Here is a 144179-nt window from a genome sequence, read left to right as displayed (position 1 = left end):
AACATTTGTACTTGTGTATCTATGGTGTGGATTATTTTCCCTGTCCACATGTATTCATTTCCAGTTGCTAATCTCTCAAGTTTTTGGCTATAGTGTGTGTCGATGATCAGGCTACAATTCCACTGTATTCCCTCTCTGCTGCAGCACCGGCGGGGCTTCACATGTCTGACTCGCATGACCCAAATGTGAGGCAGGCACGTGTACATTTTCCCAGGACGTGTATATGAGTGTGCAGTGTGGGCTCGTGCACATTTTGAGGTTTGGTGCCCAGACATATGGACAGGGGCAGTTGGGGTGGGGGTGGGGGTGGGCTACTAAAATTGGGGATGGGCGAGGTTAAAAATCCCTCCTGGAAATTTCATACACACCAGGGGAGAGCGAGAGTGTGTGTGACTGTGTGAACAATATGTTCTGTTATAGTGATCTGCTCAAGTGATTAAAAGCAGGAGCTAAAAACAAGGCGGTAGACCTTTTGAGGTCTGGTCAGCAGGCTTGTGTGTGTCAGTGTCTGCCTTTCTGATCATGTACAGCATGAGGACACGACAGCTGGCCAATAAATTTCCCAGGCTAACTAACTGAAGTTGTAGAGGTGAAACAAGTGCAGCCTTTGATTAGCACACACGCAGACACAGCAACAAAACAGAGAGAGAGATAACCTCCACTGTCATGTCTCACTGTTGTCACAGCGGTTATAAAATTTACTGCGCCTGTGCTATATATCTTCCTTGAGAGCTTAACTCAACACTGGACAAGTCTTTTTTATTTTTATAATTCAAGTTTTTATTTCTTTTCTCTTTGGTGTTCGACAGTACAACATTTTACATTGTGAGATATCTTGTTATACTGTACATATTACATGGATCATCAGTGGCATAAAAAAAGAAAAGAAAAATACAGTATATATAAATACAACCACTCGTATAAAAGGCATGTTGATAGTTACATGACTAGGTAGAATATCCACACAGCAGATTATAATGGTGGATCCACTCAGAGGAAGTTAATCACACTACAGGCTCATCAGGTCCCAGATTGGTGCCTTATTCTTGTTTCTATTGTTCATCCTGTTGAGCATAAGTTCGTATGATGCTGTTTTTATCATAATGTTTACCCACTCTTTCAGTTCAGGGGATTTTGGGTGTTTAATCAAGCACTGCCCCCCCCCCCCCCCCCCCCCCCTCAACACAGACACGCACATACGCACACAATCAATCTTTATCTTTTTCTCTTCCTACCTCTATTTTTCTTGTGTGTCTGTGTGTGTGTGGAGGTTTTCAGGTGAAAGCAGACCCCTCCTGGTAGCCCCACACCCAGGGGAGAACCCGCTGAATGGTTAAAGGCTGGAGAGGAAGGGCAGGAAGGGAAACCCTGAGCCTGGGCCTTTCAGATGGTGCTCTGAAGAGGATGAAAACATTCATCACGTTATGTTTTCTACTGGGTATTTAACTTTTTCCAGTTTTCTTATGTCCCTTTTCTGTTTTCTGTCATATTTTTTCTTTTTCTCATATCTCTTTCCCCCTCTGCAGCCTGCACTCACACCTTCCATTCTTTGAATAATTCAGGGATTTCTGATGCATTATTCAGACTTTTCTCTCTCTTTCTCTCTCTCTCTTTCACACACACACACACACACACACACACACACACACACACACACACACACACACACACACACACACACACACACACACACACACACACACACACACACACACACACACACACACACACACAGCTTTGTCTGCTTTGATTTTAAAAACATAGAAAACTCTCCTTTGTCTATATATGCCCACAGGGAAGTTTCCCCCCTACCTGCCTTCCCCCTGCCTCCAAAACATCAGATATGGGATATGATGTCAGCAGGTATAAATATTTCCACTGTGGAAAGAAAGATTCATGGATTTAACACACAGTGGTATTTTCCTACAAGTAAATAGCTTTTTAATAGCTTTTTCCCCAAAAGTGAATGTAAGAAGTGTGGGGCATGCTAATGTGCACATGGGTTTTTACACTATACTTTAAATTACCTAGTGCTGCTGCAGCTAAGGTAGTAAGGCAAGACACTGAACCCCAAATTGCCCCTGATGTGTATGGATATGGGAAAAAAATGTGTTGTTTTGGACAAAAACATCTGCAAAATGAAGTAATACTCGGTGAGTTTGAATCCCATGTTTGTGTTAGATGCTGAGCTCACTATCCTGCGAAGCAGTGGCTCTGAATTTTTTTGGCTTGTGATCCCTTAAAACAAAATATTATATTACATTAGTCTGTCCAAAGAGACTCATAATATCTGCATTCAGGCTCAAAAGGAAGGGACAAGAGGTAGATATCAAAATTGGACGCACAACCATCCAAAATAAACCAAGTCATCCAATTCAAGCTACCAAATAAGTCTTTTGTCCATAGACATCAGAGAAATTAAGCGCTTTTGGACTTTTTTAAATGATTTTTTAAGTAATGGGTTGGGAGTGCGTGCTGGTATGAAGGTGTTGAGTAGTAGTGTGAAACAGTGGGTTTTCAGCTTGTGGCAAAAGATGGGCAGTGATTCAAAATTTCCTGAATGTTACACACTCAACATAGGTTGCAAGTGTCTAACAGCTGTGACCATTTCAACCAAAGGCAGATTTTATTTCCAAATAGAAGTCTCTGCATTTCTGAATTCTTCTTCTGTTAATCATCTTGTGACACCTCAAATTTGCCTTCTGACCCACTGTGGCTGTCTCAAGCCACTGATGTAAAGGTTCATAGATGCTTTGCTTTGGCTTGTGCTGGATATTGTAATTGTTTTGTTTGTTTGTTTTTTGTGGCAAAACAGAGAAGAAAAATGTTATATTAAATGAACTTCCTTTATGTACAGGCAATGCTTGCTTTTAGACATTACTATAAAATGAAACGTGGCATTAATGAGATTATTTCAGTTTTCTTCAAATATCAATGAAACTATCCTGATCAAATTTCATGAGTCAAATTGAGTGTGAAAGTTAAATCTTAGTTAAAGTTAAACAACCTTTTTCTTTAGCTTTCAACCATATCTCACTATCTTCAGCAGTGCGCTGAGTTTGTTTAGTGCTGTGGAGAGACTGTTGGTATTTTGATAATGAGCTCTTCATCTGTATTCAATTACCTTCAGATGCTTTTGCTCAAAGTAAAAAAACAATTCCACTCGCTAATGAAGACAAAAAGAAATATGTGGATTTGTTGCGTGGAACTGATTCAGTTCTTCTTTGTCACTTTGTTTCTTCACTTTTTCCTGTTTTTGTGCCGTAGCTTCTTTACAACCTCCCTCCCTCTGCTCTCTCTCTCTCAGAGGGCAGTGCAGGTGTGCATAGTCCTCCCTCATTAATCATGGTAGCTCATTCTGAAAGGCCCGGGATTTGTTTTGTGACACAGGGAGCTTTTAAAAAGGAGCAGAAAAATCCCTACCTCCCGTCTTATTCCCGCATCTCTTTAATACGACAGTAAATCTCCCTCTTCCTGTCTCCTTTGTGTACTTTTTTCCCCCCATCCCACTCTTTCCTACCGTATTCCACTTCCTCCATCCCTCTGCTTCTCTCTGTCCAGGCTCAAGTTGAGTTATGGGACCATCGTCCAGAATAGCAGAGCAGGGAGAGTCAGGTCTGATCTGTTATCAGTATTTTCTATGTTGTTGTCTTTCTCTGCTATTCTGTGCTCCCACTCTGAAATCTCAGCTCCCCCAAATTCACTGTTAATCATTAGCAGACCCCAAAGGAAACATCAATTCTCATCAGGGTATGTTTATTAGAGATATTAAGTAAATAAGTCTTAATTACCATTTTCTTTAAAGTCTTTCCCTCCTTCTCTCTGGTTGGAGCTCTCCCTCAGTGTTGCTGGCCAGAATCCCAGACTCATCTCAGCTGATCGTCCCTAATCTGAGCCCTAGCTGTCTCCTGTCCTATGTTGCTGCTGTCATCACTGCATTTAAATCTGTCTAATTGGACAGACTTCTGTCAGTGTGTGTGAGTGCATGTGTGTCTGTGTCCATGTTGTGGCCCGGCTTACTGGAGCCAGGTGGCCACGTGTTTGGCTCACAGGAGGACATTTTTCTATCTATGTAAAACCACAGGCAATAAACAGAGCCATGTGATACACACAGTGCAAGATTTGATGCCAAAGACTTGGCTACAGATGCATGAGAAGACATTGGTTATAACCAGGAATGGGACATTTGGCCGGCTAGTTTGAAATTTGTATGCAGATATGACCTTAGTGGTTTGAGTTTATTCCAAGATGTTAATGGAACTGTGAAGAAAAGAAAATGGCTTAGGATCTAAGACATGTGCACTAATGACTAAACACAGCTACGCTGTTGCTGAGAATTCATCGTATTTCTGGTGTGTAGGTTGGGTCTTGTACATGACATGGGCGAGGTTTGAAGAGTTTGGCATCATAGAGCAAAGCTGACACAACTAAAGTATCAAATCATCTTGATTTAAGAAAAATGCTCTGACTTCAACAACATTCCAGCAACATGTTAGGTGTGGTGTGATTGTGGTATGTCAGCTTAACGATAATTAAATGTGTAAGTCACTCAACGCAAATGAATAACAAGTTGCAGAAGCTGCTCATCTGCCATGATCTCACTAGAAGCAGCAACAGGGCATTGTTCAACCATAAACACTCCAGCTAACAACTCTTTCTGTTCTATCTCTCTCTCTGCAGCAAACCCAAAAGGAGTATCACTCATGTGTTTCCACAAGCATAAATACCTTTCTCTCTCTCTTTCTTTGTGCTACCCTCCTCCCATTTCCCCCCTGTCATTATGTTATGTGGCTTTGTCTGTTGCTGCTGGTGCTGTTTACCTCTCTGACCCACGGTGTCTGTCCAGTAAACAAATATTGGCCTTGATCCTGGTCTGGACCAGGTCCATGTTTCTGCTCTGGGACTCCATATCCACATTACCACTGAACCTCAGCTGGCTAATAAACATCAGGCCCTGACTGCCCACAGAACGCGTGCACACAAACTACTGAAGTGTCCTGAGAGAAGTCATAGACTACTGATGTGGACATGCCAGAGATTTTGGAGATCACAATATAAACATTAAAGACTGGAGGGAATACAGGAACATCCGGATATGACTTTGCCCAGAATATCAAAATATTTTCCTGTGCAGTAACAATCAGTTTGCTAACATACTGTTTTCATACAGAGAAAACAGTATTACATTAGTATTCAATGATGTCTCCATCCACAGCTGCAACCTCAGTTCTACTCTGTCATCAGCTGATGCAAAGAAGCCCACTGTATATATTACCTTTGTAAATGTGTGTGTGCATGTGTGATTTTGAATCTATGTGCAAATGTACATGTGCCCTGGACATACACACACTAAAACTTCTGTTTTGCCAGGTGGAGTGTCAGAACCTGACAGGGGTATCCACCTCTGTGCTCAGATTCGGGGTGTCTTGTTCATGTAGTTTCTTAAGGGAAGACGTCCTGTCCAAAGTAAACATTTGATCTGAGAGCTCACTCAGTCACATGCAGCTGGCTCTGAAGAAAGGTCCTGGCCATATGCTGAGTGTATATACAGAGATGCAGAGTGAAGATCTGCTTTATAGCTAGTGATATTCTACTCTCACAGCTTCCAGTCTACAGCCCTTCCTGCACCCCCAACACCAGGGCTGCCAGGATTCATGGGTAGGCAAATAAAGACCTGCACTGAGACGGAAACGTGCAGTGATATGGTTGCATTTAATGGCCAGAGAGGGGAAATTATTACTTTTTTTATTACTTTTTTAACACATATATATATATATATATATATATATATATATGTGTATATGTATATATATATGTGTATGTATGTATGTATGTGTATATGTATAGCATTTACTATTCTGTATTTGTCACTGTGTAGCTAAAGTTACATTGGTTTACATTGGATTACACAAATAATAAGTGGGGACTTGTTAATAGAGGTGTATCCACATGTATTCCGCCTGATTTACTGAGGTGATGCTAAAAGGAGATGTGAACATAGCCTATATGGGATTTACATTAACCAAAATTAAGGTTGTACTTGAATTAAAAATAAAATAAATCTTAATTTAATAAGGTAAACCACACTGATATTGATCTCATTTTCAACAGAGATTACGAGAGTGCATCTATTAAATATAAACACAATGTACATATCAATCATAAAAATGACCAGCAATACCATAATAGTAACAACAATATGAATTAATTAAGACAGTCACAACTAAAATCAGTCACAGTCTTAAATAGATTATCTGAATTGACCCATTGGGACTAAGTATCAACCTTCAAATTGCACTGCAATTCACTCCAAATGTATGGTGCAGGAAATCTAATAGCAGTCTTTCCCAGATCAGTATTAATTCTGGGAACCTGCAGCACTAGCCAGTCCTGTGAGCGACTCTTATATATTACAACTCTCCAACCAATAAATGATGTCAAATATTAGGATAATTTTAGGCTTTATACTGAAAGCCAACAATTAGTAAGAAAAAATGAACAATTAGGCTTTTATTTGTGAACCCAGCATCTGATTACTTTAACGCTAATGAGTAGTGGTTATTGAGTTTTGGTTTGTCTCCATTAAACTTGAAAATGATGTTGACCATTAATGAACTGCTTGCACGGCGTACACCTCCACTTGCTCCACTCTGAGCTGCTGGATCTCCTGCTCCATCATTCTTCATTTCTCTCTTTCTCTCTCTTTCTCTCTCTCTCTCTCTCTCTCTCTCTCTCTCCCTCTCTCTCTCTCTCTCTCTCTCTCTCTCTCTCTCTCTCTCTCTCTCTCTCTCTCTCTCTCTCTCTCTCTCTCTCTCTCTCTCTATGTCTCCCTTTCTTCTGTTATGGTGTTTTTTGTATATTTTTTTGTTCTTATTTGTCTTATCTCTTCTTTTGTATCTTTTGTTTCCATTGAGCATTATTTTTTTCAGGGTTAAGTGTCTTTATTGGGTTTATAGCTGAACTAAAGACAGTAAGTAGAGAGCACTCAAAGAGCACAAATCCCATGAATGTGCATGATGTTTCCTATTGGATGAATAATTCAGTGTAGACTCAAGATGATAATATCAATTTTATGAGTAATAGTTTTTCCCAGGTGGAGTTGAACTGCAGCCAAAGTAAATGCTTTGAAATCAAGATCACTATGTTATCATTCCTTGTCTGAGTTTGATGATTTCATTGAAATACAAATGATGACTGCACCTATGAGCTCTCTTATGCTTGCAGAATGTGTCTAGAGGGTCCAAGTACAGTCAAAAGATGACTGCGGAAAGAGTTGCAGCCTTAATAAATCAGACACTGAATGCACACACATTGTGGCTGCCAATTCAATGAGAGCCAAAGGGGACATAATCCTTCTTCAGAGGGAGGTGTATTAGATACGCTCCCTTGATACCCTCATTCCTATTGGGTTGTATTTATTTGCTTGTTTCTTATGAGGTGAGTGCAATTTGTGTTTATTTTTATTTGGGTTTTTCTATCTTTTGTTTTTGTTAATCTTTTATTTACTTTTTTATAAAAGAATGTATGTTTTAGTAACCTACATGTGATTATGGCTCTGACTGCTGAGGCAGGCCTTTTGTGTCAGTTGTGGACATCTATAATCAATCTCAAATTCTGTTTGTTAGGTTTTATCCAGAACAAGTACAAAAAAACATACATATGGCTGTGCACAGCCCACACAAGATATAAAGGTGACAGTATATAATACAATGTTAAAAGTAGTACCCCAGTGAAATATAGAGTTGAAAACCAAAACACAAATAAAAATGAAAAATGGAAAACAGGAGCAAGTAGGTAATATACACTACCTGGCCAAAAAAAAAAAAATGCCACCAATTTTTCACCAAGATCTTGTATTGATGATGGGAGAGTCGGACCACTGTGCAAAGCCTTCTCCAGCACATCCCAAAGATTCTCAATTGGGTTAAGGTCAGGACTCTGTGGTGGCCAATCCATGGGTGAAAATGTTTCACCAAACGTAAAGGTTTGGGGACCACAGTCTCAAAGAAAACCATTAGTAACACACTACGCCATTATGGATTAAAATCCTGCAGCACACGCAAGGTCCCCCTGCTCAAGCCAGTGCATGTCCAGGCCCCGTCTGAAGTTTGCCAATGACCATCTGGATGATCCAGAGGAGGAATGGGAGAAGGTCATGTGGTCTGATGAGACAAAAATAGAGCTTTTTGGTCTAAACTCCACTCGCCGTGTTTGGAGGAAGAAGAAGGATGAGTACAACCGCAAGAACACCATCCCAACTGTGAAGCATGGAGGTGGAAACATTCTTTGGGGAAGCTTTTCTGCAAAGAGAACAGGACGACTGCACTGTATTGAGGGGAGGATGGATGGGGCTATGTATCGCGAGATCTTGGCCAACAACCTCCTTCCCTCAGTAAGAGCACTGAAGATGGGTCGTGGCTGGATCTTCCAGCATGACAACGACCCGAAACACACAGGCAGGGCAACTAAGGAGTGGCTCTGTAAGAAGCATCTCAAGGTCCTGGAGTGGCCTAGCCAGTCTCCAGACCTGAACCCAATAGAAAATCTTTGGATTGAGCTGAAAGTCCGTATTGCCCAGCGTCACGCTGGAATGTCACAGAGTCGCCTCCTCACGTCACCGAAGGCTGCCTGTCGTTTCGCCTCGCTGGAAGTGAAGTCGGGGAAGATGTGGATTGGCCGCTACAACGGAGAGTGTCTTCACCTGGTGTACCTGGTGGAGGATGAGCTCATCAATGTGGAAATAGTGGACTCTGATGATAAAGGGTCTCGGTGGTTGATTGGGCCTCGGTTTTGCATGACCTGTGGGTTCTGTCAAGTAAGGGCTTCTCTTATAGGTGAAGTAAGTCTTGCAGGAGACTGGAAATAAACTCAGTAGGTGCCGTATCTTCAAGCTCCTCTGGGATGCCGATGAGCCTGATGTTATTTCTCCGGGATCTGTTTTTGAGATCGTCACATTTGGCTTGGAGATCTCTGACTGCTGTCTCCAGAGCAGATACAGAGTGACCTGTTGCTGTCGCGGATATTTCACCTTGTTCGTCCACAGACCTTTGCAGGGTAGCTTCAGACGAAGTTAGGTCTTCTCTGACGACAGCAGTATCAGCCTGTATTTCACTAACGGCCACCTCTATTTTAGAGCAGATGTCACTCCTCAGGGCATCCAGGGCTTTGGTGAACGTGCTGACCATCAGCATGTCTTCACCCGGCTTCATCTCAGCGTCCGAGGCCCTAGCAGCAGCGCTAGCATTAGCACTACGAGTTGATTGTTTGAGGATTTATTGACTGGAGGCTTCATCATTAGTTCTCAAAATCGGCCAGGCAACACTCTGGTGGTTTATGATCACACAGATAGTGTTTTACGAAAGTTTGAGCTCGGAGGGGTCTGTTTTAATTGAAGTTGAAAAGTCACCTCATGGAGCTTGTACAAAACACGTCTACATCGCTTCAGTGCAACAGCGCCCCTCTTTTTTGTTTTGTTTTTCATTTTAACTACTTTAAGGATACAGCATCCAGTTTCCATGGTATAAGCCTCTTATTTTCAATGATAGCTGTTATTTTCTTTGTAAATCTGGCCCCATGAGTCTCCAGAGTCTCCAGCAATGTTGGCAACTCTTTGAGGCTGCACACCCACAACAGTGCTTTAAATGTAGCGCTCTCTGGATTAACTGTTCAGTAGGTGGGACAGAGCAGCAGCATGTTCAACGGACCAATCATCAGTCAAACAGAGATGTGAATGTGTGTCCCTAATGACCAATCACTGATCCTCATTGTTATATTCTGAATGATTCAACTTTAATATCTAAGTTTGGTTTTGTTTCATTAAAACAGACAGAGTTAACAAATAGAGATGTCAGCACTCACAAATCACTGTATATTATAACTTTAATGGTGCACAGCAGCACAAGCAAACGGATGCATTTCAGCCCTTGGGTGAATGGATGCTAAGGAGCACCTAGGGCTGAAATGCATCCATTTGCTTGTGCTGCTTGAGCACACCAATTCTTTTGTAAAATAGAGCTAACAATAATGAATTTATTCCAGTGCATTGTACTTCAGTTAGAGTTAATACAACAGCTTGCATTAATACCATTATTAGAGGTAGATTTAGATGCATATTGAGGAGTTGCTTGAAATGTCTTGAAATTTCCAAAATCTTGTAAAGTATGTATATTACATCATAGCTATGCAAATTAGCATGTGACATCATGTAGCAAAATCTAGCAAGTTTTCCTGCAGGCTTTAGCTACTTCTAACTGAAAATTGTTAACAACACTCTGGAGTGCTAATACTAGCACAGTAAAATGCTTACATTGACAAGGCAAGATGACAAGATGCTGGTATTTGGCAGATGTACGTTACAATATTCATCACATTTAGCATGTTAGTATGCTAACCATTGCTAAATAGAAATAAATACAGTTGAGAATGATGGGAATGCTATTCGTTTTGCATTTATTTGGTCAAAAAGCAAACTTTTGACCAGACAGTAGCACAATATGAAAGTTGTGGAATCATTAAAGTGATTAGGCTACAATTACTCCTGAGGCAGACATGAATATCAGTACAAACTTTCACTCAAACCCATAATGTAGGCCCAATTGTTATGGTGCCACTAGAGGAAAGGTCTGGGGAGACCAGATTCATCTGGGGACCATCGATGGTCTATGGTTTTCAGCTTAGTTTTTTTATAAGTGACAGGATATCCTCTTGTGTTCAGAGATAGACAGGGAAATTAATAATTTGTTTAAATGTTTGCCTTTCACACCCACTGACAGTAACAGGTAAGATCTACAGGTTCTTATCTAGAGATGTTGGATAACACCTGACACAAACTGCAAGCTTTGGAGATTCATCAGCTGGTGGTTCTATTGCATCTGTAAAACATGTTGTTTCTCTCTCTTTTCACAGAATGACAGACATTTCACACAGCTGTTGGCATAGTAACACTTGGAGAATGAATGGAGAATAATGTGCATGGTTATAAAGAATGGTCAGTTCATTGATTTATAGAGACTGAGTGAGAGTGAAACACTTTCTGTTTTCTTTTGATAAAAGTTTTATTTTTATAGGCTTTCTGCTTAGTTTTATCTTCACATTCATCTACTTGTTTCTTCTTTTGTCACATTTAATTTGAAAGGCAGTTTCACTCTCTTTTCTTTTGGCAGCCTTGTCAGTCTCATAAAAGCAATGGAATGATTGGCAAATCGGTGGCCGTCACACCCAACCAATTTGGAATCCAGCTTTTCACACGCAATTATTTCACACGGCTCGAGAGACCTCAGTCCCCAGCAAGGACATGGGAGCATGTTGTAAATGTGATTGTTTGTGTTTTAATGTTAAGAAGAACAGTTCTCATCTTTTTATGAGTCAAGGGAGTTGGTGGCTGGGACATGAGTACTGTGAAGCCATATATCAAACATACCATACAAAGCAATGAAGCCCCATTTCCCCTTGGGATATATTGCTGACGCCTACATGCTTTAGGGGGATTCAAGACTAATCCAAGAGAATTCCTGACTGGTCCGATAGGGAATTCCTTCAGTCTTCGCCTTGTTGCAGTTTCAGCAGTAGTGCTGTGGTGCTAAGTGTACAAGGTCTGCATAGGTCAGATATCTAGGGTCGCCAGTGCACACATTCTAACCTTAACCAATAGCCTGAGAAAATGCAAGGTAGTCTGTAGATTGACATCTCAGGGTTTCTTAATCCAAACCACACAAATCTACTTACATGTGCATGCATGCACTCACTCTCTCTTTCCCACATAAACACATACACGTGTTTGACGAGCACATGTTTTGCTGTGGCAGATATCCTTCATATCCTGTCCAGTAAAGAGCGGAGATTTGTTAGTTTTTGAGATTCCTGGATGAGGGACTAAATCCATGCTGTCACTGTTCTCAGAGGCTGATTTTTTTTTTCATTAAACAAAATCATCTCCAGGGGCAAGCTGAGTAAACCCTCTCAAAGCCACAGGGAACATGATCAACCCTACAAGTAATGCAGTCTTTCTTTGTCAGATCATCAAAAACATACAGGTATGTGTGAGATGTAGAGAAAGAATAGAATTAGTAGCAGGGGCAGATCATTTGATTTGTATGAATTGTTAATTTGAAGAGTATGAATTACTTATTAATGCACACAAATGATCATTATCACAAAATGTTACCCTACCTGCCAGGCAGGGGCGATTCTAGGATCAGAACTTTAGGAGGCTCAGCTCCCAATGAGTATTTCATTGTTTCCCACACAATTTTGAGAGACTATGGTGGGTGGACCTCAATCCGACCCTCTAGGAGGACTTTAAAATTTAAAGTCAAATGCATCGTTCTGGTGCACTCTGAGAGCAAAATTAAGAGGTTATATCTATTAAAAAATGTTGTCCTTTAAGCACTTATTGGACTTAAACCAAACATCTTTTTCTACATTGTGTTTCTTCAAATTACTAAACTAACTGTCTTTTCTTATCAATGAAAGACTTGACTTCCAGATGACTTAGAAGTGGATCAGGATCATAGTTGATTTATTGAACAGATGGAAATAAAGAACATCTCTTATTAAGCCTTTATTTTTTAAACAAAGTTTTTTAAACTGAACTAACCAAACCAGCATAATGTCCCCGCAGTGTGCTGTTGAACGTAACTGCTGTGAAACAATCAGAAAATAACATGTTATTGATCTGATTCACCGGCTTTCTTACTGTCAGCGCTCCCTCTCTTCATTCACTCTCTAGCTTGTTAGACCGCAGCAACAGTCAATCCAGTGTTTTGGTTTAACTGGTGACTGTGTAGTGACTGTCTCACATTACAAGATATGTTACAAGAGGTGAATGAGTCTTTTGAACACAATTTAACTTTTGCGTAACTTAGATAGTGAACACAGATGAGTATGTATTTAAAAAGAATTAAACTACTAAAGGCTTTTAATAGAACACCTACATGAAAGTCACCATTTAACACGGTCATCAATGAAACTGAAACACCGGCTCTGTGAATACCTCTGTAGTCGCTTACTGGCGGAGCAACTCTCCCCCCCCTCTGTTCAGTGTCCGGACCTTTAGCACAGAACAGCGAGAACGAATGAAGTAGTAACCGAGGAGCAGCCCTAGGGTCTAAAATCGCCCCTGCTGCCAGGCTCTATACATAAAATCTAGGATTGCTGAGAGGAGGAGTAAACTGACATGAAGTTCATTGGTATTGCATGCCTCTAGTAAAAAGATCCCATGTAATAGGCATGAAGGTATTTTGTATGATTAATGGACTTGGTGTATTGTGGGGCCTTGGGTCATGGGACCTGGGTTGGGGTCAAGGACTAGGTCATGGGGATCATAGAGGTACCCCATTCACACTGAGAGAAAGTTTGTTGATGGGTTTCTTGGTTTTGATGAATTGCTGGTGATGAGAGAATCCATGCTGTACTCTTATACCAATAGTATCTATGAATTATAATGCATTTGAAATGAGCTAGTTTGGTTATATTATATATATTAGAATATTTGATGGATTCCTGTGTCTGTGGTGTTTGAAGTGATGGCAGAACTTCCAGATGAGCTACAGCAATGAGTCAATATTACAGTTATCTCTATAGGTCTTTTAGTTAGGAAGCAAGCCATTTCCTGCCTGAAACCCCCATATGTGCATCCCCATCAAACCAAGTATTTAATAAGCTAACTGGATACCTGAAGGACCTGATGTAAAAACCTTCCAACATGACAGATCATTAGCAAAGATTTCATAGAAATTCAGCCTTTCGACAAAAACAAGAAGTCTGTTTGCAACAACTTCTGTTGGATCAAAATCTTTAAGGCTTTTTAAGGCTTTTTTTAAAGTTTTGGTGATTTTCTTTTGCAGTTGTAATGTCACATGTCTATATTGTACATGGTCATGTCTCTTTGAAAGTCAAAAGCCTGATCCGAATGCTTTGTTTGCAATGTTACCTCTACTTCTTGGTACATCACATTATTCGTGCATGCCCCAAAATGGGCTGTTCTGATTCTTATATTTTAGATTGGATTTGGGCTCAAACATTTACAGATTTGAGAAGTTTACTGGACCATATTTCTTCTAGTTTTGCATAATCTTGCCTGACTGTCTGTCCCTTTTAAAAAACAGTTGTTGTTTCACAACGGACTTTTGTCTGAAATCAATAATTTAACACTTGCGAAATATGCAAATGTTCATTAATGTAACATATCAATGGGATAACGTGGAGAAAAATGACATGTTGACTATCCACATGCTGCCTCAGGTTCTCTTGTCATTACTTCTATGTGATGTGAATTAACCTTGTAGTATGAATGCATGAAGTTAAGACCTATGTCAGACCTACACATTAGTCTACTTTTGCAATATGTTATCCCTCCAGCATCACACCCAATCCAGGCTCGGTCCTCTTGCCGTCTGGAGAAGAATTCCTGTCTTTATTAAAATGTGATATTTGTTTGGCCAGTACTGTGTCATATGAAGGATTACGCGGCCAGACAAAAGAGTCTGTTCAAACCTCCCTGGGCCTATACTGTAGTTCTCCTTTAAACCAATTTGTTCCAGATCCCATGCATAGGCTGAACAGTTTATTATTGATTTATTGACACTGATCTACCTTTTAAACATGATTACATTCCAATATTACGGCAAACGTCATTTTGCACTTTGTCAAAGCCAAGTGTGAGACTTGGAGGCTCCTCTGAAAGTCGTGTCTGTGCACACATGCATGCTTTGCATTTTTCAAGGGTATGATGATGTGCACAAACATTAGGATATGTAGTGTAAGGGCATTGGCAGCAGCTGTTGTATGTTTGGTATGCACTTTATGCATTACAGTATGATGATGAAGGTTACCTGATTTTAAGAACGTGGTAACCACATTACAAGTGTTTATTCTATCCATGGACTTTCGCTTAACCTTAACAAACCTACCTAAACCCTAATCTTAGCGATGTAATGTTGGCATGTGGGTTGTACCAGAGTGCAGGTACGATCGACCTATGTGGTCATTTAATTATGAGGATGTGTTGGTCAGAGGCTGTGAAATGAGATTATTATGTGTGAAATGAGGAGCCTTCTCCCTTCTTTTTATGATCCTGGCAGGACAAATCAGGTTTAAAGAAAGATGATAGACGGTGATGAGAGATAGCTGCAGGCTAATGCTGCAGCACAGGGGGTTATAATACTGGACCTTCTTTGCATCCTGTAGCCTAAAGGACAAAAGCTTATTCAGCCAGAGATAATGATCAAGGCATAACCATCTCCTCCAGCTATAGGACCTCTTTCATAAACGATCCCAGGTTGAACAAACATTCATCTGGGCGTGAAGTGCGGTCCTCACCTCCTAACCTGTGATTTCTTTAGCTTGCAGCCTTCTGCAGCATCTGTCTGACTCTGCTACGATGGCATTCCCTGCATACCTGTGCTCTCAACTGACAGGGGCACATGCACAGGTCATAGGGCCACAACAGGGAGCGGATGTATGCGTATTAACTCAAATCTCCAATGACAACCCCATTTTCCCGTTATTGTGGATTAATCTCTCCCAGGCTGTGAAGGTATAGGGAATATGGGTCAAGCTGCGGAGTGAAAGGAGGGTGAGGGATGAGGGTTGTAGGTGGGTATTTGAGCGAGAAGTTTCAACCCTGGTCTATTGTGACCTCTGACTTCCTGATGTGAACCTCAGGCGTGCTCAGTGGAGGCCGACCTCCTCTGACGGAGTAATTAGCGTGAACAATAACGTACAATTGGTTACAGTTGGATTAGCTTGAACTAATCTAATAAGGCATGCAGTGCACCAAGTGGCTCAGTGAAGCACTCGGGTTGGGGAATGATACACACTCTTTGATGTTTTAATGAAAGGCATCTCTTTCTTCTCATTTTGCTGGCTGTTTATATGGCTATACGCACTACAGATAATGATGGAGTGATGAAGTATCTGGAACAAAAGAAGAGCAATACATAACCAAATTAACACGAAAACACTTTTCACAAAATATTTTGCATTACTCCACTCCTATATTTCAGTAATTTTTGTACTTTATCCCTTGTGGTCCTCAAAATGTCTCCTCTGAATTCTTTTCAGCACACATTGTGTTTACATGATCATCTCCATCTGCAAGTCATTTATTTGTCATTTCTTTGAGGTTGCTCCTCCATTTAGATGATTCAACATAATCAATGGTGTCCATTGTATGCCTACATGTATACAATGGTATTAATGCAATTGTGTAAATGTCAATATACTTTATGTCAGTAAAAGACTTGGATGATACTTTAATTCTAGCAGTTATTGCTCTTAGCAGCAAGATGCACATGATGCCAAAAAAATCTAAACCCAATGTGGACACAGATTTCTATTAAAATGTGATTGATGTGGAGTTTAACAATTAAAAGTCAAGGATAACCTGATAAAATTCAGCAATAACCACATTTTAAGGGTTACTCATGACTTTTTCTTTTTCTATTTCTTTTATTTTTGGGGTTATGTCTGACTTTCCATGTTTAAATGAACAATGTCTAGATGTAAAGTTAGGACAAAAGACCAAATCTTTCTATTTTGCGAATGTTGACAGAATCTTCATATCCAAATGTACCTGACAGTCAATTCACAGCATGCTTTTTTACAACACAAATATTAGACTTAGAGAAAACATCAAGTCATTCTCAGTCAAAATGCTAAAGTCTAAGAGAAGTCATTAGTATTAAAGGAAATCGTGAGCTAAAAGCCTTTTTTAGTTTTGTCAAGTCAGATCTAAATGATATGATGCTGGTTCAAATGTAGTTGACCAATCTGGCATTTGCCATTTAGCAAATACAAGACAGACAGTCATTGCCAAAATCTAGTTTGAGTCACACTGTCAAAAGCAAAGGTTATAATTACATAATCTGTAGAGAAACAAAGTAACAGAATAACAACATACTTTTTTATCACCTTATAATTGAATGTCGACATGGTGCAATCGTTTTGTTTCAGTTTAAAATTTCCAAAATATGTCTACAGAGTTTTACAAATGTGTTTTTCCTCATCATTGCTAAAATCCTCTGTTAGGGAGGGCATGCTTCCTCCAATGCACATGCTCACACCATTAATTTCTTTTCACCTGCTAGAAAAAAAATTCTCAGAAGGAGGGAATAGCATGCAAGGATGGTCAAATTATCCCCTCCTTAATTTATATCCCCCAGACTGTAATCCACACGTGCCCTGCTAGTGCATATAAACAGTTGTGTTTGATTAGGCCGAAAACAAAAGCTGTATACCCTCATTTGAACCCGGGTCTCTGCAGAAGTGGATGGTGCATTTTATCTTGCTCCATCAGGGCTCTCCTCATATCTCTTCTATCTAACAAAGAAAACCTCATTGCCAGACCACAATTGGATGACATAATATTCCCTTCACTTTCAAGAGTATACATCAAATTCCTTCAAAGACCTCCGGATGGAAATGCTTTAAAACAAATTGTACCATATTTTATTTTGCCACTGTCAGACAGTGCTGTATAATTTAATTCTTTGTGCTGTACAGCAACATGCAATTCTATGGCACAGTATTTTATTGTAGTCTAGACACAAATGACGAGATGATCACGCTGACCTGTACATTTAAACTTACTTCCACAAAGGCTCCAATGGCAATTTTGTCTGTTTACTGCCTGAAGTGCTGATTGATTGCAGCTCTTACAGTATTTACTGCTGTGGAGCTGATTCCAGCAGCATTAACAGAACCAAGTGGACTCCAGGCCTCTGCAAACCAGCCTCTGATGAGCACTCAGTTTGTTGCTGTCTTCAGTTCCTGACCATTATCCAAAAAACTGAAACTTTCTCCCCTTCTCTCTCTGCAGTCCCCCTCCTCAGGCAAAAAGGATGCCAGAAAGAAATGCACTTGATTTAACTGATGTGTTTTGTATTTCCATCTTAGTGTTTCCAGCTTTTCTTCATTGTATCATATTAGCATCTAAATCAGTAAATACTGTATGCCTCTTGACTTCTATCAGATATCCTGAATAGTTTTCATCTAATTAACAACGGCGGCCAAAATATGCACAGCAAAGGAGGGAAGATTTTCAAAGGGAAAGAAAGCATCCCTGTTATTAAATGTGTAGATATTTAATTCTTAGCAGTGGGAGAATGTTTAGGGGTTTCCTGGGGAAATGACTCTGACCAGCTCTCCTGACTTTCTGTCAGTGTGTATTAGGAGCATATCACCAGTAACATATGCTGTCCTCATGCTAGCCCAGGTTCACAGTTTTTTTCCTGTATATTAACATACTGGTTAAAAATGAACAAAAGGGAAAGAGAACCTTAATTTGTTAGTCAAAGCCGTACCCATTGCAAAATGAGACAGGGATCTTACTGATATGCAGAAAGCAGCTACTTATCTTGATTACTTTGCCCTAGTGGAATAATTTAATGTACAATTGTAGCCTGCTCGGTAAAATTACAGGGTCAAGTCATGTGGTACAATGCAGTGAGACAAGTCAAAGTTGAGAAGTCTGTGCTCAGAGCAGAATTAATCATCCAAGCTTTTATAATGTACACCACTAGGACTATTTAATTAGAAAAGGGGTGTTAGAGAAGGACTAGCCTCTATTACCTCTGATTGGTGAGGCTGAAATTATTTCCATTCCTCCATCAATTAAGTCCAGTGGTAGAGGACCCATCTGTTTGTGGTTATAGTGCCTGGGTCTGAAATATATTCTACCCTCTGATATTTTTTAGTTTTAATGCTGAATGTGCTTTGTTATGATCAGAGAACTTTGCAATCCATGGTTTGGGTTATAACATATCATTCAGTACAGTTAGCAGATTTGTGTGTGCGTGCTCATAACTGTAAGTACACTCATCCATTTGGCAGTTTAAAGGGAAAGTTATCCAACAGCACTGCATGGGATTTCATCAGTGATTATGTTGTTTACTATGCTTGACTTTCACACAGCGCATTCAATAGTTTGAGGAATGTTATATGTGCATTCAAACTATCTTGTAAATCAAGTTTATGCAAGCAATTGGAGGTCATAGTTTTACTATGGGAAGGAAAGTTACACTATTGCTGTTTTAATTTGAGCATGTCTTTGAGTGATGAAACAGACACAAAGCTACATGTCCAGTAAATCTTAAAGTGGAACTGAAACAGTAATAGTGAAAACACACTGGAAGCAGACTGCCACTTGATCCTCGCTGTGGGTGTGTCAGTGCTCGTAAGCTCGTAAACTAGTGGATTGCTCATTAGCAAACAATGTGTAGCTAAGTAACCAATTTATGTGGTTTTGGGCAAAAAAATCAGTTTGTTATTGTGTATCTCCAATCTTTGAGTCAAAGGACTTACAAAAACAAGGATCCCAGAAACTACAATATCCACAGACAGGTGGTTTGTCCCGTCTGTTCTTTGTTAGGACCTGCTGGTAAGTTTGCAGAAAATAGAAGCTACTTAACCTAGCTTGCTAACATTAGCACTGATTCCTCCACTATCATTACTTCTCATTACTTCTGCATTTTATTTTTAGCACATTCAGTATTATGTCTGTCCTGCATTATAGAAATATAGAGGTATTTACTGTCTTTCTTGCATGGATCCAGCTATTTCATATTTCAAATCAATATCAACTTGGGTAAAACTACCTGGGAAAAAAATAAAACAAAAGATAAAATGTGTATTTCTTTTGTGTCCCTGATATCTTTAACACAGTTTATTTCACAGAAACATCTCAGTTTGAAGACAAAGAGGGTTGAATGAGTGCATGATTCTCCTTGACTCAGAGGATCGAACATGTTTGGAATTCTTGGCCGTTCTCCAGGAGGGATGGCTTTCATTTTTATGATCACAGTCATATAATTTATTGTCATGTGTCATCACCTTGGCCCACGGGGAACGCTGACATTGAATTTGGGAGTAGTTTGTTGTTTTCGTCACAGAACACCCAACTATTGAGAGAGAATGATAACAATTGTACTTTTAGTCTCATTATAGTTTGTGTCATGATGTGTTAATCATTCATTTGGAAAGGAGAGTAAGAAATAAATGAAAATACAGTCATTTTAAGCCCATTTTAGGAAGTTCTAAACACTTCCAATACTTAGCATGTGTCAGTTTTGTACTCAAACATGCATTTATTAGATGTCACACATATTAATATGTTAACAGTTTGCACAAGCACACACTTCCCTCAGCTGCTGATTTTCAATTCGCCCATATGGCAGTCATATTGAGCGAGAAGAAGAGAGGGACATGGCAGAGCTGTTATAATGTGCTTGGCCAGTAGCCTGTGTTAGGAGGAGTTGTGAGGTTCTGTAAAAGTGACCAGAGAGATTTTCAGTGATTTTCGTTTCCAAATTGACTTTTTCATGTGGCTCCAGAGCTTATGTAACGGCCTGGCCATTGGCTGCTGTTACATCAGCAACAACACGACAGCAATGTCCTTGGAGTTGCAAGTGCAGCTGAAGTCACTCAGAACAGCACATGCTGAGGCATTACAGAGGCTAAATGGCGCTTGACTGTTTTCTAGGACCATTTGGACTCATCATTGATAGATGGGATTTATTCAGATAGACCCGGAGGTTCAAAACCCTAAAATGATGGGTTGGCTGTGGTGCCTGGCTGGTGATAAACTAGATGCAGCACACTGGTGGAAAGTAAAATTTCTGGAAATCCTTGGCATGGACCTTGAGAAAGGTTCATAAATAATACAGGAAATAATATGGGAAGCCAGGATAGCATCTGGCTTTTGTTTGACCAGCAGACCACAGAGCCAGCCTGTATCACGAGTGCCATTGTTTATCTGCTCGGTTTACCTCTCTGTTGCCCTTTACAGCCAGCTGTGTTAATAGATGACAGTTTTTGTATTTGGCCATCACTAACAACATGAAATTATGAATTGTGTGAGCTTGAAACTAACTTGCTACAACAGTACAATGGTGCAATTGTATCAGTGAAGTTTGGGCAGACATCTGGGTAAAACACATTCAAGGACTGATAATCTCTTAATACCCTCTGTGTATATTCTAATTCTAATTCATCCTGACCTGATGCAGAAGTGGTTTAGAAAGAGGTACTGTAGCTGCACTACTTTTTAAAAACAATATTAGAGGTGATCCTGAAAAACAGACAACTAATTGAAATAATGTAAATGCATAATTAAAAATTCACAATTAATGTCAGTGCAGTACTGGACATAGTCCTGCGTGAGAAAAATGGTTTCTTTTTTTTTCCACACAACAAAAAAGAAGTGTATAAAAACACATTGATGGATTTGAACCCACAATCTCTGCATTCTCACTTAATTTTTATATTTTTCTAACATAATTATACTTTCACATAAAGAACAATTCAATTTGTGGTTCAGATGACCTCATAATGTTTATCAGCATCATGAAAATAGTAGGAAGCCAGATTCTCTTGATTACATGAATGATGAAATTAAATAATATAATTTGTACTACTGCACTTTCCATTCATAGTAACACTCAAAAAGCTAAGCTGTAAGTTTTAAGATGAAAAAGCTTTTTTAAATATAAAGGTTTTTAGGCCTTTTTAGAAACAGTCTAGGCGGGTCTCTGCTGCCCTCAGATGGTTAGGATGCCTGTTCCACAAGTGGGATGCAGTAGAGCAGAAAACTTGATCCCCCATGGTGTGAAGCTTAGTACTGGGGCCTGGAGGATCAAGATGATGGCACATCTGGGGGTGCTGGTGAAGGTTTGTGGAATGATTCGTTCCTGTAGGGTAGGGAGGGGCACATGTGTTGATGGATTTGAATGTGAGTGGCAGTACTATGTAGTCAGTCCTGGAGGAGACAATGAGCCCTTTCAATGACAACAGAATTGTTGTTGTGTTTTGCACCCTCATCAGGATCCTGCTCCTGCCAGGGATCCCTGTGAAGAGCACACTGCAGTAGTCCAGTCTTGAGGAGATAAAGACACAAATAACTTTCTCTGCATCTGACAGGGTTAGAGAGGGGCCTAGTTTAGAGATACGTTTAAGATGGTAGAAATAAGTTTTGTATATAGATGTCTTATATGGTCATCAAAAGTCAGCTAAGGGTCAAACCTAACAGCTTAACTGCTTAACTAGTCTTCCTCAGTTAGCACTTCTTTATTAGATATGATCAATCTTTCTTTAGTAACAGGATATGTACCACAGTCCTTTAAAGTAGCTTTAATTAAACCACTTTCTAAAAAGCCTACTATTGATTCAGGTGTTTATTATCGGGGCAATTATAGACCTATATCTAACCCCCTCACATTGACCATCTCATTGTATAGCAGAGACTGGAATATTCAATTGGCATTAAAGGAACTGCATTAAGGTGGTTTAAGTCATATAATAAGAGCTTTTTGCAGTTTTGATGTACAGCTGGGTATCATCAGCATATCAATGAAAAGACAAAAAACAAGGATGAGAACCGGTCCTTGTGGAACACCACGACATTGAGAAATCTAGACTTACATCCTGCCAGTGAGACATACTCACTCCTACTGCAAAGGAAGAACTGAAAGCACTTAAGTGCAGTGTTTGAAAGTCCAATGCCAAGAGGATAGTGTGATCCAAAATGTAAGACATTAATGATACTACTTCCTGAAGCTCATGACCCATAATCAAACGCTGTTGCCATGGCAACACATTATGCACCATTAAATTACGTTGCTGTTTTTGACAGGTAAAAGATGCTTCTACAATCATGAAACTTGACACACAAATCCGGAGGGCAGCCTGCAGCCTATGAAGACTCCCTATGCAAAAATGTTATAAAGAAAAAAACTCAAGGTACACTGTAAACTTCTTTGTGTCCCATACTACTTGAATCCACCAAAGGATAAAACAGCAATGTCACTTTAGCGCAAGTCACCAGCTGATAAAATAGGACAATGCTGTAATGCCATACAGTTCCATATCCATCTCAATTTTAAAATTCAAAATAAGAGCATTCATTGTCCATTTTCATATTCATTATTAGTACTCAGTCAAAATCAAGTAAGTTTTTGTCTTCAGATCCACGGGAGGTTTGTGTCCTTCCCGAATTCTCCATTCAGTCTTGCTTGTATAAGCATTTGACAGTACCACCCCAGTAACCCACTTGCCCATGGAGCCCCTGGTACTCTCACCTCTGCCTACCTTTGTCATTTTAACACTCTGCCTCTGACTATTTTTTATATCTCATCTGTACTGTGGTCTATCTTTGTGCCAGTCTCGGAAGTTTTCTTACACAAAACCCCATTGTGAAATATAGGCTGCCAGAATGAGGTTTTTACATGAGTTAGATGTATGTTAGTGTTGCTCTCACACCCTAAGAACACATTTCTATAACTGATCTTTTCATTACACTGAGGTCAGCCATTACTGTCTTAGTTACCAATAATGAACTGGGTCTCAACCAGAAAAAAGTTCCCAGTAACTGTTATTTGTGGCTCTTATATCCGAATTCACGTCACTGTTGCCCTGAAACAGAGCACAACAATGAAACACACCCCTCACCTTAATACAGGGGCTAACCAGATGTATGGTATTTTTCACATAATCTTGCCAATGTGTTCTCTCCCTCCTTTGTGACACACGATTTACAGCATGTGTGCACTCTGTAAGACCTCTATTATACTACTCAAGTGACTATGACTCTGCAGCCTCTCCATTAACTCACATATACACATACAATGTCCCTCCATGTGCTGAAGTTGTTCTTAATTGCACTGAGATCTTGGGAATACCTGCTTGGATAATTAGAAATTCCTTTTGGTGAGAGGCCATGTAGAGGCAGGAATAGTGGATCATTATTTTGTCATTTCAGTGACCCTGCCTTGACGGATCAGCTTGACCTTAGACACAAAAAAGACATGGCAGAGAGCCGTGCTGACCCAGGTGGTCATTGTTACACCATAGCAACTGTAACAGATGTGGGGAACACAACAGAGGAGTGGCACTCAATTGTCTGTCAACAAGGCTGTTATATTATATGGCCAGTTTGAAAATAATATGGAGAAAAGAGATTTGGAAAAAAGAGAGATATTGAAGGTGTGAAAAATGAAGGTCAAAGGAAGATGGAAAGGAAAGATATAATATAAAGCTGCAGAAGGAAACAAAAGAAGATTATTACAGGGAGGAACTCCATGAGTCAGAGTGAGACGGACATAATGCTGACAGATGTATAAACCCCAGGGAAAAGAAAGAGAGAGCAGTGCCTAAACTAATAGTCAATAATTAGGTCCAAGGTCAAAGTGGCAACAGGACCTTGTGGTCCAAAACACAGACTGAGAGGCTCTGTTGTCTTAAGAGGTCAAGTATGTTTGTGGGTGAATACAACTTGTCAATTTCCATTAGTGAATAATTCGAAATTGTTTTGTGTTGTATTGTTACATTGATGAAGAATGAGTGTCTAGCAGGTGAAAAAAAATAGCTGAATGGGTCACGAGTTGTTTGTGAGCCAGTGAGCTGTGTGACAGTGAGTCTAACAGCCCCTCTGCAGGACAGGTCTCCACCTGTGACTTTGATATTAGAGCAGTGCTCACATGGATGATTTCGAAAAGATTCTTCTGACCTATATGACAGAGAGAGGGATAAGTAGAAAAACATTAAAGTGGAGAAGATTTTTGCTGGGAGGAAAGGAAACCAATTTGAAATTCTGGAATTCCATGATTCCCAGGCCTCCCACAGCAGCTTGGATGGTACAGGAATCTGATTGTCTTAAAGGGGACAGGATGGTAAAAATGCAGCTTTCTGAGAAGATGTGCATCTGTGCAAAGGAGGGGATCTTTGTCTAGAGAGTCCGGTATCCAAGTAGGTCTATCTGAAGACTTGAAGTATCTAAATCACATACCTAATTTACTACATGACAGATCCACTGGGTTAGGTTTAAGTATGAGGAAGGGGATGATTAGGGTTAGGGTTAAGGGTTTGGGGTGTGTGTCATCTAGCATGCATTAGGGTGACAACATCATTGGAGATGTTGTGTAAGTCTGCAAGACTGCAGATAGACTCCTCTCAATAGAGGCTTCTCTGTTTGCAGCCACCTAGCTAGCCTGCATGTAAGGCGTTTTGGAACATCTGTGAATTTTAGCGACTGCGGATAGCCTTCATGTGAGGTGCTTAGAGGACATCTGTAAATTGTACCTAAAGAAAATAATCTGGGTTACACTCTCCCCTTTAAACTGCATGAGTCTCTGCATATACATTGGTCAAGTACATTCTCAACCGTGTGAGAACACTGCTTGGTTGTATACTACTTCGTAGAAGTAATTTGGTGATCTGTTACCTCATTATAGTCTTTATGGAAGCTAGATTTTTTAGTGCCCACTCACACAAATATCACGCAATCAACTGGAGAACACTAATGTTTTTTTCTATTAAAAAATTACCATATTTCTTTTGTGCAATTTAAGTTGCGACTAAATAAGTACACAAGTCAAAACAATTGCTAAGATTTAACTGATTTCTTAAAGAGCTGGTATTGTGGGTGATGATGGGGGCCCTTTGTACTGTAAAATGGTTAAATTTTATCATCTTATAAAGTTATTTGAAATTTTGAAGATTGCAGTTCAAAAGCTAGCAGTGTTGAGGCAGAACTCGTTACTGTCACCCAAGGTCAAATCAAATATGCAGGAATTGCCGCCACCACCCAGTGTTACACTGAGCTCATATGTAACTTCTTGAGTTTGCATTTCAGCCAGATGACAAGCAAAGCAGGGCACTGCAAGTGTTCTAAAGCTAAACTAACAACCTCCGGCTGCGGTTGAAGAAATATTACCAATCGTACTGTTCTGAAACATTCTGTTGAAATCTCAACTGTGCAACAGCAGGTGCAACAGCAGTGTAAGGCAACTTGCATAATTCATTAAGCAGTATTCCAATTGGCGGGGGATTAAGGTGTGGGGCACACCTCTAGCCAATCAGAGTAGATGTTCATTAATAATGCAGATAATAAGAATAAGAATAATGCTCCTGAATCACCCTGCGAAAGGACAAAAGGGAATCTGACCTGTAAGAAAAGATGGATTTAGAGAAATCGAAACAACAGCATTTGTTCTTGTCCCTTCTTATGTTCAAACTGAGTATTTGATTTTTGTCACTCAGTTCCTCAGTGGCACTGGCATTGTGTTGGGTGGTCTTGTTATGACACTTACATATACAAAACAAAAACCTTTAGCAAGAATATAAACATACAAAGCAATGGCATTCCCTCAGCTTAGTCATTGTCTCAAGTGATTAATACATGCTTCTAGTGTGCTGTTTACACTCTGAAAACAATGAGTCAGTGTATTGGACAGCATCATCCTTGAATGATTTTTTATTATCCGGAAAGCATACTAAAACAAAAACAGCAATTTGAGGATGATATATTAATGTACTGTGACCAGTGAAAAACTAACTGGAAGATGGGTCAAAGCATAAAGCAGTCTGGGAACCACAGGGAGACAGAGTAACATGTGGTCACTGGAAAAATTGTATGTTACAGATTTGCTCTTGTAATGTTGCAATATATACGGTATGCCCTGTATGTTGTAGCCCACACTGATGGCAGTATCTGTATACTCTGCAGCTTGATTTTAGCCTATGTTACCAATAGCTTAGGGTACTTATCGAGCATATGGAAGCAGTATGTGAGTAAAAAGCATTTGGTTTGTTGGCTAGACATGAGAGAAAATACAATGGGAGGGATGAAACCTGAAACACAAATCGAGCGGTATATTCAGAGTGCAGAACGGTGGTTGTGAAAGGTCATGTAGTTGAGCTTGGACACCTTTGTGTGGAATTAGTGTGTCATATTTCACACATTATTCTGTCTTCTACAGACGAGATTTGTGAAAACATATTTTCAAGGCATTTTTATATTTCATACAAAAGCAAAAAAAGATGCAACAAATGCCATGAAGCTGGTTTCACTCATACTGTATGTATGAGTGCCTGTGCGGGGGGGGGGGGGGGGGTTGGGTAAATGTGTGTGTGCATACTTGAGAATCATTGTGTTTTGCTCCACTTTCCCTGGGTGGATCCTGATTTCTGGCAGGGATGATGAATATTGTTCTCTTAAAAAAACTGAAAACCAACACCACAATCTCTGACTGCCCACAAATCCAACCCCTCAAGATGAGTATTATCCACATGAACTCCTCTCTCTTATTATTGTCCTCTACATCTCACAGTGGGACACACTGGCTTGGAATTTCTTTTGAGGTGCCAGAGCAAAATGATATGCTTTGCATGTCCAAACACTAATCAAATTATGACCACAGTCAACATCATTTAAAATTACTTTAATGTTCTATGACATGTCTTTACAGTGACCCCATCCACTTTGACATTAGGTGTCAGTCTGACATCTCAGCCAAAGCAGGTGCCAGGTGCCATGAGGCAGGTGTGTTTGGAGTTTCACAGTAAAAGGCTGCTGGAGGGCAGAGATTTAAAGATGCTTGTCAGATGATTTTCTGACACATTTTTTTAACTAATTTCACTTCTCATCTAAAAAGGCCAAGCATAAAGGGATTATAGGGTACAGACATGTCCAAATATCCTCATCATCACGGTAGGTTCCAGGTGTCAGGCCACATTAACATCAATGCCCCCAACCAAACACATCTGTCCCCCCGCATTAATCTCCAAATCTAACCCCGGGCTCCCCAGGACCAGAACAGGCCACACCTAGTTTAACCTGTCCATAGATGCTGACTATTTGGGTCGAAGGAAGAGGGCAGAGCTCCCAATGTTTGATTCCATAATCTAGTATTCAAAGAAATGAAAGTGATCAGTGGTTGCTCTTTGGACTGTAGTTTATATAAACAAATGACAATTACTTTAGTTAGGAGAAATCGTCTAAATATAATATGCTCAACAGATGTTTCAGCAGTTGTTTCTGATATTTTTGTTTAATTTCTCTATATATGCTGTCTTTACACCTATCTTAATGGTATTGTATTGTATTGTCTATGAATATCTGTACCAAATGTTGTACCACCACATCCCGGAGATGTGGAGATATTTCACTGGCTAACTGAAAAAAATTGACTGGCTGGTGGTGTTGGATAAAAGTTTAATAGATCACCAAAGTCAGTAGGCTTCTTCCTTTGGGGACCATGAATAAGTGAAAATGTCATAGCTATCTATTCAATAGTTATTAAAATATTTCCACCTTGACCAATGTGGTGGACAGACCTACATTGCCATCTGAGCTAAAAATCTACCTTTAAGGTGATTATGTTTTCCTTTGTATTTTAAGGTTTTCAGACCAATACTAAATTACATATTTTTTTGTTGAACAGTAATGAGTTTACCAGTCATGCAGGAGCACAGCTTATTCCTCAGGACATCATAAATCCATTTCTTTTATTGTTTTGTTTTGTTATAAAATTCAAGCAACATACAAAACAGAGCAAACTCTTACCCCACCCCAAGATGAACATTAACCAAACAGGAGGAAAGGGAGGGATAAGAGGATCAATTCACAGTCTGTAAAAATGCATACAGTGGTTCCCAAGTCCTTTTAAATAAAAACTTAATAAAAGACAGTGTAACTGAAGCTAAAATGTGAACCCCCCTCCCCCAACAAACAGAGAAATACACCCCTCGTCTTTGGCCTCTGTCAACAACTTCTGTCTTAGAATGGTGCAATCTGTGGAAACCTGAAAAACACAAATGAGCAGTAGATCAGTTTTTCACAGTATCATCCCTACCTGGACATCATTCCTGAATGGGAAAGCGGATGAGTTTAGAGCTCAAGACAGGCCAGGTCCCATACACACAAAATAGATCTGTTGATCTCCTGGGCTCTGATAGGTTCCAGCTGCCCCTCTCTCTCTCTCCTCTCTCACAGGTCCAATGCATCCCAGATGTCTCACACTGACTGGCTTTACAGACTCACAGCTGGCTAAGAGCACGGGACGAAAGACACAGTAAGAAAAAAAATCCCCTGCAAGAATTGAGGGTACCTGCCAAAGCTGGATAGCTCTGTCACACTGTACACTTGATAGATGGTTTATCTGTTTCTGTTCTGAACAAATGAAACACAAAACACAATACTGTAGACAAGCAGCAATCATTGTTGTATATTTCTCAATGCCAAACATCTTTCATCAACCAAGAATATAGTGTGTGCATAGTGTGTATTAAACTACGCACTTTTTAGGATTACAATCTGTCATGTATATTACCACACAGACAGGCGCACGTGCGGACACACTAAAATCACAAAATCAAAAACACAAACCAACCTCTGTCTCTTCTCCTGCTCATCATTGAAGTTTTTTTTGTCTTTAATTAAACATATATTGCTTTTGTGTTTTTGCCTAAACAGAAAGTAAAGGTAATACTGTTGTAGAGCTTGCGATCATTGTTCTTGGGAAAGCATTTAATTAACTGTTGCTGCCACAGTGTCTCGAGCAAGCAGAACGGAGATGGACCCAAGAGGCCAAGCCCGCTTGCTTCCAGAATCCCGTCACACCGGCACTCCCTCCTTAACCCAGATCTGCCTCTCCTCTGTGTCGCATAAAAATCCTGCATACGCTGCACAACCTGCACACACACACACACACACACGCAGGCAGGCAGGCAGGCATGCATGCAGGCTTTCAGTCAGCCTCTGTCCCAAGTGCTTTTGTCTGGAACAATCTATTAAACTGTGGAACACACCTTTAAATTGGTCTTTTGGGGATGATACCTAATGCACATTTCGTTAAATGTTTTGACATGCTGTTGTTTTATTTATTGCAGCAGTCATAAGAAAGTGTTTGTCTGACAGCATTTTCCATTAGAGATGACAGATGTGTGCATGTGTGTGCATTCATGCATGTCTGTGTAGGGGAACGGGGTATACGTGATGTCAAAACTAATGAATTTGGCCCTAAAGTATCTGTGTTTGCCCATTTTCAGGTCCAGTAAATAGCTGCTCACACTGGGGAGGAAGAATGGCTTTGTGCTCAAATGTTCCAAAAAGTTACCCATCAGCTCCAACAAGAAGCCATGAAAACAAAGAATACAAGATGTTCCCCCTTTGCTGACTTTTTTTCCTGTTTTTAATCTAAAAGCTGAAGTATTTAATGGAACTGACAATGGCTGAATAGTGAGCAAAGGGGATTGTTAAAACTTTGATCTAGTGTTGGTCTTCTAAAAAGAAGAACACTCACTCACAGCTATTCACACTACAGATTTGAGGGTTCCTCTGAGGGTTTCTGATCACTGCTGTTTTACAACAATGCATACTTCACTCATTGAATCATGTGTTTAGGCTTTGACTAGATGGCGGTATTCACGTGAGTTAGACCATGTCACTCCTCCCCGGGCTCTCTTGTGGTCGTTCAACAGAAGACATTTAATGTCTGAGGCCCTGTCTAACCAGATGGCCCATCCATTACTTTCTCCAAATCAGCTTCAGGACCAAAGATGGCAACACATGTGAGCTGCTAATGACATGTTGGCATTAAAGTCACAAGGGGGAATCTATTTCTACTGCCTCTCTTTTATATCTTAAACAGATTTGTTTGTGGCCGCATTCTCAAACATTTTAGGAACTCTTTGGTGACTTTGAGACTTAAAGGTTGAATATCTAGAATATTTATTAAAAGCTATATTTTTTTAAAAATAATACAGCCACGGGGCGTTTTGAGGGGTACAGAATGAAAGTATTGCTTTTCCATAAAAAAAAATATTTAGTCTGAATTAATATTTTTAAAACTTTTTGACGGTTCGACAATGACGTTCTGACACGTTCTGTGTACATTGTACCAGCCAATTAACGGCCGGAATTGCGGGTTGCCAGGGTTGTCTGTTGTTCTGGTGCAGCTACTGTAGGCTGGCACTGGGTGAAATGGAGTTGTCAACAAGCAGAGTCGTGTTGGACTTACTAAAACCAGCGTTTTTTTGCTCTCAAGTACAACTTTTCATCACAAAACTTCGAAGGTAAGACAGAATATCTGTTAGTCACTGTAAATAAGTGGTTGTTTACCTTTGTATGCTGCTGGTTCACTGAGTTTTTAGCGCAATAATAGTGGTACTGTTGAACTCGCCAGGGTCTTAGCTTTCATATGAGATGCTATTTGTTTGTGTACCATGAAGTATCAAAACGGTAGCAATGGAAATGTGGAGAGTGGGTTGACTTTCTGACGCTATTCGGATTTTGATATTTGATCATTAACCTCTTAACGCACGCTGTTCCGTTCACGGGACGGGACGGATGTTAGGAGGTAGCCACACGGTCTTCTGAATGTTTTAAACACCAACCCTTAAACATATATACTCATGCCGTACATCGTTGGAAAGCTTAGATTGTTCTGATTCATTCAAGACCACTCACGACTTATATGGTTGCTCACAGCCGTAACAGTATTAGCGATTAGCTCGACTAGCCCCTGAGCTAAGTGAGAAAAGCTATAATTTCTACATACCTTCAAAGTCTTCCCTTTATCCACAACGATCATCTTATGACTCAGGACTTTCTGTACAGCTCGCCAAGTATCCATTCTTGTGAAATATGAAATCCGTTTCCATAAAACCGGAATATTTTCCTCAATATGTCCATGTATTTAGTCCAACACGTAATGTAATAATACAAATAACAAACCATATACGGTCCGTTTACGTCATTTCCTGACCTGCACGTCCATCTCAGACTACACGTGACTAGATGTTTACGACCGTGAGCCTCTTCTGCTTCTGACGACACCACACACAAGCCAATCGGTGTTTAGGATTAGGCAGTACATGCAGAGACATTGCTGCTACCCCACTGGCGTTACAATGTAATGTACCTCGGTGGTTTCAAGTCAGTTACAGCAGAGACATTATAATAAGAGGAGACATATCACTCCCATTGAAATGCATAGGGAAACTACGTAACGCCAAGATGGCCGGTGTTTGCACATGTCCCGCCTCTTCTGGTGCCGTTGCTCCAATCATTTTGCTGGTCCAACGCGGTCACGTTTTTGCGACACTTGGAAGTCATTTTCAACAGCGACATTTTAAAACACATGATCAGCAGTTTATACTACTTTGTGTACATATATTTTGTAATGCTTTATCCAAAATTGTGGCATGATCTGGGAAAGTTGACTGTGAGCAAACTGTCTCTGCTGTGAGCGTAAGATGACGTCTTGCTGTCAGTGCCTGCCGTAAATGAAGACTGTCGTGAAGTATTGCGCATGCGCAGTCCAAGATACCTGTAAGGAAAAAGGCTTTTAAAACGTTAATTTGATACCAAACCATCAAACCCTTTCAGCGATTATAGTTTGATTTTCATCGTGATTTCAAAACATATGTTTTTTATGTCCCTTAGACCTCGGAAAATGGAGATACAGCTCTCTCCCTATTCATTTAGATAGCCGGTTGGTCTTCCTATGGCCAAATAGCTGCCCGGAGGCGTGGCCAATTTTGCCGCCGAGTGAGATGACTTGCCTTAGAAGGACTTTGGTTACAGCGAGGGTATGTTCGCTTCCTGTTTTCAAAATAAAAGCACCAACTCTATCGTTATGGTTTTCTTAATAATAAAATGCAACGGGTGTTTTATTTTGTGAAAATGACCGGAAGTGCGTTACTCGCTACGGCTAACTTGAGTGGCTCCGAATTCGCAGGAGCAAAACTTTAAGCAGATGTTATTTGGACAAATTAGCGTCACATTGTGGATCTAAAGGGATACTTTCTCGCCTAAAAAGGTTAGACATGTGGATAAAGTGGTATATTTACAGAGTTAGAGCTAAAATAAAATCCGGCACCGGACCTGGCAACCCGACTGCTGGAATTACTTTTTGGTTGTTGCGACTACGATCTCGAGACATTAGATGGCGTTGTTCTGCTCATTCTACATATTCTACTTTTAAGTTTAAGGAATTCTTCACAGCAAAATCACAAATGTTCAATTTAACACTAGAAAAGTGTCTACAAGTGTCCAAGTGTTAAAGTTTTGAATTTTTAACACTCACCCTGTAACATTGATTATTGTTAATCATTATATAGTGATACAATTTTCACTGACGGGGGCAGGGGACATCCAATGCCACTTCCAGCCATTGTACCCACCACAACCACCTAGTCCACATACTTACCAATTACAAAAAATAGAAGACAACAACTTGCACAAAAACATTGTGTATTAAGAGACTGGTACACTACAAACATAATTCATGATCTGAAAACCATTCAGCATGGAGTCACACTCAATTACAGTATGGGACAATGTACATTTGGTCATCAGTGAGGTCTCTAGTAAACCAGGTCATCTACATAGATCAGTGTGAAGACATCTGCTTTCTCCTCAATACTAAATGCATTTAAGAAATCATCAAAATACATTGTTGAGACTTTACAAGTAACAATTAGTTATCCTGATAATCTTGTTGAACAAAAGCATAGAATTTTCAACACCAGAACATACATACATCCAGACCTTGTTGTTGTGGAAACATCACAAGATGCATCAAAAGTTTCATTCAGCGCCTCACTGCTTGATAAAATGCTGACCAAAACGTCAGTAATGGGGCCGAACTGTAATTGTTTAAAAATAAAAATTCTCAAAATGAAAAGCCGACTGATTCCGACGTTTCTTTACCAGCGCTTTTCGTGATGTTTTTAAAGTGCTTTACAGACTTATTGAAGAAGTTGTGGTTTCCTTCAAACTTCAGGCACCACATGTGTATGAGTGGCCCAGTTTTCCTAATACAGCTTGGGTAATGGATCCCATGGAATGGAGTGGTGCTTAGGAATCAAATTTCAGTCTGGACAGAGAGCTTTAAAAAGCTTGTGATGATCAAAAATCAGATGTTTCAAATGGCAAGCCATGGGTTACAATTGGTGAAAACACAATGTTTATTTGAATTAAGAGAAGTAGCAAGTTCAAACAGCTGTCATTCCCACAAACTATCTCCAAACATCAATGGGGTATTGTGTATGACTGAACAGCATTGAGGCCAACATTTTTGCTATTGTCTTCCAGCTTTAGCCCACTTGGCCTGTTTTTTCTCTGTTTTTTCCCCATAATTAAAGCCCATAATTCTCTTTGGCAATGAACTCAAGGATATGGAGTTCTTAATCAAGTACTGAAACACAAGCTTTAACTCATACAGGAATCCTTCTGTTAGATTGTGCATTATATCTACTGCATAGTTGTCTGAAGTATGGAACAGCTGGAGAGAATTGAGTAGACAAGCTCTTTGACACCAAATGTTAAGGCTAAAGCACGATTTTGTTGAATGACACCATGGTGTTCTGAATGAAGTTCTTTCGAATGTAGGCTTAAACCTAGGATGATCTTCATTAAAAACTGATCTCTCTTATCAGTTAAACAAAATCTACAACAGTAATTTGCACCAAATGATTCAACAAAACCAAACAAAACCGTGTAAATGTAAGTTATCACTAGTGACTTGAAAAGCTAAACCCTTCACCCTTCGCGTGGTTGAGTATAGCCCTGTTTCCACTAAGGAAGTTCCTGGTAAAATTTTGGAGGTGGTACTTTTACAAGAACATCCTTTCATTTGGTCCTCTAGGCCGTTGTGTCTCCAGTAGAGTAAGAGTAAGACGTGTCAAAAGAATAACAAATAAAATGACAACAAGGAGGTAAACATGGAAGGAGTGTGTGTTAGTGTACATGGATGCTATGAACTTTTTTCCGGCAGCGTAGACGTTTTCTACTACTGTTCGTAGCTTCTGCTGGGTTTTAAAAATGTCGCTTATTTTAGAGCTTTCTGTTGACGCCACATCCTGCTTTGAGTATACCCAATCAGCACAGAGTCAACCTCAAGCCCCATCCAGGAGTTTTTTGTGGCCGAACAGAATACCTACAAGGAAGGGACTCGTTTAGCCCCTGTAAAAGTTCCGGGAGATTGTCCTTCGGAGGAGGTTACTGCTATGAAGACACGCACCAACATGTAAAATTATCCCAAAGTTCCTGCAATGGAAATGGGGCTAATGGCACCTGCATTCTTTCAGTGTTTAGAATAGGATCAAACCCATATTCCTCTGAGTGAAAGACGGCTACAATATTAATGTTCATCAACACAGAAATAAGCATTGGCATTTCTCAAAATAAAATACATACAGCCAAGTTTATGCAGTCTCTTCTTTTGAGCCTAATGGATTAGCAGTTTCAAGATCATCATAGTAGAGCTGGATGGATCCGAAGAGCATGTTCTTGTTGTGAAAACAAACCATCATTCCGGAAGTAGCCATCATTTATAACTCACAGTGTGCTTTTGCTTTTTGGAAACTGTTACAGATTCAACGGTTCCTAAGCTGAAAGAGACCCCATGATGTGTACATCAGGTTCAACTATTTTCCATTTTCCCTCAAAATGCCTCATCCTTTTAAATTCTGTGTTATGACACGAGAGAGCTTATCAAAACAGCCCTCATCAAAGGAAACAAAGGTTTCTCTAGATGCATCTGATGACAAACATTCAACAACAGCTTGTTTTGCATGAGCATGGGTACCATTAACCAGTTCCTCCATTGAACCAACATTGCAAAGTAGTTTCAGGAGCCCCTGAGGCTTGCACTTGAGAACTGATGAAGCTGCACATGTCTAGTATTTCTCTTTTTTCAATTGAAATGTGTATAGTGTCAGTGATGGGAGGACACATATTTTCTGGCTGTGAAACAGAAGGTCCAGACTCAAACTCAAAATAGCTGATGAGATCTAAGTGCTTGAGATAAGTGCCACTTGTGCAAAAAAAACAAAACAATGAGCATCCAGGCTCTCCACAGTTCAAACACAAAGACGTTCTTGAGTACAGACCATGCTGAAACTTCAACTGTCTAAATAACACTGAACAACTTGTGTGGTGTACCTTGAAAAGGTAAAGTGAACACATTTCCTGTCAAAGATGTATTCCTCTTCAAACTGCACCGTGAAGAATTCTTTCTCTCCTTCACGCTGCCAACATCAACGCCATACATGGTGGTCTGGATGAATATGTAGAAGTTGCACAATACCCATTCAGGACACAGCAAAAGCAAAATGTGCCTTGAAGAGCTCATCAAAGGCTGTGACGCTGGTCTGCATCGTACAGGGAATAACCTTTTGGTCCAGGAAAATGTAGAGATTCTGAATGCTGTTGTTTCTTTCTCTGACATGGAGGAGAAAGGGCTGAGCAAAGAGTGCACAATTATTTTTGTTTTCATTTGCACAATTAATTCTAATGAAGGGAAAGCTGCTCCTGTGTTGAAACACCAAGCCTGTTTGAAGATAATTAATTTATGAAAATCTGCATTATGGCCCTTTAATGTCAGAAAATCAGTATAGGCCCTTGAAAATAATTTTAATACAATTTTAATATATATCTTCATGAACTTCATCAGGAAATCAGCAGCATCTAATGTACTAATCTTTGATGATATCTTGCCCTTGAATGCTGGAAGGTGAAGAAACAATAAGAATGACAGCCATCTCCCAAGTCCCATGCCAAAGAATGAGAATCAACACCACAGCAATTACCAGTGTTTTTTAAAAATATTTAAGTCAATTTATTGCAAATCACATAAACATAACTGTCGGCAACTTTTCAAATCACATTATGAATTTTGGATCATTTTTCCTACCTTCAAGGCAGCAATTGGTTATCATTAATTTAAAATCAACTTCTGAAGACTTGACACTTGCTTGAGGTAGGCAACCCATCACTGGGAATATTTAGTTGTAACATTAACAGTTTTAGTAACTACCACTTTGAGATAGATTTTTGCAATCTGTGATGAACCTTGGATGGAAAAATGTTAGGAATTTACCAGGCAATTCATCACCGAAGAGCATTATGAAGTCTTGGTCAATCTATAACAAAAACATGACATTGGGAAAAACCACAGAGCAAACAAATAAAGTCAACACCAGTCAACAATTCATTTCATTCATGAAGGAATCGTTCTAATCTATCCAGGAGTCTTGGAAAAAGGTCTAGGACAGTGGAGGCTGTGGCTGAGTCTTGAATCACCTTTAGTCTGTGCTGAAATGTTGCCATCATTTTTTCTTGACAAGGGTCATGTCTGTTGAGTGCTTCATCACCGACATGGTTTCCTTGCATTCATCACCTGACAACTGCTTCACAATTGAACACATGCTGCAATGAGATTTAGGGCCATCTTGAAAAGTTGTTCTTGATCTCTTGAGCAGAGTTGTTGTACAGTTTTCAATCTCCATGCCAGGTTACCGGAACCACTCTGTTGATCAAATATTCCCGTTGATTAAAATAAGAAATGGTGAATCTATTACCTGTTTTAGAACAAGCACAGATCCTGTACAGACCCATGGTGTGTGTGTTCAATTAAATGCCATGAAGCGCATGGCTATGGATTAAATAACATTACTTAACTAGCACAAGGTTAATAATGTTACATACCATTTAAGGTTGTAGGGCAGCAGAAGAGTTATCAGCTTACTGTTTACTGTACAAAGCCTGTTACTAACACAGGCCAGTTTGCAGCAAATTGTGGAATGTTAAGTATGACTTTGGTTTTCACAGCAGGAGACTGATGGATTGCGTTCAGTGCTGCTTTCTGTGCATATCCAAATGACAGGCATGACTTGATGTGATGAGTGTATGAGAGATTTATTCAGATCAATTTTATACATTGTCTAACTTTTTATTTTGTGCCTGCCTGGGAAATATTGCATCTCACAGTCCTAGACACCCTCTAGAGGCCATCTGACAAAGAGACAGATAAATGCCTAAATGATTTGAAGTAGCCTCATAATATGATGCCCTCAACTGCACCAAAAGACAGCAACATACACAATGCTTTCAGAAAGTAATGACATCAGTAGTTTGGGAACAAGGTCGTGATGCCAAGTCCATGATCCTCCTGATAAGAGTAAGATGCATCATTGAAGTGTGACAACAAGGTAATGTTTTAGTGTAGGGTTAGGGTTATGGGGAATATCAGCATTTTAGGAATATCCGATATTGGTGTGCCGAAGTCCTTCCCCACTGGCTGTTTGCCCCTTTTGTGGAGAATATGCAACTTGATCACATCACGATGAGATAAATCTTGTTTCAAATTTAAAGATATTGATTATTGGTACAAAATATTACTGACAAGCTATTGACAGGTTGGATTAAAACATTAAAAACCCTGATTTAACATAACTTACAGTACATCTCTTGCAATGTTGACCGTCAGTGGGTCCTTAATCAGATTTGTGTTCAAAAAGATGAATAACTACATTAGCTATTTTTTATTATTACATTAAACAATTAATTTGACAAAAATACAAGGCTGTAATTTCTTACCATTGCACTCTTCAGTGTAGACAACTCAAATGACGTCAAATGTGCAGCAAATAAGTTTGAAACCACTTCCGCTCCTGCAGAATCCTTTAGGAAGTAAAATTTGGCAAGCTGAATTTTACCAGCACTAATACAGAATAGATTACATCACTAAGGGTCATAACATTACATGATTTCAAGTTAAATACACGCAAACAGTGAAACCCTTGAAGGCATTAATAAACCTAGGGCAGATAAGACATCCTCTGTGTTTGGTAACCTAACCCATTTGCTCACTACCTTATACTCTACAGGGACCAGCACATCAACTTCAAAGTCTAAAAAGTCAAAGTCAATCTATTCACAAAATATCTTGCACATGTTTAGAATTAGCTGAAATACACTTGGTTAAAAAAGACTTGACAGATATTGAATATTCATGAGACTTGCCTCGTTGCATCGCCATGTTTCTACAGTGGCCCAAAACAGAACGACCTAACACTGGCTTGAAAGAGGGCCTTCACATTTTTCACAAGTTTCATTGCCACACACCTGGAAAAGAGTGGGAGGGGGAGGGTTATTCAGTTAGCTGCAATCTGCAACCTCACCACTAGCCACTAAATCCTACAATCCTACACACTGGTCCTTTAAAACTTGCATCAGAACACATGGCTTAATCAACACACAACCAATAATACAGAATATACTATATTTGTGCATCTGTGTTGATATACAGTATACAGTACAGTGCAAAAGTCTTAGGCCACTACCATCATACAAACAGAAAATACAGGAACTATGTACACAAAATGCAATATTAATTATTAATTATTATTATTAATTAAGGTTCCATTCCATTTAGGTTTAAGAGAGGGAGGGAGGGAGGTCACACTAAATACTTGCCAAAAGGAACTGTTTTCTTTTAAAGAGACTGAGAAACAATGATACCTGTTAAAACTTTATACACATTTGCCTCCTCTCTCCCCCACTGTGCCTAATCTGTTTCACTCCACTGTGCTCTCTGACTGTAGACTACCAAATTCATGCCCCAGTGGGTATATATATGCTTCAGTAGTTGCAAGTTAAAAGAAAAAAAAAACATGTTTATTAAAAACTGTGGCAGGTATTAAACAGCAACATTCATCATTCAGTAATAAGGGTGATTGCAAATTGAACTCATCTTGCTTTGAACCCAAGTAATTAAGTTGAATTAATTAACTATTTATACCATTCAGCTGATGCTTTTTCTGTCCGAAAAATGATCCTAAAAAGGAACTTCGTAGATTCGAAGGAGCTTCACTAAACCCTACCCTCAAACTAGGATTGTCCAATCATAGCTGTATTAGGTATGACAGAAAGTCAAGTTTTGGATTTCTCCACGTGCATTTACACATTAAAGAGTTTAGAGGGTGGTGTCTATTTTTTTTTTAGCTTTTTTCAAGCTAAAAATTCAACAGCAACAGGTCAAGGAACTGATTTAACACTATTGTCTTTCGCCTAAATCATTATTCAGTCATTAGCTAATTACTTTTAAGCTGCATAAGGGTTTAAGGTTAAGTTGTGTGCTTTGTTTTGGTTCTTTGGATTTGTGGAATTTTACTCTCTGGCAACCCCAACACTGTGTTGCATCAGTTAGTCCTGATGAGCCTTTTTCTTTTAATAGTGAAACTTACTGTCTAACTTCCTTGTTTTTCCTATAACAATCTAAGCAATCAAACTGGGTCATTACAGAATAAAACAATGGAATTTTCCTAATCATAACGTACTGTAATCCTAGGCTAAGTCTGAATTGGCATGAGACTTGCTTTCCTAATCAAACAAGAGGAAGCAACAAAGTCACACCCTAATGAAAAATATGGCTATTTAGGTTTTACAGAAAAACGTTTTTCTTTTCATTTCCCACAAATGTTTGTAGTATTCTTTCTTTACTTTGAGTTCATATAATACCTGTAACCATCACACAACAGCAGGAATGAAACATGCGTGGCACATCTTCATTTCATTATTTATGTAAATCTCATCATCTAAACATGATGACATGATCGAATGGAAATGGATGTTATGTATTTTTCTACTCATCAAATGGATAAGCTTATACAGCGAAATGATTTGGAAAAAAGGAGCCATCCACAGGAGTCCAGAGCTCCATCACAGCTGTGGAGACATTTTTATTATGAGTAAAAATCCAAACTCAGTTTCCTCTAGACAATCAAAACATTTTTTTCTCTGTTATTACAGGGAGATTTCAGTTTTCAGGAAGTGTATCTGTATTCTGAATACACCAACTAAAGTTGTCTAAGAAAACAACCAAAACATTTTGCACCAGGAAATGTAAGCTGGTTGTTTTCACATTGAACAGTTGGACCATGTTACTTAGGCTAAATCATAAATTGAACTAATCAAAAAATAAAATATATAGTAATATATAATATTCATATTTGGGCTTCACTGAACTTTTTTGTTCCTCCAAGTCCAATTAAAAGATTAGTTCAAATAAATAGCTTTTACCTCTAGTGGGGTCTGACTCTGCACATACAGATCATTTTGGTTATATTTGTCCAGGTTTTGATGTACCTGAGCTGAGATTTCTTCCTTCACCCCAATACAATTTAAGTGGATGGGTTTCAGTTTTGAGAAATAATTTTAAGAATTCACTGCTACACAACTTGTAATACTATAGTACTCACCTGACATACCCTTCTAAACCATCACAGGTTACAGATTTCTAGCAGAAAGCCTACATTACAAATCTGAGACATCGCATTTGAAATTCATGGTCTTTTACCAGGAAAAGGTGCTATCACATTTCACCAGAAGGATCTACTATTTTTGAAGCATGACCCACAGGGATTAAAGTCAGCTAAAGACATCTCAGCCTGTACTGCATTGGTTTTCATGTTTTTGCATGCCTCTAAACTATGTGATTACAGAAAACAAAAACAACAACAAAACAAAAAAAACAAGCTAATGTTATACTATGGTAATGTTTAAGGCTGTAGTTGGTGTGGTTTTACTAGATTGCTTTTCTCTATGAGTTGTTTCTCTTATTTAGTTTTAACATGATTCAGTGCCAATTTTTCAAGTCATGTTATTTCTGTAAATGGAATGGGTGATGAATTTGCAGGAAAATGAAAAAAAAACCTCTGAGCTTGAAATCTTCAAAGTACAGGGAAAGAAAAACATGATGCCTGACACTGATATATCATATCAAATCAGAAACACTGCTGTTATCAGTTCAGGCAAGAGAAGGAAACATAAACAGCAAGGAAGGGAGAGAGAGGGGAGGTGGAATGCAAAAGAATGTTTTGTGATGTACAGATTCCTGAGATCACATGTAGCTGTAAGCAGCGGCTGCATGTGTGAAAGAGCTCTTTGTCTGCAGCCCAGGTTCTTGAGTTCAGCTAATCAAATGGATTAGAGACGGCTTTGAAAGTCCGCCCATCGGAATTGGCCATCCGCACAAAAACAAACACACTGTAGTGGCTGCAGCAGTCCACTTTCACTAAGGTGCCTGTTTGTGTTTGTGCATGTGTGTGTCTGCATACCAGTGCAATGGGCTGTTTTTGACTCTTTGTTTTCTGGTCTGTGTGTGTGAGCTATAAATGGGGGTCTGTTTGCGTCCAATCTCATGAGAGCAAATAAAGCAAATGTGTCCTTCAAATGCTGATTAGCAGCTGTATAATTCCTTTTCATGAAGAAGACTGACTGACTGACAATTACATTGTGCTGCTCCTTTTCTGACCCGACAAATAAGTACATCAATCTGATGTGTTGTATCAGTTTGTGGCATTTTAATAAGACCCAGATCTCATAATTGTGTGTCGCCTCTGATGCTTTCAAGCACAACATCTGTAAGTATTGTAATGTCAAACCTAATCAGTGTGTATTATGCACAACTAAATGATGTTAATTGAAATGTTTCTGGATGTTTTCGGCTTCACCTTGATTAATTTGTATTTGGTACAAAACACCTGAGGCTTTTGTTACAGTTTCAAAATCCAAGAGGATTACTAAGGTCAGAGTGTGATTATGTAAACTGAAGAAGTATCAGGCTTATCAGTGAGGATGCAGACCTGTAACACTGCTCCTGATCCTCAAGCTTGATTACTCAGCTCTCCCGAACTGGGAAACACTAGGACTTTCCACTTGATCTATTCTATGTGCATGCGCGTGTGTGTTTGTGTTTTCTTTCCACTGTTGAAGAGTTTCCACTGAGTGTTTGCTTAAGAGAAGAAAAGGTCAAATTATATTGGCTTTTTGCAGGACTCAACTTACCCTTGTGATTCAGTCATGAAATCGCAGATGTCTTTTTTGCGTTCATCTTCAACTTTTACATGCTGGACACGCCATTCAACACCCTGAGCTCCCTGGTGTCTGGCTAACGGCCTGGAAGTTATAAAGTTGGGTGGCCCCTTGAGACAATTAGAAGAAGAAAAACAAGCTATTTCATCCAAGAGATGTACTGATACACCATTATCACGGCCCACACATAAACACATAAATCCCTCCAGAGGGAGGTGACAAATAGGCCTCTGTTTACTAACAATAGCGCTCACATGGCTACAAATTGGATAAAATGAAGACGAATGCATGAAACTGAATAGCATGCACGTATGTGATTTAAAGATTAAAGCTGTAAGTGAAATATGTCTTTTGTTATCACCAAAAACCACTGCAAAATCCTGTCTTTACACTGTGCTTCATTTGAAGAAGTTACTGACTACTGTGTCTGTGTCTAATCAACCACATTGTTGATGCTCTGAGCCTTGCGCAATGGGATGATGTACGGTTGATTGCAGCTCAGTGTTTTTTTGCCATGTTTATTTCCAGTATATGATGCAATTTTGCAATAATGAAGCCCTGCAGGCACCACCAGATACAGTTTTCACATGTTCTCACTTTCACTTTCTGTCTCTCTCCCTGTTATTAAATTAGGAAATGTAAACGTGTCACCCTGATTTTCCCTGATCTTTCCCTGATATTCCTTGTGTGTTTACTTCTGGTCTGCAGATGTGAATATTTGTTGTTGTGGATTTAACTACACATCTATCTGACAACCTGCACTGGCCAGATAACTGGATTCAAAACTTTTGTCTTGGCTTCATGTCATAGTTTGATCGTATAACCATAGTATGGTTATTTAAAGTTTTGTTACAAGGAGAATAGACAGGACATTTAATGTAATAAAATAAAGAGGCAATACATGAAATCTGGAGAATGCGTCTCACTCCTTCCAGATGTTTGTAATGACAAACAAACTAAATTCTGAATTGAAGATATAACATCACATCTCTCCTGCTCCAGCTCTGTCTTTCTTAAGGCAGTATGACGGCTGATGTCTTAAGCTCCTCTTCTTGGTTTAAATGGACCCTTAAGCATCTACTGAGATAATACTCAAATTATGCTCCATCTAGCTATAGTGGAGGTATATGTGAGCATGTTACAAGGAACAATCACACATGTCTAGAACAGCTAAGCAGCAGAGAGATGTTAAACAATGCTCATTAGATATGTAAAACCTGACAAACACGATTCATATAAGCACATATGCACAAATACACACAAGCATGCACTCATTGACAGACAGTCAGTAAATGGGCTTTAGGGGCCTTTGGAAGCGCCAGATGGGACAATCTTCTGTAATTGGGGTAATCTGTAGAGGCATCCGGAGATACTGACGCAGTGCTGTGGGCTGGAATCCAAAGTTAAAGCAATGAAGTATTATGAAGGCTGTCAGTTTGGAGCCAATTTTGCATCTATCCTCAGTGGATTTCATCGATATCCTGTTGTCATTCATCTCACACTGCATTGTCCCCTTTTGTTTTCATTCCTCACATAAATCAGTGCCAGAATCTTCAGTTACCGCTGGTTTTGTCTTCAGTCGCTGCTATCAAAGATGTCTCACAATAATCTCGTGGATGTTTTGAACTATGCCTCCTCTGCAACTGATTCTACCAATTCTACCAGTAAATCTGTTCCCCCGTATCTCTGGCTTGTGTCCCTCTGGTCCCCGTGGCTCCCAGGGCCTTGCTGCATCCAGCTGGCATGGCTGAAGGAACTGGGACAGCTGGGATCCTTGACCACCCGGATTATTGCAATCGACTCACCATCATCAACAGCCCATCAAAACAAGGAGTTTTCCACTTCAAATCCTTCGGAAATCTTTCCAAGTTCCCAGCCACCACTTCAATTGTTGTTTTATACTTGGACATAAAACAGAGCTTTTCTCAAATCCTTGACTTTATGTAACTACTTCCTCCAGTAAGTGAGTGGTTTGGATATATCACTGATTTGACTGTTAAACCTCATACCTGGCTCTGAAGAGTTGAAAGAAGTGTCTCTCTCATTATCCAGTATGAGAATGTTTAGACTGAGAGCAGGTTTTGGCATCCTGACTATGTATCCTCTGTGGATATGGTTCCCTCAACGTGCAGTATGATCACAGCATGGCTGTGGATCTAAAAGTCAAAAACAGGAAAAGGCTTTCAGCAGTAACACACCATTCCAAAACTGAGAAGCATGCTGCATGAAAAAAAATGTCATTTACCGACACTGATGGCTCCCAAAAGTTTAAGCTGGGACGTAGCACTCCCCGGTCAACCATCTGTGTATGAGTTGTGTTTGTATAAAGGAAGTGTTGAATTGCAGTGAGGAATTAGAAATGTGTGTAGTCCTTTTCAAACATTGCTGCTTTCATCTATCTGTTAAAATAATGGTTTTTGGCCTTTCAAACATAGATCTCAGTGTCATAAATGGCTCTATTAAAAGTGACAGGGCCATTACAGAAAGAGCTGCAATGCTCATGCCATATCTGTCATATGGTGCACAAGAAGCGCATGGAGATGAATGGAGGGTTCCACACAGTCATCTCATACACACTTATGAGGTTTGCATGTTTGTTCCGGTTTGTCTTCGTTGGCCACACATGGGCAGAGGGCACAGATGAGGTGGCCTCGGGCCCCTGTTTGGCATGGCTAGAGGCCTCTCTGTGCAGACAAGCAGACTCCTGCCTTTGTTGTTTGCTGCCCTGTGAGAAAGCCTAACGGACAGGGTCTGAATGTTGACCCTACGCGCTAATGGTAAACACAAGCCAAATGCCAAACAAACAAAAGCAAAACAGGCAAAGTGCTCCTGTACTATCTCTGTAATGAGCATCTTTCTCTTCTATCTCTCTGTCTCCTTAGCTCCATCTCTTCATGTCCCCTGGAAAGCCTCAGCGGCTATTGTGCTAATTTAACAGTGGAACATGAAGTGACAAGCCAGCACCAGCAGCAAGTAGGAGTTCATTCAGATGTCTGATGGAAATCATGCTCAGCTTTGTTTACATATTCATTCAGGATCATTTGGCTCCAAACCACTTGATTTTCTTGTCCATGCAGGGTTTCGTTCTCCCTTTCCCCTCAATTTACTGTGTTTCAGAGAGCTTTGGGAGCAATTTGGACTTCAACCTACATCTCTCATTTTTGCCCATTTATACCCTCTCAGGATTTGCACACACAAACACAGTCACACACTTTAACACAAGCACACGATGATGAATGTGTGGTTCCACAAGCACCAGAACAGCTGGTTAATGGTGCAATGCTTTGCCTTCCATCCTTGCTCTGTCTTTCACTTTCTCTCTTTTTCACACACACACACACACACACAACCCAACCAGTGCCAGTGTAACCAAGCCAAATCTTGGTGATGAGGTAGTCTGTGGCAGAACTCCATTAGTTTTGGCCCAAATGGGACCATTGCGTTCCAGCTCTGACCAGCAATACTGGTTCACTAACCTCTAGGTCTGTGACCAGACTAATGCTCTGTGGATTTGCACTGATCAACAAGAGTAACCACACTAGCTCTACATTTCAGTGTTTGCCTGTAAGCGAGACTAATCCTGTAAGCCCTAATAGATATTATCACTTTACTCTGAAAACCACACGCCATTTAATTAAACCTGGCTGCTCTGATCCTGCTGCCAAGTAGTGGTCCGCACCAGTTAGTTTACATGTTTTACTTTTCATGGTCAAATCTACAGGTGTTAACTGAGTAATACTTCATTATCAAAGATAACTAAACAACATTGTATGATGCTCTTGGGATGTTCTCTCTCTCTGGGTTTCAGTCTCTGCTTGTTTTTGTCCATTCAGAACATTTACCTGGCTCTTGTCTTTATTCCTTCCAGTGTTTTCCTTCACATGACTACTGAGTGCTGTTTTAGAGTTCTGCTTTTCATTGGCTTTATGAGACCAATTGTAAATTCCTGAGTGTGTCTCACAGTGGACTCCATCCAGTTTTTTCTTCACCCCACCGGATTCTGCCTCCCCCAGCTTAACAGCCTGGCAAGCACTTGCCCTGGCACACCTTTTACGCTTTTTGTTTGGCTCATGAAACCAGGACCACTAAATATGAGGTGATAATTATACAGCTGATGAAGGGCCGGCTGGTTGTCGTGACGGAAGAAGGGCTCCTTTTGACATCCATTTCCCTCGAAAGCCATGCAGCTTACTTTTAAAGGACTCAAGAGACTTCTTATAAATATTTCTCTGCATTTTGTTACAAAATAGAAATTAAGTATTGATACTCCCAAAAAAGAGTGCTTTGATGTAGTGAAATAATAAACAGTGATACAGATTCATATACTCTGAAGGAGTCACACACAAAGCCACAAAGAACATGAGAAAAGTATGTGTTTCTGGTGATAATGGTTTTGTTGGAAAGGGATAATCAGTCTCACACAGGACCCTGAGCCCAGAGGTGAGTGTTTGTGAGGTCGCACAGTTTTTCCCTGCACATTCTGTGTTTTCCTTTATGAGTGTTTGCATGTGTTTGTGGCCTGAGTGTATCAGCACGTGAGCAACAGAGATGGAATTGAGGAAATGCAGAAAAGCAGAGCCAGGCATGGTGACTGAGAAAATGTAATAATAGTGAGGTAGAGTGTTTGTGATACGCTGGCCGATGGAGGCTCTTAAGACATCTGTTAATGATTTTGCAGATGTGTGTTGGGGACAGAGAGGGGAGAGTTTCACTGTAACAACAGAAGCTGCATTGTGCTTTGTCTAATTTCAGTGCATTATGTTCTGTTTTGTGACCCAGGAGCTCCAAGTGTTGGCTCACAGCACTCACTGAATTGTTACCATCACTTAGAGTAAAATGTCAGTAACCTAATATTGGCATGCAATATAATGTCCATGTGTGCATAAATGTGCTCTTGTGCACATGTACATAAACACAAAGTAATCTCTCATATAGTGGTAATGCCAGTAATCCCTGGGTAATGTCCTGCAACCCTTTGAACTTGCTGTCACAGCCTTTGTCTAATAGAAAGGAGTCAAAGGTCAGTGCTGAAGTCTCTTAACATGAGGATATGACATTTGAACTTTGAGGTTTGGTCATAAGTAACCAGTCGGAAATCTCCAACAGGCATGGGAGTTATTTAACATGTGAAAAGGTTCAACCTCTGCCAACTACTAGGATCTATCCAAAGTGCTTTGATCTGAGTCAAAGCTACACGTCTTAGGCTGGTTTTTAGTCTCAAAAAGATACCAAACTCAATCCTTAAAGCACAGGAAGAGACTGTGAATGGCATTCCACCATCAATGAACTGAAATCTGCCCCTCTCTTTGCAGCATAATCTAGAGAGGAGGAGAAAGCGAGAGCGTGAATGAAAGAGGTATAGAAAGAGAGGCAAAGTGTGGGGTGGAAGGTGAAAGAATGTCATAGACAGGGATGGTGGAGGGAGGGGACGAGAGGCTTTGGACAGTGATGAGACTGAGCAGTTGAAGGGTTGACAGGGTTTGGGTCTGATAACTCGATATGCATCACTGATTCCAGTCCGCTGTCAGTCCACACAAACTCGTCTCCCTATTCTAACTCTGGCATTCAGAAGTGCTTTCCCACTGCGAAGGTCAAAGCCCTATTAAGAGAGCATTTTGTTGCTATTTTGTGTTTGTTGTTGGGATAGTGAGTGGAGAGGGCAGCCTGGTAACAGAAAGAATGGGGATTTGCTTCTGAAGCCCCTCTCTCTTCCAATTCAAGCTCTGATAGCTACCACTTGGGTTGTCACTGTTCCACATACTCAGGCTTTGATACTCGTCTAGACAGAAGCAATTTGTGTGTCCGTAGGGAAAGTTAGTTGTTCTATTTTCTGCAAACTTTTCTGCAAAAGTCTTAGAAATAAGTTAAATATTGGGCATATTCTAGGTGTTAAAAACACACAGAACAATTAGAGTATGGATTTTGTGCCACATATGTTAATATTAGGAGTATTAACTCAATGTAAAACAACCCTCCTGCTGTTCTGGCCCACTATTTCAACTTAAGTGTGTTTGAGTGTGCATACATATGTGCTGATGTTATGCTTTTATGTTTATTGGCACAGGTGCATGCTGCAGCACAGTCCATGACTTTGAAGATGCCAGATCAGGAAGTCAGGAGAAATAGGAGGGGCTCTGATGAAAGAGAAGCTGTGGAGAAAAGGTGGAAGTGAATACTTTATTTACACCAGATGGAATCTACAATGAGTTTTATTATCCATAGTTATGCCTCATATCAGACTTATACTGACAGTAAAAGTTCAAATGTGTATGACTCAAGACATTTCTATTAGCAATTGTGGAATAATTTCAACAGTATATCTGAGTTTTGCCCTGTTCTGTCTAGAGTAATTAACGTGTCTAATGGTGTTTCTGTTGAGACGGTAGCTCTGCTGTTTGACCCACACAATGTGAAACCTCCTAATTGTGGTTAAATTGTGAAGGGAAACAGATGCAGCAATTACTCCTATTGGGTTTAGGTATAGAAGAAGAACTGGAGAGTATTTGGAGTCAGAATGGGAATTTCTGTCCTGACTGTATAGCCAGTTAGTGGGGCTGTAATCAAAATCACATAACTGTCTTGGAGTTTCAATTTTCCTGCCAGTATGTGACTATTTTTAGTCTGCAGGCTTTGTTCTTCATGAACTTTGAAATGTAGCCTGAAACCTCTGAGCTTGGGAAGGTCTCCTGCAGCATGGTGACTGGCACCAGGAAGTGATTGGGCGTTATACAGGAAGCAATTTTTTAGTTTTTGGTTTGTGCAGAATGGTGCTGCTTGAATAAGAAGGAAATGTTGCACAATGACACCATGAATTAGTCATTTTTTTTATCACTGAGTGTCAAGTATTGCATGTACCCTTTGTGTGCACATGGGTTTGTACTTGTGTTTGCCTTCCTGTAATAACACTTTATCTCTGAGTTTGTTTGAAAATGCAGATCTAAAGTTAACATGCCTAGATTATGAGAACTAAGGACTCTGATTGCAATCTGTACTCTGAAAAGCTTGTTAGCCTGTGGTGGACATAAACAAAGATGCTGTAACCTAAACCACATCATTTAATAGAAAACAATGATGTCATTTCCCAGACCCAATACTTTAGTTTTAAGTCTTTTTTCTCTCTTCACTTTCAAGACTCAAGACTAAAGACTCAAGACAACTTTATTAATCCCTTGAAAGGCAGTTTATTTGACAGCTCGCACCACAACATACACGTACACATAACAAGATAAAACACAGAAGAAAGAAGAAGAGTTGGCAGCTGTGTGCAAAAAGTGCAAAATCAGTGTGCAAAGTTTGCAGGCCCTAGTCCAATAAATAGTTTATTAAGAGGTAGCCTATACAAGCTCTAAATGATAAAATAAATGCACTACAGTATCCAACTACACAGTGCAATAATATACAGATACAACTGGACCTCATATAGATTTTGTTCACCGCACTACAGTCTCTGAATCATGGTCTTTTGTGGGGAGGTTTAACATAGCAATAGCTGCTGGCACCAGCTAGTGCAGCCTCTGCTGGGTTTCCTGGTTTTCTTAATACCTAATTGCTCACCACATATGCGACATATGATGCCAGATGCCACAATGGAGAGAAATCCAGCTCTCCAAGATTTATGAGCTCCAGAGAAACAGTTGGCCTTATTTATAGAAGCTTTTTTTTACTAGATCTGGCCCCTGAGAGTGGAGAGTGACTGGACCAAGTACCAGTGCAGAGTGTGGCACGTGTGATACATTAAGTATACTGTGATAATTCAGCCAGGTGTGTGGAGCATAGGTTGTCTTATGTGCTTGTGCATTTGTAAGTGTAAATAGAGAGGAGAGGACATACATTTCAACATTAGGGCATGCTACCTTGTAACTCAGTTGCAATGAGTTATGCATGAGTGAGATGAACCTGTTGATATGTAGTCATGGAACTGAACTCACAACACAACTTAATACTACAAGACCTTTTTCCATAACATACATTTTGACTTGTCATAGCAGGAAAAGCACATGTGTAACTAATACCATGAATAAAGGCTGCATTCCATTTAGGTGTGCCTCCTCTATGGACTGGGTGTAGTGCACGATGGTTTACTGCATGACTTACATGGGACACTTACAGTAAATGCCAAGAAGCCATCATTAAAGGGTTGTCCAAATTATAAAAAAACAAAACAAAACAACACTTGTTGCATCTATCCATGTAGCTGCATTACATTTTTGAGAAATTGATTCCCTGAATTCCTACCTTTTATGGGCTGATTTCGACTCTGGTTACACCTGTGCTTTCCCCCCTATTATTAGTAAAATTTCAGATGTAGAAGAGTCCAACAAGTCCTCCAAATTAAACAGCCAAATATGTAATTTGACCATGCACTTCAGAACGACACATAGGAGTGTTTTCTAATCTGGTGCCCCTATCAGCAGTAATGAGAAAGACAACATAATGTGTGTTACAAATCACAGTAAAGAAATAATTGTTTTATGATGTGACATTGCTATGGTTAACGTCTGGTTAGGTTAAGACAAAAAATCAGCTTGGATAGGTTTAAGGAAAGATCATGGTTTATGTTAAAATGCTCACTGTTAGGGTTAGAGAAACATGTTGTGTGGGTTAAAGTTAGTATTTCCTTAAAATTGGCCTTAATAATAACCATGAGGTTAAGGTTAGGGAATGATAGTAGTTACAGTTTTTAAAAAGCTGTCCTGACTTGCGACTAGACTTTTGACACTAGAGTTTGGAAACATGAAGAGAACAGTAGTCTCCTGTGGCAAAACCCACTGTGGCGGTAATGCCTGTGTCCACCCCGCCTCCTGCGAATATGGTATACGTATAGAGGTAATCTCAACTGCGTCATTGACTATTCTGAATTTGGCTTTATTCTGAATATAGCATTTTCTGATTAAGACATGTGGGATATGCTGATATTATTTGGGTTTTAGGAGCATTCTTTGGACATGTATACAGCGCATATGGAATATGCGTCTCATTTTGGGGTTTTTTTACCACTGTTTCCAACACATGGCTTCTTACCTTTTTACGGCCAGTTCAGTAAGTTGTAAACAAACCAACTAGCCAACAGTTTGCAATGTTGGAGTGGAGATGCACAATGGACAATAGTTGTGTAACAAACCCCTGTGCAAGCACAATGACATATGCTGGGTCAGGAAGGCAGACAGAGATGAGGAATGAGCATTGAGTGTAGTCTGTTCAAGGTGGGCTGGAAAAACAGTGTGCCTTCTCAACCACTGAGATGGAAGGGATTAGTTATTATCCTGACTGACCATGACGACTTGGTGTGATGCACCAAAAACACAGAAGTGTAGTAAACATCATGGCAAAACCCAGATACTGGATGTGCCTGTAACTATAAATTTATAATGTCAGTCATATCAGTATCACTTATAAATATCAGGCAGCAGCTCACTCATGGTTTTCAACTTGCTGGTTTTTATTTAATTAATCATACGATTCCCGTTCCCACTGGAGCACAGGGAAACGCTGAAATCCCTCTGTATGTTAATGAGAACATTAGTGCAATATTTATTTTCATTAGCCATGTAAACTGTTTATTAGGAATATTGTCTTTTTTAGAATAAGGGCTGGAATATTTTGTTCATGTAAATTTGGTCCAGCTCATAATTACTATGGCTGCCAGGCGACATAAATCAAACGTAACTATATGTAATTTTTGGGTAACTGACATTACAAGTATTGTTCATCATTTAACACAGACACACAAATATTCACACATGCAAACATGCATGCCTAGAACCACTTCATAGAAGTATCTGTGTCTTGTATAATATATCCCTGAGTAAGCAGTAGTAGTAGTTGTTGTTTGACTTAGCCAACATGTGGACAGCTTTAGTGCTCCATGTGTCTATTATCCTTCCATTTGTGCTCCTTATTTCTTAGTTTACTGTAAGTGTTACCTGAAATTAAACATCTCAATGATCGTAAAAGGAGAGGAACTCTTGTTCTCAGTTCACATACACAACAAAAGATCAGATCAATGTTGAGGAGCTTCAACTGAATGCAGCTTTTGAACTGAATGCAGCTTTTGAAGTGAAGCGCGCTGTCTTTGATTCTGCTCCCTTGCCTCCTCTATCCTCTCTCCGCTCCCTCAGGTATGCAGGCCAGGGGTTCTTGGCATCCGCAGCTTGAGACTGCAGTCCAGATGAGCTCTACTTTACTTGATGTCTGCCGTGTTCCCCTCACAGGAAATTAGGGAGGAAAAAAGCAGGGCTTAAACTTAGACACACAATTTGACCACTTAAATTTGAAGTTTACTGTATATGAACTCAGTTGGGAATGTGCTTTCCAGTTGAAGACAAATAACTGATAGGCGATGAAATGTTGTAGTCATTCCATTCATTTTCTGCTCACTTGATGAGGAGTGTACTTGAAGTGATGACTTGTGGTACAGAAAATAAACCCACTCAGCATCCAGTTTTTCCTCTTAATGCTCAGAAAGTCATTTTTGAAACTCATAAATGTCACTGACAGCAGACCGCTGTAGTTTCTGTTAAACAATGCATGTAAGTGTGTGTGTGTGTGTGTGTGTGTGTGTGTGTGTGTGTGTGTGTGTGTTTGTGTGTGTGTGTTTTTTTTCTGGGAGTCCTGTGTGTGTGTATGTGTGTATGTGTGTTTTCTGGGAGTCCTGTGTGTGTGTATGTGTGTATGTGTGTTTTCTGGGAGTCCTGTGTGGGTGGTGAGGGGAAAGAGATTGCAAGCAGTGATGCCATTTCCACCACGGTAATAAAAAACGCGGTAAATCGTCCCTCTTGGTTTGCAGCTCCTGCCAAATCTCCTCTTATTTTTTCATCTTCTCTGTCAGTGGTGTTTATAAATCATAAAGTCAACACACAGGCAGAGAAGGACTGCTGAAGCTCTATGGACATGTTCCCACAATGCTCCCTGTGCGCTTGAATGTAAAAGTAACAAATTCACTTTCTTGAATGTTCCCAAAAGGAGCACAATGTCTTAACGTAAAGCTTTATATACTCAGAGGATGAATAGTGAAAATGGTGTGTTTATTTCTACAACATTAACCTGTTTTTAGCTCCTGGCTAAGACCATTGTGAGTGTTTCTATAGAGGTATTTCTTAATTAACAACGGTTATAGTCTTTCCTAATCTTTAATGAGAGTATTGAGTGGCTAAAACCTAAACCAGCATTAAACTGCCTGAGCCCATTGTTTCAGACAGCACACAAACAGATCTATGGAGGACATTTTCCCTGTTAATGTTGCTGGGTTTGGCAAAAGCAGTAAAGCAAGGGATTCCACGACTGGATGACTTACCACTCAATCTCTACAGTATGATAAGAAGTAGCAGTAGCACCACGCTTGACAGTCCTTAAAGAGAGATCTATTCTACAGTAACTAAAAGTACAAAATCTTAATGACACTGGGTGGGCAGGGGTATGTTCACAAGATTTGATTATTAGCATAAAACTACATGTTCCGCTCCATTTGTAGGCAAGTTTCATGCACTAAAATGTTCCCAAAGAGTGAAAACAACAATTTTACATAATATGAGAAAATCATATTAGGGGACCCAAGACAATTAGATGGGTTATTAGAGCTGCACTGTAGTGTGACAGAAATTAATAAAGAACGGATCGGCATGGATTTAGATACTAAAAAATATCATTCCGAAGCAAAAGGGTAAAAGATGTGAGACGATCAATGGATGTGAAAATCAGAGATAATATTATAGTCCACATGATGATGATGATGTTACATTGTCAGTGCAAGAGAGACCAAGATACCAAGACAGTTGTCAAAGTCACAGAATTGTTCTACATAAGTATAATAAAATCATAAAATCTAAAAAAAACAAAATACAAAATCATGATACCATGGTGAACAATTACTTTTGCAGTTCTATATCTTATGTAGTTCTATATCTTATTTGTTCATACCTAAAAAATTTGTGGTAAACTCATACATGCCTCTTAAGAAGGAATCTGTTTGTAGCATGGTTCTTGCAAGAGGCCTGTTATGTTTTTGTTTTCTTTATCTGTTCATCAACTACTTTGGTTGTGTTCTCAATTTGGTGATTTGTCACTATCTTTCTTTCTGAGGCGTTTTACCATTAATCCTCTCAGCTCTTTCTGTTTCAGACACAGAAAGTAGGTGGCTGGTTGTTTGGAGTTTTGTTGTTTTTGACTGACATTCCAAAGGGCTTTTCAGTTGAAGAGGCCAGGAAAAACCTGTTGGCACCAGTCATTGATGCTGTGGAAAAGTGAAAGCTTATTGTGACTCCTGGTGCATGGTCTCATTGTAAACGACGGGTTTGGACTGCGTCCGAGTGTTTCAGAGGGTGGTGACACCAGCACCGATCGCAGTTAACACAGTACAGAATCAGCTTAGAGAGGGAGCCAAGCTGTGGCTGGAGAGCTACAGCGTTCGGCCCTAAGAATGAAATTCCTCCATTATGATGGAGTGATGAAAGAGGAAGGGGTGGGGGAGTCGGCAGGCATCTGAGAATAGAGAGAAAGATTACAGTCAGTGTTGAATCATGTGGTGTTTGGGTTGCAGGAGAGGAAGGGATTGGAATGAGGAATGAGACCCGACAAGTTTTCAGACAGATGAGTGATATTCAAGGATATGTGCAAGGAAAGGCAATGATGGCTTTTGTATTGTGAGTTTATGACCCTTTTAAGTGTTGACCTCACATGAACCATTAACAACCCTCCAGTGTGTGTGGGAAAAACACACACTCCAACTTGCACAAACGAGGAAACACACAAACATGTATCTCTTCACACACACACCACACAAAGTTGTAAGAGTGATTGGCCCATTCCTGTTGTGTTCCCCACAAGCAAGAGGAAGGTGAACAAACACAAAAACACAAGGCTGCTATTGTGTGCTCAAGCCTCTATCTCAGATAAGTAAGTTGTAACATGAGCAGTTATCAGTAAAAAAATAACTCAAGGCTCTTTGTTTTATTGATTTATTTCCTTCTTAGTGTGATAACACAATCTCAAGTGATATGAAATACTTGAACTAGCAGTAGTAGCATTTTTTCTACTTCTCTTATTGCATAGTGGAAATGAAGGGAGAAAAAATGTTATGGCCGAGACGTCTTCCACCCACTTAAGCCACAGGAAAAGTCCTAAACCCGTTGACCTCGAGTGGGCCAAATACTGTGGAACCTTGTTTCAAGTCCCTCCAAATAACAATAATCCTTCTTCATCATGTGTGTCTATTTTGCTGTTGGAGAGGTTTCAGAGGGAACGGGAAAAAGAAAAAAAGGTAAAGACCACGTCTTACACACATGGAGAAAGTTATGCCCGTTCACACACCCTGCAGACTCATCAGCCTGGTGTGGTACTCTCTCTGTGAAAACACACAACCTGTGCAGTACATACCAGTCTGAGCCTTGGATACTGGCTGACTGAGAACCAATAATATTTAGGCTCACAATATATTAATTCCAAAAGATTTGCTTTCATTGTAACAGTGAGCACCGTTTAAGCTTCTTTTGTGTAAGCATGGTGATTAAAACTTACCAAAATGATTATTTTGCTGATAATATTTCCCAGGAAAAAACTGAATGAAAAAAACGATTGAGTTGTCATAGCAAAGTGAATTCAGCCATAAGAAGTAGGGCTGCAACTGAGAGTTATTTTCATTGTTGATTAATCTGTCAATTATTTCCCCGATTAATCAATATATCGTGTAGTGTATGTCAGCAGATGGTTATCTTGACCTACCGTTCACAAACAAAAGACATTCAGTTTATCATCGAGCACTAAAGAAGAACCAGAACATATTCAAATTTAGAGGTTTGAATCAGATATTTTAGTCAAACATTTTATCAAAATGTTTAATCGTTCATCATTTGGGTACATATTTCTGTCTTTTTAGAGTAAAGAAAGGGAATCACATGAATGATTTTATCCCACAGAGCAGTCTAAAATGAAAAGAAAATGAGCAAAGGGAAAGTTGGGGAGAATTTCAACATAGCCCCTTATTTTTCCTTTTATTCTTTATCTTTGGACCAAGTAAAACAGGTGAAAGTTGACATCACTTTTATGAACTACTTCGCCCTTTTATTTATATTTTTTTGCTGTATAAATAAATGGTTAACACTGGGGTCTGTGTTCAGTAAATCTATGTTAAGTCAACACATTAATGACTGTGACTTCACTATAAAGGTTCTGTCACTCATCTAGATTTATCGTCATTGTAAGGTTGGTAAAGTAAGAGTCTCATACAGGGTTTGCCTTGTGCTGAAGTAACGTAGACTGTTTTCCCTCTGCCAGCTCTGGCTAAGCTTAAGTGATGTGTGTATGTTTGTGCTTGAGCGCATACACACATACACACAACTCCTCGTGTGGCTGTGTTTGCAATTGCCGGTGTGTGTGCATGCCCATCACTCAGCTGGGCAAACCTGGAGGATTGCGTCACAGGCAGAGAAAAGAGCAGTCCTGGCCAGTAAACTAGCCTTTAATTGCTTTGCAACTGGGAACACATTGCCGAGGAAACAAGGGGCTCATTGTGAGTGCGTGTTCATCTCAACACACCTCATATTTTCTGCAGACCACTGACCCGCTCCATTTACAATAAAACACAAAGCCAGCAATTAAAGTACTAAGTGTTTGCATGCATGCTCACATGCAGACGCTCTTAACATGTGTGTCTGCGAACCTAGGTGCTGATGTTTTCCAACTGCAGGTCAAGTTGCTCTACAGTGTTTAAGCACTGGGGATTAAGCTTAAGTCAGTTTTCTTGCTGGAGGATAAAGTACAACATTGTGCTTCTGTGTATGATGAGGTATTAAAAATGACTTAGATTGAAATGTGTGTGTCTGTGGATGCAGTGTGTGTGTCTGTGTCTGCGTGTGTCTGCGTCTGTGTGTGTATGCATGTCTCCTGATAGATCTGGATTGGGTGGTGGTGGTCTAGCTGGGATGTAAACCAGATGTGGACTGGATGCAGACTATCGTGCCCACTTGAGGGAGAGCAATGCCTTTTTGTGTGTGTTTGTGTGTGTTTGTGTGTGTGTGTGTGTGTGTGTGTGTGTGTGTGTGTGTGTCCATGCAGAGTGCCAGCATTGATTACAAATCCAATGTAATTTTGTATTTCACCAACCACATTTGGCAGAGCATGGATACTTTGCTATACTGGAATGAGCTCATGCTTCATATGACTGACCCATAAATCATATAGACTGCATATAGCCACTGATGTCACAGAGCTCAGAGGTTGAAGAACGCTGATACTACTGTGGTCGTTTAAATGCCCATTAGATAAACTATCTCAGTACATGCAGTGATTATATTTCACCTTTAACCTCTGGGCCTACATGTAATACATTTCAGCTGATGTAAAGATTAAGGTGGAGAAATAAGGATGAGATTTATTTTAAAACCACTTTTCTCAAAATGTCTAAAATACTAAATGCAATTTCATAACATGACCGGATGTTTAAGAATGAGCTGAAATTCTAAAATGGCTAAATCTAATCAACTTATCTCCTCTGGACAGAGTACATTGGGTTCATCTGTTAAACCATTTTGGAGGCACATATTTGCTTTGTGTGTGCACCCATCCAATTGCCAATCTATTGAAATTGATATATCCTGTTGTAGTTATATTTTGCAGAAAACAGTGTTGGCAAAGAAAGAATAGACCCATTCAAGTGGTCAGATGTTTTTAACTCATGAAAAAAAGATGGCATGAATGAACTGGGATAGTTGTGAAAGAAAGAGTGCTTAGTGAGCCAACCCACGTGGAATGAATTTATCATTATTTGAAAACAGAGTCTGTACTGCTTTACCGTACATACAGCTTTATTTGTGTCTAGATGTTCTGATCTTGTCACTTGTGCCAAGAACTAACCAAGCCCATCTTATCTGTGCGGGTTGAGTGCCATTCGCCTGCTGGGTACCTTCAAACATAGAGGAAAACATTTTGTGCAGAGAATCACAATGGATAAAGCCATCAAAACTAGCATTTTTTTAATTAACGTATGCAGATTAGAACATTGATTATCAGTGCATGAATATGGGCTTAAAGTTAGCAATGAGTGCAGCTATATAGTAGCAGCAACATTACCTGTATAGTAGGAACTTTGGCAACATATGACATGTTTGAAGAAAATGGATATAGGAAAATGATTCTTTGAATGGGCTGCGTGAAAGACAGCAGACATGTTTATATCAGTAAAGCCAATGTTACCCTTTACTAGAGTCATGGGTTGCAGAGAGCCAATAACCCCACCCCCTCCCCCCCCAAAAAACACTATGGGTAAACATATCCATGAAAAATTCAGTCCATACATATAAATATTAGTACTTATATTTCACCACTTCACAAATCAGCAGTATGAAAGTATCACAATGCATCATGAGGTACTTGTCAAGCAACATCCAAAAGAAAAAACGACTTCAGCTACTACCCAGGACAGACTAGGAATGAAAAATGGTCTGGATGTCTGGCTCAGGACAGCAGCTCACTCAAATGTATTTTCCCCTACGAAATGTTCTGGTTTTTCAAAGTGACAGTACTACAACTTAATTTGCCAATAACTACACATAGGTAGATGCAACAACTTGAAAAGAGCAGGAATGCACAGCCTGCAGGCCATTGCTTCAGTCACAAGCAAATCTGCAGGAGAACAATAAATCCCTTGGAGAACAAACAAAACAAAAAAACGGCCATTGTCAATTATGCAAACACCTGCTGGAATGAGAAAACATTCATTGAGGAAATGCATGTCAGCAGAGGCAGCAAATTGTTTGTGAAGCATTGATCTCCAGCTTTTGTGTGAAGATTTTTCCCTAGGGGTCTAAAGTTGAAGCAGCATGGACTGGAAAAAATGCTTTGCCTCGGAGAGTGGAATGACCACCCAGCTGATACTGTATGATGTACGACCAATCAATAAAGTCAAAGCAGCAGAAAGTACACCACTGATTTCATGCTACTTTATACATTAACTCCACTTGAAGTTGAGATGGAAACATTAATAAAATATGATGTGTCATTATAGATAAAACTTCCCAAAGGTTTATCCAGTAGTTAAAATGAGTTCCACCTCAATCAGCTGCAACAGTAAAATGTCGCTTACACATTAGTGCATCAGTAATAATAATCCAATTTTTCTGCATTATGAGTACTTCTACTTTCACTTTAAGTACATTGAGAATAGTAGTACTTTCACAGAAGTGCCATTTTCAATACAGTTGTCCACCAGTGACATCACTGTTGGGTGTGGTTACTGCTGCAACAAAACACACCCAACCACATCCATTAGTGATGCAGGGCGTGGTCAGAGGTGAAACAGGCTTCACAGATAGACAGTTCTGCTGTTCAGCTTGGTGTCAAGTTCATTTTAACCATACTATATTTGCCATGTGCAGCTATTGTAGAAAGTGAGAATTAGAAAAATCTTGGCATAGGACATAATCCAGTGTGCAGAATCACACTAAAAAATAAGTGTTCTTCTCTTGCAATTGGATAGGTGTGAAAATTGTAAATTAACAAGAAACACAGTGATCTCATCCACGGGGTCAGCCATTCATTGTAGTCAGTGCCTCTATACTCATTTGCCACACATTGTCAAAAACTAAAATCTGGTGTTCAAACAAAGAGGCACAAAGATCGGGTGCCAAACATCCAGCTTTCTCATCTTTCCCTGATTAAACCTCCAGGAAATTTCAGAGTCATTTCCAGCTTACACTGGGATTCTGTCTGAGCAGCAACAGTTGTCACATTCTCACAGCCAAGATGCTGCAGTAGCCATGGTCTCAATGAAGTGTCTGTCTGAAACAAATATGGCCATCTTGCTCTCTCACTCTCTCTCTGTGGCCCATTCACACCCTTATGCTCTTCTTTGAAGATATGGACAGTAAACATTGGCGCATACCTAACATAGAGTGACAACGACATAGAGATGTCCTCTAGTTGTGAGGAGAAGAGGAAAATGTGCATTCGTGTGTACACTCTGAAATGCCATACCATTCCCACACCTACATCTTTACGAGTTCATATCCTCCTGGTCCTATTGTGGAAAAAGAAGCTGTTTCCAACACAGGAAAGCCCCTTTGACCCCTGTGAAAATCCTGTGTTTGTGCCCCTTATTTGAGGGTCTGAAGGGGCTAAATCTATAGTGACTGCTCTTTGGTGTATTGTTTAAAGGACCTCAGTAACAACACAAAATGTGTTTTCCTCAACATGAGATTTTATGTAACATATAAACCTCCTTCCATGGATATCAGGGTTAAAAATTAGTTTTTCATTTTACCTCACTCCCTCATCTTTTCCTGTGATAGTGGGCATCCAGGACAGGGCCCTTTTTCTGTACACCTCATGTGAAATCTTACCATCCCGAAGCCAATACAGAATTTTTCCTCTCTCCTTTCTCAGAAACCAATGGTGGGTCTTTAAATGCCCACAGAGAGGAGAGAGTTAGAAATTTATCACCGTCCATCTTGAACTGTTGTAGATGGAGGCCATATTTTACTGCTAGTGTTGCATGTTAACAAGCACATTTTATGGTGGAGGGTCACACCACATAGGAATTAACACAGCAAGTGGCATAATTGCAAGTAAATTTATTTTAGTAGAGGTTTGTTCCATTGTTGTGGTTTTACATAGACATGCACTTGTTTGTTATTGTTACAAAATGTTTTCACTTTTCCACATTCTACAGATGAATTGCCTTGCTCTTTGGAAGAAACTCTAGCATATCTTTCATACCTAGAGGTGATTTTGTGTAAACATTGTGTACCAACTCTTCCTGTCTCACCTTGGAAATAATAAAAATAAATGTCATTCACCTTGTCTTCATATCTTTATTTAGAGGGGGTCACTTCCCAGGTCACTACTGTAAGAAAGGATCAAGTGTCCTTCTCATTGCTAAGTAGCTGATGTCACTATACTGGAATCCATCTATTTTCTCTACGTCTCCCTCATGATGTCTGTGCCCCTGCGACTAAATCTAATAAAAGTGTGTCCTGTAAAAATCTGGGAGAAGACTGATAGAAAATGATGGGGATGGGTCATGGAGGGGTTAGGGCAATGAAACTAATTGAGTGGTGTCCTGTTTCGCTAAAGTGGATTCATTAACTTTGTCTCTCATCACTGCAGGACTGTGTGCAGAGACTCCACATACTGATGGCTCCTAGCAGGCACTGGGGGCTAAAAGGAGAAAATGGACACAGGCTGTATGTCACTTGGAACAGGATATGATACCCTAAGTCCAAACCATATAAAGATGAGGAAATTGCACATTGTGCAGTATAATATTTTTGGTCACTGTCACTGACTTGTAGTCAGTATAAAAGCCAAAGTAATATATTAGCCAATACTCAAGAGGCTACAGAGTTTTAAAAAGTTGAAATGAATGTCATCTCATATTTCCATTCAATGTGTGGAATCAGTCAAGAGGAGCAGATAAGGACACTTATCTAAAACTACTCACAGATGTACCACAAAAGACCAAAGTCCAACATTGGCAGAGTTAACATCTATTCTACATAAAACACATGAAAAAAAAGAAGAGAACATGTGGAACGAATCCAGACTCGTGAGACAGCCAAAAGAAACTGTTTTGGTTAAGTAATTAATCATTAAAACTACACTACAGTACGTAGTATATAGTCCATCATTACTTATTGTTCATTATTTCAGTGTCCCTTTTGTATTTGACATATTATGGTCAGACTACTTGTTTATTAATAAGGCCAATATGGTCCTATTTCTATTTGATGTTTTAAATGATCATAAACTCATAAACTAAAATAGAAATTCACAGATATCTCTCATTTCTCCTTAACATCTGGAGAGTGTGCTGGGATAGACATCTGTTTAAAATTGTGCCAGTCATTCCTGTGAAAAATATTTCAGTGCAGAGCTGTCTGCCAGAGTAGACAAAGATTTAGAAATAGTTTCCTTTTCACTGTCTCGTTTCTTTTGTGAGGTGACAGGATGAATCTTCAGCAGGAAGCTAAACCCTTCAGCAGCTTCACACAGCTGTAGTTCTTTGAACCTAAAACTGACGAAATAAACTGCAACAGAATGAATGTGATCCCATACTTTAGAATAAGATAAAAGGATATACAGTAGCATAATTCATAAATGCTTAGCAGGGTCTTTTTCAAGGTTTTTCTTCATCCTTTTATCAACTAGAAAACACCCCATATAGATCTACCATCTCCATGTGTGTTTTGGATAAGCTCTTGAGTCTCTTGAGTCTTAAATGTATTTGGTAACTCTTCCACTTATGTGAGGTGTCTCTTTGCATACCATGAAGCTGTGTGTTTTTCTTTCACATTGACCTGTAAATGAAGAGTCAATAGAGCAGAATAGACAGTGCATAGTCCACACACAGATGAGAAAGACACCGCAAACCATCCGTTCAAACAAAGAGGCCATTTCAGACACCTGCCTCTTCCTCTACGCCTTTCTTCTCTGGTTGGTTTTCAAAATCAGTCACACACACTGATAGGTTATGCTGGGACTACACCTGCTGTCATTGTCCTTTTACTGATAACATGAAAACAAAGAAAAGATAAAATAGTGATCAATCCAGTGGTTATTTTTTTTTAGCTTGGTCATATACCACAATTTACAACAACTATGGAAAGACTTCACAACAGTGCTTTAGCATAGATTTCAACTTTGGGAAAGTTTGATGCGCAATTTGACATAATTGGCCAATTGAAACAGTTTTGACAGTTAACTTTTGAGGTATGGACTAAATGGAGGCAGCTGTCTATTAGCACAAACAAAACTAGCTATGACTTTTGTTATGTACTGCATGATACAAAGGTAGTGGCTAGGTTGTCAATCTTCCTCCACCTGTTTCAGATCTATTGAAGGAGTGCAAATGTGCTGTGCCACTCAAGTACAGAAATGCCAATAGATTTTTGGAATATGATACAAGGCAAAAACTATGTTCCTTGAGGTAGTTAAATATTATTGTTACCAGTGTTGGGGAACATTACTTTTAAAAGTAACATGTTACATTACAGCATTATCATCTGAGAGGAGTAACTTGTTACAGTACTTTTGCATTACCGAAAATGAAAACCCCTTTGTGATTGTTCGCGCATGTTGTTTTATTCAAGACCTCCTTTAATTAGAATTACTCTACCATCATCACACAGCCGAGTCTGGCTCATAATCTGTCAATCTTTACTCTAATAGCAGGAATAACAGACACAATGTCCCAATTTTAGCTCTTTATTGTACAGCCTTACATACAAATTGTAAAAGTGGCAAGGTTTCTCAAACATGTGTCCACATACAAGTTATAAAACAACATATAGGCTTTTCAAACACATACCTACATCATTTGCCACAGGGCAAAAGGCTCTTGTTACCCGGGCACAACTTGCATGTTCTTGCCCTTATTTCCTCCCACAAATTCAAAATAATGTGAATATTTCCATGAAGTGAATGCCCCATCTTGCCATCTTGCTCACCAAGCTGCCATACACGTGCCTGCCAAAACAAAGTAGTAACAGTGCGAATTTGTGGTGGATTTTCTTTTCTTGTGAGGAATAGTTGGTTAAAAAATAATAACGGATTACCTTTTTGAAAACATAACTAAACACCTGAGTACTTAAGACCTAACATATTAGGTTACTTGTTACATCAAAAATGTAATTCAAGTACTCTTATATGTTAGTTAGTAACACATTACCCCCAACACTGATTGTAACCATAATTTGATTTTGGCTTCTTCTAAAAGTGTCTGGTCTGGAACAAGCCATCAATTGCCAACAATCTAGTCTCCCTTTCAGTAGAGATATATGAAATCTTTAAGAGCTCAACAACCATTTATTCAGAAGCTGATCAAACACTGTCGCTGTCTTATTATAGAAACTGAAATGATTTTGGTAGTTCTCAGAGCAAACTTTCTGAAAGACACAGGAGGTAGTTATGCATGAATTCAAGAACTACATGGAAGTGCTGTAGGATATGAGCAGGGGGTCGGAGCGTGGATCGCAACTGAAGCTGTGGCTTGGATTTTTAATGACTGACCGCGGTGAGGCAAGGAGGAGGTCCATTGTGTCCAGATCTGCAGCGTCTTAGCTGGCTGCAGCCATAGCCGCACACATGGCACTGCACACTAGGACTGTGCTTTGATGTACAGCTACTTGCAGAGCAGATGGAGGAAGAAAATGAGAGGGTAAAAGAATAAAAATCTTTCAAGGATAAAAAGACAAAAACTTAGATTGTTGGAAATTGGGGAGGAAGACCTGGAGACAAGATGATGAACATATCTGATTTCAGTCACAGTGTTTTTCTTTTGAATCTGATTTGAAGATGTGTGTTCATTTGTGTATTGTATTTATATGTGCCAGAAAGAGAAAGGAGGAAAGAGTGGTCAGATCATATTAGCAGCCCCCCCTCCACTTTCTGCAGAGCAGCCAAGCTGAAGTTGGGGTGGGATATGCAAATACAGGCTGTCTGTCTGCCTGCCCCTTCAGAGGCAGCAGAGCAGCACGCTACTTCTTGCTCACACACCCTCACTCATGCAGAGTGCAGAGGACTTGGACGCTTGAGCCCAGTCAGCAGGTCCCACACACGCATTTATGTGTGTGTATATGGAGCTGGAACTTTCCTAGATACACACTCTCTCTTTCTTCTCTCCTTTGCCCTTTTTCCCCTCCTCCAGCACACCTTTGTGTTGTTGCCCCTCTTCCTCTCCCCTCCCTCTTCAGCCTCACTAGTTTTCCCTCTCCTCTGTCCTATCTGCTCAGAGTGTGCAAGCTGAAGGCGTACAGGGCGAGATGCTGTTGATGCTACAGCTGTTTGGGCTCCATGTCTCCTTCAGGGCCCACTGAAGAAGACAAGACTGCACGTGCACTGGGGAACTTCAGCACAGCAACCTGAGGACCTTACAACTATCACTTTTTAACCCAATTTCCTCACCATTCTTGCATTTTTAAAGAGCCTTTAAGTCTTTAAGACTTAACAAAACAAAGAGAAAACAATGAGGACCAAGTGGTGTCAACTGGTTGCACAGTTCTTTCTCCTAGAAGTGTTGCTCTCTGTGGTGGACAGTAAAGGAACTTTCTATGGGGGCCATGTCAATCCTTTTTATGGAAACAGATACAACCTGTACAAGGCTGGAATCAACCCTCACCACACACCAAACAAGCCCATGACTCGCCACAAGTAAGTTCTCTGTTTTGGACATGTCACAGGCTCTAATGCATGTTTTATTTTCCTTCCTGCTGCAAAGTGTTGAATTTAAAAAGAATTCCAAGTAGCTCATGTGCTTGATGTTGCCAGCAGGGCCCGCTTCTTACTGTATTTCCCCTGAGAAACACGTCACCAGCGAGTTGCAGGAATATGGTTTTAGTTAGGGCATTGGCTTGGTAACAGATCCTTGAATTGACTCTCTGTTTACTCACCAACAGTGCCTTTTTTGTGGTTCACACCTAAAATCATCTGTGGCTGGGGATGAACAGTATAGAAAAACAATGACATGCTGCGTAATGAAAACAAAGCAGTCATTATATGATGATACTTTACGGTGCTGTGAGGGGAGTGCTGAGTTGATGACAAGAGTATTGATCCCTCAGAGCCACCATGTGTGTGTGTGTGTGTGTGTGGTAGGAGGGGACTTACAGTACAGCTGGGCACCCACTGCCAGAAGGGAGTGGTACAACTAATCTCCAATCAATACTAAAGCAATAACATGGGGATCTAAACTCAGTTTGCATTGAGATTACAATTGGAAGCTTTGTATTTTTCTACTTCCAGGATCAACAAGATGTGGTGAAAGATCTTCTGTTACTAACCAGTGATCTGTGATGCATGTAAATACTGATATTGTCAGGACAGTCAAACCACATGAGCAGCATGGAATAACAATCCCTTCATATGCATGCTATTTGAAAGTCATGAAGCCATGAGCTGAAACAGAGCCTTGTGGATATATTTTGCCTGGATAGGGATGGCTGATGTTTGGCCTGCAGGGCTCTTTTGGTTTTTCCTCCTTTTCCCCATTTCTTTTGCTTGGCTTCCCCTGAGAGCTGTTATGTCTTTGGACAGCTCCCCAGCTACCTGCTGCTTCACTCAAACTGCCACAGAATACGGCTGATCGCCCAGCCCCGCTTAAGTCTGCCATGTACTCTCACCTCCAGGGAAAAGACTCCTCAGCATCCCTCACCCATGAATGCACCACACAATTTAGACTTGATAGTATAACTTTCATCCATCTAACTCAGTGTTTTTCTTCATTTCAACTTCATTTCCAGCCTGTTTACTTTTCCAGCATTTCACTCCAGCAAAAATCAACACCTGTTTTTCTGCCACATTTCCAATCAATATCTTTCCTACTCCTCTCAATACTTTACTGTGATCTGCATTATATCTTCCCTCATATGTGATACTTGAACTCTGTTGTGCACCCAAATTCTGTCTATTGCATACTGGTGGCATCTGAGAGTGGCATCTGACATGTCCGTCAAAGTGGTTTATTTATTTTTATATTTATCTTTATATTTATTTTTATATATTTTTTCCAAGCCTGAATCCTAAAATTGATGGATTAACCAGACTTCATAGATTATTTTATTTGAAACTAACCAATTAGACAGTCAGTAATTGCTTATTGCTGGTAGCTGGTATATACCCCCACTTGTGTCTGTGAATCCAACTATAGTGTTTATACAAGACCTGTTGACCCACCTTGGACACAGTGGGCCCCAGGGACATGTCAGTGTCAGACCACCACCGCAGATATATGAGCTCAGAATGGTCAGTGGAAATAGAGACTTAAAAATAACACATGTGCTATGATGTGTGAAAGTGCATGCCTGAGTGTGTACATATTTATATGTGTGTTTTTGTGAAGGATTTCACTCATGTGACTTTACATCTTGTAAATAACTGTTCCTCTTACTGACCACACAGTCACATGGACTTTTTTCAGTGAGATATTTAAAAATTTGCAGCTGTTGGCGAACCACAGGCTTTTTAAACTTCACGTTGAATTATTATCTGTGTTTTGGCAGCAAAGTAAGTCATTTGATTTCACAGTCATTCCTTGCATTCAATGCAACCACTTGCTGCTGTGAGAATATATAGCCCTCTAGTCACTGACTGTGACATCTTAGACAGTTACTATACTATACCTGTCAGTAGAGGCACAGAAGCTTCTATTGTTCCATGGATACAACTGTGCATTGGGTCATTTAGAGACTTCAGATTTCCTGAGATGTGTTTTGGTCCAGGGCTTTGAGAAATGGCAAATAACTTAAATTAACTTGTCATTTCAGCACTTGGTCATTTTGAGGTTTTTGACATCATAGCTTCAAAGAGTAAATTCAAGTGCAAATGAGTAAAAAAATGTGATTATTAGTTGATATGCTTGTCAAAGAATAGGAGACTGTTGCATATTGTCTCTCTGGTTTATTCTGTGTAACACTTTTCAAACATAATTGTATAAGTCACAAAGGAAATGGGGAAAGTATCTGTCACCATGCTGCACTGTAACATGCCACTATACCGCAAAATGCACACCAGGTGAAACATAATCCAAGCGCTATATACCCATCACTGGGTAATGGGTGTTGTATAAATCAATTAGAATCCCAGCAGATGCCACATGTCATCACCGATCAGATTAGAGACATATCCGAGGGCTTTTCAATGATGTATGAGACAGAGCTCAAAGGTCACTGAGTTGGTAGAGGTTAGAGGTTATGGGTTGCTGTTGTAAGTTTGTGTTAAGTTCCAGTGGAGGACAAGAATGGAGCTAGTCTCCTGCTAAGGGTCACAGAGGCTGGGCAGTAAACTCCCAAGCTCCTTTCCAACACATATGTATCTAACTTTTGCCTTCACTGATCTTTCTGCTAAAATGTTAGGGATTGATAAGATCCTATTGTAATGAAATTATCGTAGCGTGACATGCTTTTTATACAAATGTTGTCCAAATTCTCAAGCAAAATATTTTTGAAAAGGGTCAAAATGCGATTTTTGAAGGTAGATCAATATTTTGGGGAAATGTGGTTACCTTTTGACAGAACAAGGCAAGGCAAGCTGTTTCCTCCCTGCTCTCAGTCTTTATGCTTAAGCTACACAACTGCTAGCTGGTAGGCTACTTAACTCTCAGCTAGAAAGCAAATCAGCAACTCATACTATTCCTATTCCAAGTTTGATGAGTTTTGCCCGATCTATATAACATTTGATTGTGTATTTATTTTCCATATCATGCTACCCATAACCATAATTCATACTTATATGCTAATCAGAAAAACATGTTTTTGTATTTTTTGTCTTAACCTTATTGCCCAGTCCTGGTCCTACTTTCGAGAGTGTTGCGCAGTACAGTACAGTGAGCCTAATCAACAATTCCATTTAAAAAACATTTTATTTCATAAACACAGAGCTATTCTTACTCAAAGAAGATTATGCGCTTTAAGAAATGCCTGAGGATAATTTATTGCCATGTTTTTTCACTACCGGTGGTTGAGCCTCTTACTGTAGAGAAAAGAAAATACAATATAAAGAATGTGATTGTGTCCAATAAAGCAACTTATGAGAGCTTATGTAGTTATGAATTTTAACAACTAAAATAATCTATAGCGAATTGGAGCAACCAAAAACAAATAATAAAGTCTCTATGTCTACAAGATTTCACTGCTGTAACAAGGATTAGAGGACAATAGCCAAAATCTAAGCACATGTAAAAATAATGGTCTGCCTTTAAACTATAATAAGCAGAGCTAGCTTGGAGCTGACCTTGTCTATGAATGACGGAGTGATCCCCTTGGTCATAGAGCTGGGAGTATCATGTCTTCCTTTTAATCCTAATCAGTAGCCACAAGAGCAACGTCAATCAACCCTGCACCATGGGGCCTTCAAGACCGGCCAGTTGGCTAGAAATAGGTTTCATTAAAAGCATATATGGAAAGAGATGGGCCCGGGAGGAGAGCTGCTAGCCCATAGAAACGGCTGTTAAAGGTCCTATTAAAGATTGCATGGTTTCCACTCCAGTCATAAATCTGTCACAGGCAACAGCAGCGGTCTGGGTTCAAACAGTCAGGAACCCTGCAGGTGAGAGAGCGGTCAGTAATGAGGAAGGTGAGCCCTTTAGTGCCACAGTGTCAAAACAAGCCAGGCAATGGGAGAAAAAGTGGCAGGTTAGAGAGCCAGAGATGTCAGGGGCATGATGAGGCAACACAGAGGGGCTTCATGAAAAATCAAAGGAGGAGAAGGGAGAGAAAAAAAAACAGTATGAGAAACAGAGGCAAGAGCTGGACTGGTATGCTTAGATAATTAAACAGAGATTACCTGCAGTTTGCAGATTTTGCAGAAAGAACAGAAAAAAGGAAAGGAGGGTTATGAGAAAAAGAGGGATTGAAAGGTGAGTTGTTTTGGGCCCAGCAGAGGGTGGAGGTCTAGCAGCAATAATATTTGCCAAAACGCTCCACATGAGAATCTGAGATGGGAATTCTGCTTTCCCCCTGGGAGGCTGTGAAGCGATTTAGGAACTGTAATGCTATACTGGAAATATTTACAGTGGGACCAGACTAGCAGTCAAAAATTGACGTGCTTCAGTGACAGAAAAAAGACAATATTTTGGCGTTGGGGGGGGGGGGGGGGTGTGTTAGAAGAGAGAGAAGCAAGTGAGGCAGGAGAAATAGTAAGTGTGTGGCTTTCCTGTCATGGAGAAAGGAGGTGAAGACTGTTTTGATATTGATTGAGGTGGAAGAGAGTAAGGTCAGGTGAGGGTGGGAGGTGCACAAGAGAGTTCAGTACACTGACAAATTGGGTTTAGCACAGAGTCAGTTGAGGTTGGGTGGTTCAATGAGGGTGTGGATCAACTAGAGACATTTTATGTATTTTTTTTATTTTGGGAGTTTTCTATCTATTTACAGTGGGATTCAACTTGTAAATGCATTTCTTTCTAATAAAATAAGTTTTATGGACTGCACTCCACTGTGAAAGTTTGTCTTATTAAAGTCAGGAGAGAGTGAACTTGCCAGACAAACCTTGATCAATTAGTAAAGGTATTCTTCAAGGCCTAATTTTGTTTTAGCGCATACCAGACAAGTGAAGTGTTATCACATTAGATACATCAGATAACATAAGGGGAGGCCTGATTATAAGCTGCCTAGGCAGTTGCCTGGAGTGTCAACTAAGGGCAGGGGCACCAAAAGAGTTGGATATATTTTTCTATTGTTTCTTCCTTAACAACAGGTAAGTTCGCTTTTATACAAGTTTTGGGAATGCACACTCGTTCTCCCTTCTTAACGTTTTATTCTTTTCCTTTTTTAATAATACAAAGTAGTCATTTGCACACCTACAAAACCTCAGTGTAGATGCTGGGTTCAAAAAACTACTTAATGAAGATCTTTCCTTTCTTTTTCCCTATTGACTTGCATGGGTTTTTATCTGATTTTTTTTTTCAAAGCCTTGCTGGTTGGTAGAACCGGAGGAACTATTGTTGCCCTTTTTTGGTGCTCCATTCTAAAATCTCGTCTAGGGCAACAACATTGTCAGGGCTGACCCTGGATAAGGTTGGTAGGATATGTTAGACAGCATACTAACCAGCAGCAGTTAGTGACTTTTAGGATTCATGAGGTAGGTTGGTACCTTGATTCTCCTCTGACCTTCTGCGCTATTCTACCTTCAGGTCACTCAGGTCCTCGAACCAGATGTTTTTACCTGTCCCACAGACAAAGTCAAAGTTAAAAGATCATCATGTGTTTGCTGTTGCAGCCCCACAGCTATGGAATAGTTAACCTGTACCTTCTATTGAGATTATTAAATCTTGTTTGAAATGGCTGACTTCTGCTCAGCCAATGAATCTGATCTAACTCTACAATATCATGATGCATATTTTACAACTGCAGACATCTGCTATGTCTTTATTCTTCGTATGTTAAATTATTTGTATCTATCAGTTGCAATAGTGGAGTACATTGGTCAATTCTTCTTGTTTTTATGTGTGACTAATAAATAAAGTTGACATGAGTCAAGTGACTTTTATTGCCTGGAACTTAGTGGGTTATCCTGTGTGGCCAGCCCCTCCCATCTGTCACCCACGAGCCCTAAAACAAACATCACAAAGTATTTATACTTTTTTTACTGCAGTCACCTTGTGCCACATTGGTTAAGAGATGAGGTGTGAAAATAGCTCAGAGTGGGCCATAGATCACGTCTCTTTTTTTCTTTTCCTCTCAGTATTCCTCTAGTGTCTAGATTAGAGCTGCCATTTCCAGGCTGGCGATTCTCCCACATACTCACAGCCCAAACAAAGTTCTCACCTACTCTGCAGCAGCTGGACGTGGCTGAGATAACAAACACTAAAGACAGCACTTTTCTTTCTCACACATGACCACTTACACATCATGAGTTGGTATTTCTGCCAATAAAGCTCATGTAATCCTCATCCTGCAGAGTTTGCGGTCTCTGTGGATATGAGATAAAAGGACTTAATTGCTTGACTGCCTGTGTGTAAAATGTGCACGTGTGATTGTGCGTCAGTGTCTTCGCAGCTCACACACACTATCACTATCTCTCAGGTTGAAACACAACATTTTGTCCAATAAAAATCTGTTTTTACACAGCAGAGGAGGTGACCTGCTGTTGCCCTGACCGACACGACACCGCAAAGGGAGAGGATTTATCTCAGCACTCGACTTTGATTCTCACAAAGCCAGAACACCCTCTTTCTATAAGACACAGAGGATAAAATATCACCCAGAGACCCAAATGACATTGACAGATCTGTGAAAACAGGCAGCGAGTAGACTGGACAGAGAGAGTGAGAGAGTGAGAGAGAGACAGAGAGACAGAGTGTGTGTGAGAGAGAGAGAGAGAGTGAGAGAAAGAGAAAGGGGCAGAAACAGAGACAGACACCCTTTTTTCTTCCTATGTACATCTGGATTCCTGCACTTTTCAGCCAATGTGTTTGAGTCTGAAGGTCACTGGCTCCCCCCAGATGTGCACCTGACAAACAAACCTGTGAACATGGTCACTTTTCACTCCACTAGTCAGCCCTATGCGTAATGTGAGAAGGGTCCCACACTTACTGTACTGTATACACACACATACTCACACATGCAGAGTCTGCTCTCTATCAGCTGTCACACATCCTTGTATGCCAATAGAGGCCTTTTCTCAACTCTCAAACATACAAAAAACATGTCATGAAGGTTGTTTTTGATGACAATAATCTGTCATTTTATGACACCCATAAAACTCTTTTTAGTTTTTCCAGTGAAGTATTTACACCGCCCACTATGATGTTGATATTCTTTGGAAAACTACATCATCTATTACCACGTGAATCTGATTATTTGTGCCAGACCTTTCACATGAAATATTGGCGCCAAAGGCTCTGTGTACTCTCTCTGAGCAGCATATGAGAGCAGAGGGAGTGATCAGTGTTAACCCCCTTCAGGGATTGTGAAAAAAAAGAGCCTGCAGGTGGGGTGGTGACAGAAAAAAATGTATGAAAGCTCATTTTTGCAGACTTGTAACAGCGACATCAGCAGACTAAGCAGGGAGTGAGTACAGTACTATTTTTTGGGAGTTTTCATAAGAATCAAGATATATATTTTGTCAGATTAATGTAATCTTCATTTCACATACCTATGAGCACATTTGATATATTAAAACAACCTTTCCAGCCAGCCAGCCATTTCCTTTTTTTAATGCTGAAAATCATGTGCAGTGACCAGTAAATTGCCTGTGTAAGTTTAAAGTACTTTAAAAACTCCCATCACACCACATCAATTCAGGTCATAACCACCACTGCCTTAACGATGCATGTCCTGGCAGCAGGTTGTCGGGCTGGTATGAAAGGAGCTCTGTCATTCTGACTCCTGCCCTTTTCCTTCTACTGCTATTAACATGTGTCAACACAGGGAAAGTGGTGACACACAAGCACACACACAAACTCTGTCTACACAGTCAGCAATTTGCAGAGAGCAGCAGTGCCGCAATTTTTCACAGATTCTGATCCCCTTCTGTTAGCCCTATGAACCTACTCGTGTTCCTCCCTGCTCCTCCAAAACATTTCTATTTGTCCTGAAACAGCTGTGGAGTAACGCTAAGTGCCCCATGTGTTTCTAAATGCTCCCCTCTGAATGGGAGAAATGCTTCACACGTGAGCCTAAAGAGTGCAGATGATCATTTCCTGTGTTGCTCAGGGGCCAAGGGAACATTGAACAGTTGCTATAGCTGCACTGGCAGAGTGGAGAACATCCAGCTCCAGCATGATGCAATAACTGTTCAAAATAGTTATAGTGAAATTATTATGTGTTGAATAAAGGACACATCTGAACCCTTCAATGATTCAAAACAGTCAATGATATTTCTTGTTTCTTGTCATTACACACAATTGTAGATCAGTTTTATTCATTGTAAATGTCAATTAGAAATGTGATTTCAGTCGCTAAGGAAGTTTCGAGAATTACCATGTTTAACAAGCGCAAAAGACATAACACGCTGTCAGCCATTGCTCTAACCAATAGAGGTAGTGTCCATTAATCAATAAAGCTCTTCTGTGAGAACCCCTTCAAATTTTCTTTCACAAATTCAAAAGTTTAAATGATAAGCAATACAACACATCCTACTCCAGCTTTATACACTGGAGATTTTGCTGACTCAACCTTACTTGGTCTGGAATGACCAATAGTGTATGGTGGCTTATGTTGGCCAAATGTAGGTACATATTGCTGTCTAACTGACATTACTAAATAAGTTCATTTTACCATTATCACTACCAGCTGTGGTCAGAGTGTTCAGTAAAAGCTTTGTCTGACTTTAAAATACATAATTTGACAGGTACAGAGCAAAAAAGGGGCTGTTATCTTAAATGATATGGGTAATCCAGTGTTGATATGTCAACGCAATACAATATATAACTTATTTAATGCTGATGTCTCTGTCCTGTCCCCACAGAAACCATTGTGCCTACGTTGTCCAGAAGAATATTACATGCACCATGCAGGATGGAGTGGCCACCTATGTGAAGGCTGAGTACACCACCAAGTGCATCTGGGGTCAGAAATGTCCAGTTGTCATGTAAGTTAAAAACAAACAAACAAACAAACAAACAAAAAATAAAACCTCGTAAAGAGTGGGTAGAGTGTGAGGTTTAAACACTGTAATTATCACTTTTCATTCATCACACTGCAGCATGGAGCCCAATGTCGAATATGTGCTATATCAATGCTGCCCTCTAGTGTTTACATGATGTGTTGTTCATATAACGACAAGCAGATCCCCAAGAGTTCTTCCATAGAGAAACACTGCTGGGGAGAAATGGGTGTTTTCTATTCTGACTAAATAATTAACATTTCAAAGCTATTTTGGTTATTATGATTACATTAATTAATTTAATTATCCTACCAACTGACATTAATGAAATTATAAAATAAACTCAAAATAAATTATTCTGAATGATAGTTATAATGTATAGTGTTTCATGATACAAACTGTAACACTTTGCCAGTGCTGAAGTATGATTTTGTGATCGTTTGACTATGTCTTTTGAAAAGCCCCCTATAGGCCCACATACCACACAAGGGAAATTTAAGCAAAGTGGATTTTCTCTTCAAAAAAGACAGATGAATCACTCTGCGTGCTTGCATGCATGTGTGTTAATAAAGGAGAGGCAGTTGATTCCCAATCAAAAGGAAAGACAAGCTTAATCAAGATACCACTAAAGTTCGGTGATGACCCTGGTTCAGTCCTCTGATGCCACATAATTTACATTACACTTCATCTTAATCTCCTAATCTCCCTCTAATCCGTGTTTAATCCCACAGAGAACAACTGTATCCCTTTATCTCTGCTCTATGCCTCCCATTGCCTCATCTCTGCAGACTTAATTAGGAAAAACAAATGCTGAACTTTTGATAGAATCTGATATGACAATTTTACTGTCTTTTAAGATCTTCTGTTATGTTTCCTCCAGGTACAGGACATTCTACAAACCAAAGTACAAGGTGGGCTATAAAACAGTGACTGAGCTGGAGTGGAGATGTTGCCCTGGCTACTCTGGGGAGAGCTGCTTTGATGGACCCACGTCACTGCCTGACGTGGGTCCACCTTTAAAGGGAGCAGGTTTTCCTCATCGCCCTGGCATGAAGGGCTTTCCCTATGGCCCTAGACCTCCTGTGGACCAGAGGCCTGGAAGTGGCCAGTTTGAGCCAGGCAAACCCTACCCTGACCACAGACCAATACCCACAGGACAGCTGCCTGCTGGAAATGGAAAACCAAACTATGGTGAGTACAAACTCTGTGTAAAACTTGGGTACAGATTTAAATCAAATATGGCACATAAAAAATGTGCTAGTGCATGTGAATCTAATCATGTATGTTTTTTACTATTGCATTTTTTCTCAGTACTTAATCTTTCTTCTTTGGTGTTGGCAGACTTTCTCAAAATAAATCCTTTCCCCTTTCTGTTTGATCCCCGGAAACACAGGAAACAAATTCGGGATTTCAGGAGTGACTGGTGAGCGTTTGGACCGTATGGAGGAGGACCTGCGCCGTCTCACCCAGGGTCTAGACACTCTCAACGGGGTGGTGGCTGGCCTCGAGGAGCGCCTGCGAACATCTCTTCGGGAAGACACCAACAAAATCTTGGTGTCCCTGCTGCCCAATCCTCCTCGCGTTCCCGACTCAACAGTGGGATTTGGGGTGATACCAGATGGGACTCCTGATGGATTGGAAGGAGGAGAAAGCTTCACTGGATTTGGGGACCTCGCAGTGAGGGTAACAGAAGTAAGCGATCAGCTGCGGGCCAAGACTCACATCATAGAGGAGATTCAGGTATTGTGCCACTATACTTGCACAAATATCTGTTGAACATATCGGTACAGCTTGACCAAATCAAGCCTTTATCCTTCCTTTATTAAATGCTAGTCGTTTTCTATTTCCTACCTGTTTGTGTCTTCAGGGAATGGTCCTGGGGCATGATGGCCAGCTGAAGAGGCTATTGGAAGGAGCTGACGGCAAGCCCATCCCTGGTCCTAGCACCACCTTTCAACTGGAGGAGATCCTGGATGCCAAGTTGGCTAACGTGCGGGCTGAGATCCTGGATGGTTTTGAGCGCCGTCTGACTGGTCTAGAGAGCCACTGTAATGAGAAGATTGGGGCAGTGCAGAAGCAGTGCCATAGGGAGCACATGGATGGCCAGGAGCAGATGCAGCAGTCCCTGGATGGAAGAGAGACTGGGCTCAGGGAGGAGTTGGGCTCTTTGCAGGCTCAGATCCAGGGCCTAACTCTAACTGAGAGCTGCTGTGGACAGGTATGATGTAGATGTGATCATAATATGACTAGCATGCAGTACTACATCCAATTTGTGAAATGAAGAGCCCTTAAATTCATGGGATTTTGATGTGGGGGGAAACTTGTCAAGAACAATGTGACTCCACCAAAAGGAATTACTTGCTTAGAATTAGATGAGAAGAAACCGCTTCACCTAATAGTCTTACTTAATAGTTGGGTTTATATAAGAGCTAAGCCAACAATATATGATGTGTTAATGTTAGTTAATGATTTTGTCAACTTTGGACTGAGCTAGACTAGCTATTTCTTAGTCTTCCCTAGTCTTTATGCTAAGCAAAGCTAACTGGCTGCTGGTTGAGGCTTCATATTTGACATAGACATGAGAGTAGTAACAATCTTCTCATCTTACTCTTTGTGAGAAATTAAATAAGAATATTTTGGAAAATGCTAAGCTATTCCTTAATGAACTAATCTCTTATTGATTACTGCAGGTAAACAGCCTGTCCAAGCGTGTGCTGCTGCTGGAGGAGTCAGTTAAAGGTCTCACAGAATCTCAGAGACAGCTACAGGGAGCCCTCACTGATCAGAGCATCCATGTGGAGACACTGATTGAGACCCGTCTGGTGGACATAGAGGGCCGCCTCAATTCCACTGAGGGTGGACCTGATGTATTAGGAGGGCTTCCTGGTGGTCTTGATGGCTTCAAGAATATGCTAGAGGACAAGTTGAAAACCCTGGAGGAGAGAGTGTTTGTGGCTGTACAGGAGCTCAGTAATGCCACTGCACCGGCACTGCTGGAGGGCCAAGTTGTCCCTGCGCTGGAGACAGAGATTGAGTCTTTGAGGAGGAGAGTAGAGGGGGACCTGGGCGGCATTCAGAAACAGTTAATTGACCTGGAGCTTCTTTGCACCTCTTCCTGTGCACCCTCTACCCCTTCAGCAGGGGGTGTCTCTGGTGTGGAGGAGGAGTGGGATGGGATGGAAAAGAAGATGACTGACCGTCTGGACACCCATTCAGATCAGCTGGACCGTCTAAACAATACTCTGCAGAACTTGCTCTTCCGTATCGCCCATGAGGACTCGGAGGGCTCAGTCCAAGGAGAGATAACTCTGCTGAAGGTCAACATTAACTCTGTGAACCGTACTCTGAAAGGCCTAAAGGACTCTATTCACTACATTGCAAGTGAAGTGGGCCATGCTAACTCCACATGGGAGCAGAGAGAGCACCATCTAGTCAATCAGATGCATGGAATCACTAAACTAGTGGGCCATCAAGCCTCGCTCCTGGGGGCTGGGGAGAGGCGGCTGGCCCAGCTGAAAGGAGAACTGGTGGCCTTGAAGAGAAGGCTATCTGGGGAGCTTCAAGGCTGCCGGAGCACAGCAATAGAGGTGCAGAGGGAGGTGAAGGACGTTGACAGCAGGGTCAGCCAGGTAGAGGGCCAGTGCAGCAGCCTGGGGGAGCTGGCAGAACACCTAGAGAGGATCAGGGCTGAACTTGAGAGACACTCAGACTCCTACCTGGCTCAGGTGAATGGCACCCTGGGCAACCATTCAGAACAGCTAGCTGATCTGATAGGAGAGGTCAAAGACAGTGTGGCCAAGGAAGCAGCCAACCAAAAAGGAGACCAGTAGCATCTGAGCTACAGAAGTTTTATAAAAGAGACTTGTGTGTGCTTCTTACTAGGCTCAAGTGACTTCCTCTGCTTCTCTCCCTTTTTCAAACACCATCTGCATAGATGCAAATTAACTGAAGCGGTGAAAGTCATTTCCCATAGGCCCCCTACCCCAGAGCCTCCAGATGCCCTGGGTATTTAGTTTAGTGAAGTGAGGAGAGGGAGACACAGAATACAAAGACACACCTATGGTTGTATAGCTGGGCTTTTCCCTTTGAGATTTTATTCTATCGGGCATTTGTTTTATTTTTTTTCTGGTCATGATTTTTTTTCACATTTTACCTTTTTTAACTTATATGAAGTGACTGCATTGTTATGATTTCAAACTGTATTAGACATGTTGCAAAAAATGATTGAAAAAAAAAGAATGATGTGGGACTAATACGCTGCTACGGGTTGCTACTGACAAGCACACTCAACATCCTCTGTGTGGACACTTGTCTGGTCTTAAACGAATACTGTATGTCAACTTGGTGCTATTTACATTTTTGTAAACATTTGTTTTTACACATGGTAAAAAAATGACATATGTCTGCTTTGACAGCTGTGTTTTTTTTCCTGCCGCATTGCTTTAGGTTGCAGAGAAGTACCAAAATTCACCATTGGGGGACAGCAATAACACATTAATGGCATGGTAGATGGAAGAAAAATAAAATGTAAAACACTTAAGGGTTGTGCTTTTCAGACATATTATGTCTTTCAAAATCCATGAGGCTAGTTGTGATGTCCAAAAAAAATAACTTGGTGTTCATTCATTCAATTCCACGCAACATTATTTATCCCAGATATTGTGTTGCAGCTCCCTTCTGAAGTTCATATGGCATTTATTATTATTGTTGTTGAATGTTTTTTATGTTTTCATTGATGGACAATATTAACTCCATATTCACCCAGGCACACATAATACACATCATAAATATTACTCCAAACCATATTTGGAACTGATATGAATATAATAATAAATAAATGAACACATGTCAGAACACACAAAATGATAAAGCTGTATAAAACCAAGGATTATCTATGAACATTTGAAAAGGGACATTGTTACACCAAATTCCCAGTAGATTCTGTGACACAATTAAAGATTTCAGTATATTTTTTTCATACATGTTTTTGTTGTTGATAGCAGTTGTTACTAAAGGCGGTGTCTTCACAGTTTTTAGGCGTTGTCACACATTTTGATAGCTCTAAAGAAAACATTACGACCTCATACATACAGAGAGAGCACAAGTGATAGCTGTGATAGTGGAAACAGTAAATGTTTTCATCATACAAAGCTGTTATGGATTATTCTGCTATAGTATCTATTAAGGAGTTTTGATAGATTTGATCTACTGATATCTGTGACGCTATAGGAATAACTACAGGACCAGATATTGGTGGTAGCATTTAACATGCAAACAGTGGCAAGCTGAAATTCTTAGTTACAGAATCTTAAGGGTCAAAGAATTTGGTATGGCATCGCAATAACAGTTATTTTCACAGGCAGGTAAAGGCCACCAACGCCCCGAGGGGAGTATTCACTCACACAGATGTGTCAGGTAGGTACAATATGCTCATCAGTGTCCTTTGTTGGTCACACAAAGACCTCAGATACCTTTGTTTCATTCCAGTAATCTTTGAATAGATCTTAAAAACATTTTTCAGACTGTTTCTGTCCTTTACTGACAGGCTGTGGATCCACACTTAAAAGAAAACAAAAATCACAAGACTTAATTAATAATTAATCAAAATAACAAAGAAAAACTTAAATGAGTTGAAAAGAGTTTTTTAAGAAGCTAAAACTCTTTGCTGGCCAAGCCTGACAAAAAGTAGCTAATGCTCAGAAAATACACCCACTATGATCCCCATTGTTGATGCAAAAATCACAAAGTCACAAAGTCAAACTGAAAATAATTAACTTCTGAAAGCAGTTTTTAAAAAAGCTGCATCACATTTATTTTCCTCAATATTTATTATCACAGAAATAGGATGGTTTGAATTATGACCACGCCTGTAGTCAGCTTGCACTGTCTGCAGGTTTCACCCAAGTATCAGCACATGGTTTAAGACAGCAACAGCTCTCACTGATTAACTGGCTGTCAGTGTGTAATGGGGAACAGAAATGTATCATTAATTTATGCTGCACTACCTATTGGCTGAAGGAATGTGAGGTGTGACTGCACCAAGTAAGCAGTTGTATTACTGAGAATCATTTTTATTACAAAAAACGCCTTACTTCACCAAATTGATACATAAAGTAAAATGTGCTAATTTGATACAAATGCATGAACACATCTTACTAAGTTGCAAAATACTTCAGCTCACAAGGCTCACAAGATTGTGGTCACATGGTGTGGTCAGATGATGATGTGAGGTCATTAGGTGAAAATGTGGAGGATATTAAAGTGTTTGCGGAGTCAGAGGTCAGATGATACTCAATGATAATAAATAAAGCTGAGTGAAATGAACTGTAAAATTAGTTGACTTTGCACCACTAATGCAATGTCAGCCAGACCTCTGTACAGCATCAGCACATAGTTTTTTAAAGACAACATCTCTCTGTAACCAGAACAGAATGAAACAATCCCAGCATAATGAAAACCAGAGGCTAGACATAAAAATAAAACTGCTGGAGGAGCAATATAGAGTGGATAGAGAGGGTGGAGGTCACAGGCAAAGGCAAATATGTATATGCTGCATGAGAAGAAAGAGCTGGCTGACAGACAAGGAGGAGACAAATTATAGTGAGATGATCATGAGACAGGAGCAATATAGTAGGATGGATGTAATGGGACATTTCAAAAGATACTACAGTGAGATGGCACCACAGAGAAGAAATGAGAAGAGACAATGGATGAGTATGGCTATGACAAGTCAGTGTAGGAAGGAGGCTCACTGTAGGGAATGAGCCCGGCTCTCTGCAGAGGAATGTTGAAACTGATAGACAGGGATGTGACAAGGGCAGGGCAGGAAATGGGCAGTGAGGTGGAGAACCAAGCAGTGCCAAAGAGGATGAAGAGCATAAGAAGCGGAAACAGTGTTTACAGCCTTCATTCCTCAGCTGTATGCCTTGTGTATGTATGCCTCCCTGACAGTAAAGCAGGTTAGAGTCACAACAAGGCTCTTGAAGCTGGAGAAAATACTCGCCTACACATGAGCCTCCTAAAACACCAACAGTGGGCTGCTACAGCAACAGCAGTGTAAGTTTATACCCCAGGGCTTGACAGCAGCTGGATGCTCTACCATCCCTTGGGAAGCAGCACTACACAGGGCAGGGGACTGTCCTATTGCTGACCTGGGGAAGACACTGCAAAAAAAAAAGAGGGGGGGGGGGGGTTTGAGCGGCACTACAATGCTGGTTAATGCTTATACAGAAATTGTATGTAATACCAGGCAATGTTACAAAATAATTTGACTTTCACACACTTTGGCTTCTTTTCGTTCAGTTCTTGTTCTTAGCACGCACATGAGGCCATGCATACTCACGCACGTGTGTGCACACACACACACACTCACACACACAATACAATGCTGATTAATGCTTATACACAAATTATATGTAATACCAGGCAATGTTACAAAATAATTTGACTTCCACACACTGTGGCTTCTTTTCTTTCAGTTCTTGTTCTTAGCACGCACATGAGGCCATACATACTCACGCACACACACACACACACACACACACACACACACACACACACACACACACAGCATCCCGTAAGGCACTCTATTACTCAAACATTTGATTTAACCAGATATGAGAGTGCAGACCCTTTAATGCATGATGTCAGCACATATATCATATAGAAGGTACACACAAAGCTAAAAATTGTGTAAAGCTAAAGGGCACGTTTCTCTGGTTGCTTCGCAGTGCTGCAAAAGGAGGCATGTACATACACACACACACACAGACAACGGTGGGAGTACAGAGGAAGTGTGGATGAGGAGAGCGACACCCTTCTGCACCACTGAAGGCCACAAATTCAGTTATTCGGCTATTTCCTGATGCAGATTCCAGTTTAAGACACTGTGGGGAGAAGTGAAGTGAAACAGACACACAAGTAGAATACAAAGGCAAAGGCGCCACAGATGACATCAAAGCCTTTGAGTGGCACAAGACTCAAGGGGCTGCGTGTGGATGAATTAATAAGGGATGTGTATGTGTGTGTGCTGGCCTGTTTATACACATGCCAAGACAACTCTTGAGATCTTAAGAGCTGCCCTCTGTGTGTGTCTGACAGCTAAGTGACAGTGGCGTTAGCATACCAAAGCCTTGTGTTTCCCAGACTCCATTAAGATGTGGCTACTCCAGCCGAGCCTCTGTGCCTCTGCCAAGCATCTCCCTCACACACACATTGCAGCTACTGTTACACAGCAGGAAAGGAGATTTTCTTTGCAGATCAATGGAAAGTATTTTTGGACATTTTCAAATATACAAATGCATCATATTTAATAAGCCATGACTTGAAGTGGCATATATATGCTGCACAAATGGAATACATTTAAACACCCATGTAGATATCCCTTCCCTGCTACTCAGCATTTTCTTTTCTGAGAGAATAATTAAATTATCAGCTGTCACTTCTGTTAACTAGCAGAGATGCGCAGTTAATGTGCTAAATGCCACAGGGCTCGAGATGCTCTGATTCAATGCATCTTAAATGACCTCTCGTCATTCTGCTCTGTTTTTTCCCCCTCTCTGTGACAGCCTGGACAGTCCCAACAAGCGTCATCTTTGTTTTAAGATCCGGATGTGTAAGTGGTCATGCATATTAGGAAGCATGCACAAACATGCAAAGTGTGAGCAGAGCAGTCAGAAAGACAAGAGTAGAAATGGAGGCTACTAAAAGTGCCCTAAAATGTTAGGAATATGGTCAAAAAATGCTGAGATTTTGTTAGTAACCGTGAATCATAAGATCAACAGCCCTGAGACAATAATCCTCTGTTTGGACGAGTGTTTGAGAGGAGACATGATGCTGTCTATAAGCCTGCTTACAGCATTGAGACCTTTTTTGCTCCCACAGGCATTTAGTCTTTAGACTCCAATAAAAGTATGGATAAGGATCCATGAGCTCTTTTACTGGGAGCTCATGCTTGAAGTTAAAGTTCGTGTTCTGCTTTCTTCTGAAATAATGATGTGAACTTCAAATGTGTGATTTACAGGAAACATGCCCATGTGCATGTTAAAACAGAGCCACTGACCACACTGTGACGAAATGCTTGGGCAGAGCCAGCAGCTCCAGACAGCAAACATGGAAACAGACAGAGATAAACTGTATCTTTACAAGTTTCATTTTATTGGTGTACTGACAATAACAATGATGGTATAAAAGAAAATCTCCATCATACAAATTTCAATAATCAAAAGATAATATGCCGATACACAAACAGATCCACATAAGGCTGACATCAAGTTTTGACAAGTGGCTTCAAATGGCTTCAATTCAAGGAGAGGGTCCCTCCTTACAATCAGAGAAGATATATCTTAAATTTATTAATCTGTATCCTTTTTCCTTTTTTTTTTTGATAGTTATCTTTCATACAAAAGAAATTAATCTGTGTAGATTTTGGAGTGGATTGTGTCGCTGGTTTGGGTGCCTGTGTTTCATTGCATTGTAAGCATATGGTGTTTTTGGCTGACACATTGCTATCCTACAGTGCTTTCCACTGACCTACACCTTACTCCAACTGCTGTCACCATCAGAGAGACATCATGAGCAGAAACAAGGACACTGAACTTCATCTATAGATTGATGCTTACGTCTGCCATGATACGTCTCCTTTACTGTTACAGCATATTAAGCACAGGAAGGCCTCGGGAATGCAGCCTCTAGGATTGTGAGAGGAATCTAAAATTTATGGGATAAGGATATTCTTAATTAAAAAAAAAGGCTGTGCTGGGAAGCAGTGATGTAAAAACATTGATGTCGCTGTATAAGCTTCACTAGCACTTAAATGGCACCAGGTAAATCCCCAGCCAAACCCTCCAAAGCCTTGTTCTTTATGCTAGCATCTGTAGTGATTCAAGACCTTATAGAATTTCTAAAACACTACACACAATAATATTTACAATGATCATAATATTGGTATGCACTTTTGTCCATTTAAATATTTTTGCTTATAAAAAAAATAAAAACTTGAGTGAAAAACACTGCAATAAATTAAGAAGCTTTAAGGCTGCCAGTCTTATCAGATGCCCACTAAATGGTCCCTTCATTTAAACTGGCACAGAATGGATCAGAACGGGTGAGATAATGGATGAGCAGCAGGTTTGGTCTTGGTCCGGATTAAGACCATGTAGAGTATTAAACAGGAGTAAGACTTGCCAGCATGCTCTTATCACAAACTGAAAATGTATTTTTCTGTTTTAGATAAAAGCAAGAGAGAGCTGACTGATTTGCCCCTGCTACTAAGTTATCAAGTAGACAAAGCTGTCTATTAATAACAGAAAAACAAAAAATATCCTGTTGAATATGGAGTTGGCTGAAGAAGCTGCTCGTTTTACATTGTGGAGTATAGAGCCTTATATTGACTCTAAGAATATCTACGTCATCATCTTTACATTGAAAAGCCCCTCTTGTTTAGAGTCTGAACACTCATCCTAAAACCATTTAGCTTTTACTATATGTCCATCTAGCTTTTAATTTAAAGCAATGCACAAAAAAGGAAAAAATATACAGTGTATCATGTATGTGTCAAGAACTAGAAAAATCCTGCAGTTGTTTACAACCAGATCACTAAAAATCACGTTTCTTATCAGTGCTGGAAAACAAAATATAAAAACAAAAAAACCCCCTCATATCTAAATGGAGGACAGTTAGACCTCTAATAGGTTTAGCCATTTCACTCAAACACACATGGAAAACAAAACTTAACACAAATGCTGCTGTCCGTGACCTCCACTGAGCACCTCCGGAGTGATTGGCTAGGAGGTAAACACGTGCTTCTGCTTGTGGCAATGAACCAGAACAACAAATAGACTGATTAGCTTCACCTGGCAGGATGAGAAGGCAACAGGTTTGAAAACGTATGGATAAAAAAAAAAACAAAAACAAAAAAAAAAACACGGCCACTTATACAGTATGCAGCTTGCAATTAAATGATATAGCCATAAAAATTGCAGGGATGTTTTACCCATCGATAGTGGCCTTTCTGTTGTCAAGATTGGTTCCAGTAAGCACGTAGAGAGAGACTCCCTCAAAAGGGAGCTCTGAAAGGTCAGCACCATTGATTCTCAATTAGTACAAGGGAGGTGCTCAGTGAAAGACATTGACTACTAGCATTTTCTGATTAGCTGTCTTGCTCTTTCTGTGGTTGTCACACAAAATGGCCTCCTCCAACATGTCAGTTGAGCAGATTAATACACATCAGGTTACAGGGCCCTGTTCCATTTCATCAGACCGGCTATTCATATCATTCCTGATATGGAAAACTCTCCGTCTGAATGAAATGAATCAGCTTCCTGTTTACACAGACCTGAACCTCAAAAAATCCCACGCAAATACACATACATTTCAGTGCATCTCACACAGTCTGTCATATGTCACCTACTACACCATCACATCAACCGCAAGAAAAATAAAAACTGAACAATTATATAATCCATAAAAGATCAAATAAATAAAATGAGGTCCAGCCTCTTTATGTTTTATTTCATTGTGGGAGCATATCAGTTAGTTAGTTAACCACCCACAATTTTCCCAAAAGATAAATCTTAAGAAATGCATACAAGGCGATTTGTGTGAAATGAAGTAGCTGCATGACTAGAGGGCAGACAGTGAGGAGAGGAGAGTGTGTGTTTGTGTGTGTGTGTGTGTGTGTGTGTGTGTATGTGTGTGTGTGTGTATGTGTGGACCAACATTAACATTAATGGGATATTGTACTCAAAATAAAACACTGTCAAACACACAAATCAGAGAGGGACATTTTAGCAACCACTGTGCACTGCCAGAGTGATGTAACAATGCACAGTGTTTGACAAAAGCTCTGAGATAAAGTCTTTCAAAAAAAAAACTAAACCGGCAAAAGCCTGACCACAAGTCAACAAAGCTAATCAGTGGTTTAACAGCTGACGTCTTAGATGAGCATTCAGACTTCTTTTTTTCTTATCCTATATAGTTAAGATAAAGAAGTTTCAGTTCAAAAAAAATAAAGGCAGGCATTAGATACGCTGTTGAACAGAGTTTTCACAGCACCCACAGTGGAGGAGGGCTGGCTAACAGTATTATAAACACTAGACAATCTGAAAAATAACAAAGCAAAAGCTTCTGTAAACACCAGTGACAGTGACAGTGACAGCAATCAAGTAGTCTCTACCTCCAATGCTCTTTCGTAAAAATGAAGGTGAGTAAACATTAAGGATGTGGGATCTAAAAATAAAACGGAATCTGTTTATCTCTCCCTGGCCTGGACTTAAACATACCGCATACAGAGTGAGGTCTCCAGTCAGTCTGTCACAGTTTCAGGGGTGAAGTCTCCCGGAGGTCACCCTGAAGACCTTGTACTGACAACAGGATACATACAGGCCATTTGCATAGCTCTCCCTCACGTATATAGACACAGACACGCACACAGACACATACAGGTTCTGAAAAGGGTGGCATGTTTGCTTAGGCAAAGGTGTGTTGAATGTGAAGTTTGCATACACAGTCACTCCTTCTCCGTAGTCCAATAAGAGTATGCTAGCACCTGTGCTATTGCATCTGTATAGTGAGGAAGTCAGGTCTACGTTTAGGTGTCTGATATTACAGCTTATTGCTAACAGGATGAGCATTGCTCTCCAACATACAGCCACTTGCAGGCAGCTGGGACATCCAATGCAACTATGCAAACACAAACATCACAGTCTTTAAATGGTATGTTCACAGGACAAAATATAGTTGATGATTAAGGTATTAATATTCTCTAAAATCAGGATAAACTATTTCACATATAGATGATTGAAAACACTCACTCTTAATATCATTTGCTCTCATCACTTGTAGATTTGGCATACCTTCTGCAGAACCAGCTGCAAGCGTCTACTCGGTTAAAGTTGGTTGTGTGTGCATGCAATTCACAGGTTTACTGCATTTGTGAAAATACGAAGTGCAAGAGCAAAGTAAAGATCAAAGCCTCAGGACCCATGTCAGCACATGTAAGTCAAAACGGTTGTGTGCGTGCATGTGTAGGGCATGCATGCACTCCAATATGTGTGTGTCTCATGGCCTATTTGAACAAACAAGCACAATAGCAAAGGGCTGAACTAATCATCAACTAAGCAAGGAAATGAATGAACGGATGGATGGATGGATGCTGAAGGCCAAAATGGTGCAAAAGGCATGTGGAGACTGAAGACTAGATAAGCCCAGATGAGAGAAGTGATGGACTGTGGCACAAACGAGTGCAGCATTTATCCCTATTTTCTTATATGATTTATCCAACATACTTATTTGAGTCTCCATTTTTTGCATACAAACAAAAGAAACAAAGCAAAGAATCAATCAACTAAAAAGTCCTAAGCAGTGCTGCAACTGGTGAGATATGGCTGATGTCCAAGAGGACGATTCCCAGATGGTTTGCAGTCCAGCTGTTCCTACATCAGTAGTCAGCTATCGGTGCAAGCATTCTGCTCAAGCTGACTGTGATGTTGGTGTAGAGAGGCCTCCTGGACACTAGGGGGGAGTAGTTTAGGTTGTTAAGACCATCCACTTTCTGTCTCTCCTTTGAGTGGCGTAGAAGACTATACCTGTAAGGGAAAATAATCAATCAATAAATGTTTTGAAGAGAAAACAAGAGATGATAAAGAAGCAGATACAACAAAGAAGAAGAGAATACAATACAGCAGTGCTCCACCCAATGCAACACAAAGCAAGTTTCATGGTCAAGTAAAGCAATGAGATAATATACAGAGAAACAGGTTGCGTCATTTGTTACAAAATGGTAAAACTGGCTGGAAATTAAGATCGTCTGTGGTTTCGATGAAAGGAAACGTATATTTTGTATGGGAATGATTCATCAGTAGACCACTGCAGCATTGCCACCATTAATAGATACCAAATTTCTAGTAGTGAAATGCATTTTTCTACCCAATATCAACTGACGGTGCAGTGTGTAGAATTTAGTGGCATCTTGTGGGGGGGACTTGACAAAAATGGAATATAATATTCATAGGGCCCGATTTACTAAAGGTCTGCGTGTGTAAAAACGTGTGCAAACTTGACATCACCCACAAAAAGCAAGCTGATCTACTAACCCAGCGCACTGAGGTTTGTGTCTTTCAACTGTGTATGATAGTAGGTGCTGTCCATTTAGCAAGTTTGCCATAATGAATATGTAATATGGGGCGTTTCAACCCCAGTGTGCAAAATACAGGGAGGAGAAAATGCAAATATGTTATTTAGCACGAGCATTGTGATTTACCAAACCTGAAGGTATTATTTCTGACGCTAACTGCGTCTATAAATAATGGGGGAGACGGAGGCACAATGACAGAATACGCACAGGATGGAGTTTTTCCACCTGTACTTAATAATTTTGGAGTGGAATATTTTTGGTTTTATTAACAGAATTGACTTTGTCACAAATAATCTCCCATATGTGGGTTTTCTGGTCATATTTGTTTTTGTTATAACTCAATATATCAGTTAACCTCTTCCACTAGAACCTGATCACATTTCATTTTGCATTTGCAGGCTTTTCTGCTCATCCAAACTCTCAATAAAGACACGCTAAACCCTCATTTAAATACTGCTGTCTCCACCCTGTTGCACCTGTTTTCATTTATGCAGTTATTTATGCAAACGAAACGCGCAATCTATTGCACTGTGCATGCAATTTAGCGCCCACTACTTGGGATCTTAGTAAATCAGGCCCATAGTGTTTTAATTAGCGTATAATCACCTGAAAATAAGAATAGTTGTGTTTTCTTCACCTTAGTATGCGCCATATATATATATACATATACATAAGGAGCAGGTCCTCTTCCACAGAGCCTGCCATGTTGCGCCCGCCATATTTTTACAGTACAGCCCTGAACCAACAAACCAAGCAAAGGCTGTAGAGAGGGCCTTTTGTGTTTTTCGAAGGTCCCATGGCCACCACTCTACATACTTGGAAGGGAGGGAGGGGCTGGGGGGCATTCGATGCACTGCAACCTTACCGCTAGATGCCAGTAAATACTACATATCTCACCTTTAATAAATGAAAGACACATTTATTCTTTGGGCTGTTTTAAGTAACTTAGATTTTGAGCAGAGAGAGCATGATTGGAATTCACCCCTGAAGCATACAAGCATATCACATGCAAAGTCTTTAAAAGAGTTGAAATTCTCTGAAAGTCACTGCTCTGGCTTTTCATGTGACTGGCTTACATCACATGAGCCTAAGCCTGATTCCAATTATCAGCTTCCACTTTTAACCAAAGTGTGTGAGTGTGTGTGTGTGTGTGTGTGTGTGTGTGTGAATGAGCTGTGCATACACAGACACTGACCTTCCCAGGAACTGAACTTCTCCACGATGATGATGTGGAATTGACATGTAGCGTCCCTGCTCTCCCTTTGGTCTACTTACTGAAAAATTGGCGAACTGCACCCTGGACAAACATATTAAATGCTAATTAACTCATGATACACATATTTAGTCAGTGCAAGTATTGTAGTGTTGACTTTGACTGTTATATATTCCTACAAAGCATAATAATTATTACCCTACACAAACATATTAAATGCTAATTAACCCAACATGTACACAGTAAGGAAGAACAAGCCTTGCAGTGTTGACTTTGGTTGGTCTATATTCCCAGAAAGGAAAATAATGACTCTGATGGGCATTACTATCAGATTACATACTGCTGTACATATAGACATATAGAAATACAAGAGGAAAAAAGGTTTTGTTGTAATTGCAGAACCCTTAGTGTGTACAGCTGCCTGTGTGCTGTGGAGGTGGGGGGAGGAACAACTATGCCATGTCACAAGGGGGGGGGGGACAAAAAGTAATACAAAAGCCTGTTATATGCCAATTGGCCTAACCCATCTCTTGAGCACATCTAATGTCAACGACACTGACAGCCTCATGCTACAGCTCTGTCAGATAGTTCAATGTCTGTTTGTGCGTGTGTGTGTGTGCACGTGTGTGTGTGTTCTCCTCACCTGTTCCAGAGGTCATCGTCCTCTCCCCCCCAGCCCCAGAATGCATTAGGAAATCCATTAATCTTTTTGAACTGCTTCACCGTCAGGCCACTGACACCGCCGAAGAACTCATTATACGGAAGCCTTGGAGGGACAATTACACATATTAAATTCATATTAAGTAAGGAATACATTTACTGTACTGTATATCCCCATGGAGACAGAAACAGGACTCACATGTAGGAGTACTTGTCGAGCTTGACTGCAAAGTGTCGGGGCATGCCTGAGCAGCCATAGTAGTTCCTGTCGTTCTCCATGAGGTGGTCCACATCGTGGAAGACCAGACAGTCCCAGTCCAGGTCCTTCATAGCCTCTTTGTAGCCCACGTTAAACAACATGGCTCGGTTAAATGGCTCTGTGCCCCCCTGGACAGGAGGATTGAAAGGGATGGAAGCAGAGGGAGAAAAGAAAAGAGACTTCAATGTTAGAACAATGTTTCAGTGTTTCAGTGTTTCAATGTTTTTTCAGTTGTTATTCAAAAGCTTGTCATATTCAGCTGTTTTAACCAACATTATTACAGCCTGAGAAGAAGATTCACTTCCTGCAAATGTTGTATGGGTGAATTGTGAATGCACGTTTGCATACCTGCTCTATGATATAAAAGGCAAATTGGAGTTTTTGTTTCTGCAGCACTGGCACCAGGTGTCTCAGGAGGATGGGTAGATGTTCAAGTCGGTTCCTGAACGGGACTAGGATTGCCACCTAGGGACACAAAATGACATGAAATTACATACAAACATATGGAGATGCATATACAATACTAGTGAACCATTTGAACACACTGTCTTATTCAAGGGAATGGGAAGATGTGTCTAAACTCTTGACTGATACTGTGTATATACTGTAACTGAACAGGGACACAGAGTCACAGAGCAGTGAGATTTGGGTGACTGTGTAAACAAATACAAATACAAATAGTTTTATTTGTGTATGTTTTTGAGAGTCATGACCTCTCAGCACTAGGTAAAAAGGAAACAGTGAGTGATGACAGCACCGACACACATTAATTACCATCACTTGTGACAAAAGAATGGCAGGTTCTTAAACTTCTAATTCCACAATGATGATATCTGACATGCATCAATCATAGAAGCATTGAGACAAAAAACGTCTATGAAAGATGTGTCGTTTATTTTTTCCCTTGTAGAGAGGCAGCTATTCAAGTCCCTATTTTTGAGTTTCTTTTGAAGCACAATAAAAAAGCAAACTGTCACAGGGAGCAACAAAAAGCACGGGAAATGCAAAACAAAAAGTGGCAAGAGACTACTGCGGTAGATGAGAGAAAGACTGCCGGCTAATGAGAGAGAGAAATAAAGACTTGGTTGTCAAGAACATACATAGTCCCTCAAGGCAAATAAACACGAGAGACAGACAGACAGACAGACAGATGGCAGCCAAGATCGCTCTGTTGGACAAAAAAAGAATGATAAAAAAAGAGCACATACTAAAGGAGTGTGGTTCAGCAATGAAACAGTATTGCAAAGCACACTGAAAGAGTGGAATTCATATTTTGCCTATTTCTTTTACTTTGTACTTTTGCCATATAAGTGTATATGCATATTGTTTTGCATGTGAGTGTCAGACAGAGCAACAGCACCACCCTGATTTGCAGAATGAGAGACAGAATAAGCAGGCGAGTGGTGCAGAAATGTGTATATGATATATTGTGTACATGTGGACAATGTGTCAGACATGCCAGTTACTGTATGTGCACTTCATCATTGGACTGTGAACTTCCAGTACTGAACACTCCCCATCATTACGTTTCAAGTCTAACACTAAAGGGACATCTCGCTCAAAAGCACTTCTCACCATATGTGCTCAGGTTTAGAGACATTAGCTCTAGCTTACTATTTTGTGAAGCTTAAAGCAATAAAAAGACATTTCATTTTTTTCAACAGCAATATACTTTCCAAAGAGAATGATATGTCTACTCATAATAATTCAGACTTATGTTTTGTATTAGTACTACAAGTAAGACAGCTGTTGGATGTACCTCGGAAGAAATATCTTGTATTTAAACTGTTCACAACAGACATTTGGAGAAATACATTCTTGTGATTTTGCTTTAGTGTCATTTACTGTACAGTATATATCTTTAAATTGTGACAAATCATGCTGAAACTATTAGAATGGATTGGCAGGATCATTTGTTATATTTCTCCTCTCACTCGTCAGCACTTTTTTTAGTGAACAGCCCTTTTAATATCACATCCCCACACTTACCTTCCAGCGAGGTAAACAGTCTTTGGGCTTCCAGAAGCCTCCTGAGGCCATGGTAGGCTCTCTCTCCAGCAGGGATCTCGACACCTCCTCCAAAGATACCTCACTCATATTCACGTGCAACCTGCCCTCTGTGTGCCAAGGAAGACAAAGAAGAGATTATATGAGGCATAAAGAAACATGACAGTGAATCAGATGAAACCGTTAAGAGAAGAATGAGGAAAAAGGTCAGAAGGAAAGAGACAACGAAAATATCAATGACAATTAAAAGAGGTTAGGTAAAGTTAATCTACACTTGTAACTGCAATCTGGGGCATAACTTGCTAGGTTTACCTATTCTGTAAAACTTGAATTACACACAAGCTCTCAACTGTTTTACCACTCGTTATAAATATAACATATGAGGAAAATCTAATGAATCACTTGAGGCAATATGTTGCAATGCTGGGAGAACCTGAAAGACAACTGTTTTAAGGTCAACTAAGGAAGTGACACAATTCTCACATATCAGAGAATCAGCACACATGATCAAATTAAAGCTTTTAAACCAAAACGTTAACTATGTACTTACTCATGGAGGGCAGTCTCTCAGGGCAAACTTGTGAGGGGAGGTAGGTGAAGCCCTCAGGGAGGTATGTAGTGGGTGGGACATCGCTCTCGCTCAAATTGAAGTCATAGGCATAATCTGGAGTCACACACACACACACACACACACACACACACACACACACACACACACATCAACTGCATTAGCATAATCCAGTCTTTATCTTCATGAAGTCTAGCTTTGTGCTGTATTGTTTTGTATCGATGCTTTTCATTTTTTCACCTAAAGTCTTGAGTCATGAGTCACAAACACTAAATCTAAGACAGATTTATCTACAATAAACTGCACTTGTGCACCAGGGTTCACAATAAATGTATTTGTCCACCAGCCACTAAATAGACTACCATTGTTGTTTTTTTTACTGTTGAGTGAAGCAAATCTATCAGACACTTTTATATTTTACCAGTATTTGGCTGATGGTTTCTGCTACTTTTGAGCCCTCTGTGCAGATGTAATATCATAACAGACAACATGTGAGCTATGCATTCTTGATACACCTTGGTATGTATCAATGCGTGTGTTTTTTTTACCTGTGCCATTGATGTTGTAAGCCCCCCTCACCACCTGCTCCAGAACCTGAGCCCCAATGTTCTTCACGTTCTCTCTGATCTGGATCCCTCTGGCTTGGACCATAAACACATACTCATTCACTAAAGGAGAGAGGGGAAAAAAGAAAGAAAGAAAGTTAAGCCATTTTATTCCTGCTCCCATTGTAAAAGCCTTTCAAACCAGCAGATTGAAAAGAGGCATTAAAACAGGGGTGAGGGGGGAGGGGGGTGGCAACATCTTAACACAATACAGCAACTTAACAATTATTCCTCAGGCAGGCATAATAACTCACAATAGAGAATACATTCAAACTCTCATATTTTACCCTCACAAAAACAAACCCGATTAGGTGTCTCTGCTTTTCACCATTTTTTAAACTTGTGACAAAACATTTCCACCTTCCATTTCTCCTCTTCAGTAGGAAACCATTTAGAACAACCCACATGTTAGAGAAAGATAAACTTAGAGCGCTGGCAGGTTAATGCTTGTTCTAGTGTAAGCACACTATTCCACCTGATCTAGCCCAAACTGATTATCTGCCTTGGTGACTTAATGACGGGGGGATTTCCCAACAACACATCCAGAGGTTTTCATTCCAAAGATGCCAACAATTGGAATGTTAATCTGTGATGATGGGGGAGGAGAAGGCAGAGAGATACAACTCATCTAGGTAGGAGAAAGAGACAGAGATGATGAATTTTAAGCGATGTATTGGTCCCTGCCTTCTATGCATGATAATTACAATTTTATGCCTTATTACACTGTACAAATTTCTGTCATCAACCATGCTGTAGGTTATTGATTGTGGTTTTCAATGTGTTTATTTGTCACAGGAAAAAATATGCCTCCATTTCCGTGAACCCGAGTAACAACAACACCTCGCACAGGAGGTGACATGATAGACATCACAAACAGTGATCACGAACCATTGACCTTCAATCAAAAATGTGACCCGACTACAATTTCTTAAATGTCTCCTCATTAATGTTCAGTGGATTTGCATGAGAGCTTCACCAGAGGAGCGTTTTTTTTCTCCAGTATGTCTAAAATAATACCACATTAGAATTCAACTGCAATTAAGTGGAACAAAGTGAGGGGATGTGGTCTTACTGCAAATATAAACTCTAGATCTAGTCTGGTTCAAACCACACTTTGTGGGTGTGTATGTAGAGCAAGTGACCATGTGGCCCTGACTTACCAGAACAGTGACTCACAATATAGATATGGGATCAGGAAAGGGATGTGTCCGCACTCTGGAATTACTCACAGGATATCCAACTACTATGGAATGAATATTATGCAATGTTTTAACACTGGAAAAAAAAGGTCGACTTATGGTCTTAAAATATAATTTGATCAAAAAAAGGTTTGTAAGATTGAAGTTTAACTTTTTAATGTTTAGCCAGACTGAAAAAAAAGTGTCATATCTCTGTGAGCATGATCGTCTATGAGTGTTTCTTCTTCAGAACTGTGGCTCCCTTTTTACAGTCTTTCTCAAACACATTTCAAATTTGTCACTGTTCTCCCCGTGTTTCGAAAGGGCAGATCTTTATTTTGAAACTTTTGCGGATGTACGTATGCGTGTGTATTTCAGACTGTTGTTTCAGAACTAAGTTTACAACACTCACTTCTCAGAGATCTGCCCACAAAGTTTCGAGCTTGCCAGCCACATGATTTCTGGCAGCCAGAAAAAAAAAGCTGGGATCCTGAAGGCAGCGGCATTTGCTCTTAACCCATTGTTTGCTCTCTGCTCAAGTACAGTCCAATCACACGTTGTATTTAGCAAGTTAGGTGGGATTGACGTACTACCAATGACAGGATATGCAAACAGGCATGCATGGATCTGTATGCTGTCTTTCTATACCCAAGCAGTGACACAAGCGTTTCCAGCTAACTCGCAAGTTCGCAACTCTGTGGGCTCTGAGAAATGAGTGTTGTAACCTCAGCTCTGAAGCAGCAGTTTGCAATAAATGTGCAAATGTACATCTGCATAAGTTTCTAAATAAAGAAGTAACCTTTCAAAACTCAATTTTCAACTTTTCAAATCTTTTTCCTGATCACAATTTACAAGGTTTCAAAACTGGAAAACGAACTAATACACTGGGAGAACAATGACAAATTTTAATAATAATGTCTGAATCTTTTTCAGCCTATCAACATTTGTTGCAAGCCTTCAAAACTTAATTTTAATTTGGCAAAACTTTGCTTAAACACGGAGTTTCAACCTTTTTTTTCAATTTCGATATATGACATGATATTCAACCTATAATCTATTGCCCCTGTCACTGTATTTGGAGCAGCATGCCAGCACAATTCCCAACTGACAGATCTCTGCCTCTGTGAACCCATATCCAACTGCACAATTTTCTAGCCATTAATCCAATCTACATTTCTCTTATATCAATCCCAGTATGATCCACATCCTTCTGCGAATGCACGTACATGTGTTTGCACGGGCGTGACACTGCTGAGCTAGATATCCACGGGATGTGATTTGTCTTTAGCAACTCTATTACAGTTTCCATCACATTCATCTTGTTTTATACAAACTGCCTGGCTTGCAGGACTAGAGACGAGTGGCTATGCAGTAACTGAAATCAATGTTCTCATTTTACGTCTCTGTAACACGCAAATATTACACTGCAGCTAGAGAAAATCTGCAAAGGATAATAATAATAAAAAGGATTGTAAGAACATAGAATAGATCATATTTGCCCTCACTGTAACACATGCAGAAGTGGATCAACACACAGGCACCATATGACAGAAAAATGCCAAGAGGCTTCTGGAGTGTGAGCCAGTCCTGCAGGCACCAACACATTTGACATGTTTGCATCTTCTTCCCATGCCTGCGAAACGTATGGAAATATATTTGCTATGGGGACAAATACAGGCTAGATATGTACTCTACATGTACACACTGTACTTTTTCAATGCCTGCAGAAGAAAACAAATTGGATACTCAGTCTGGTCTTTGTTGTAAAATATCAGCTGAAACATTTTTGGATCCCCTTTAAAAAAGCCAGTCTCTGTGTTCTCTCAAGGGTCATGTTTCCTGGAAATACTAGCAAAGGTTTTCAAGCACAGAGATGGATACTGTCAACACTTGATCCACTGTACACACAGCAGTGGGCTGGGCATACAGTAATGCAGTAATGGGCAGCACCAAGGTATTCAAGGCTACAAACTGTGATAAATGCAATTAGACACAAGAGACCCGGAGTTGAGAGAAAGCGAATGTGGCAGGCTACAACACAAGGCCATTAGTGCTGGACATATAAGCAAAAGGGATGCACATGTGCACATGCTCACACGCGCTCTCTCTCTCTCTCTCACACACACACACACACACACACACACACACACACACACAGCTTTCTGATATGTCATTTGCGAGGGACACACATACACAACTACATTATACACATGTTAACTAGAAGGACCCCTCAAACTCCACCCCCATTTCTCCTCATCACATCAGAAACCACCCACTGTAACCCACCAAGCATGACGGAAGACCTTGAACGACCTTGTCCTCTATAGCTCTCTCACAGAACACACTGTCCGCATGCCAAGCCTGGCCCACCTCTTCCTCTCTTCCTCTTCGTCTCTTTCTGTCTCTACGTCTCCACATCTCTCCCTCTTTCCACTTATCTGTCCTTCCCTCTATCTCCGTTCTTCATCTCACTCTGCTGCTGTCTCTGTATAATGTAGTTTATATCACTTTCCCTCAAGTCTGTTTCTTCCTATCGTTAAAGTAAATCATCTGAATGATGGATAGCCGGCTTATGGTGACGATTCCAAGGCCTGGCAGAGGCACGTCATTTTGTAATGTAAATAAGGTTAATTAAGAAAAGAAACAGCCAACAAACAAGAACAAAAAGAAAACACGTACACACAACACCCCACCCAGCCACACCCCCCACACACACCTCCCACACACACCCCCCACGCACACACTTTGCCTCTGAAAGGCAATTAACTCCACATTGATAGCTCAGCAGTGGGAGGCGATCGGTCCCGTTCTGCTAGCTTCCTGATAAGAGCTGAAAGGCAGTTTTGCCCCCCCAACACACACCCCCCCAAACACACACAGCTTTCAAGGATTAAAGCTGCCACTCTAAGAAAGGGCCATTTTTACTACCCCCTGTGTATCAGTGACACCCACAGACCAGCATGTGCATGAAGACACATAGACAAGTGGAGCACCAGGGGTACGAATACATCAGTCCTCGTGCTGAATGTGTATTATGTCAGTGTATAAACTGAATTAATGACACTATCAGTAATGTAACACTCTAAATTGGCCACGTGTGATTTAGAGGCCCATTTCAATACCTTATTGGAAAGTAAACAGTTAATTACTCAAAGCATTAGCACTAAATCCCTCACAATTAACTGGAACAACCGCTGTAATTTGAGTGTATTGATCTAAGGAGGATGTTTAGGATTGGCAGGAGATGGAAATTATGGATTGCTGATTGTACGTAGGTTGACTTTTTTTTAAACAAATACAATATGTGTGTTTGTTTTGAACCATTATTGATCTCATCTAAAGGGGCAAACATGTTATTACCTCCTCTAACCCTGTGTAAATGATGCAGAGAAACCTTGAGACACACACACACACACACACACACACACACACACACACACACACACACAAGAAAAACAAGAAAACTCCATGTTCAGAATTGTTTTACCCTGTATTTTCTGAGGCAGAGTTGGTAGCTGTGAAAGTTACTTTGTCACTCCAGTACGACATACCTAAACTCACGTCCTGTTACTTTGCCACTCAAAACCACTCTTTGCACTACACATACCCAACTATGTTTGCAAAAGCCACCTGCGGTACATCTCACCATGCTCTTGTGTGACTAAACTAAACTAACTTAAAAAGTAACCCAACACATAGTGGGTTATTATAGAGCATTCGCGAGATGAACAGTGAACCCTAAAAACTTATGTTAACAAAAAGTACAGCTGCCATTCTGTATGATTATTAGCAGATTCCTCTGAAAAGAACAATAAGGCTGTACTATAACAGGACGCCTGCACAGGTCTGAGAATTATAAATATTTGAATTGCTGATAACATGTCATTTCCACCATGTTTTTTTTTCTCCCCCTTCCGTTTACAATTTGTAACATTGGCAGATTATTCTGCTTACATATTTCCAGTTTACAGGCAGAGATAGAACTACATCAAAGTACTTCATTTATCTAATCTTACCCCCTCATGGAAAAAAGATCACTACTCTCTCAGGACAAATTTCTCCCTTCCTTTTTAATTTATCGGTGGCCACTCTCACTCACTGTCTCTTATCTGTGTCTTTATCTTTCCCTCTCCCTCTCCCTCTTCTTCATATCTTGCTAGTTCCTACCCCACCTCCCCCATCCATTCCTGTGGTCATGGGGTAACTTAAGAGAGTGTTCTTGGGAGACAGACAAAGGCATAAAGTTGTTGCATCGCCTTTGGTCCACACATGTACACACATCAGCACAAGATAAAAAGGTGCTGCAACTTAATATATCAGTTCAGCTATAAAACAAAGCTCCTACACTATCACATTAATCAATATAATATCAATTTAATTAATTTCATGTCATTTCAGAGCTGTTGTCCTTAGAGAAAAAAGTACACCAGAGTCGTCACAACTCTGATACTACCTTATGAATGTTCACCGTTCTCTGAATTGCATACTTCTACTTTTAGTACATAGTGCAGTTGCCCTTACAAAGTTTGTACTGTTGCATGAAGTATGCATACAATTGGGGCACACTACTTCATCTGTCACTGCAGCTTCCAGCGTTGCACTATCAATGTACTGTCAGTCTGTGCTCTCACGGCAGCTCAGTCAATGTGATCATCCACTGCACAGAGCATTATGGGTCAGAATAGTGTGAAATGCATGCTGGCTTGCATACTGCAAAATGTGACTGGATGTAGTAGGGCATCCTGATACTTTTAGTATACTACATTTGAGATACTATGCATCAGAACATACTAAATCTATTTCTGGCATACTAAATAGTATGGTAGTATGGCTATGCACCCTTTATGATTGAAATGGATTAGAAATAATCAAGGTTCTTGACAGCTTCCTCCTCTCTATGACCTGTTTACCACTGTAAACAATGAATTATTTTAATTGTGGATGAAGCTATCAATTATTATTTTGAAATGTATCACTCAGCCTAAAACTGACAAAAAGCACAACAGTGCCAATCACAAGTTGGAATAACCCCAAGTAATATCTTAAACATACACATTTTGTAATGTAGGTTGCAGTTAATGTTTAAATAGATTAGATAAGATACATTTGAATATAACACAATTAGTATTTATTATTCTTTCTCGTGTTTTATTTTTTTACTATAACACAAACCTCAAACCTTGGCAGTGCTGCTGTTTTAAGGAAATGTCTTAAGGAAACAGATCTCTGACCTGCATCATATACATCTACATATAATTTACATCCATTTGGTAGTTCACTCAAACCGTCCAACCATTCATCACATGTCTGTCATTTGCATGGTACATACAGTATATAGCTGGCAGTTTTTATACTGGATAGAAAGTCTCTCATTCTTGTAATTTGATATTGTCACTTAGTTAATGAGAAGGTCACACACACATGGACCGAATTGTGATTCCTGTCAGAAAACAGCTCAGCTGCCGAGTCCTAGCTTTCAGTTGACCACAGAAAGACCAGGGAAGTGTTTAAAAGGAAGGGAGGATGGGTATATTAGTAGTGATGTACTAACACTGGCCAGGAGGAAGTTTGGGGCAAAACAGCTATGACAAGACCATTCAAGCAAAAAATAAAAATGTCATTCTGCATGTCACTTTGCTCTTTGAATCTGTTTTCAGATGAACTTAGAGAAATATTGCAGAACGAACACAAGCAGCTGATAATAAGGACAATATTAGTCCAGTGCTAGTTCTGGTCACATGACATGCAGTCATAAGTGGATCATGAGGCTCCCTCCAAACCCACAGCTGCACTGCACACACAGGAGTACACATACACACACGCACACATACACACACACAGGCACTTTTACACCACACCCAAAGTGCCTGAAAATAACTGTGTGCACTACAATGACCGGAAAACCATCATGATTGCATTAAGCAGAGCCCACATCATGTGTACAGGAATTCAAAAGCCTAACAGAAGCATTTCACCGTCGGACTTGAGGACGCAAAAAGACTGATTCTCAGAGCAAATGTCTCTTTGACAGACTGAGTACTCTTCATTTACTGCAACAGATATGACGCACTTATCACAGTCTGGCATCCTGCCCACTTCCTGAGAGCATCCAAACCACTTGCACTCCCATTCCCCTCTTCTACGCTTCCCACTTCCTCTTGGCCAGTCAATTTCATTCATTTATTCAATTGTCATCTGACAAATCTTGCTTTTCTTTGTCTTCTCCCCTTTCTGTACTGAAGCTGAATGCCTGCATGTGAAATATAACAAGGAACACATATATATACACACCATACTATTTTCTGTGCTTCAATTATGTTATCTGAAACTGAAAATCACCCATATGACATCAGTAAAAATTTCATTCTTACATTTTGTAACAGCTGTTTTCTATCATTTCCTTTGTGAAAGCTACAACGCTAAAAGTAAAAGTTAAAGACAACCCATGTGTCAACACAGAAACAGAGTTACACATTACCACGTTACACATCTTTGAGAAATGAAGGTACTTACCGAACCTTTACGTCTTGTGTTACAAACTACAAGCTACGCATGTCCATAAACCAACCTGATCTAAACACACACACACACACACACACACACACACACACACACACACACACACACACTTTCACATGTACAACCACACACCATATTGCCATGACACATTTGGCTCACTTCTTTTTAGTATTTCACCACATGGTGTGCATGTGTACAATAAGAGGACTTGGTTAATAGTTATGGTAAACTACGTCACTATAAAATTTAAGATTTTGATTAAATTAGTATACAGTACAGAATTTTCAATGTGCTGCCAAAAGTAAAAAAAAACAAACAAAAAAACCCTTCAGATATATTGAGACTTTATCATTAAAAAGGCCTTAAAAGGAACAAAAATAAGCAATATTTAAACATGAGTAAATTAAAAGTAATAGTGTGACACAACCAACCACAAATATTAGTATTAAACTCTTCTTAATAAGTCCCTTTTTAATCTAGAGTCTAAAAGTACTATAAAAAATGTACTTGGGGAAACAAGTGCTAGCATGAATACTAACCCCCTACATATATAGCCTAAAAAGGAAGTGAAAGTATATGCCATTTTAAAATCAGCTTTACTATATTAAAAGGCAGATTCAGAGACAAATGAAAGTAACAATCACTTGTGAGCACAGAAAGTGGCTGAATCATGGGGGAATCCCAGTTTTCAAAAAATGAACTCCTTCCTTCAGGCGGTAATGCATTAACAGTTAAATAATCACCATGGCTCAGCAGCACTATATCTAACTCTACGCTAATAGCTGTGTGTGCAGCAGCTGCCATAAAAAAAAAAATGCAGGAGGTTTTCACATCTCTTTATTGTATACAGTATATTATTACTGTCAAGAGATTACCTTGTTTTGACACCTTCCAGCTTTAAGGTTGTTTTGAACTGGCCTTGTTAATCAATGACACCAATCGATTAATTAACCTCCTGACAGTGATAAAAAAGCACCGCCATTTTAGCTGACACACGCAGTTTTGTACCTGAGGCTGTAAACAATGATGAACTTTTCCCAGTGACGCTTTTCCATACCAAAGATAGAAGAACGGGAGTGGAGCTGATAACCACCATCAGAAGATATGTTAATATATGATATTCTGGGCTGCATAATCACAAACTAATTGTAATGTGAAAGGTACTGTAGTAGATAAAAAGCCATCCCCAGTAACATATCACACTCAGACACAGTATAACATGTGCCAGCAGGGACAGCAGGAGGTCTAGTTTGAGTTCATTTTTGGTCTTGCACAAGTCACCCTGCCCCTCCATCTGCTCTGCTGTCCCAAGTGTGCATGTGTGTGTGTGTGTGTGTGTGAGAGTGTATGTGTGATCCTCCCCTGAGTCACTGTGTCTGCCGAGTCACTGCATGGCAGAGAGACACACAGGGGCCAGACGCACCAAGAAGATTTACATAAACGTCACAGTGGTGCCAGGACCCCTTGTTTTTGCTCTGCTGCGGGCAAATACAGAAAAATCAGATCTGAAAGATGGAGACAGACAGATTGCGTATATTTGAATGTGTGTGTGTGTGTGTGAGTTTGTGTGTGTGCGATAGAGAAAGTAGCTTTCTTTTCCTAGAACAAAAGCACTTCCTCTTATCTTTTGCCGTTACCGCTGCCCGCATCAGAAGCTGAAAAACAGCCTGTATGCAGGTGGAAATTCAAGGGCTATTTCACAAAATGATGACTCATTCACGCCAACGGCAAATACCGGTTTATCCTGAGTCCTTGTTTTGGTCTGTATGGGGTGTTTGAGCTAAGATGTGAAGAGAGGGTAATATAGAGGGTACAGAGAGAGGGTTATATGGATGTGCATAGTCGTGGGCAATATAAAATGAGGAAGAAACATATATTTACAAGAGTGGGAAATGACAGCACTTAGTTCCTTTATTTTGCACCAAGTAAAAAAAAAACAAAAAAAAACCCAATGAATCCATATGGCCTTCGTTTGTAAATGCATCTGATGAACTGTTTAAGGTGCTAAATTGACAGACAAAAGAATGTCATTCAATGATTTGAAGAATTTTACTTCAGACTAGTATTTTCAAAATTGTAAATGTCTGCAAAAGTTCTCCAGGACTACGCATCATGTGTCTCCAGCTAAACTGCTGGAGAGAGAATATAATCACTGTGGGTCATAGCTTTTAAGTTTCTTTTTGCATAATCCACAGCTGATTGAGGAAAATAAATTAAATTAAAATCTTATGCATTCAAACTTTACAGAACAGATGGACAAGGGTGCATAGAGGGACACTGATGAGAAGGATCTTTGTTTTGGAGCATGTCAGGTGGTGTTTCAGTGGCTCTTGGCTGCTGTAGTGAGTGTGCCTCAGGATGGTGATAACCTTCCCTAACCTGTCCTGTCTCTTTGCTTCACCTACTGTACTTACCCGTTTGATTGCACACTACAACTCATGGAGTGTGCAGAGAGGGATGAAAACTGCAGGTTTCATCACCCTTAAACTCTGATCAACTTCTGCTAAATGCAACTACACTGGAGGTTATTATATCAACTCAAGATTCATTTTGGTATCTTCTATCAATGTGTCCTAACTCCTTCCTGTCTCACCACAAAGTCTCTGTCTTTCTCTTGCCCAAGACTTAATCTGCCAACCTAGCCCTGTCTCAATCTTTCACAATCTCTGATTTCAAAGTATAAATTACTCAGTGATATACAAAAATAATGATTAACCCCCCCTTACTCTCTTAATCACAAACCTTGTGAGACAGTTACAATGTTGGCACGACCGGACCGGTGACTAGAGATTAATTCCTGCAGTACCCCTGCCGCTCTCCTATGCCAGACCATTTCCGCTTGCTTTTATATTTGGCGGCTGTCCAGAACATTCTTGTGTTATTGCAGTGGCTCAAACCACTGCTACAGTACGTGGGGTGCACAAAAGGACATACTCAGACAGGTACACGGGCACACAAACACACAACTACCTAATGACACGCACACACCATACTGCCCCTGCCTATTTTCTCCTGCTCGCTCTGTTTTCCTATTCCCTGCCAGCAGAAAGATGAGGTCTCTTCACAGCTGGAGGTTACTCCTGTTGACTGAACAAATGGGCCAGAGAAGGCAGCTAGTACACCACGCTGCCACAGTAGCTACATACAGTTGAGCAAGATGCATAAAAACCACACGTGCCTTTCCCAATGGATTTCCACATCTAATTCTCTGCTCACACCTATAAGATTGCTACACCTTAAGACTTCTTGTATTGCACTAATTACGAATATTGTTGACAGGACTGTGGTTTGAGGACACACCTGAAATCACAGAGACACTAGCTAATCTAGGTAATCATACTAATGCTCTTCTTCAGACTGTCTGAAGAAGAGCACTGAGCTCAAAACATCACTTGTGGTATCCTATTACATTACATCCTATTACCTGCATTGGGAGCTGCAGTGTGGAGGCTTTTTTCTTGCTTTTACACATTTGTTATTTGGTCCAGCTCCTGCCTTCTCACTCTGGATGTGCGTCTACCACAAACCTTTTTGATATAATAATACCAATACAAAAATAAGCACTATATGCCACAGTACTGCACTCTATTAAACTGCATGTATTACATCTTTGTGTGCATTAATTGGACAACATTTAGAAATTGAGCTGGCTTGGTAGCAGCAGTCGGTGTAGTTAATATTTCATGAGAACGACCAGATTTGTTCCTTTAGTGCACTGAGGGTTATGTAAACAACTCAAAGTGGTATTAAATTGATTAATTCATTTTAAATTGAAGCTAATACCAATTAATTTCTGCAAACATGAATCCAGGTCATGACAACAATTATCTTAATACTCCATAAAAAAAAACATGTTGTACAGGGGAGGCTGAAATAAAATGTTCTGCATATACAAGGATAGAGGAAAAGCAAGTTATTGATGCACAGTGTGAGATTTAAATATGGACGTGAATCTAGCAGCTAGCAAAATGCAATCATCATTATAAGAGCATAGTCTAAGCAGGAAGGTTTTTGTCTCACCTCTTTTCCTTGGAGATTTGTCTATTGCAAGACATTCATAATAAGGCTTTTTCCCCAACATCCAATCACCACTAGTCTATTGTTATTTATAGAACTCGGACAGTTGACAACCTGCAGTAGTAAATGGTGGCTCATCATGTCACTATCTAGCCTTTAATATTAGTGGTCACACTAAATAAAAGTAAAAGCAGGTCAGTGTATTTGTGTATTACCCTATGCTTTGCCAATCAACTAAGCTGCCCTTGTATGAATGTATTAGATGAGTCCTCTAATGAAGCTGTTTGGATTGTTTACATTTGCTGCCATGGCCAACCACAAGTGTTGATTTGGTTACCTGGGAATAAGGTAGGCATGTGTACCTAAAGGCAGCATTAGGCCACAACAACAGTGCATCAAATTATAGCCTCTTCGGTAAATTCAAAGAGACCCTTATACTGGTGTAGTATGGGTGATGCAGCACAGGTATTAGCTAAAGACATAAGGTTCCTAGCTAAACTTTTGCTGGGGCACAATGCAACCTCATCCAACAATGTGCTACGTTGGCCGATGGCATATGTACAAGCTCACATACCAGGTATGCAGACACAGTAGCGTGTGCTGTGCAGCATTGTGCTAATTCTACTGTTTAACTTCCATGCCTCCAGACAGAGAAGCTGCTGGAACAACTTCAGAGAGTTGAAAATTCCTGTCGCAAAGAAGATATAAACTACTGTGCAGTGTCTAAGTATCTGGTACGTCTCCAATCTGGACTTAATGGTTTGTATTACTGTACATCATCACACCCCTAGCCCTTAAATGCAGTACTATTTTTGATCTGAATGCAGACTAAACTATTTCTTTCTAATATATCTCTGTAATGAGGCAAGGAACAACATTAACTTTCACTGTGAATAAAAAGGATTCTTCCACACAACCAACATTGTAGCTCGACAGTGAGAAAGGCTCCTATTCCTTGCCATTGGGTTGAAGTGCACTATCTAACCTTAGGTAGCCACAGACTTACATTTAATTGCACTTGACAGCAGTGATTTGGTTCTTTGGAAAAAATTGTCCCAGGATTCACAAGGAGTGCCATAGTGGTATTTGCCTGTGCATATCCAAAAGTAAAGTTCAGATGGCTCTTATTAAACACTTACTGTGGGTAAAATAGGTGGAGTCATCATAATTATAAGCTAAACATACCCTGTTATCAACATTGTTACAAAACGTGTCTGGATCCTATCTCTCACTCCTCTACACTGGCTCATCATAAGATACAGTTTGACTGCCCTGAAACACATGACTAAAGTAACCATGGTAACAGTCTCAATAACAAAAGGAGGGCTGGACCAGGTCTACAAAGACAGGGATTCTCCTTGGGATGATTAGGTTACATAAATGATTACAGCCTCAACACAAGATCTTCAGTCTGCCTCTCTGCAGTGACTCACAACTGTCTGTACCAGCACAAACATTGGTACACCTCCACTCCCTCTCACCTCTATTGCACTCAGCCTCACCATCTGTCTGTGGTCAGATATCCACACTATAGGGTGTGGACATGGGTCATCTTACAGACAACAGTGTGAGACATAAGACTATGGTTGCTATGTGTGTAGGGATCACCCCTGAATGGTTGGTATATCTTTCTATAGGTAGGCCAACAGACAAACTTCAATTACAATTCCTGTATCTATAACAGAGATGGGAACTTCAGTTGAGGGAACTTGAGCAAAATGTAAAAGCACAATATTACGATTAAGGAAGCTGTCGGTAACAGTGTTGCTTAATAGTGAAGCCATTACAACATACATAGATATGTGGATTCAAAAAGAAGGAAAAAAAATCTCTTCTCATCAGTCAGGTCAACAAACATGAACTTTTTTTTCTTGTCATATACAATAATGGATATTTTTTCCATTGTATATCAATAATAATCAATGAAACTAAGAAGTAAAGTGGGTTTACTTTTCCACTCCTCCATGCCTGAGAAATATCACTTCATGGGTCAAAAGCCAAAAGGGTTAAAAACGCGTGGAGTACCAGACCTGGATTATTAACATTAGACCATTGTAGCAGAGTTGAAGAGACCTGTAATGACCAATCCAAAGAAGAAGATCTTAAAGTACTGGATGTACTTAGCTTACTGTGTACACAAAGTCTACAATGTTCTACATGTGGCTATGTCATAAAAGAGGTGGGCCAACCCAGTGAATCAATAGTATTGAGTATTGTGTGTATCAATTAGACAAAGCTAGGTGTAAAATAGACCCTACCTCTTCAGTATATTTGCTTGTTTCTACCTACATTAATATTATAATATAGCAGCAGGTCTGAATCATGTCTCAATGGAGCTGGGCATTGTATAATATGACCGTCTTATTCACAAATACACAATGAAATGTCTTATGAAATGCAAAAATTGTGGAAAAAGTGAATAAGCTAGGTGTACTGAAAACAGCAGTCTCTTTTTTAATATTAATGCTCTATTATAGTATTTTATTTTTCTGTACTTTGTTTTTATTATTAGCGTGGGGGAGTGGGCAGGTGGGGGGTTAATTGTATGTTTTAATGTTTCTCAAATAACATGTTTTTCTGTTTTATGTAAAGCAGGTTGAGTTGCCATTGTGTATGACATGTGCTATATAAATAAAACTGCCTTGCCTTTTTTCCTTCTGCTATCACAGGGGAAGGAATGTTTTAGATTTTACTGTGTCACCATCAAAACAGTTATGTAATCCATGTCCTTTTCAGGGTGATGCACAGTTCTTGCGTATCCCAGTACACCATATTTGGAATGAAGGTGTGTGTGTGTGTGTGTGTGTGTGTGTGTGTGTGTGTGTGTGTGTGTGTGTGTGTGTGTGTGTGTGTGTGTGTGTGTGTGTGATGGTGGATAGTGGGTAGGGTATCACACGGTCAACAAAAGGCTTTAAGAGGATTGCCTTCAACTGACACACAGGGTGCAATGAACTCTATTGATGTTTAACTAAATTCCGTTGTTAATAGAGTATTTAGAGTCACATGTCCTTGGTCTGTGCTCACACATTTACAATACAGGGCCATAACAGACTAGCACAGCAGAAAGATTTATACAAGTGTGAAAGGTCAAAGCAGAAGGAGAAATAACAATTTTTGACGTGTTTATTTCAATTATTGGACAAGTGCTTCTCTGACCTGTCAGTGGTAAAGAGCATCTACCATTATATAAAGTTATTTATACTGGCTGTAATTCATTTTACTGAAGGGTCCAGTTTACAGTGTACAGATGTCCCATACAAAGAGACAGACTGTGGCAATGTCCCAAATGATTGTAATGACTGTATCCATGGGGATTTGTTGTCACCCAAATCATCATGGGAACAAGGATGGCATGTTTCTGTGGTTTCTGTGGCAATAATAAAAAAGAGTCAGTCCTGGATTGGAACATGCCCTCAGGGAACCATGGCAACAGCAGTGAAAATGTCAAACACTAGACCTTAAGTGCGCCAGTCGGAGGAATTTCAGTGATTGAACTCCTGTGCATCAAGCTTTCAATGTTGTCCTTTAAATCTATTTTTATACACGTTTTTTATGCATTATTACTAATTACAAAAACTAATTTTGAAATGGCTGTATGACTTTACAGAAGTTGAATAGAGAAGATGAATAATTTATCACTACGTAGCATGCTTGTTTATTCACAATGAAATCTATCTGAGGCAGCTTGGCACCAGGTTAATATTTCACTCTGGCCATCCCTAGCCTCTGGAAATTAGACTGAGAAGGCTGACTGAATTGAGCTAAATGGATGGATCAATTAAGCAGCAGAAGATGGGTGGAGGGTGGGGGGCATACACTATTGTGAGCCTTGAGGAATAGAGATGGATGGTTTTAAGAGTGGCATGAAAGCTCTACTACAGGAGCGCAAGCACAAACAGCATGCCCACCACATATTGCAATACTAACAGCCACCAACAGTTTCCACATCGTCACTTACATGTTCATTAGTACACACAAACACTCACCACTGCTGTGCACAAAAACAGATACCACTGCATCCAAACCAAGTAGATTGAGTCTGGTCGTGTCTGAGCACCATGGTTACCACAAGCAGTATCATAAATGTTGGTGTCTATGAACTTGTGAAGAACAACAACTTAACTAGGCCCAGAAGAGACACTTAAAATGCAGCCACTCGTGATTTGGGGTTTATGTCCTACCATTATCCTATCAGTTGTTCATCCGTTTATTAGACGGTTCAGGTTTAACTAATCCATCTGGCATGTTGCACAAAAGTTCAATGTGCAATAAGTTAAATACTTTGTCTTCCTCCTCAATAAAGATAAGGATCACTAAACCAGCCATGATTACAGGTTAGCATCAACACAATGTTGTCACTAACACACTATAATCTATGACACAGCTACGGCTAAAGCGATACATGTAGACTCATTTCCTTCTAAAACAAAGCACCAAACTACATAGCATAATCTGTCTTATCTTTACTAGCTCCTTCCTTCTTCAATACCTCTCCACCTAAACTACTAAACTAGGATTCAAATTCTCCAAGAGTAAAGCATTGTTAACATTGAAAAGTCACTTTGCAGGAAATGGCTGTACAAACAAACACACATAGTGGTGGAAATATATTCCTATATGTGTACACTTACACACTGATTGTTGGGTGTGACCAAAGGAAATGCTCTGGGAAAACAGCTTTCTATGAAACACACTGGGGAGAGACCGGAGTGCCTGGCAGTGGTGAGAAAAAAATAAGTACAGCGCCATTTGGGCTGAGAGTATAGAGTGACAGCACAGAAGTTAGATGTGATCTCTGCCATGAGAGAGATGACACAGATCAAAAATGTGAATCATCTGCCACGCCTCTACAAATTAATTCCTTGAGATAATCAAGATCTTAGAAAGAGAGCATTCAACATATTACATTTGACCTGAACAGGTTTAGGACAGAGAGCCAACTGAAAAAAAACCCATGAGCTGTTAGAAAGCAGAACAGGTTCAAGCAGAAGTAAACTGTCTTCAATGATGCACTGTGTATATTTATTGTGTCACCCGTGCAGTCTAAAATAGTTTCAGCTGATAGTGTAAGATAAGCTCCTTTTTTCTGTCAAATAAAAATAGGGACAATAAAGTGGGGTGTTTAATAGTCACTACTTGGGTGAGCCATTTTATGCATTATTGAGGTAAATATTTTGTATTTTGTGATATTCCTTTAACATATACAATAGGAACTGTCGCCACTTATTATTTTACTGGCAGAATTTGCACTGGTCTTATCATTGTATAAAGTGGCAGGCATATTCCCCAAAGCCTGAAAATAACAGCCAGGCAAAATAGCACTAGCAACTATTATACTTAGTATTATTAATAACATACTATTATATAATACTTAGTATAATAGTTGTTGATAAAGCTGACCAACTTGAAGACACGATACCAGCCAAGCTACAATTATGTCCTGGTTGTAAGAGCAGTAGGTGTGTATGCAATGACTTTGACTATCATTTGCCAATGAGACATGCACTTACTGGCACTCCCCATCCACCTTAGCTCTGGCAAAATGATGGCAGGTAGATGAGTCATGTGTATGTGTAAATAAAATGAAGAAAGTTATAGGGGTAATGTTTAGTAGTTACTGTAAAATGTATTGCTATTCAAGTTGCCTCACATTTAAAGAGTTTGACAATAAGTGCATAATACCCTAAGCTAATTCAAAACATTGCTGAAACACTGTATACTTTGCCAACTTTACGCATGCATTGCGTCATACTATGTTGCAACCTGAAAGACACTTGGAAGAGTCTGAACTGTCAGCAGGCCACACCTCGAAATAAACCGAGTACATGCTTAGATATATTACAGATAGGTGTATACAAGACACACAGACACTCAGATGGGAGGATGAGCCTCTCGAGAGACAAAAGAAAGCACCTGGTTGCTTGTCGTCCTTGCTCTCCCTGGATGTGGAGGTGTGTGTGTGTGTGTGCATCTGTGTTCAAACCTATAAATAGAGCCTGTGTCTTCCCTTGCTCTCGCTCCAGTGGGATCCTCTCATGTTTTAATTAAATAAACTACAGCAATCAGGCCCAGCTGTGCTTTGCATCCCCAGCCTGCATCAGTCAGCATCCATGCTCAGGGGCAACACAGAGGCTAGGGTGTCGATGTATATGAGAACATGGAGACAGAGAGATGGAGAGAGACAGAAGCAGACAGGGAGGAAGGGAGAGAGAGCGAGAGAGAGAAATGGACTAAGCCATGAAATTGGGGCATTCTGCACTGAAACCACCTGGGTATCATAGGAAGCCCTGCTCAGGTGTTCTGTATGGGTTCCCCGATGTGCAAACCAGCAGAAGGAAAGGAGCTCAGCTCATCTCTTTCATCCTTCCCTCTCCACTTCCCCCTCCTCTTGCCCTTTTCAATTTTTCTATTTTTTCTCTTTACTGTGAATTATTCTGCTAATTCTTTGCAGTGTCCCATTCTATATGATAATTTTTCCGCAAATCTGCTCTCCTCTAAAAGCTGTATGCTATGACATAATAATGGAAATAGGAAAAAGAAGAGATTTATTAATTCTTATACACTCTTGCTGGGTTTATTTATGGAGAATGAAGCCACATCATAGTGAAATGCTGAGAAGGACTCCGGGCATTTCTCAACTCAACTCTGACTTCTGCCTCGACCTGCTCTTAGCAAGGTTAGGCATATTTTCATACATGAGGTAGTTTAAGGTATTTACGAGTGATATTATTGACATTGGCTCTGGCTACAAGTAGCGGGAAATGTCACAGCGAGGCCACAGCTTGTCAGGTAAACACCAACAAAACTCAACAAAAGGAACCACACCAATACAGTAATCAATACTTTTAAACGTCCACAACCGAACACAGCGTCTTCTATGTCTGATGCTTGACTCTCCCCTCAGACTGTGAAATTATTTGTAATACTTGTAAACTATTTCCTTTGTTGAATAGGTCCAAGATATAGGATTCAAGCATGGCAAAGACGTTAAAGATGATGTATTCTGTTGGGGGTAGTTCAATCAAATGCTAATGCTGTGCTGTGGTTTCAAACTTTTTGTTAACCGGCCTCATTTGCTGCTGTTTGTCTCTCTCTGACAAGCTGTCTGCTCACTGGGGCATCTCTGACCACAGGATCTGAAACCTCAGCTAATGTCCATGCATCAATATCACTACTAGTGAGTAGCTCATACCACCTTATGTCAAAAACTTTGAAAAAGGTCCAATGTGTAAGATTTAGTAGCATCTAGAGGTGAGATTGCAAATTGAAACCAACGAAGCACCCCCCACCCTCCCCAGCCAGCCCAAGCATGTGGGAGAACCTACACTGGCCGCAACACTTGCAAAAAAAAGCAGAAGTCCCCCTCTCAGTGCTACTATATAATATGTGCTGCAACATTACATGCTCTGTGGAGGAGGACCTGCTCTCTACGTAGAGTAATGAAAGTAATGAAAACACAAAAATGCTTATTTTCATGCGATTATACACTAATTAAAACACACTGATGAATATTATACTCAATTTCTGCCAAGTCTGTTCTGTCATTAAGTTCTACACAGTGGACCTTTAAGCTACATACTCCAACCCCCCCCCCCCCCCCCCCCCCCAATTTATCTGTTAGATCACACCCAGGGACCTTAAGTGTAAAAAACTAAACTGTAGCTTTTAGTAACAGCAGCAGTAAGCAGCCTTGCCTCCTGGTTACCATCTATAATTAATGGACTGGTGCTGCTGGTCCTTGTTCTGTATCTCAACTAACCCCCCAGTAAATCACGTGGCCTTAAACAGTCCTACAATCAACACCCAGTAGCATGGACATGGCCAAGTGTAGTTACCAGACACCATCAATACTTTAAATGGAAAAATAGTGAACAAGTGAATGAAGGATTACTTTTTGATCCTTGTTGTTTAACATTTAGAGGAATCATTGCTCTGTTATTGGGACATGCACAAGCTATTCCTGTCAGTAATGTGTCCTCCATATAAGAATTGATTCAATTATTGATCAAGTTGTCCACCACAGCCGGTAAAAAGCGTGAATGGATCAATAAGCCATCTTTGAGGAGTAAGAGGAACAAACTTTACTCTTTGATGTTTTGAAAAAGGCCACACGAGAACTTTCACTCATATAGAGTCATTCCCCACTCCAACAATAACAGGTTCTCAATTTTGGCAGACACACCTTTACCTAACGATTGTTCTGCAAGCACAACAGGACAGCCAGCTAACGGTGGTTTGTACAGTAAAGTAGCCTAGTGGCAAACTTTAAACTGCACATTGTGTTTCCTGAAATATTTCCTTATTAACTTTGCCCTGCTTTCCTCCAACATAAAAGAATAGGCTTGTTTTCATATTCATCAGTGCTCTTAAATACACTCAGTGGAAAATTATAACAGATCTGATTAGCACATAGTCAAGGACAGAGTCAGGTGAAAGTCCCAACTTTACAATCCAATGACTGTGATGTATATAGATAAACTCTGCCCGTTCAGCTACAATAAAGTGACTGATATTTGGTCATCACATGGGTAATAATGACCAAAATAGCAAACATGATTGTCCCTACATATCAAGGCTGATAAGAGAGTGGACCATGGCCTGAGCAAGAAGGCCTCCAAGGATGTACCAGACAGCAGATAATCAGGAGGACTCAGGTGATACACATGGTCTCACACACATTCAAAGAGAGGGATAAAGAGTGGCAGAAAAGGAGAAGGGAGGGGATGATGAGGAACATTAATGAATTAATAATACAAAGGATTCAGGATATGCACCATTACACAATTGCATGTGACTTCCAGACAGCATATGATGTAAAGAGTGATTGAGTATGAGTGATCTATATTCAAATTGACTGCACAGATGTCATTTTAGGCCAATGACTCATGACATGACCTCAGCCAGGGTGATAGTGATCAAATGTACATTTACTTTGACTATTCTGTGATTACCAACAATGATCCCCAAATCCGATCCACAATAACTTATTTTTCGATTGTGGCCCCACCAGTCATTAGTAGCATTAGAAAACACAACAGTTACACCTAAACATCAGCAGGATTATGGTAGCCATAATGCTAATCAGTATCACTATTATTATCATGGTCAGGTACATGGATATTATAGGATTGAGTTCCAGCATCCAGCTGAGTCTCATCATCGATTGGAAACAGATGAAGGATCAGCAGAGGCGCATGGCCGGTTCGCTTGTCTACACTCCCCAATGGCAAGCCGAGTCACACATGACCTAACCAGCCCATAAAAACAGGCAACATACAAACGTTTTAAGCATATATTCAAAATAATACCATGACTGATTTGACTTACCGATTCCGGGGGCGGAGTAGATGAAATACAATGCGGAGGTGGACAGTGAGAAAAGGAATAAAAGTCCAAGGAATGACCTTCTCCGGAACCGCAAATGTGTCGGCATTATACAGGCAGCGAAAGCACACACACAGGCACGTTAGCGTATTTACACTGACAATAGACTAGTTCCGATGTGTCCAGATGCCAGAGCCAGTAGTTCGCGGACAGTCTGGGTTCAATGAGCCGAGGAGAGTAGTAGGTCTGCGGCAGCGGCGAGGAATCAAGCGACTAGTAGGAAGTCAGTCTATTTCCGCGGCAGGTCGAGCACAAGAGAGTAGCTCCAATTTTCAAACAAGACATTCAAAATCCAGTCCTGAGAGGATGGTTCCGATTTAGTTCAGAGTCTGTCCGACGTCGAAACGGCTGTGACAATGGTAGCGACGATCAACCTGGCCTGTTATTTTCAGTGGGAGACCATCATTTGGCTCACACCCTACGTCGTCGCCTGCATTCCTACCAGCCCTATGAATGAAGCTTTCCGCTCGCAGCAAACGAGCAATACCTCAAGTGGGCGTGAACGACCCAAAAAACAAGCGGGCTGAGGCTTGGCAGCGTTAATCAACGTTTCCTGGCGACTGACGGTAATACTGAGCAACTACTGTGATAACCCTCACCGTGTCGTCATAACGTTATACCTTATGGCAAGGCTTCATAAAATAGCTTAACGGGATTACAGGGACTACTATATGAGTAATATAGGTATTTAAATGCTTGGATAATATGAATATAATCCAAGCACATACAAACCTAGCCTATATGTATACACACACACACACACACACACACACACACACACACACACACAGACACACACATACACACACACACACACACACACACACACACACCCACACCCACACACCCACACACATATGTATGTATGTATGTAAAGCCTATGTTTATTTGTGTATAGGCTATAGATAGATAGACAGATAGATAGATAGATAGATAGATAGATAGATAGATAGATAGATTGTGTAAATATGCTCTACCCTTTCAATTATTAGAAAGGGTAGATGTTGTAACTACAGCATTCAAAATGATCACAAAGAGTCAACAACTCTGAAACCAATAGCATTTTTTAGGATTGCACTATATTATAGGATTCAGGGCATCCATGTGTATCTGATATTGTGTATGACATGTAGGAAATGGTTATGGTGGGCTTTAATTTAGCTATGTCCTACTGATATGAAATCTGTAATGGACAAAGGTGTAAGATGAGTAGGCCTAGGTACTACAGGGTACCTACTCATCCCACACATATCACAGACGTGGTTTAAGTTTCAGAAATATTTCATAATAGCTCACCTCAAATTGTGAGACACTCCAAAAGCCCATATAACCCATATTAGATTATCATCACCAGGGCGTTTCCTGCAAACACATGTTTAATTTATTTACATTTTTAAGTGATCAATCATTTTAAGTATATGATTTTCAAATAGGCTATACATGCCTCCTTTTGCGTTATAACTCTAAAGGTTGCACGTGTTCTTAGTCATTTTGACACAGTAAAATAGCCTCATTTACAGCTACTGCAGCCTATATGTAGATGGGCGGCTGACGCTACATTACAGTGGCTCATGGGAATTTGAGTACACAAGCACACCCATCGACCCTTTTATTTATAACGTTGAACGTGTAATCTTATTCTTTGATACAAAACCAGATACAGGTGGTTCTACTACGGCTTCCTCAAACCGAGCTTTGCTTTACTCTCCATCCATTTAACATTAAGACTACAACTCCCAGCAGCAACTTAACCAGGAAGTGGAGTAGTGATGTCAACACATACATGGAGCTGTCGCCATGGAACTGTCAGTGATTTTTTATCACAAAACGTCAGTTTCGGATTTAATCACGCTTGTTTGAGAATGAAAGGCGTTAGCTGCAAAGTTTTGCTGCTGTCCTTTTTGCTGTTATTTGTAAATCCGTGTGTGTCAGAGCGAGTTGAAAACGAAAAGTCGTTGGACCTGCTTGTGAGTGATGACGACGGAGGGAACGTGAAGTATAAGGATATTACTCCGGCTGATAATCAGTTAAATCATCATCAAGAAGATGGACTCCATTTACACGACCAACAGAAAGACGGACAGTCCGTCAGGTTTGAGCAAATATAACGTTATATTGATTTCAATACTCTTTCTTTGGAGTAACTTAGCCCTGTTTAGCTAGCTAGCTAGCACTCAGAATATCACTAAACATGTTTCCAATATAATATAATCGGTTAATCTGTGTAAAAATATCTTAATTTACATTAATTGTTGATCTTCATTTTCAATACAGAAGAAATCATTGTATATATTTGTTTTTTATTGGAGTACAAACTCCTATAATAATTGAATTAGTGGGTGGGTTTCTAAATATGAATACAAATAAAGTATAGTGACTTTTTAAGGGCTCCTCAGCAGCTTAATGTAAAAGTGAATGCAAAAGCAGAATTTCAAATAGCACAACATTAAACAGATGAGGTGATTAAATGCATTTTAAGGGACTACATTGCCTTGACATCTTAAAAAACCTTCCCTAATCACATTCAAATACATACATGCATCATACATAATAATAGTAAATGTGACTGAGGATTTAATTCTGTAACATATACAGGATATGTAATAGCTGGTTATGAAATGTGAGGTACCCCTGCTCAACAACAATGGCACAGTATTGTTCAACAGAGTTTTAAAAATGTCATGATGTGAATTCTTTAATTTGTGATCTATCTAGAGCACAATCTGTTTATGTATCTCTCGATCTACTGATTTGCCTCACAGAAACATGCTTTCTTCCTGACTGTCTCCTTGCAGCAAGTCCAATGACACTGATAACTATATCAATGAGACCCTCCACTCCACAAAACCAACTGTTAAGCCGACAACCCCAGCACCTCCAACTGCTAAGCCCATTCTTCCTGTGCAGACGGGGGTCAAAGCCCAAGAAGAAGAGCAGTCCAGCGGATTGACCATATTCTTTAGCCTGCTGGTTATTGGTTAGTAGTCTCACTGTTACTGTCTATCTGACTCTCATTTCTGTCTCATTCTGTGTTAAATCTTCTACTATCAGCATAGACCTTTCACACACCTTCCAGGCAGAAAGTAGTGTCCCTCTGAGCACATGGGATAACAAGGAATAAATAAATGAATCCACAATGGGAAATATGAGCAAACAACATAACTTAGACCTCATACAGTAAATTATGGAGGAAAATGTACAGCCACTTAAGTGTTTCATTAAATCATATGTGTGGATAGTGATTCAGGATGAAGGAAGTGGATAACAGAAAGGATGTGGTCTCACATTACTACGTGTAAAGCCATGAAGTGCTTCTTTAGACACACAAAGTGCACATTATGCACTTTAGTTTACTGCAGTTTAAATCACATGCTTACCACTGTGAGGATTCAGTCCAAGGAAATAGCATAAATCATGCATACCGTTACCAATTAAACTCATTCATTTAATTTTGAAACTTGAAAAAAACATTTCAGTGTAATAAACATTTTAATCATTTGATTTAAATCATCGTGTTTTCTAAAGTTAATAACAACTTAACAGTGGTTTGACTGAAGAGGGTATGGTTCTATAATTGAGAGTCCACCTCAGGATACACTGCATGCAACTGCACATTAAATAGCACTTCCCGGAAACCTTATTAACACTATGTACTATTTCCCTTTAGTGAGTGTCTGTGCTTGAATTAGGCCTGAGTTTACTACTCCCTTATGACAAAACAAACCAGCTCTGATGAACTGACCTTTGCTCATTTCAGTATTGCATAAACTGTGTCTCATGATAGATAATCTAATTTGCTGCACTGAATTTTTACCCTATGTATAAATTGCCATTTACTTGACTGTGGCCCTAGGGTTTGTCATCATAATTATGCTAATATGCATACACACTGATTAAGCACATTGATACATGGTTTCCGATGGTACTGTCACAAGCACATTGCATGTTTTATTTATGGTACAGCACTGAATGTTTTATGTCAAACAACTGATTTCTGGCCATATTTACTGTATGTCAAGCAATTGTATTTGCATTACATATTTTTATAGTTAGACTAGCATGATGATTCAAGTGTGAGTTGCATCTATTATGATTTGCAGTGAGAGAAAATCAGATTAGAGTTGGTGATATGTTTTCCATGGACATCTCCGTCGGATCCAGTCTATTGTAGGTTATAGTGAAGGACAGCAGCCAGAAAGAAGATCTTAACACTGTATGATGTGGTGGCTATTTTTGGGGTGATATGAGTTGGTGTGACATGATGGTCTGGACGTGGATGTATTTGTCCTGAATATCCATTCTGTGGTTTTTCCTCTCTCCCACCCCAGGTATCTGCATCATATTGGTGCACCTGCTTTTTAAGTTCAAGCTGCATTTTCTTCCAGAGAGTGTTGCTGTCGTGTCGCTTGGTGAGTACTTTGTATGTGACCTGTTGCTCTACACTGTCTTTTTATTTAAGAGTTCTTGTTTGAGGAAAACAGGAAACTAATGTGGAAAACTTATTTGAGAGTTTGCCAAAACCCTCTTTTTTTTAAGGGCATGTGTGAGTAATTCAATTGAGCTCTAGCCAAAATACCTGTTCCCGTGATTTACATATTTACTCGTCCTCTCTTCCCTTTGGATGCTCTCATAAACATGTTGTGTGTCATAGTAAATTCCTAATATTTTTACTCTCAGTAAAACCACAGTCAACATTTAGACATTTGCAAGGCTATTGCACAAACATATTTTTACTCTTAGTCATATCATTATCTTTTAGGATTGTTTAAGAAGAAAAGAATAATCAAATGATTTTATTGGCAGCCTTACCCAAGATGTAGGGAGTGCCTTATTTCGTCACCTTTTTCCAGAGATAATGTTTACTTATGTGAGGTCACTTCAGGTTAATACAGCTTCCTCCAATGCCCTCCAATGTCTCCCTCTACACATTTTTGTGCAGTTCCACTCATTCAAACTCAGTGACACACATCTACGGTATGTTGACCCTGAGGGCCTTTTCCTCTTACATCCACTGCATGTCACATATGAGATGGAGCTTGTCTCAGTGTTTTGTGCAGGACTCTGCCGAGGAGAGATAACACTTTGCTTACAAATCAGGAAGAGTTGCCTTTCCTTCCTCATCCCTTCCGCACTCTCATCTACTCATTATCTGCCTTCCTCTTTATGATCCCTTTCCATCTGCTCCTATATATGGGGTCTCACTAAATGCTTTGATGCTTTTGCTTAACTTCTTTTTTCCATTTTATTCCTCTCTCTCCGCTGTTTTCTTCCCTTTACACATCATTGTGTTTCCTTCTCACTCTTTTAATTAATGTGTTTTGCTGGGCTGTGTAACAAGAAAGACAAGGCCCAAGGGAACTTTCTCAAAGACAAAACTAAGACAATAGACTTTTTAAGCTGTTTGTTCCATAAATTATGGTGGACATTTGCAAAGCACATATGTGTTTTAACCACAGAAATAGCATTTTGCCTCAGGTTAACAGTCTCTCACTCTGCATTCTTGTTGTATTGAAATTTTGATATAGTAAAATATTTAAATAGTGGTATTGTTTTTCATGTCTCCTTGCTCTTTCCAGGCATTCTCATGGGAGGCTTCATCAAGATCATTGAATTTCAGGAATTGGCCAACTGGAAGGTATGTTTGACTCCTTGTTACCACCCTGCTCCACAACGCCTTCTCATGTGGTTTGGTTTTAATTTGTTTAACATTAAGCAAAACAATCACATTCCTCCACTCACATGCAAACAAAATATACAAACATTTTGTACAAGTCTGCTTCGTGTGGATATTGCTCCTCATTCATTGTAACCCCTTTTGAATTTTGGAGTTAAAGTTAAGTTTGTTACAAATGCATCAACAAGAGCTACACCCAAAACATTCTTGATATTAACTGAGGACAAGGACAAATACCAGCCTTGTTAAAAATATCCTGCATCAAGCAGAGTATACTATATAACCACTTTCCCTTGTTCTAGCATAATGGAATTTATCGCACACCACATATTCCCTGGGCCCCCGCCCCCCAACCCATCCCATCCCAACCCAATAAACATCTGCCATCTTCGTGCTGTAGTTTTTCATTTCTGAGCAGCCACTCATTTCCTGTTAGCTGTTTTTGTCACAAATTTCATCTCTCCTGTTCCACTCTGTTACCTATCCATGGTGACAAACACTGCTCTTTGCTTGCTGTCTTTTCCTCTGTGTCCCTATGAGCCCTCATTTTTATTCTCTTGGTTCTCACAGCCTTTAATTAACATTCCTTGTCCTTTGCCAGTGAGAGAGAGAGAGAGCGGGAGAGAGGGAGGGAGAAAGGGAGAGAGAGAGATGCAGAATAAGGGGGAGGGCGGAAAAGAGGACAGGTTGTGTCAATGTTTCATACACACAGGGGCCCATTGTTTTTTAGCCTGGGGGCCCCAGGGTGTTGCTGAGTCATCTGCCCCAGTAACCAGAGCCCGTGGAGCCCCTTTTTTCTCCTTTTGCCACTGTGTGTGAACCTCCAGACTGCTATCTCTGTGTATGAGTGTAACTTCAGACCTCTGTATAGGCTTTGGTTTCATAACCTACTATCATTGTACTGTACAGCTGCATAAAACCTGTCTGAGTAAAGTGTAACAAAGTTTTACTGTGATGTGCAGCAGTTTCACTGCATGCACATGGATATGTTTAAGTGGTTTATAGAGCCTTGAAGACTTCAAAAGACCCAGGCCATGATGCAAACCCATTATGTCTGACCTATTTGTTTTTGAGAGAGTCCCAAAGAGTAGGATGCACCATGAAACCTGTTCAGTGAGTCACACAGCCAGTGGCAAATTCTTTCTGTCACCATCATTTTTTTTCAGCAGCAAGTCTTTTGAAATTGTGCATACGGTGCATTTACTTAAAGGCCCATGTTTTACCATTACACTTAATGGAAGTCATCTACTTACAATTAGAGGCTCTCTCTTTGTTTCTTTCTTAGTCACGTTTGCAGGTTTGAACTGGATGCAGATTCGTGCTTGTAGCTACCTTTAACAATGGTGTTATCTCCTCCCAACTAGCATGTTTCTAAAGATGGCCCACTTGGCTAATCTAGCAGGCCTCCAGGACTGCCCTGCATACCACCAAGGGTGGACAAAACCCTCAGGCAGCAGCATCCTGTCATCACTGGCTGTGCCTTTGCCTTTCGCCACCAATCTGATTTATTTTCTTTTTGCTATCAACCGTTCTATCGCCAGTTATCTTCCTACAATCTAGCCTATGAAAAGAAGCTTCTCCCTTATGTGCTTTTCTGATACTGTTCAGTGCTTTTCCTTTTCTCTCATCTGCCCATCTCTCCCCTGTGCTCTGACACAGATTGAAGAAGGAATAGCATGATGCTACATAGTAATATGCTTGCAGCAATATTAGGCAAAGCACAGAGAGCGGTACATAGGCGAATATATTTGCATCTACAGTGTACTCCAGATAATAATTTTGCGCTCATCATTTTTCCTCAGTGGCTACAGTGGTGTGTTTTAAGCCCCAAAGGGCAGTGCATCCTTTTAATAGATCTCTCCCACGCCGTGGAGAGAGAGCGACACAGGGAGAGCACTTTTAATTGTGGTTTCAGGGGCCTTTTTCCCATGTGGTGATGTCACTGTGTGTCAAAGCTGAGCCTCCAGGGAGCCTGTACTCCAAACGAAGGTCTCTCCATCATTCCTGCGCATATTCTTCTGTTTTCTCCCGACCCTCTTTTAACTGTGCTCCCTTCATCTTTGACATTCATCTTTTCTCATTTAGTTTAAACTCTGAACACTTCCCCTGAGTGTGTTACATAGTGTGTCCATCCTGTGCTCTCTGATTTTATCTGTCCTTCTCTTACAACATATAGTTTTCTGTTGTCTATCTATCAATATCTCTGCCATCACATTATCCTTTCTTTATAGACTTTCTTCCTGTTTTCAGGAGCAGGGCAATCTGTTGTATATCTGTCTGTCTGTATATCTATATCTATATCTGTATCTATATCTATCTATAAGCAAAGCACAATAGGTCATCTTTGAACAACAAGTGTTGCTGTAGTCTTGACCCCTAACCTAAGTGCTAGTTTTTAGACATCTGCATATTTAAGGTTGTGTTGTGTGTATGCGTTGCCTGGGTTTGCTTGTTCAATTGCTCCAGCAGACATTCTTATAATATGTGGCAGTGAAACATGTAAACACATGCTTGCACGAGTATAGCTGTAGATGTCAGATTGCAGTGCATGCATCATATCTTCTTAATATTCATTCCTGACCTTTCTTCTCTGAAGGGTAGAGCTCTGCCCTAGATAAATGTCAAGGAAAAGTTGTAACCTGGACGCATTTCTTCTTAGGGCTGCTTTTCCTACCATTTGAATGCATAATGAGACTAAGTACGCAAGAGCATAACCTTTTACAGCATACATCCTCTATGGGCTACCCCTATGCTTGACCTACTTTTAAGAGCTTGTAGTCAGAAATATGTAGGTTGGTGTCATAAAATTTATCATAAACGTCAAAGTTAACATCTTGACAGCCAAAACTGATAAATTAAACAATGTGCTGGTATTGTCATGTCATTTGCCAATAATATCAAACCCTTGTGGCTTAGTCCTCAATAATTGGTTATATGGGAAAGAATAGATAATAAAATTATTTTTGTTCTTGTCAAGAAAGTAAATCATGCTCTTGGTAAACTGTATATAAATCATTTCTCTGCAGTTTTTTACAAAAAATAAATAGTTCTAGGGAAACCCACATCAGATGTGGAAGTAATTGTCATCCTCCATCTGTTTGTGTGGTTGTTGGGGTTGAGGTTAGCAGGCTATCCAGACTGGCTCCCATAATACAATGAGAAAGATTGTTGGAGTAAATACGGGCCTGCCCTCTTTGATCTTTCTGACTGAGAACTGACACTGTAATGTCAGCCACAGCCCAGAAATAGATATTCCCTATGAACATTCACTAATGCATACCATATATTGACTTTTACATTACTGACATAGATTATGCACAGAACACACACACACACACACACACACACACTGTCTTCTACAAGAACACATGGTGCATCATGCACAGCCACATTGGCAGCCAAAGCGTAATGCATGGGCACATGCTGCCTACGCCTGATCTGGGCTGGCCCATTTAGCTGAGAAGCAACAATGATTTCATTATATCGCTGAAATAATCAGAGAGCTAAGGTCACTGGGATACTGTTTGTGTGTGCGTGTGTGTTTGACTCAGATTTTAAAAAAAGCATATGTAGTTACTCACATGTCTTTTTACAGCATGTGCATAAGTCTGTCAGTAGCCATGTTTGAATGCAAGCTTGAATCAGCAGCCCGACGAACACCTTACGTGAGTGTGTGTGTGTGTGTTTGTCATCCTGAAGTAAACATCCAAATGTGTTTTGTCAGATGAAGGGCTGTTTCTAACAGCTCAGGCATGGCCTCCCTCTTCACCCTTTCCCCCCATCCATGACTAAGTATTAAGTCAGCTGATGATCACTGAACCGACTTGCAACAGTCAGATGAAGGGTAGGGAATTTGTTGAGGATTGCATAATAACCACAAGCACATTTTTACCACTCAGTGACACACACATAATATGAATATAATGGTGCTGATTAACATTAGGAATTGTGTCTGGATTAAATATAATTTGTAGGCTCATTCAAGATGACAAAACATGTATAGCAATCCAGTCAACTAACAAATCACTGTGAAACTAAGTCACTGAATGTTTCCTGTTCACTGTATTTTATGAGCTCTTACTATTCCTTTATTGTTTTTATTTATTATTATATTGTATGTGATTACATTGTATTTTAATAACTGTGCAGCACTTTGGTTCAACTGAGGTTGTTTTTAAATGTGCTTTATAAATAAACTTAACTTGACTTGACCTGACTTGACTTATAGGCTACATTCCGCTCAAATTTTGTGATTTGTAAAAGTACTCCCAGCTTCACACCATTTGCACTTTGCATTTTTCCCTGTATGTATTACTATGTGTGGATTGTATGTGACTTTAGCCTCTGTCTCTCTTTAAAAGGAGGAGGAAATGTTCCGACCCAACATGTTCTTCCTTTTGCTCCTGCCGCCCATCATCTTTGAATCTGGATACTCTTTACATAAGGTACGGCAGAATGCATGCATAGAGCTGAAGTTACACAGCTCAAGATCTTTGTGAATGTGATGCACTTGAAGGTAAAAGTATAAACTAGCACATACATTAAATATTACACATGTGCAAACCAAGAATCATCTGGTAAAAATGTTTTTTAATTAGCAGGCCCTTGCCGTAGTTTGCTTACTGTATGCCTCAGACAGGCTATAACATGAAAGCATGAAGTCATAAGCACCTCTGCTTTGTTTTTCCTGTTTCCCTGAATTAAGTTGTTTTTGTATTGTGCTTTTTATGTGTTCTAGTCTATATTATCATTTGACATGCACTATTGTCATATATTACTATAACTAATGTTTAAAATAAATCAACAAATGCAAAGGCGACTTGCACATTTTAATGATCTGACACTATTTGCTAAAATCTCAAATGGGTTTAAAAAGGCAACCGTCGTAAGATACGTTATGTTCCATTACTCACAGTGGAATGCCAACTATTTTCACCCTATTTTTCATTTTAATGCTTGCAAAATGTTACATAACACTATGTAACTTACAATGTCATGCTACTAAGATTATGAATACTTAAGCTGTCTCTGTCTATGTTCAGGGTAACTTCTTCCAGAACATTGGATCCATCACCCTTTTTGCTGTGATTGGCACGGCCATCTCTGCCTTCATAGTCGGAGGAGGTATTTATTTCCTGGGGCAGGTGAGGATTGCAGTAGTATTTTTCAACAAGTCTGGTAAAGCCAGGGCTTGTTCAGAGAAAGAATCTGTGCTTATTTATGATGAAATATTTTCTGGGTGTTCCTCTTTGGCAAGTAATTGGAAATACCAGTATTACTTTCATCATTGTTCAGCATATTTCCAAATATCTTTGTTGCAACTCTTAATAACGGATTTGTCTTGGTCTTGACCTTAGTTTCTTTTATTTTCTTTTCTTTTTTTTTCAGGCCGATGTAATCTATAAGATGTCCATGACTGATAGGTGAGTGTTAGTCTTTCATCCTAATTAACATTAGTATGTTTCTTGCATCCATGTATTAAAATTAGAAGGATTCTGCCCAAAACCTGTAGGGATTTTATTTTCTGTACTTGTAGATTCTTCACATAAAAAATACTGGATATTTTACATTTATATATTTTATTTATATTACAGTATATATTTATATTTTACAGTAGTATTTCATGGTGGTACTACCCCATCACCTTCAGACTACTGTAAAGCCTCCAGAAACTTCTAAGTATGTCTCTTCAACTTTTCAAAAAACAAATCTGGACTCATCTTTGCTCCAGAACTAAGTTACCTTTTATAGCTAAGGTCTTAGAAAAAGTGGTTGTTAAGCATCTCACTGCTGTCTCAGATGAGCACAACATTTTCAACAAGTTTCTGTCTGTTGCAGTCAACAAAAACAGCTCTTTTCAGAGACACAAATGATCTGTTAATCCAGAGTGATGTAGGAGAGTTTTCTGTATTGAGACTGTTAGATCTCAGTGCTGCTGTTGATCCTCAGGCCCCCGTATATTGATTGAGAGGCTCAGGCAGTTGGTAGGTATCTCTGGATCAGCTTTGGATTGTTTTTTCTCCTACCTGTTGGACAAGACCTTCTCAGTTACAGTTCCTAGTCCGTTGCCATTTATATTGTACTTGCTTCCATTCGTGTAGATAATAAATAATTTTAAAGTTATCTCCATCCAATGTTATGCAGTGGTCCAAAATAATGCTCCTGACCAAGTCCCCAAGAAGGTCTCATGTAACAACATTCCTGATGTCTTTACACTGGCTTCCCATCAATTTCAGAATCCAGTTCAAGATTCTTGTAATCATGTTGAGAGCCTTGCATGGTCAGACACCTGTCTACATTAAAGAGCTACTGTAGCCATGTGGTATCAGTAGGAATCTGACGTCCTGGGATTAGGGTTTGTTGGTTGCAAGGCTGAAGACAAAAGGAGACTGTGCTCTCTCCTTTCACTTAAAATCTGTGGACACTGTGAACATGTTTAAAAAGCAGTGCAAGACCAAAGTTGGTTACACTTATTTTTGTTTAATTAGTTTTGTTTATTTCTGTTTGTAGTTGAAAGTCTACATTTAATATCTGTTGCTGTTGTTGTTGTTTTTATTATGAAACACTTTGTCAAGTCTGCTCTGGAAAAATGCATATAAATAAACTTATTGTTATCTCTTAGCAAGTTCCAGACTGTAAGATAATCCAGATACTGGAGATAACTGACACACAAGTAGGCTGGCACTCCACACCCAAATGTTTTCTTAAGAGAAGCCTGGGGTTATTATTGTGCATCCTTGTTGTTGGTACACTTTCAATTTTGTGTCCTGCAATCAGCCAGGGCTTTTTTCCTATTCATTTCCTTTAGCAAAGAGTATATGTTTTCAGACCCATTTGTTTGTGTGTTAGTTTGCAGGGTATCTCAAAAACTGCTGAACAGATTTTAATGACATTTGGGGGGAATTCAGGACACAAGACAGTGATTAGAATTGATAAGATTTTGGTCGGAAAAGTCCCACAGTGTGTCCATTTAATCTCTTTTTTTCCTTCAACTTCTTGGTCCAGCACATACTAACTCCACCCAACCATTTCCCCCTGAGATTCTGCAGCATTTTATTTATTTTTCTTTCAAAACAGCATTTTAACTAGTCTAGTGAGCAAAATGAATGATTCAAAATTAAAGTGCTTTAAAAGAGCTCAATCATAAGCACATGAAAAGTGAAATATTTTTAACCTGGATTTAATATTCACCTTTGGGACTGATTTCAGTTCTGTTGGTAGCGTTTTCAGCTTCGTGCAGCATAACAGCTAAATGCTGCTTCTCCATGTTTAGTTTGCCTCAGACATTTAGACATAAACATGGTTTTGGCAATGCTCTTTATGCTCTTTTTGGCTTTTGGTATATTTTTAAGTACATTTTGTATATTCATCCAAGTAGAAGTGTCTTTTTTTGACCACTATTTAAATGTTACCCTCCACTCAATGTCACTCCCTTCTACCCTGCTGTAGCTTTGCCTTTGGCTCGTTGATCTCAGCTGTGGACCCTGTCGCTACCATCGCCATCTTTAACGCTCTCAATGTGGACCCAGTTCTCAACATGTTGGTGTTTGGTGAGAGCATCCTCAATGACGCCGTCTCTATTGTCCTTACCAAGTAAGTCTATGTCCACTCCCTCATGGTGTGTTTACTCTCTTGGACACACATTTGCACATAACATTTGGCCGTGTATGATGTTTACACAGCTTTTCACTAAAGTAACTCAGGAGATGATATGTGATGTTATGAAAGGCTCAGCTATAGAGTGTCACACACACAGACACACTCTTAAAGTTATAGATACATGCAAACATAATGTCATTTGTGCAAGAAAGCTGAGACACATCTTATTTGATAGCACTATCTATCTATAGACAGGCTGTTTTATTTATTTATATATATGTGTGTATATATATATATATATTAATTTTTTTTTAAATGTTATCTTATCATTTGCTGCTGCGAGGACTTATATTACCATCAGGGTTCAATAAACTTACCTGGTGCAGTAAACCAAGCAAACAATGTTACAGTTTGCTAGTATCATAAATGTCAGCTGAGTGACAGTCAGGCATCTTCCAACCTTTGAACTGCACTGTGACAGGAAGGGTGTACGTAGGAGAATAAAACCAGTGACCTATTTTATGGGTTTTTTACTTTAAGCATGCAGTGTGTGGTAAAGTGTACTGGTTTCAAAAGCAGAGGATGTGGGTACAGTGTCATCAAATTCTCCTGAATGTAATGTCCAATAGCAGTTACTTAAAATGGCGATCTTATGAATCTGTTGCAGATTCTACAGTTGCCGATTGTATCTGAGTCAAACCAGAAAATCAGCTTTTCAGTAATGAGAGCAAAAAAGTCCCCTTTCTTTTAGACTTTTGTCTCCCCATGTGTTTCAGTGGTAGTCTATTCAGAGTATCCCAAATATTGCTTATCAAGATTGTCAACATACAACACAACAACAAAATCTTGACAGACAAGTATGACGGGAACTAGGGAGTTGGCAGGATTCCAGTGTTTGTACTGTTCATAGGACTGTCATCCTATCCACTGTCTCTGTACTCACTTTATGCTTCCTTATCTCTCCTACTCACAACCAGCTAAATGTGCAAAGTGATCTCAAGTGTCTGCATGCACCCGTAGAGTAAATGAATGCATGAATAATAGATAAGTTGAACAGCCCTGGCAGTTTCCTTGTTGTTAGCACCTCATTGCTTGTCTTTCTTAGAATACTACTTTACAGTTTGGCCCAGTCTTTCATTACCGCCATGCAGCTAATGCCTTTGCCTGGGAGCTTGTTAATAATCGTTGAAATAAGATTATTAAGTACACTGTGTTGTCGGCTGTTTGTCTGGGTAACTGTAATTATGAAAACAATTTAAATAGTATGTGTCACAACTACAAAGCATCCAAAATGATATTTTTCAGATGCAAACGTGATAATAAAACTTTTTCGCACAATCAAATATAAGTTTTAAGAGAACATTAAGTGGCAGACTTTGGTAGTTGACTGCAATGACAGCTGTATTTGATGAGGAAACATCATAGATGTTGTAGAGTACCCACCACAGCATTTATTTGTCATTATAGCTTATTGTTGCTTTATTGCTTTGGTTCCAGATATGTATAAAGTGCTCTTAAAGATGTAATCAAACCTACATTTGACACTGAAAACGCTTTATTGTGATTCAGATAGTATCCAACTATATTCTCTGTTTGGCAAAATGTCACGATGAATTCCTTTTAAATTACTACTCCTGCTAAGTCATTGAATGGTTGATATGATACAGCTCACTTCTGTTTAGCAAAAGGTGCCTTTTGTTGGTGGGGATACAAACTTTGTATTCACTCAGATCCAAACACGCTCAGACTCAAAGTTTACTGGGGGTCAATGCAGGTTCAATGGTGGAGTGTCTTCGCCCTCTAGTGTCAGATGGTGTTATTGCAATACAGAAAGCCTAAGTGATATTGTGACTTTATTAGTAACTGTCCTCTTTTTTTCTTTGGTCTTTCAGCACAGCAGAGGGTTTCTTTTCCCGCTCAGACAACTCAATGGTAACAGGCTGGGAAACTTTTGTGCAAGCGTTGGGGTATTTCCTCAAAATGTTTTTTGGTTCTGCTGCCCTGGGAACCCTCACTGGACTCATCTCAGCTCTTGTATCCAGCCATTGTGTGTGTTCATGTGATTTAATTTCCCTGTGTTAACTTTAATTCTTACAGCATTTACATTCCTTAACTCACTGACCAGTTTCTTAAACACTTTGACTTGAGGAAGACACCTTCACTGGAGTTTGGCATGATGATCATCTTTGCGTACCTTCCCTATGGCCTGGCAGAGGGCATCAAACTGTCTGGTAGGTGTACATTTGCACCTGACTGACAAAAACGTTATATGTATAATTGGGGTTTTGGGTTTTTTTTTTCACCATGCTGACCTCCACATCCCACCTGTTTTTCTCCACCTACAGGAATTATGTCCATCCTGTTTGCAGGAATTGTGATGTCCCACTACACCCATCACAACTTGTCTCCTGTCACACAGATCCTCATGCAGCAGACCCTGCGCACCATGGCCTTCATGTGTGGTCAGTAAATTCCCTCTTATCCACCCAATTTCCCGTCTGTTTTGATGTAACATGAGGTGTCCTGAACACTATTGTTTAACTTTCCTCCTCAGAGACATGCGTGTTTGCTTTCCTTGGTCTCTCCATCTTCAGCTTCCCTCATAACTTTGAAATATCTTTCGTCATCTGGTGCATTGTAAGTGCTTTTGTGTTTGTAAAAATGTTATTTGAATACTGATGCCAGTTTAACTTATTCCTGATTTTTTCTGGTCGTGCCCGCCATTGTCAATGTGACGTCTGTTTTCTCTCTGCAGGTCCTTGTTCTTCTCGGCCGTGCCGTGAACATCTTCCCTCTGTCATTCTTACTCAACTTTTTCAGAGACCACAAGATCACACCCAAGATGATGTTCATCATGTGGTTTAGTGGTGAGACAACACAGTGTGTTACAAACAAAGACAGGGTGTTGGCTCTTAAAGGTGTATTGGCTGTCATTCCCTGACATACTGTGAAGTGTGTTGGTGCAAGGAATGAAATGAAATGACAATGTACAAGAAATTACAGAGGATGCAAGTTGATAGTGGGTTGTTTAGGGCCTCGATTTGCGTAGACCCCCCCCCCCCCCCCCCCCTCCATAAAAGAAACCTCATACAAATACAGACAAGGCACATCTCAGACACACCATCTGCACATATGGAAGAGAGAACAACACACAAACAAGGGAAAGACAGAGACAGGAAGTGAGGGGGAGTCTCCTAGAGGATAAAGATCCAGATTCAAAGCATCTAGAAATGAGGCCTCGATAGCCAAGGGATGTAGAGCAGGACAGCCAATGGTCCGGTCAAGCCTGAGGAGAAAACAGGAAAGAGAGGGAGGACAACTAGGCACACTGCTAGGATGCTTGTGTGCCTGTGGAACAACAATCAGAGAGAAATGTAATGGTTCACAGAAAGTTTACAGTAATCTTGTGGCAAGAAAGACATGGACTTGGTAATGTTTCCTAAATTCATTGAGACTGGCTGCCAGGAGGTTTATGGTAACCGGTACAAGGGCCTGAAGTTATCAAACAATTCACAACGAATTTGAATTGAAGGCAAAAAGATTAGTTTTAAGTTAGATTACTTTTAGTTTAGAAAGGACTCAGCCGGGTCTGTTTGATGTCAGCAGAAAGATTATTTCAGACAAAGGGGGCCTGACAGGATGGGACATGGCCATTTACAGTTACATAGATCATCAGAAACAAATTAAAGTCAGATCTAACGTGGACAGGAAGTCAATGAAGGGAAGCCAAAATTGGTTTAATAAGATCAAATTTTTACTTGTTTTGTTTCCGTCTGAATAGTTTTATCAGCATGTAGCAACAAAAGTGCAAGTAGAAAATCAGATCCACGTTCCTTGGTGCTGCTACACATGAGCACTACACCACACCTTTGAATTCATTTATAAACCCCATCACCAAAGATATAATATTTATAATTTTTTAATTTTGTATGAGGATAGGACATACATAGCCGTCTGACTGTTTCCTTCCTCCATCCGTTAGGTTTGCGAGGTGCTATCCCCTATGCTTTGAGCCTTCATTTGGGCCTAGAACCCATTGAAAAGCGTCAGCTAATCGGTACCACCACCATCATCATCGTGCTCTTTACCATCCTCCTCATGGGGGGCGGGACCATGCCACTCATCCGCATCATGGACATTGAGGAGAGCCAGTCACGTCGGAAGAGCAAGAAAGACATCAATCTCAGCAAGACACAGAAAATGGTAATAGCTGAATCACTTTGATTTCACTTAGATCTGCACACACACACACACACACACACACACACACACACACACACACACACACACACACACACACACACACACACACACACACACACAGAGTTTATTGGCTGTGTCATCCTCTCATCTACTATCAGACTCTTACTGTTCTCTTCAGAGAGAAGAACATCAAAGGGTCGATTGTGGGTGGCATGAAGGACACTAGATCAGCAAGGAGCAAACTACTCTCATCACACACTTACCAGCACAAATAAACCCTAACTCCTGGCATTGATGCATTTTCCCAGACGCATCAAAATACAAATATTTCAGCTGACTCAGTTAGCTCCAGCTCTAGATAATGGGTCACTCTTTTGAAATACATCCTACTATCCTTACCTGAGGTCATTGCTTGCTTATGGTGGTGTGTTTGATTGTGTTGTATGCACAGTACTTCCATGTTTGATGTCTTCTGAAGCTTAGTGTTACACCCTTGGATACCAGCAACTAAATCTTTCGACACTCAATTTTTCATATTGGTCTCATGTCCTCTGTGGTATAATTTCCTCTCTTGCTTTTTTTTTTTACATCCCTCATCTTTGTTCGCACTATGAGCGCTGTCATCGCTGTCCTGTTAACTTTTTTCCCCCTGGACTCATCTTCCTCTCCATCATTTTCACCTCTGCCTCATTTTTTGGCACCTCTGCTTGAATATCTTTCTATCTGTTTATCTTTTCTCTGTAGGGTAATACTATTGAGTCGGAGCACCTATCGGAGCTGACAGAGGAGGAGTATGAGGCTCACATATATCAGAGACAGGATCTTAAGGGCTTTATGTGGCTTGATGCGAAGTACCTTAACCCCTTCTTCACTCGGAGGCTCACACAAGAGGTAAGGGCGAGTGAGAGACAGAAATCTTTTTGTGTCAGCTGGCCAGTCACATGATATCATCTACAGTCACATGATATCACCTACAGTCACTTTAACATAATTCACTGTTTTCAAAGCATATTGGTTTGCACTCAATTTGTGTGTCTAATATCCTGTTTTTGTATACTGTATGCATACACGTTTGTGCATGTGATGCAAGTTTGCAGGCTAGAGTATAAACAGGAAAGGAGTAGGCAGACTTTTGTCTCACAGGAAAACAAGCCTGCAGTAAATAGCAATTGGATTTGATTTGAAGCTCATAGTTATGTGTTTGGAATCTCAGATGTGTTGATTCAGTTTTCCCATGATTTAGTTTTTAGTTTTGCAAATACAGCAATTATCTTCTCAAGTGGCTTTTAGTAATTTATGTTTATTCTGTCCAAAGAGAAACATAGTGCCTGTTGTTAATTAGCTCTACAACACCCCCTTGTGTAGCAGGCTCTATGAATTGTGATAAAAAGTACAAAATTATGTAATTTGACAAATTGGAAAGTTTCAAGCTCTGCCAAAGTGAAACTTAATAAGATATTTGATGTCAAGTTTATATTTTAAGTCAAAACCTCTTAACAAGAGCATCAAGAAATTCGCCGAATTGGATTTTTCTGCAGGGCTGTTGTATTGTAAGATGTGTTATTTTGTCCTCCACTCTGTCCGCTCATGTGAATATTCCTCTTTTTAAGTTCCCTCTCACATGTGTGCTGATGACGTTCTGTATGTAATGTGTGTCTGACAGGACCTTTTACATGGCCGGATCCAGATGAAGACCCTAACCAACAAGTGGTATGAAGAAGTTCGCCAGGGTCCCTCAGGCTCTGAGGATGATGAGGATGAAGCGGAACTTCTGTGAACTGAAAACAAACACTTTCAGTCCATAAGAAAACAATGAACAGGCATTATGCGTCCTGGACTGAGGGAGAGTGTGTGTGTGTGTGTGTGTGAGCGAGAGAGAGAGAGAGAGAGAGAGAAAGACAGGGAGAGTGAGAGTGAGAGAAGACAAGCCCTCTTTTCATTGTCAGTCACATGCATTTGTGTGTTCACCTGTCGCTAAGTTTATGTGACAGAAGAGTCTCAGTCAGTGCAGGCTCTGTTGGTATGTGTCAAATCATAGAGGAACCTCAGAACAACTGGATGAAGGAAAAACAAATATGTGAAAAATGATGTTCCTCCATATGAATGCCATATTATTACTACCTAAAGAAAAGAAAAGAACCTTTCCCATGTGTGTTCATTTGTAAATGTTTGATCTGAAGGGAAGCTGTGAGGGAAATTTTCTATGTAAATCAATACTAGAGCACCTTTTCACGTTTGTCTTGTTCATGGCTGTGTGGACTAGTTTTATTTTGTTTCAGGGGAATGATGCATCAAAATGTCGCTAAAGGCTCTATTTTAAAAGTGGAAACTGTAAAGAGCCTTGAACTGTTGAATTAGATTTCTCCACATTGTATACATCCCCACTGATGATTCAAAGTTAATGCATTAAAAACACATGTACATATTTAATGAAGATAAAATACAAAAAGTGATGCATGACCTATCACTCCACCTTCCAGCTACGAGGCAACAAAGAGATATTCAGGAGAGTGTTAAAACTAGTGAAACATGCGGGGCAAAACTTCTAACTTTCAAAACATTAAACACCTAGCTTACAGGTGAGTAATAACGGTCCAGAAAATTGGGAATTGCTTTTATCTCTGAGAATGTCTACGGTTTTGCTCGCAGAAATGTTTTGTGTTTATTTTCATTCCCTGGCCAGGATCCTGCAACTTCACTGTGTATAAGATAGAACTTGGAAATGTTGCTTTTGTGATTTTCACTATGGATTTTTTAATGGAAATAGGCACCAATGAATGTGTGGTTAACTGGGAATAACGTCTGGTGAATGTCTATGTATTTTTTCTATTTATTTATCAAATGTTTATGTGCTGTTTTTGGGATAAAGGCTTTTATACGAGCTCTATGAGCACTGTGGGATTCTAAAGAAATTCTATAATAAATCATATATATCCTATATGTTGTATCGACTACTGTGTTTGTCTTTTGCTAATTTCCGTAAATTAATTGTGTAAAACTTTAAATAGGTCCTACTTTGTATGATCTCTGTGGAAGAGACAGTAGTATATGTTTCGGATCTGGGTCCTGCAGTCTTTGAAAACCAGTTCCAACATTGATGACTTTTAAGAGGAATTGAAGATGGATTTTAAACCAGTACATGAATTACTGTAATATGGTTTTTGCCTTAGCTAAGTTAGAAGTGTACTGGAATAGTGTTAGTGAAGAAGAACTGAAGAAAGACTCTTTATGAAGGTACTTGGACCTTAAAGTCTGCCAAACTACATAAAAGCACTGAAGTATGGAGATTAATAGTGCAGGTGTTTTGTGGTATGGGTAAAAATGTATTAACATGCCTCTTATGTAAAAATATACTTCCATCACCAATGAAAAATGTGCATAATTTTCACAAAAATAATGCTACCTTCAAAACCTCATATTTAAAATGAATGACTTAAGACTTTAAAATATATATGGGACAACATTCTCATATTTCAATTACAATGGGACATAGTACATATAAGCATTTAAGTATGGAGAGAAAATACTAAAATAATAAGAAATACATGGCAGGTATATTGTGGTATGAAAAAGTATATTTAATACAATTGTCAGTACCTCCTTCAACACCTCAGGTATCTTTAATATTCATGACTGATGACTTAAAAAGATATTTGAGACAACATTTCCATATTTCAATAATTAATTAATTGATAATGACATGTCACTGGAGTTCCCTGTCACTAGTCATTTCATAAGCAGCATGTGCTAATTAGTCCTTAGATTTGGAAGTGGAATATTATAATGTGTGCTGCTTGGCCAAGACAGGTAGTCCAACCAGTCCTCAGTATAATTAGAATATATGAAAAGGTTAATGTGTGGTCTTGCTGGGGACAATATCCTGTTAACCTGGAGGCAAAGCTCATATATCCAACCATAAGGAACACCAGACTAATGAGCCCTTGAAACATCTCATGGGATCTCATTAGGCATATTGATGAGGAGATGACAGTGTTAAATTAGAGTCTAAGTCGTAGTCCAATTAATGTTGGCTCTACATTGGATCAGGGCAGACAAAGTCTATGTAAGATGAGTAGACTCTAATACATGCTTTTCCACTTTGGAAGTCATGAAAACATTTTAATCAATTAATCAATTAATTGAAAAATTCAGTCGCTTCCACTACAGACTGTGTCATATCGCCAATTCTAACCAGGTCATACTGGTGAGACATCATTCTCTAAAAACAGTGTGTGTACCTCACTGTTTGAATACATGAAGAGACTTTAACTTTAAATATTATTTAGCTTTTACTTTAGTTTACAATGCACTTTGTCTTAAATATGTGCAATAATTTGACTAGATTACAGGCTATTCAAAGACTATATTCAAAGAGTGAATTTGCCTTATTACAATTTTGTAATGAGAGTTTACAGCCAGTAGAGGGGGACTAAAACCACAGCATTGCTCCATAAAAAAAATAATACCACATAACAGTGAATGATAGTGTTACATTATTTGCACACTTATTATTTACTATCAGTACCTAGAAACGCTCCACTGCATATAGTACTTAACTACACTGAAACTGGTTGTACTATCTGAACTCAGCACACTGTATATAGAGAACTGATGAAAGTACATTATTTTTTCAGCTCGGCTTTCATTCACTTTGAGCTCTGAAAAACACAGAAATGTTATTTCATGTAAGTTTGTATGTAGTAGTTTGTCAAACAATACACATACACCTTGGACACATTTTTCCAAAAATGTTTCTGGAGCTCCTAATAAGATGGTAGTACAACAATGATGTACAAAAAACATATTTTTTCATCAATAATTTGGATATTTTGTTGTATGATCATATATGTAAACATAATCTCCAAACACATATTCTTTTTTCTACTAAAGACAAATTGCAGTACAGTAGCAGTATAGATATTTCTTGTTTGTGGAATGTAAAAAGTCTCGTATGATCTATCCATTGTCCATCACCTGAGCCAAATCATCTACACCTGGAGAGAACAAGTCACACCACAACATATCATATCTTTGTTTACAATTTACAGTGTTTCTTTTTTTTTTAGATTAGCTGAAAGATTAAGGAACACTCAGCAAGTGAATACAACCTGACACCCTGCCAAATAGCAAATGAAAACACATCTGTTCAATAAATGACAGAATGCAATTACCATGCTACAGCAGTTTGCACAGGTGAGAAATTAACATTCAGTAAAGAGGTCACCTTTAAAAGTTAAAGGTCCCCTCCAGACATCTTTTGAAGTTGTATATAAAATAATCTAGTTTGATTAATAATTTGTGTCTGATATGATTCAAAAGCAGTTAAATTATCTTAAAATCATTAAAAACACATCCTACCTCTATATCTATATGTAAATATATTTTGCTTTCAGCAGATGAATGTGAAAACAGCCTTCCTGTGTCAAACATTTTTGAGTGCTGATGGACTTTAGATGTGCTTTTTCTTCTTGTTCCTACAGTTAAATGTTTGAGCTTCATTGTGCAGAATGATGTACAGTATGTGCAGAGTATAGAGATTTATAGATTTATATATTTTTGGATTCTGGAGATTTGAATGAGTTCATGTCATTTTAAAGATTTTAACAAGAAAATTTAACTGTGTTTGAAGAAACACATTATTTGACTGAGAAAACTGAGATGAAGGGATTGAATGCCATCTAACATAGTGCAGACATTTAAATTTAATTTAGCTGAAGTTAAAAATTTGGCCCAACATCAACACTTTGCATGTGGCAACAAGGGATTGTCATGCCCTAATTCTAGTTCAGTCACAAGGGGAACTCACTATTTGTTTAAAGAGAAAGCTGCAAGAGATCTGTCAGACTGTGAGTCTCTGAGGGATGTTTGCTGTGCACTGTATTGCTCTACAGTACAATGTACATAAAGTTAGTTCAAAGCTGATATCTGACAGATGGGTCTGAAAACATCCCTTTATACAAATACTTAAATACATAGACAAGACATATTTACAATAGTCTGTGTTCATGGTGAAAGACAGAGGAAGACGTATGTGGGTTTGTGTGAGTGATGTATCAACATCTAAAAGTAACTGTAACCAAATAGCCTGTAACTCTACACCTCAAAGCAAATACAGAAACCAGTTCTGGCAGTGGCTTTCATTAACAAACAAAGAAGAAGTAATATCCTGGCCTAATAATCTGACTGAAGTGCCATTTTGCCTCATGTCATTCATTCTGTTTGAATTGTCAAATCAAAGGAGTGATGATTCAGAGGTCTGAAAATCTTACTTTAACTAAGTGAACTTGGATCACTTCTATGGACCAAATCAGTTTTCTCCACAAAAAAAAGAAAACAAAAACTCATAGAACACCATATCTCAGTTTTGAAAATGCAAGCAGGCAGACAATCTTGAAGAGTCAGCATTAAGCTTACTGTATTATATCAGTTGTCAAATGACATTGAGGAAAATAGAGGCAGGATTTGAGCATGCATATCTTATTGTGTATGAGTGAGCCCTGCACTGAACTCACCACATCCACACACACATGCATTTATATGCCATTTATATTTTTTATATAGCAGGCATGGGAGGCCACGGGTGTGAAAGACTTCACTTCTCCTGATTTCAGTCCACTGAGTTGCCATGGTAACTGACTTGAGGTCAGTGATAAGTTTTGTTTGAGTCACTTACCCTGGAGGCACGGGAGCATTTCAGTACAATGGTTTGTTTAGGGAGCTGTTTCAAGATGGTTTGTTTGGTGTAATCTGAAGCTGTCTGAAATATATAGAAAGGCAGTGCCAGTAAAATTCCTAATGAGGGCTCATTCTAGAAGATTGTCTGATGTTTAACAGTATTGTGAATATCATATGTAATGACCAGTTATTGGTCACCAGCTTGCATATAATGTTATTTCAATTCCACATTCACACAATTAAATTTGATATGAAATGATCAGTTTATACACTGTTTTATAAATCAGATCTCAAAATATATAGAGAAACTTGATCAAATCCTAACATTATTCACTTCCAAAGTGATCACATCTATCAGAACTCTCATGCTTTTCAATTTCATGTAAAGCCAAATCCTTTTTCTGGTTTCTTTCTTTTTCATTTTCATTGTGTATGTTTATAGTCTGTGTATCTCTTGGTCATTCGACTTTCTTTTCCGGAATGAGTATTGAAAAACAAAAAATGAGTGGTTATGTGATTTTTGTTTTAAAATACAAAAGATTAACGGATGAGCAGAAATTTGATAAATGGTTTTAATTTTCTTTTCACATTTAGAATAATACAAAAATAAACAATTTCAGGATCTGGGCTGAAGGTCTACTTTGTTATTTTAATTTGACTAGTCTAGTCAGAGTATGTTTTATTTTGACAGGTAAGATTAGTGCACCCAGGAAGGTTTTTAACTGTGTTTTCAGCTGCAGTGTGTCAGTGGGTTAAAAAGGGTGTTTTGTTTTGTGTGGTCATGATTTGGCGCCACCTGCAGGTGTTCTCTTTGATAGTTACATATGGCGGTCTGTCAGACCATTACGGCAGTTAAACTACTTTCCCCGACAAGGGCAGGATTTTTTTTTTTTTTTAAATTGATCTTTATTGTGTTCATGCCTTGATGACAACATCCAGTCTCATAATATGAGAAAATGGATCATTTTTTATTTCTGATTGCCAGTTTAATTTTTTATTATTATAAATAGTAAAAGAAGATCGTACCATTTTTAAAATTTTTGCTCAACGCTTTTTGTCCAGGAAAAAAAACAACTTGTATTTCAATTTAATCTTTTGTATTTTAAAATGAAACTCAAACGAGCACTAATTTTTTTGTTTTTCAATACTCCTCTTTTCAATACTCCAGAAAAGAAAATATTTAAATCATTAATGCAATGTGCAAATATGAATTGAGTTAGCTGGAGACACTTCTGAAATGTTCCTTTTTAATACATTTATAAATGTATAGATTATAGATTATTTTAAATTACCTCTTTTTCTTCTACTTTCTAAACTTACCACATCTTTCATGTTTATTTGTCATTAACTTCTGAAAATAATGTGGTAGACAAATAATAGAAAGTTCAGTTTTAATTACATGAAAGGATAATATGTATTTTTCTATGCTTATGGGGTGGGTTGCTAGCAGGGGTTTAGTGAGGGTTGTAGTAAGTGCTTTGTGGAGGTTTGACATGCTGTTGTCACACAAATATTCCCAAACACAATTGAGATTAATGTTACGGATGGACAAGTACAAGTACCCAGGATAGTGTCACAGTTATAGAGTTTGCTTCAGAGGAGTGCCGAGTGAATGTCCTAAGAGGATCAGTAGGGTGCTAGCTAGCACAGCCAGGGAGCTGTGATGACCAAAGGAGAACTCCTGTCTTACTCAATTGGCAATTGAGCCCCCAGAGATATGTAGAGATATTTGGATTTATATACCGATGCAGACGTACAGTAGCCTAAGGGCTACTGTATATACAACACCAAAGTGCTCCTTTTTCAATGCACTTGCTTAAAAAATATATAATGTATAGCCTGACAGCAGCAGCAGCAGCAGCAAGGTCAATGCTTTATCCACATCTACTGCTTGAGGGAAAACATCAAATACACACATGAAACATTTTCAGATACTACATATTCAGCCTTCAGGCTACAAAAGCATCTAGAGGTCTTTAACAAATTCAACACAGTGGGTCTTTCTGATTAGTCAGTCTTCACCCTGTGATGTAAGAGATGCATGCTGGGTAAACCACCTGGTAGCTAAAGGTGTTTTACCATGTCTGCATACATGATTACAACTATACATAATCTCTTATTTAAATCAATAGTTTACAAACAATATAAAATGTTGTATTTAATTCCATCAGTGTTTGTTTAATACAGAAGGTCAGAAGCATTAGAACACTAAGACAGATGGAGCGCTTTAGATACAGTAAATTTCCAGATAACTGAGTAAGAGAAAAGTTGGTTAGTTCTACTTTGTAGCTTCTCACATTTACACCTTACTCTCATCTTTTATCAAACGTTTGCCTGCAGGCAGGTCTGTGATAACATTGGGTCCCAGAGGTTCAACTGCAGCAGCTTTATAGGTTCAAGCTAGACCTAACACAATGCAGTGTGGAATAACTAGATATCGTTTTCCTCTTGATGTCAAAGTTTTTCTGGTATTAAAGCATATATATTTTTCACTATCCTGGGCCATTAAAATTGTTTTTAATTTTCTGATATTTTCTGAACAGTGAGGAAACACATTTAGACGTTTTAATGTAGATTTTGGCTAGATAATATTGAACAGGTCAGTGGGAAGATCTTCTCGCTCTCTCCCATTCTTCATATTGGTTCTTCACATGGTTATACACTCCCAAAGTTTTTTTAGCTTGAACAAAGGTCACGATATTGTAACCCTAGTTCTATAAGCACTAGCGGAGCCCTCTACTGGACTCTATGGGTAATACTCTCCTGTAATCACACCCATGCAATTATCCACTGAAATGTGCATGTACATACTGTAGCCAGCCAGTCAGGACACACCTACCGATTACATCCAGCAAATAGCATAAGAGCGGCAGGGTCCATATGTGATTATAGAACTAAGGTTACAATATCATAACCTTTGTTCTATCTCATGCATTTTCCACCCTCCACTGGACTTTATGGATAAAAGGTGATGCTATGTCCTCAACACTCACCCGAATGAATAAGGCCATAGATGCTGCTATAACACATGTGGAATGTGCTCAGAACACAGTATGGGGTCCCTACCTGCCTGCCTGTACACTAGGGATATGCAATTGCAATGCCAACTAGTTAGGTGCTTTTTGGATAGGGATTTACTGATCACTCACTCTCCATACCACTGGAACAGTAGTACAGTACCATAGTGCCCTGCCAACAGACATCTCCTCCACTTTGCCTCAGTCAGGACCATGCAGAAAGCGACATGATGCATCCACCCTCTGTTTCCACTGAGATTGACAACAAAGTCATCCTCTTCTCTGTGTTTGCTGACCTTTGGAAATCCACCTCCAACTTCAGGTCAAGGTCATTCCCCGGAGGTTATGGCCATGGCAGTGAAGCATGTAGTGCTCACAATGCACCCACCTATCCTGCCCAAACCTGTTAGCTGGCCACATTGAACAGATTCACCATGGCTGAAGTAAGAGGGACGTGAGCTACAGTGAGACACTGCATTTTATACAGTGTGAGACACATGTAATTGGTAGACTTGTTGTGATAGGCCAGCTTTGTGCACATTTCAAAGGGTCATTGTGTGTGTGTAATTGGAGTATTATAGAGTCCAGCAGTCTATGGAACTTTAATAAATGTATACTAATATCAAAAAGTAAATAGCTACATTTATTGTTACACTATTTTATAGCAGCATTTATGACACAGGTCACAAGTCACACAGTGTGGTCAAACTGTGAGAAGAATGTTCAGTGAGACTGTAATTGTCCTGGAGTTGGAGGTGACAACTTTGTGACATGTTAAAGTGATTGCTCTGTCAGCCAGACATGTTTCCAATACACCTTACACACTGTAATGTGTGTAACTCTGAGCATGTTTGTACATGTGTTGGTGTGTGTGTGCCCACTTGATAAACCCACGTATAATGGAGAGAACATGAAGTGAATGTGAGGGGGCTTAATTTAAGCACTCAGCACAAAGAGGCATAAAGTCAATGGCAGCATTGAGAGCAATCAATAATGCACAGAACAGACTGATGGTTAACGTTTTGGTGGTAATTAGATGATAGGACTAAGAGGCTTATGGTGGCTAACCACCCTGACATTTCATTGGACATCCATTCAGATGGAACATCAATAGCTGGATTGAAACACCTGCGATGAGACATCATTTTTGTGAGCAGGTCCTTGGAGATTTTATGAGCTGTATTTTCACTCATAGTGTAGATGGCTGGTGTCTGCCACATTTACATCACACATCCTGTTGAGTATTTTGCTGAGTTGTCATAAACTTCACTTAAAAGGTGAAATTTTGTTCTTTTACTGTTGGAACCTTCAGGTACAGGAAGAAATCCACTGTAGTGGCAGTCCATAAAGATTGTATTTTCAAAAATTAGGTTAATATTTTCTAACATAAGGTGGAATGAAATATTTACTGGACTGGTAGTGGTGATATTGATGAGGATCATTCAGCCATCTGGTGGATTATCACACATCAACGAACAACAGCATATAGAGCTAAATTAAGAAATGTTTTAAGACACAATAGTTCTCAAAAACAAGCTAACTAGGTACTGGCAGATTGCTGCTCATTCATTCCCCTGCAGCAACAGAGCAGAAGGCAGCAGCATTAATGTAAAAGCTTCACTCTGAATGGCAGGATGATGTACAAACAGGCTCCACTGTGCCTCTTAGATTCCCTGGGGTAAGTTCTGCATAATTAATTAAGCATTAAGCATTAAACCTGCACACAAGACACCTTTGTCTATTGTGATTGGTTAAACCACAAAGCACACAAAGCAATTTTGCTTTGCTTTCCTTTGCTCTGCACTGCCTTTTCCTTGCTGAATGAATAAATGTAAAATGGTAAATGGACTGCACTTATGTAACACCTTTCTAGTCTTTCCAACACCTCAACGACCCCAAACATACAGCTAGAGTTATAAACAACTACCTTCAGTGACAAGAAGAACAAGGAGTCCTGCAACAGATGATATGGCCCCCACAGAGCCCTGTGTGTGTGTAACCCTGAT

General features: G+C 39.8%; 3 protein-coding genes across 3 annotated transcripts; 2 read left to right on the top strand and 1 right to left on the bottom strand.

Annotated features, from left to right (window-relative positions):
• The first annotated feature begins 65321 nt into the window (after positions 1–65321).
• On the top strand, positions 65322–79367 carry LOC128356887 (EMILIN-3). Its single transcript, XM_053317064.1, has 6 exons — positions 65322–65572; positions 74324–74446; positions 75342–75652; positions 75855–76201; positions 76329–76679; positions 77152–79367. The coding sequence occupies exons 1-6, from the start codon at positions 65388–65390 to the stop codon at positions 78289–78291; spliced, it is 2457 nt and encodes an 818-aa protein (XP_053173039.1). The 5' UTR covers positions 65322–65387; the 3' UTR covers positions 78292–79367.
• Positions 79368–86316: 6949 nt separating this feature from the next.
• On the bottom strand, positions 86317–115426 carry b4galt5 (UDP-Gal:betaGlcNAc beta 1,4- galactosyltransferase, polypeptide 5). Its single transcript, XM_053317066.1, has 9 exons — positions 114949–115426; positions 93851–93970; positions 93285–93398; positions 92717–92844; positions 91076–91192; positions 90668–90855; positions 90452–90574; positions 89791–89892; positions 86317–88047 (listed from the first exon to the last, which is right to left on the bottom strand). The coding sequence occupies exons 1-9, from the start codon at positions 115052–115054 to the stop codon at positions 87900–87902; spliced, it is 1146 nt and encodes a 381-aa protein (XP_053173041.1). The 5' UTR covers positions 115055–115426; the 3' UTR covers positions 86317–87899.
• Positions 115427–116774: 1348 nt separating this feature from the next.
• On the top strand, positions 116775–135419 carry slc9a8 (solute carrier family 9 member 8). Its single transcript, XM_053317065.1, has 16 exons — positions 116775–117097; positions 117801–117982; positions 119334–119414; positions 120582–120640; positions 125041–125124; positions 125722–125823; positions 126068–126102; positions 128129–128272; positions 130171–130312; positions 130404–130509; positions 130624–130740; positions 130833–130915; positions 131034–131145; positions 132261–132481; positions 133226–133372; positions 134145–135419. The coding sequence occupies exons 1-16, from the start codon at positions 116775–116777 to the stop codon at positions 134256–134258; spliced, it is 2052 nt and encodes a 683-aa protein (XP_053173040.1). The 3' UTR covers positions 134259–135419.
• The last annotated feature ends 8760 nt before the right edge of the window (positions 135420–144179 follow it).

The sequence above is a fragment of the Scomber japonicus genome, chromosome 4 (assembly GCF_027409825.1).
Source record: "Scomber japonicus isolate fScoJap1 chromosome 4, fScoJap1.pri, whole genome shotgun sequence".
In the NCBI taxonomy this organism is placed as follows: Eukaryota; Metazoa; Chordata; class Actinopteri; order Scombriformes; family Scombridae; genus Scomber; species Scomber japonicus.
Note: the sequence above shows the minus strand (reverse complement) of the source record. Positions and strands in the feature narration are given on the sequence as shown.

What these genes read in the sequence shown, in the direction of transcription:
- slc9a8 (XM_053317065.1), top strand. Translation starts at nt 116,775, where the DNA reads ATGTCAACACATACATGGAGCTGTCGCCATGGAACTGTCAGTGATTTT. An exon ending in AGAGGGCATCAAACTGTCTG is followed by an intron (nt 130,510 to 130,623) that starts GTAGGTGTACAT and finishes CTCCACCTACAG; the next exon opens with GAATTATGTCCATCCTGTTT. An exon ending in CACCATGGCCTTCATGTGTG is followed by an intron (nt 130,741 to 130,832) that starts GTCAGTAAATTC and finishes TTTCCTCCTCAG; the next exon opens with AGACATGCGTGTTTGCTTTC.
- LOC128356887 (XM_053317064.1), top strand. Translation starts at nt 65,388, where the DNA reads ATGAGGACCAAGTGGTGTCAACTGGTTGCACAGTTCTTTCTCCTAGAA. An exon ending in AAATGGAAAACCAAACTATG is followed by an intron (nt 75,653 to 75,854) that starts GTGAGTACAAAC and finishes CCGGAAACACAG; the next exon opens with GAAACAAATTCGGGATTTCA. An exon ending in ACATCATAGAGGAGATTCAG is followed by an intron (nt 76,202 to 76,328) that starts GTATTGTGCCAC and finishes TTGTGTCTTCAG; the next exon opens with GGAATGGTCCTGGGGCATGA.
- b4galt5 (XM_053317066.1), bottom strand. Translation starts at nt 115,054, where the DNA reads ATGCCGACACATTTGCGGTTCCGGAGAAGGTCATTCCTTGGACTTTTA. An exon ending in TGAGAGACTGCCCTCCATGA is followed by an intron (nt 92,845 to 93,284) that starts GTAAGTACATAG and finishes CTTGGCACACAG; the next exon opens with AGGGCAGGTTGCACGTGAAT. An exon ending in ACTGTTTACCTCGCTGGAAG is followed by an intron (nt 91,193 to 92,716) that starts GTAAGTGTGGGG and finishes TTGTGTCCCTAG; the next exon opens with GTGGCAATCCTAGTCCCGTT.